General features: G+C 42.9%; 1 protein-coding gene and 1 long non-coding RNA gene across 7 annotated transcripts; both read left to right on the top strand.

Annotated features, from left to right (window-relative positions):
- The first annotated feature begins 30,876 nt into the window (after positions 1-30,876).
- LOC139041426 (uncharacterized) lies at positions 30,877-33,831 on the top strand. The gene is made up of 3 exons (XR_011496525.1): positions 30,877-31,012; positions 31,081-31,191; positions 31,649-33,831. It is a non-coding gene; the product is annotated as an uncharacterized lncRNA (long non-coding RNA).
- A 50,680-nt stretch (positions 33,832-84,511) lies between these two features.
- Positions 84,512-143,757, top strand: SNRK (SNF related kinase). Of its 6 annotated transcripts, XM_044755010.2 has the most exons (9): positions 84,546-84,652; positions 87,709-87,758; positions 98,280-98,338; positions 99,992-100,117; positions 100,213-100,686; positions 129,294-129,435; positions 134,587-134,799; positions 137,297-137,431; positions 141,523-143,757. In XM_044755010.2, exons 1-9 carry the CDS (start codon positions 84,563-84,565, stop codon positions 142,745-142,747), a joined length of 2,514 nt encoding a protein of 837 aa, XP_044610945.1. In that variant the 5' UTR covers positions 84,546-84,562; the 3' UTR covers positions 142,748-143,757. The 6 variants fall into 6 exon arrangements, with proteins under 6 accessions (XP_070349379.1, XP_044610950.1, XP_044610949.1 ...); XM_044755015.2 differs by lacking the exon at positions 87,709-87,758 and having other exon boundaries at positions 84,515-84,652; XM_044755014.2 differs by lacking the exon at positions 87,709-87,758 and having other exon boundaries at positions 84,515-84,652; positions 98,280-98,354.
- Positions 143,758-144,179: the final 422 nt, after the last annotated feature.

Genomic DNA, 144,179 nt, shown 5'->3' with positions numbered 1-144,179 from the left:
CTACACATGACATGGTGCTTGGTTTTTCATTGTCTTGACAAGAGCTGTGCCAGGGCTCCCTTGCTCACCCCTGGAAGAGTGAATTGCCACTTCCAAGGGGTCTAAAGGGGCCTTTTGTCTTCCAGAAGGTGTGTGTTGTTGGAGGACTGGGGGTGGGGATAGCTTATTCCCTCAAGATGCTTCTGTCTAAGTGGAGGCAACACCACTATTATGACACCCCTGGACTCTCCTCACCCCTCCAGCCCCTCATCCCTGGGGGAGGGGCTTGATCTGACTGTGAGTTTGGAATGAGAAGCTAGAGAGGAATAACCCAAACCCTCTCGGGGTTGCCCTCCCACAATGCAGATCCCACAGGGGTAGGGCTCTTGGTCCAGCTCTGCCACGACTGGGAGAATGAGATGCCTGATTCCGGGGTTCGGTACTTGGAAGGACATGCAGCCAGTACAAACCACTTTCTCTGACATTGGCTTTATCTGTGTAGGTGAGCTTCTGCTCTGCATCTGCCTTATTTCTTTTTTTTATTGTTATTTTTTTGAGGAAGATTAGCCCTGAGCTAACTGCTGCCAATCCTCCTCTTTTTGCTGAGGAAGACTGGCCCTGAGCTAACATCCATGCCCATCTTCCTCTACTTTATACGTGGGATGCCTACCACAGCATGGTATGCCAAGCGGTGCCATGTCCGCACCTGGGATCCGAACCGGCAAACCCGGGGCCGCCGAAGCGGAATGTGCGTACTTAACCGCTGCACCACCCGGCCAGCCCCTCTGCCTTATTTCTCGATTGGTTCAGGACTCTAGTGAGCAAGTGAGGAAGAAAGGGGATGCTATTCACTGGGACCCTTCAAACACCTGCACATTCTGGATCCTCTTTTGGAAACAAGCACCACTATTCCGTAAGAAAGGGAATAGAATCCACTTTTGTTTCAAGAGTGGGGAAGCTAAGCTGTCCGATGGCTGGGGGCTTATCCCTGGAGGGGAAAGGAAATGCGGAGCCGGGGAGCAGAAGGATTCTGACCGTGTGCTCCAACAGCAGATGGAGTCCTGTGGGGTTGGCAGAGTGTGGGACTAAGGATAGCGACCTTAGGACCCTAGGTTTGGGGTGACCTTGACTGTGCGGCACTGGAGGAATTAGGGTCATTGTCTGCCCCTGGGCAACTCAAGAGGGCTGTGCAAGAAGCGAGGTAGTCAGGGGTGCTCCTCAGCCACATCTGTGTGACAACAGCCATGCATCTTTCCCCATGACACAGTGTGATCACTCAAGGCAAGAGGAGCAACGGCTGTAGTGGAATATGAGGGGTCAGGGCTCTCCCCACTTAAGAATGGAAATCAGACCATTTCTGTATAAACGCAGGGTCTGTTCCTGGTTCATCCAGGGATCCGGGGGAGCCCAGGAGGGAGATGTGGTTCTTCCTGCTAATCGTGGACCTGCTCCTCGAAACTTTTCTCTGTCTACACGCTCTTCCTTGGTAACTTTATGGCTTTAAATACTAACATCTGGCTTTGGGAACTCGAATTTATATTTCTAGCCCCAGCCTCTCCCCAACCCCAGACTGGCCTTCTTGACGTCCCATTTGGCTATTTATCATCTCAAACTTATTTTAAAATCGGCTTCTGATTCGTCTCCCCATCTCTCCATTCTCTACATGTCTCAGGGCAACCTTGGAGTCACCCTTGACCTCTCCCTCCCATCTCACATTCTCATCAGGAAATCCCTTCAGTTCTATCTTCAAATACATCAAGACGCCATCTCACCTCCACCAACTCCAATATCCTCCTGGTCCAAATAACCATTGTCTCTCACCTGGATTATTGCAAAAGCCTCATAACAGGTCCCTGCTCCTAACTTTGTCTGCCTGTAGTTGATTCTCAACGTTAAATCAGGTTGCATAACTGCTCTGTTCAAATCCTCCAGTAGTGTGCCATCTCAGCCAGAGAACAGCCCAGTCCTTTCACTGGCCCTCCAGGCCCCGCATGATCAGGCTCCGTGACCTCCCTATCTCATTTCCTACACCCTATCTACACCAACACACTCTCTTCCAGCCACACTGACCTCCCTGTTATTCCTATGACATGCCAGGAACACTCCTGCCCCAGGGCTTTTGCACGTGCTGTTCCCTCTACTGGAACACTCTACCCCATCATCTCCAGATGGCTTAGTCCTTTGTCTTCTTTAGGTTGTTGCTTTCAGGCATTCCCTGATCACCACATTTAAAATTTCAGCCTGCCCATCACTCCCAAAGCCCTTCCCCCACTGTGACTTTTCCATTACATTTATCCCCAGCTGTCATAGTATTTTACTTATTCGTTTGTTTATTGTCTGTCTCGCCCGACTAGAATGTCAGCTGGGCAAGGACAGAGGTTTTTGTTCTCTCTCACTGCTCTTTCCCCAGCACCCGGAAGAGTCCCTGGCACATAATGTGTTTGATAAATATCTGTTGGATGAGTGAATGGATCTAAAAGGTGGTGACTGAGATAGTTTTAATTTAATTTGGAAAAATAAAAGAAGTGTGACCTACTATGTACAAAAATGTTATGGAGAAATTCACACCAAGTATACACAGAAAAGAATCAGGCAGCATTGGCACTAAAATGTTACAGTGGTTTCTCTGGTGGAGTGTGGGGGGCAGATGGTTCTCTCTCTCTGTTTCTATTCATTTGTTGTTTCTAATTAATCAACATTAAATATATTGTTTGTGTAATAAAGTCAAAGTAGAGGAATAGTCTTGGTTTTTTTAACTGGTGCTTGCTGTGAATTATAAGATGCCAGAGGCAAGGATTGTGAGTAGGCATATGAGCATTTCTAAGTTCCCCAAACAGGGACTTTCCACAGCCCAAGATACTCCACCTCTGGCAGGACTGCTAGTTCTGCTAGTTCTTACTAATCTGGTATTCTTTATGCACACCAACTGAATAGCCTCTGACTGTACCTGAGAAAGGGGCCCCAGAGTGTTTGGACGAGTGCATCAGTAAAGCTGCTGTCACTGGGAAAGGAAGACATGCAAACACTCAGACAACCAATGGCACCTTGCCTGGTATCCTGGCTCGAATGGCTCCATGGGAAAACAATCCTAAGTTTCAGGGAGCACTGTGGCTGACACAGCATTTTCACATACATCATGTTACTCAATCCTTGCAACAGCTTTCTAGGTTACATGTCATTCCCTCTCCGGGAAGGCCTAGAGAGGTTAATTACTTTGTCCAAGATCTCACAGCCAGCTTCTCCTACAAACAGCTGGAAGTAATAAGGAGTTAGGTGAGCGGCCTTTCCTGAAAGGAGTCGTGTTTGGGATGGGCCGATGGCAGCTAAACCCTTGGAATGCTTGGAGGAAACTGAGGCGGAGAACGGCAGTGGGGGTTGTCTAGGTGAAGAGATGCAATGACCCTATTATCTTAGCAGGATGGGGATGCCTCTTAGGGAGGGAACTACCTCTGTTTGAAAAAAAGACCTTAACAAATGCTTGAGAGGTGAGGCCTTGAAGTTAAAGCTACTCTGCCATTAAAAACACAATGCAAGAGCTATTCTTTAGTATCTAGGAGAGCCTGGGAGAGGATAAAGGAAGGAGAGGAAGGAACAGTGGAAAGGGCAGATGGAGAGCTGCGGGAAAAGACGGGAAATGCCAGCGCAGGGCGGCAGGGGCTGCCTGAGGGTCAGAGATGCTCTTCTGTCCGAGCCTGAAGTTACGTTGCTGTGACAGAAATCTGTTCTTGTCTCCCCTTCTAGCCCCTTCGCTCCTGAAATGGTTGGCCAATTCTGCTCAGCTCATAAGTATTTCACGTGAGAGTGTTCTTGACGAAAGCTGTGGTGTGTAACGATACAGAATAGGGACCACACCCATGAGAGCAGGAGCCAGGGCAGGGCAGGACCCAGGGAGACAGAAGGAGCCATGAGCACATGAGCCCCCTAAGGATGTGCAGAAATCTTGGGGAGAGCTTTAGGTTTCCAAAGGCCACAAATCTGATGGCTCAAAGCAACTTTACCTGGATTTCCACCAGGTGGGGGTGGGCCCGGGGGCTAATATCAGGGTTACATCCACAGGGAAAGTATACAGATTGGCATTTGACAGAAATTTATTTTTCCCTCTAGTTGAGTTCCTTTGCTTGAGTCAAAAAGCTAGAGTTACTAAGTGCAAAAGACAATAAACTTGTTCCTTGCCCTGTCTCCTGCCTTTCTTCAGAACAAGGCTTAATAGACCCTTTTTCTTTTCTTTTATAGACAATGCCACATGCTTAGTCATACAGAAGCTCTGATCTTTTTTCACACAGATTTTCAGATATCAGAGAGCTTGAAGAATGCAGCACAAATGTTTAAAGTAGCATTCAGGTTTATCCATCTGTCCCCTGTGAGTTTGGTTGGCACAGATCAGTTTCCCTCTTTGCCCCCTGTTTGTTCCCACAGACTGGTGGCTGCCAGCAATGGGCATGAGCTGGGATTTACCACTGTGAACTTTTTCTCTTCTTAGGGCTGCTCTCAGGCACGAAATCATAGCTCCAACCATATCAGAAGGAACACAAAGTCCAGCCTTTCAGATGGGGCATTCCCAGGAGGCAAGGTCAGAGGTATCCCCCTCTTCTTTCTCAGGTCACCCTCTCCTCGTCATCATCCCCTTCCAAAGACCCTAGGAGAAGGGCCTGTGCCCAGAACAGTCAGTGTCCCAACTCCAAGAGGTGCCCTGGGACCATAAAGGGGACACGGTGACATGGCTGTACACATTACCAAATGTGGTCACCGTCATTATCTGATGCTGCCCCACAACAGTGAACTAGCCAAGGAAGTTCCAGCCATCCCCATGTGGCAGTGAGGGCTGCAGGATCAGAGATGTTCGGAGCCTTGACCGAGATCCCCAAGTGAGGGACAGAGTCAGGAACTGAACCCAGATTTGTGGTTCGAGTAAGAGCTTTTCAAGTTCTGTTTTTCCTGTTGATGATCAGAATCTTTGCTGTGAGGATGCTCCATGTCCTGGTTGTTATTCTTTGCCCCTGACCTTGAGCTCTTCCTGTACCTCTTTGCCCTGCTTGGTGCCCAGGGGCTGACGTCTGTGGACAGCATCAGTCGGTGTCCGGCTGGCTGGCTTCCTGGTGGCCTGGAGCTGGGACTCTGACAGAGGTTGTGTTCCGTGGCCACAGCCCCTCCTCCAAGGCTCCAGCCCCCATCAGGCTCCGGTGCATCCTGCTCTCGCCCCTTCAGGTGCTCTCTACTTCCCACCATTGCCCCTCTCTCGGGGCCTCACCATCCCCAGGGTTGGTTCCCTAACCCTGCACCCCCACCACCCCGATATATCCCTTCCTTCAGTTATCCTTCGTGACACCACTTTAAGGGTACCTTCTGCTCCTGTTGTGCCCCTGGCTGCTACACCTAGGATGTCACACAGATGAAATGGAGCTGTCCTGGGGTCCTCTTGCCCTCTTTGGTGACCCCTGGGACACTGTTGAGGAATCTAAGAGTCCCAGAAGCACAGATTGCAACCCCTGACCTACATGCTACACAATGTCTGCCAGCTGTAAGGGGTCCCTGTTCAGGGCAGCCTGAAGGGGGTTGAGGCCTGGGTCCCTCCTTCTCTCTTATAAAGGTGCCAACAACCCTGCTTCACGGAGCTCTGGCACTCTCCACACTCCGTATTCAGTCTCCACACACCGGCAGCTGTCTGGGGGCCACTGTCATGGTCTGCCTTCAGCACCCTGAGAACATGGTGCTCTGCCACGCCTGCCTCCCTCCCAGGCATGGGAAACTTGCTCCCCCGAGTGGAAATCACTGATCCAGTCACTCGTACCTGACTTTAGCAGGAGTCACAAGGGCTCCAGGTGTGTTACACAGATGCACACTCACAAACACACACTCCCCCCCCACCCCCCCCCCCCCCAGAGGCAGAGGAGCCAGGGTGGCCCTGGAGGGCAGGAGCCTGAAGCATCTCAGGGCAGGGCTGCTCGGAGCTGAAGACACCGGAAAGCCCACCCACCACCCTGGCCAGTGCCTTGGCCGCCTGCCTTGCCTCCGTCGTGATCAGCACATCAGCGGGGCGGCCCCAGGGCAGGTGTCCAGAATCGGGGGAACGTCCCCCAAGGAGGAGAAGCTGCTGACCAGCCAATGCTTATCTCCCAGCTTCTTCAAAGCTGCATTTCTCAGAACAAATCCGCCAACTGGCCTGTGAGTTTGACCATCTGTCTCCAGTGATTTGATTCCCGTCCATCAGTGCCCCAAAGCCTTATTCAATAATAACAATTTCTAAAAAGCATGTGAATGTCCGTTCGCCCATTTGTTCATCCAGAGTTGAATCGTTTACTCTTATGAGCATGTGGTAGAGCCTGTGGGGCAGGGACTGAGGAACAAACGCTGTCCTCACCCACCAGAAGCTTATGGTTCGGTGGAGGGCACAGGGCCTCGAACGCGCCCAGTGCAGGGAGACGTGAGGGGCTGTGAGAGTTGTAGGTGTGTGTCTGCATGTGCCAGCAAGGCGCTTCCTGAGGTAGGGCTCTCCCCTCCCCTCCATGTGTCCCTCCTCCCTCTGTCCCTCTCTGATTCCCTCTGTCCCTGTCTCCCTGCTTGTCCCTTTTTCCCTTCCTTCTCTGTCTCCTAGTGACCGTCTGTCCCCATGCTCCCCTCTCCCCCCATACACACACTCACAGTTTTGTCTCTCCTCTGATTCTCTTCTCTCACCCCGCCCCCATCTCTCCCATGCATCGGCCAGTCCCTCCAAACCAACAGAAATTCTCCCCATTAGGAGGCAAGGAGGAAACAGCCATCCCAAAAAGACAAGGAACAGAACTAGAGCAGAGGACCAGAATCCTGTCAAACATTTCCCAGGGGAGAGGAGAAGGCCACAGATGATAATAAAAATGTTGCTTGCTGCCATGACAACAGCAGTCATTCAGCCACAATACCAGGGATTTGGAGAAAACAAAATCAATTGAACGTTTATTTCCCCAGCATGACCAGCATCCCTAAGGAGGCAGAAGCCAAGAAGGAGATGCCTTGGGGTCTTGCCTGTCACCTGCCAAAGAACTAGGATGCTCGGCGGGGACTGGCCCTTCTTTCTCCAATCTACCATCAGCAGTGACATCTCTTTCAGCTGTGCCCTGTGTCCAGCTCTTCATCTGAACCAGGGTAGCTATGGCCACTGGGAGTCTGCTGGGAGCCCTGGGGAGCAAACTCAGGCCCAGGCTCAGGGGAGCGGCCCCCACCATGAGGCACTGGCAGAGCATACAGGGCCTGGAAGGCCCAGTGTAAACAAATTACCCAGATTATGTTTGCAGATGGAAAGGTGGGAGGTCGAACCCCACATAGCAAAACAAGAAGCAGCTTCACTTTTAAGGATAAAACCTAAAATCAACAATGGTAAAACTAAGAATGATTAATGCGGCCCCTGTTCCCCCTGCAGCCAAAATCACACAGTTAAAGATTTACCAGGAACAGCTTAAGAAAAAGCCGTGAGGGGATCATTTACCATTTCTGTTCTAGGTAGTTTATGAACACGGGCACAAATGTTCTGTAACGGATTTCCTCAAGCTGCATTGTGAGCTACGCCAGCCAGAGAGTCACAGGGCGAGTGTTTCTGAGACGGTGGTGACTGCCATCTCCAGAGAAGCTGCCACCTGCTCTGAAGCCGTTGGCAGGTGCTGGCAGCACACAAGGCCCTGGACGTTTGATCTCCAATTTATTCTGTGTTGTTAGGACAACAAAGGAGGCTGAAGAGCAGAGTGACTCAGCATCTCCCCATACTGTATTCCTCCCCATCCCCAGCCGCTATGCAGCTTTCAAGGGTCTATGCACTTAAATAATAATATTGCCAAGTGCCCAAGGTCTCAAACTGCGTGAGATACTAACGTGAGTATAAAAACACTGCCTGGCGTGTATGGCTGTCACGAGGAGACTCCTTTAAGAGAGCGTGTCTGCACTGGGGCATCTGGGAGGCAGAAAGGCAGTAGTTAGAGATAGAAGGTGCAGTCGCTGCCCATTCTATTAAATGTGATGCGCGTGGCTTCCAGCCAGACGGGCATATATGAATCCTGCTCCTCTATTGGCTAAATGGAGCGGGGTTTGTGTGTGGATCAAAGATAAGTGACTTCTCCCTACTGGATATTTCCTTCTCACTCACTGGCATTGTTCAGCAGAGAAAGGTGGAACAAGGGCTGAATTTATTCACAGACAGGAGCTTCAAAGTTGAAACATCAAGGAAGCACCTCAAAACTTCAAAAACACCTTCTGACCTAAGTGCTCCAACATTTCATAGTTTCAAAAATCACAAGAAAAGGATGAATTATCCCAAAAGAGCAAATTTACTTTAATTTCCATTTAAATGCCTCAAAGCAAAAAGTCCAAGAGTTCCGACTCTTCTCCTACTGCTGTCAGGCAGACTGGGAGCCCCTCGTAATCTCCCCTCTTACTTTTCCGTCTTGTGGTGAAAGTCTACTTCCCAGGCTGGTGGGGGCTGACAGGAATCAACATAACAGTTGCCGGAGCATACCTATTGCTTCAGAAAAAAAGAAGTTGAACATTCATATCCAAACGTCTCACTGGTTTACCACCCCATCACATGGATCTACAAACAAAAACTGGCTTTAAAACAAATGCCATTGCAAAACAGTTTGGCAGGGTCTTAAAAAGTTACACATATACCTACCATATATTCCAGCTGTTCCATTCCTAGGTATTTATAAAAAAACAAAACATGTCCCTACAAAGACTTTCCATGAATGTTCATAGCAGCTTTATTTGTCATAGCTAAAAAGTGGAAGCAATCCAAATGTCCATCAATAATTAATAAGTATGGTATAAACAAAATAACTAAACAAATTGTGGTATATCCAATACAGTGGAATACTACTCAGCAATGTAAAAGGAGAAACTAGTGATATGAATAACAACATGGATGAATCAAAATAATTATGCCTAGTGAAAGAAGCCAGACAAAAGGGAATTTATATAAAACTTTAGAAAATGCTGACAAGTCTGTGGTGACTGAAAATAAATCAGCGGTTGCCTTTCTCCCAGGAAGGGTCCAGGGAGCCAGAAGGAGGGATCCCAAAAGGGTATGAAGAAACTTTTGGAGGTGATGGATATGCTCACTGTCTTGAATGTGGTGATGGTTTCATGTGCATATACAAATGTCAAGCCTTGTCCATTGTACACTTTAATAAGTGTAGTTTACTATATCAACTATGCTTCAATCAAGCTGTTTAAAAAATTAAAGAAAAAATATGCCATGATGCAGTAACAGGGACTAGATATACAACCCTGCCTTAAACACTAAAATACTAGGAAAAATATGTGAAACAACCGTTTTCAACACTGGACAACAGTCAAGGCAGGATCGTGGGCTCTGAGAGAAGGGAAACAAAGAGTGAGTCCTACCGTGGTATCAGCTCCCTGCCTAGAGAGAGCCCAAAGGAAGCCTGGTGGTCTCACAGAGTTGAGGAGACAGAGGTTAGAGTGTGGGAGGCCACAGCAGCTCAAATTTTCAGGGCTGAGTACCAGAGAGGAGGGAGTTCTACACACAGAGAAAACTCCAGAGATTGTCAGGTAAAAACTGCAAGTCTTTAATCTCTGATTACTGACTACTTGTGAAGAAATTCCTTGAGGCAGAGAAAAGAACCACCTAAAAGGAGCAGATAGAGCAATTCCTGGAGTGCTTACTAGAAATAGTTGATATTCTCACCAGTGGAAGTGGAGACCTTGCAATACGTGGGTAGCATCCCAAGAAGGCTCTTGCCTCAATAACGGGGCTAAATTAGTCCCAGATTCAAGGCTGCTCTGGACGGAGCATAACAAAGCTTGAAAGCAAACCCTGAAAAGATCACACTGTTCCCAGGTAACCATGTGGCAGAGCAAAGTCCATCACTCTTTCAAGGAATAAAACAAAATCCAATACAAATACTGTAAAAACTTCATTGTCTGACATCCAATAGAAAATTACCAGACACGCAAAACAGCAGGAGAATATGACTTGTAACCAGGAGAAAAAAATAGAAGTAGACCCAGAAAAGGGAGAGATGATGGAACTAGCAGGCAAGGATATTAAAATAACTATTATAAAGCTTATCAATAGATTGAAGAATGTTAAAGGAAAACATGAACTCAATTATGAGAGAAATAGCAGATATAAAATAAAATCAAAATGGAACTTCTGGAGGTGGAAAATCCAATATCTGAAAAACAAATAAATCATGAGCAACGATCATTATCTGGTTGATAGTGGGACTCACTCTCAGGTTGTCAAGTGATAAGTGAATCATCACTTCCTTGGGGAAGCCTCGCTGGATGCAGCAGAGTCAATATTCTGTTGTGCTTTCACAGAGCTTCAACCTCCTCTTCAGAGCACTTGCCATAGTTATGATATTGCCATTATTGGTATGACTACACAGTGCATGTCTGTCTACACTATAAGGTCCACGAGAGCAGGAGCACGTTTTTGCTTGCCTGTGTGCCATTGCCCAGACCAGTGCCAGGTATAAGGTACGGACTCAAATATGTTTTGAAAGAATGAATGAACTCCTGTAATAGGCTCTGCCCTGGATTTGTTAGGCAGCTCTTGTTTAAAGCATCATCTCTGACTTCCTTCATCAGCATAGTGACGCTATTTGACCATAGGCTACAGTTCTCACATAGCCTCATAAAACGTGCTGCCTACAGGCACTGTTGAGTCCCGAGTTAAACGTGAACACACAATTCACTGAGTGACCTGGAGCAGGTTGCATAATGTCTCTGATCTTTAGGTTTCTCAGCTATTAAATGAGGATGTTGAAACGGATGATCTCTAAGAACTCTCCCAGCTCTGATGTTCCAGGATGCTACTGTGGTCTAGGCTCCAAAAATGCTCCTCCTCCTCCCGGAACCCTCACCTCCTAGAATCCATGCCCTTGTATATACTCTCCCTGAACTGAATCAGGGCTTTCTGTGTGACCAATAGCATAAGATGGGGAGAACAGTGTGTGACTTATGAAACTGTCATAAAGGGCATTGTGGCTTCTGCTGTGGCCTTTTGGATTGCTTGCTCCAAGAGAATACTCAAGTAGCCCTGAGGAGAGGTCCTCATGAAGAGAAACTAAGGCCTCCTGCCAATAGCCATGTGAGTGCGCCATCTTGGAATCAGATCCTCCAGCTCCAGTCAGACCTTCAGTTGACTGCAGCCCCAGCCAACATCTGACCTTAACTTCATGAGAGACCTGAGCCCCATCCAGCCAGCCAGGCTGCTCCTGAATTCCTGACCCGCTGGAACTGTGAGAGATGATAATTGTTCACCGATGTTTTAAATCACTAAGTTTTGGAGTAACTTGTTATGCAGCAGTAGATAACTAGTATACTGGTGCTGAGAGCCGTCCCTCCTTCCCTCTTTAATTCCTTCTGGTGTGAAGAATACTCTAATCACTGCATAAGCTAAATCTCCCAAACGGAAATCTTTCCTAATTTGGGAACCAAGTTGGGGGCCTGGAATTTAGACCAAAGTCTCAAGGAATATAGAAACCCCTCTTTCCTTGGCCCCAAGACACCTGATGCCACCCCATTTGGGTGGCCTCTGGACACATTTCCTTCTCTTCTGAATGAGTTTTCCAAGTCCCATAATCCATTTTGAATGTACTAATAGCACCTGTGGGCACATAGCAGGTGTTAAATAAATATTATTTGCTGTCTTGGTCCAGTTCTTCCAGAAAGTAGAACCCAAGAAAGGATTAACATTCTAATAATTTAGTTAAAAGTTGAGAGGCAAGAGCAATGGAGATGAGGGGATAAAAGAAAGTGAGACAAGAGAAGTCATGCAATGGAACACACTGACGGCCTCTGCTCAAGGAGAGCAGAGAGGGAACAGCAGGTTCGCTGAGCATGGGGCTTCTCTGGAAAGGCTGCAAGGAGGAATCATGATCCAGTGCCCTTCACAGGAGAAAGGGAGGTGGAGGAATTTATCTGCCCTGCTCCCACCTTCTATCTCCTGGGTCCATATGCATCCCGTGGGGAATTAGCGCCTCTGGTTTATCCAACCCCTGATGGCTGCTCAGGAAGTCAGATCCCACAGCCCATGGTGAGGTTCAGTGGAGGGCATCCCAGAGCGAGTGGGGCACCAGCAGGGGAGAAAACAAAGTCATTGAGCAACCTGAGAAGACATACAAGATATGTGTCCCCTGCAGGTCCTTTCTTGGTCCCTTTTCTAATTCCTCAGGTACTAACTTGCAAGCACAGCTATGGGAAGTCCTGGATTCTCCTGTTGACTGCATCCATTCCTCAAATGTGTAGTGTGGGTGGAGATACAGTGAGGCTGCATGTTAATGTGAGCCGACCCTTGCAGGCTTTATGACAGATGGACACACTCAAATCCCGGCATGCAAAGTGCAAGACTTCCTCTTTCCTCAGTCGCCTAGGAGGGAGATCTTAGCTCTCAGCGGAGGGGTCTCTGAGACAGTAGCGTTCACCCACTGGCTTAGAAAATGCAATTTAATAGAGTAGAACTGGAGCTTTTGAGCCATCACCGGGCTGTTTTAGACAAAATTAAAAGGCCCTAAAGCCCTTGTTTTTTTGCTAAGAAGAGAAGTGTTTCCTCCCAAGAATTCTCCAAACTTCTTAGAAGCAAACCTGGGAAAGTGGCTGTGAGCAGGAGATGGAGGCCCCATCAGTCCCTCAGAATTCCGGCGTGATAAGAGGCACAGTCCAGCGCTCACTAACAGAGGAGGATGGCTGATTGGATGGATGGGTAAATGGGTAGATGGGTGGTGGAAGTGTGGGTGAAGGAGTGGGTGAGGTAGCTGCTCAGTTGTGTGGACATCTGAGAAACATTGCCCAGGCATCCGACATGCTTACATGCCCCTTTTCCAACAGGCGATCAAGGAAATCATTGCTGTGGGTTTTTACTGTCTTGAATCAGTCTCTCCAACGTGCATTTTTCCTGTCCCTGACACAGCCACCCGCTCCGATCCCCCATCCTTCTGGCTTGTTATCAGTTCCACACTGTCTCTTTGCATTAAAGTGACAAGAAGCAGCACAAAGCTGACGACAGGAGGCTAGAGCTGTAATTTGCACTGACATTCACTGGTGTTATCCACTTATTGCCTGGTAAGCCAAATAGGATATTTGTCTGATTTTGATCCCAGGAAGAGAAATGACAACCCTGCTCTACTCCTGCCACTCAAAACAAAGCACCAGGCTGGTCCTCAGTCCTGAGTCGGGCCTGGCAATGCCCACCGGCATGACGTGGGTCTTCAGTTTCATCTTTCTTCTGGCTGAAATTGCCTTTCAGGCCTGACATACAGCAAACGCTGGATGCGGGGGGGCTGGGGGGGGGTCGCGTAGACCATGGACACATGGCTAGGGATGGGCGCACACCATGCTATCCTCTCAGTCGGTGACCGTATTGCTCACAGGTTGCTCAGGGGCCTCAAAGGACTCTGGGAGAACTAAGTGCCCCTGGGAAGTCAGACCCCAGCTGAAAACACCTCAGCAGCTCTCCTTCTGCCTCCCCAATCCCTCTCTTGAAACTCTCCCGGCTGTAAGAGAAGCGAGGCTGAATGACAGGCTCCTGAGCAGCAGCATCAAGGAGTCAGCCTGTGGGCATGGCCTGCTGCTCAGTTTACAAGGCCCAGGACAAGATGAAAACATGGGACCCCTTGTTCAAAAAAGCAGGAAAAAGTGTCATTAAAGGTACTAAAATATAAGACGTTTACCTTTCTTCTGTGGTCTCTCTCTGCCTCGTCGTGGTGTTTTTCATTTGCTATACAATGCTGTTCTAAGTAAAAATAAATAAATAGAAATATTAGCGTGAATTTTACCATTCCTCTGTCTATTATGCAATGACAGTTTTAAATGCACATAAAAGAGTATTCAAATCAGATGCGGAATCACCAAAATGACACAATTTGTATTTCCTAACTCATACCTGCATATATATTTCTCTCCTATCAGAACAATGGAAAAGCCGCGTAATTTCTTATTTCACTTCTTGATATACACACATTCTACCGACGCTCTCTTACTTTCATCCTACTGGCGAGACAGGAAGGACTGAAAAGAAAAGAAACTATGGTTTCCCTATCTTTCCCTTTCGTTCTATGTCATCATTTTCCACGTAAATTGTTGGCTACTAGAGGGAAGTCACGTAAGAATATGAGAGGGCTCTTTGGCATTTCTTAGGACACCACTGTCTTCTTTCTGCATTTAAGGCAAGTTGTGGTTGAACAGAAAGTATGGCCTCTGGGCTGTCTGTGGTGTCCCCCCCACTGCTCCCCCACTTAGCCTGTCGTACAGGTAACACACTTCCCTTATACTGCCTTTGGGTCTCACTGAATTCTCGCGCAATGTGGGTCCCCTGGGATTCTGTGCTCATGGGACGTGGCAAACACTATATGAGATGGGGCAGCAAGGAATGGCGGACGTGCATATTGCTCACACATCTCTGCTCACATGCACGCTCTATTGTCTCATTGACATCACTTACAAAACTCAAGTTCAAAGATAAAATTAATGAGAATTTCAAGATGACAATGGCAAAGCCTTAGACTAAATGTGAGACCCCTCTGAGTGTGGGGGCCCTGTGCAACCACGAAGATCTCACCCCCATGAAGCTGGCCCTACATGTCAGGAGGATGGGCTCTAAGAGCTAACACTAGAGAGTGCCTACCGTGACCAGGCACTGGTTGAAACGCTTTATGTGTATTAACTCATTGAATCCTCTTTATAACCCCATATATCAGGTAAGTTATTATCCCATTTTTCAGGTACAAAACTTAAGGCACTAGGAGGTTAATGACTTGCCCAGAGTCACAGAACATGCCACTGGCACAGCCGAGAGGCAGACCCAAGCAGTCTGGCCCTAGAGTCCATGCCCTTGACCACTTGGCTAAGCTGCTTCTCAGGATAAATCCTGGAAAGACTTAAGGGGGAAGTCACACATTTCTCTTTCCCCTTGCATCTGTATTCAGGTCTGTACATCGGGGTCGGTGTCTTTCCCTTCAAGTGGGAATTCCTAACTCCTTTAAAACTTAAGTTTTGCTCAAGCCCAGGTCAAGGGGCTTAGGACGTTTTAAAGATAATGAGGTGGGCTGAAATTCACACTGGGAGGTCTTGGAGACGGCTGGGTCCAAATAAGTTGGTGGTGGGGGCAGCTTTGGGTCTGAGGAAGCGTCCTGCTCCCAGCTGCTGTTAGACTCCGGAGTGGGGGAGTTTTGCAAAGTTAAGTGCCTGGTTTGGTTTTTCCTGTCCTTTAGTAAATGGTGCGTGCACACAAACACACACAGACATGACCCAGCTCTGCCTCCAGGCCACATTCTTAGAAACTATGTCCCTTTACCACCCCCAAGTCTCATCTTTCTCAGTGTGACTCAAAAGCATTCCCCACCCGATGCCTGGAAAGGCGTTGCCCAGCAGGTTCACCAGGTCAAAGGAAAAGCCCTTTGCATCCGAACACCGGCCTACACACGTCAGCTAGGAGGAAGGACAGCCAGGAGGAGGGAAGTGACAACTCCCTACTGGTGCTGTGTAGGTAGGAGAGGGCAGGGAGGGCAGAGGGTCACGGAAGGGAAGGAAGGCCTTGGGGAACGCACAGAGGAGGGAAGCGCAAGATCAGATAAGCACTTTGCACAGGTCCCTGCAAGATGAGGGGACGGATGCGATGCCCAGTGGCTTTACATCAGCCCTAAATGGTTTGTCAGTCACTGAACAATCTAGTCCTGTCCAGTCATCTTTATGACCCAGAACGCTAGTGACTTTTTCTCTGAAGTAGTATGTGCCATCCAAATAAGGGTTATGTCAGATGGGAGCTGTGTCTCCCCTCTCTTAGCATGCAGGTTACAGACAGAGATTCCCAGTCCCACCTACCATAAAGACTTCTGTATCATGACACATTAATACACAGTTTTGAGGTTTTTTTCCTTAAACCTTCCTGCAGAGACAAACTTAAATGTCCCATCATTTAGGAATTAAAAACAAAAAGTATAACATAGCTGGATATTGACTACTACAGATCAGATGCCTGGGCTTGAAGAAAGGACATCAGTGCGGGGAGGCTGGGGCTTAAAGCCATGTTTCCATCATTCTGATAACAGCAGTCACAGCTTCTCGCCACGGTTGCTTTTCATTTTCCAGAACACAGAATGTCTTCCTCTGCTTTCTTTCCATCTTCCATGGTACAGTGCCTTTAGGGGAATCTTGCTGAACAGCAACAGCAGGGGGCAGAGCTCTCTTTCCTGTTTCCTTTCTGGGGTTGTAATGCTCTGTTTTTCTGGACATATTGTTTGGAGACCAACAGGCATGTATTTGATGCATGACACAAATGACATATGGTGGTGTTAATGTCACACCGTTGACAAAAGAAGACAAGGAGAAGGATCCGGCAGATGGGTCGGGGTTACATTTCATACTGTACACAGTTAATTCCTGACAGCCCAGAGCAAACAGCAGCACCTTTGTCCATGGAAAAGATGCTAAATTTTCTGTAATCTCAATCAAGAAGTCCCCAAGTGGCTATTTCAGGGACCTTCCCTACTTCTCAGGGAGTTTTCTTTTTCTTGGTTCTCTTTTTTCTCCTCAAAAATGCTGCTGGTCCCAGGGCTTAGGGACAGTAATTGTTGCTTCCTCTCAACATAAAGGTCAAGGTCCTTTGTTACATAGTTGGTTTTGTGGCCCAGATAAAGTCGGGCAGTGATCTCTGCTAAAGAGCAGTGGAAGATCACTCGCCCCCGGCTTGTCACATTTGGCTAGTCTGAGTGAGAAAAGGGGGCTAATGGTGTAAGAGCAAATGAAACCACACAATTATGGTCTCTTGCTCATCTTTTTAAAGACAGGCAAAAGACAGTCCGAAGTCAGACAATGGTGGGCCACGAAGGAAAGTTCAGGAAAAAAATCAGCCGTTTTCTTCTTTTGTTCATAGTTTTCTGTTAATGTCATTTTGAAGTGAAGTCTCCAGCAAAGATTCTGACACTATGACGATACAGTTTGTGTTTATAAAAGATGGAGAAGCTGCTTTCGCCCTGGCTGCTGATTTCTAGATTTCTTCTGGCTTTAACACAGGACAGCTGGGGTGTTGAATGCCAAGCAGGTGGAGGTTGACCCCTGGCTGGCTGGCCCCATTGCTGTGTTAATCTCCAACCAGGTAGGCAGCATCACTTGGCTGTATGGCCATCATGGATACTCCTTTCAGGTGGTTGTGGGTTGCCACGGAAACAAGGAAGTCTTAATGTTAAGAATAATTTTCTCCTTGATGGAAACAGTCTCTCTCCAAAGGAAAGTTAACTTGGAAACCATTCGAGTCCTCCCCAGTTGCTGTCCCCACCCCACCCCCGCCGTACTTTCTTTTGCTTGCCTAGAGGTCTTAATTTTGATGATCTATGAGGTGTCAGCCAGAAGGTCTTGTGCTCTGCTGCGAAGCACTATAAAAAGGCAGATGTATGACTGTGTCATCCACAAATACCCTAGAAAGTTAAGTGTTATACCAATGTTGATAATAAATGTTTTCCTCCGAAGTAGGTTACGGCAGTATCACCAGAGCCCTCTAAAATACAACACACCGATAAAATCTCAGGGAACTCAGGGACACCTAACCCTGCCATTGTCCTTATAAGACAGTCAGGAAAAGTTATTAAATGCCATTCCATCTTGTTTGCCTGAAAACCTTGAATGAAAAGAGGGACAGCCCCTTCAAACATCAGAACTTGATCTCTACAAATGGGAAGTCTTGGGACCAGAAAGCCCCAGGGAATTCAGAAATGACTCTTTAAAAATCTTTTTGAGGAAACATGGCCATTGACCTATCCCATTAACTCAGCCCCCAGCCCCAACACACTCCACTCCGCCACCTTGATCTAAATGGAGGAAGGCAGAGAAACACTCTGATCTAGGCCCTGCCTGACCTTCCATCATAGGCTGCTGCCTCAGTCATTTAGCAGCTACCGGTCTTGACTCCTGGCTCCTGCAGGGGTTTGTCTGAAGAAAGTCCCCAGGTGGGGAGCCTCTAAGAAGGGCCACATGCTTGTGCGCATAAGAATTTGAAGCTTACTTTGTAACGATCCACAGTTGTGCTGTCTTTGCGCAAGAAAATTCCAAGCTGAAATTCTATATTCTGGGCCCAGTGGATGTAAAGTCTTGACTGTTCCTCATTTTCTATTGCTTCTCACCCAGTAGTAAGATTGGTCATTTTTGTTACTGTTACTGTTTTCTATTAGAAGGTCCTTCTTGGAGCAGGATAAAGAGTCAGCATCACTGGGCAAATGAGCCATGGTCAAGAATTTGAAATGCTCTGGTTTCAAGCTGCGGTCTCCAGAAGCAGATCCTGAGAGAAGAGTCTAGCAAAAATGACTCATTAGGAAGTGTTCCTGGTGTTCAAAGTGTTCCGTAGGGTGTGGAAACAGGACGGAGAAGGGAAAGAGAACAAGCAAGGGGATGATGTCAAACCAAGCCCCTGGGAGGGTAATGTCGGCACAGTTCCTCAGGGGCACGGTGGTGGTGACGCCTAAGTGTCACTGTCAGGGATGAGGGAGTTGGAGAGTTTACAGCTCTGCACCCCTCAGTCATTAGTTAAGGGCTACAGGAGCGGGACATATGGGCATGCAGCCAAAGCTGTTCCAGTAGCCTGTGGGTCATCCTCTGACACGGAGACGCCAGGGCTGCTGGGCGTGGAAGCACCAGGAGATCTCACGTGCCCAGAAATGGCAAAATGATCCAAGGGGACTTTGATGTAGGACTGACAGCAGCTGCCCCACACCCATCCACAAGAAAATAAAGCAAAAGCAGGAACCCAAAGTTTCCCTCCAGGTTCATTCATTTATCTATCGCTCATTTAGCAAATATTTCTTGAGCACCTGCTGTGCTCCAGTCATTGTGCTACCTGCTGGAGGTTAACACCAAGACGGCAACGAACAAGAAGCCAGCACTGACCTTGTCGTTGACAGGCCAGCAGTGTGATGGGGTTGGGTGGGGAACTTCTATCCCAATGCCTGTCACCCAGCTCAGGTTTGAAGCAGTAACTGCTAGCTTCTGTCTAGGCCTGTTCCATGAAGGGCCAACCCTTCTACCTCAAAGAAGCTCTCTGTACAATTACATAACCCAGGGGTTATGGGGCTGTGCTGCTGAATGTTAATAGGGCACCTAGAGATCCCTGGATGAAAAGCACAACATGACAGCAAGGTATTATTAGTAATAAAGTGGTGTTTAGTAATACCAAAATAAACAAGCTGACGCAGAAGTTTTGCTCTGTATTCGGAGGAGTGTTCCGGGTCTCCAGGCCCTTTATCTAAGAATCAAATGCTCCCAACAGCTATGAAACACTCCTGTCCTGGTTTGTCTAAGGGCTGGAGCATTTTCCTGGCATCCGCGCTTTGGTGAGTGCCCTGCTGATTCCAAGGAGTGTGGCTGCGTGGGCGGTGTGTCAGCAGCGGCCCAGGCAGATGGATTACATAAGGTCACATCCATCTATTGCCCATGACCCAAGGGCCAGGAGGGAGGAAAAGGGATTGGAGTGAGTGGAGACTAAGAGCAAAATATTTCTCATTTGTCAGGTCAAACGGGTTAGGAAAAGTGCAAGCAGTCTTCCTGCCCCTCCTTTCCTAGGACCAAAGACTTGAAGGTAGGTAGATAAAATAAAATATAAATATAAAAATGTGGATAATATGTATGGCATCCAGTTAAATTCCAACTTCAGATAACCAATGAATACCTTTTTAAGTATCAGCACGGTCCAACTATCTCATGAGATTTACTAAAACATTATTCGTTGCTCATCTGAAATTCAGCATCTGGCGACCCTACCCCCAAGGGCTTCACCAGGAGGACTTAGCTCCTTCCATTCCCTGCCCAGGTGAGAAACGGAAGGCCAGACAACTACGGTAGACTCCATTTCAAGCCACGTGTGGGGTTCAGCTCTCTCCAATCCAGCCGTTTATCTGAACTCAACTAAAGTTGCTTTTTAAGATTCTTAGCCGCTCCTGGGATTAGAAATGTCGACCCCAAACTATTCTTCAAGTCACTTTAAACCCCCTAGTGCCAAGCAGAATGCCCAGCCTCCCTTGAGAGGACAGCAGGCAAATTGTGTTTATGGGCAGGAAAATGGTGGCAGAGAAATGACCAAGGTAAGGATCCCTTAGCAGGGGCTCCAATTCCAGAATTTCTCTCTCAAATGTAACTCCTTAGTTTTTCAGTCTGTGAGGGGTTTGCCTTAAGCTTATGAAGAAGTTAAACAACGCTTTACTTTTTCAAACTACAAGAACGAAAAGCTCTCTAAAATTAAATGCCGCAGGCTCACTTACAGTCACAGAGAAGTATAACCATCGCCAAACCCCAAATTTGTCAGCACCTTTTTCCTGGCATAGCACTTTCCCAGCAGTTACTTCATCTGCGCCTCAGCACAGTCTTGCGGGCGGGCAACACAAATGTTATCCAGCCCTTTGGCAGGTAGGGCAGGTCAGGACAACACAGGTCTAAGGGCCTGTCCTGGGCGACGGGGGTGGTGACAGAAACCTCATTTGTGGCTCTGGTTCTTCCCATCTGAACAAGCTTGTTAGGATGTAAACTGGAGCCAGATTCTGGATTTTAGAGTCAAGGTCTGGGAGAGGCCGTTGAAGGATTCCAGGCCGTGGCTTTCATAGTGTACCTGGTAGAGGCCACAAAATCATTCCATAAATCTTTATAGAACAGGAATGACGTGCCAGGCACATTCCAGTGCCGGGGACACAGCTGGGAAAGGTGGACAAGCTTCTGGCCTTCGTGGGGCTTATGTTCTGGAGGTGGCGTCAGATGGTGACAAGTACTCTGAAGATGGGGATGGAAGGAACAGGTGGGAGACGGGGCTGCTTATGGAGGGTGAACAGGAAGCTCTTTCTGGAGAGGAGTTGCCTGAACAGCGGGTCTCATGTCCCATCTGGGGCCCAGCTTTGCAGGCAGAGCGGCTGCAGGGCTCCAAGGTGAGAACGAGTTGGTGTTTGAGAGATGGTGGGGAGGCCAGTGTGTCAGGCAAGCTGGCGAGCAGGGAGACGAGGTCGGAGCACCAGGCCTGCTCAGGCCGTGGTTGGGAGCTTGGATATTATTTGACTTGTGATGGGGAAGCTGCTGGAAAGCAAATCTTAGCCCAGGTTCTCACCTTTTCCTGTAAAGATCAAGAAAGAAAGAGGATGTGGGCTCAGGCACAGACTGGGGCAAGTGGAGAGCACATGGAGACCTCACAGATGGCGGCTAGGTGTGCCCCTTTTGAGGAGCTTTGGTTTCTGGAAGCGGGCAGGTGAGGCCCTGGCTGCTCCCTCCTGATAAAGGTTGGTTCGTGGATCTTGGGGTTTTCCCAGGATGTAAAATTCTATTCCCTGAAGCTTCCTGTGCTTCTCCAGAGACCTAGAAGGGGCCCTGATAAGGTTTCAGACCCTGCAGTGGTAAGTTTTAGGCCCTGACATCCTTTTGATACAGGCTGGGGTGGCCCAGTCACCCCACATAGACTGCTAAGAAGAGACAGTCCAAGACTGACCCAGGGGTGAACAGAGCTGGGCCCTGGCACAGAGGCTGAGCATTTTATATACCCAACTCCTTGGACTTGGGAGAAGGTCAATCTGGCACCTTGTTCAGAGGCCAGATTAAAACATTAAGACTGGGGGCTGGCCCACTGGTGTAGTAGTTTAGTTTGCACGCTCCACTTTGGCAGCCTGGGATTTGCAGGTTCAGATCCTGGGCGCAGACCTACACACCACTCATCAAGCCATGCTGTGGTAGCATCCCACATATAAAGTAGAGGAAGATTGGCACAGATGTTAGCTCAGGGCCAATCTTCCTCACACACACAAAAAACAAACAAACCACATTTAGACCAGTGGTTCTCAAAGTGTGGTCCCCGGACCAGCAGCATCAGCATCAAGTAGGAACTTGTCAAAAATGCTAAATCAGAAACTCTGGGGGTAGAGCTCAGCTCTCTGTGTTTTAATAAGCACTCCAGACGATTCTGATACTCAATAAAGTCTCAGAACTATGGCTTAGGAGAAAGCTGGGAAGACAGTTAAACAAATAAGCCTGCGTTAGTTGAGACTTGGCTCTCAGTGTAAAGTCAAACCAGTGCAAAAGCAGAATCCTTCAGGGTACGGGGATGTGTGACATAGTCTCTGTCAAAAACCCAGCCAACCACAGAGCCTGATATCGGAGTTACAACTTCTCCATCCAACAAAACTCCATCATGAAACATGTAGTAAGGAACGAACTCTGGTTATTTCTCCCAACCAGGTTCCAAGGCCCTAATTTATTCTTGGTGCCCTTTGCGTGCTCCCGAGGCATTCATTCATTCATTCATTCCCACACTCTTAGCCACTGAAGATACAAAGATAATAAAATGCCATCACCACCCTCGAGTAGCTGGTATCAAGGAGAGGAGAATGACTTGTGAATGAAGAGTACAATGCAGGGAAATCGGTACTACAGGAGCGCTCCAGGTTGAGGTGGGGCTCCGCACACAGAGAAGAAAAGGAAGGAGGAGGTCTCCGCCAGGCCAAGAGGAAAGAAACACAGCAGCATGGCAGGGCGTAGTTCAGGCTAGTGGCTGAGTCAAATCGTGACACAGTCAGATGGGAAAGCTCCAGTTCGCATCCCTCCCTTCTGCCTGAGAACACAGTTGTCTGAAGAGTCCAAACACACCGCCATGGCCACCAGCATGTGCCTGAGGTGCAGAGGGGAGACTGGAGTGGAGAGGGCGCTGCTGGCAGCCGCAGCTCCCATGCTGCTGACCAGGGGCTGCGTTCCCAGCTCCTTCTTCTGAGTAAAGTTTTCACCAGCTGGTCGGCCAGCTCCCAAGCCCAGGACTGCCTCCCCAGTACAATCACCCTAACAGGCCCTCCCAAACATCACTTCCACCCTAGAATTTTGTTCATTTGAAAGTACTTCCAATTGAGCAAAGAAGGACCTGGAATAAATGCCCTGTCCATGTAGTCACAGCTTCGACTCTAGGCCTTAGCATACAGCCTCAGCAATGCCCCTCGTACCCACCCACAGTGGGCCCCCTTTAATCACTCATTCATTCAAAACTACTTATTATGCCAGGCCCTTACCCAAACGCTCCCCCTGAGTCATCCTGTTACTGATGGTTAACAATTATGTGGGAATTTTTAGCCTCACTACTAATAAAAAATGTGACAATGAACTACTATTTTTCACCTATCAAATTAGCAATACTTTATTTTAAAGAAAATACTCAGTGCCAGTGAAGAGGCTCTGAGATGGGCACCTGCAACACTGTCATTGTAACAGAAATTGGGACTTCCTTTCTGGGAAGCAATTTGACAGTATGTATCAAAAACTATTTAAATGTTAAAACTCATTAATCCAGGGCCGGCTCCGTGGCCAAGTGGTTAAGTTCGCGCATTCCGCTGCAGCGGCCCAGGGTTCGGATCCTGGGCGCCGACATGGCACCACTTGTCAGGCCACGTTGAGGCAGCGTCCCACATCCCACAACTAGAAGGACCTGCAACTAAGATATACACCTGTGTACAGGGGGGGTTTGGGGAGATAAAGCAGGAAAAAAAAAACTCATTAATCCAGCAAGTTTATCGAGAAGTTATCATGGATTTACACAAATATTTACACTAGCTACCATTTTTGAAGCACATACCATGTGCCATGTACTAGATACATAAATTCTCTCTCTTACCAACAAATATGTTCACCAAAATTGCTTTTAATGGCAAAAAATTAGAAACAAGCTGTATATACAATAATAGAGAAGGCTTAAACAAATTAGAATAAGTCCACAGAACATAATATTATGCTTTAAAAACTATATCTTTAAAGAATTTTAAATGCCATGAGAAATGTTCTTATGTATACATATGATTCTAACTTACAAAAATACATTGTAAATATACATGGTTTCAAAATAACAGAGAAATAAGTCAAAATATTACTTTGTAGAACGGGAACTTTGTTTTTAATGCTTTTTGCGTTTTCCTACTTTCTACAATTGGCCTGTATCCCTTTCATAATGAAAAGGTTATAAAAATTAAAACACACACACACGCACACGCACACGCACACATGACTGCCCCCTGGGTGGGAGGAACTCCTTCTCTCATTCTTCTTCAGACAGCTGTCTCCTGGTCCAGTCGTGGTGAGTCACTCACCACGTCTGAGTTTTTATTTTCTCTTTGCAAAATGGACGTGATAATCCTGGCCTCTTCACCTCACAAGATAGTTATATGTCGCAGCTACCTCCTGCTTATAAAACCCCAGGTGAATGCTAATTACTATGATTACTAACACACTAACGCTCTCTGGGAGAGGTGAGTCACAGTGACTGTGACATCACTAGTGAGACTCACGTAAGGAAGGAATGATCTTCTGGGACAGGATTTCACATAAAGTCTCCTCTTCCCAGAAACCTTCCTTCTGTGCAGGTTTCCAAGAGGGCCTGGAGGGTGGAGCAGTATATGCATCAGCCATTGCTAGGTACCAAATGACGTGAAACCTCAGTAGCACACCAGTGAGCATTTGTTTCTTGCTGTGCATTGCAGGTCAGCTGAGGTTTGGCTGATCTTGGCTGGAGTCAGCTGGGTTGGGCTCCAGGCTGCTGTTTGGGTCCAGATCTGTTCCATGTGCCTCTCATCCTCCCAGGACCAGCAAGCTAGCTGGGGCATGTTTTTCTCATGGCAATGACAGAGGCACGAGAGGGCATGCCTAATCACACAAGCACGTTTCAAACCACTGTATGTGTCACATCTGCTAATAGACCTCAGCCAAGCCCGAAGTCAAGGGGCAGAGAAGTGGTCCCCTCCCAAGATAGTGGGAAGAGCTGCAAAATCAAATGAAAAAGAGGTGGATGCAGAAAAGGTGAAGAATTGAGGCCAGTAATTCAACCTGGCACTGGGAAGTTTGGGAAGATAGCATGAGCCAAAAAGCTGTTCGCTATCTGTCCAGACTGAAGGAAATAAGAGGAAGGGGTGGGTGGAAGCACGGGCTGTGACCTGTTGGAGGCAGCTGGGAAATGCCTTCTCTACATTCCTTCGTTCATTCAGGCAACAAACATTTATTGGGAGTTGGGTTTGGAACTTGGTGAGGTCCCAAGCTGGGACGCAATATAGGTGAATGGAGGCAGGACTCCATTCCCTTTGGTTGTTTTCCTAATAAACTTTACCTCCAAACCTGCACCCGGTAGCCATATTTTACATGCACTGTAATTTGCAGCATTCCTGCCTCTTGTGTTGCCATGGTTTTCAAAGGTTGCGTTTATTTTTATCATCTCAAGACCATATCTCAAGCACTTCTCTCATGTGTAAACGTCTTTATGATGTGAGCTCTCCCTGGGAAGATCAAATGGATGTGTGCCCAGTCTGGACTGTAAGGATCCATCTGAGGGTGTGGTCTATTGCCTAGGATAGTGGGTCCATCTGCCAGGATAGCACCTGACGAATGTGAGGACCAGGAAGCTCCTACCGCTGTGCACATGTGGGGCTGACTGAGGAGATGCCTCCACAGAGACGGCAGAGATGGAGAGTTGCAGAGACAGAGGCAAATGTCAGGAGCTAGGAGGCAGCCAGCCATGCCCAGGACATGGACCATGGCTCTGGGTTAAGTGGGGAGCAACAAAGGCATGGGGAAGTGTTGGACATGAGGAAGCAAGCAGAATCAGATGACGGATGAGCAGGTAGGGCAGAGCCTTCCAGAGCCAAGGCCCCGACCGTGTTCCCTTTACACTTTCCTGTGCGAGAGTCTGAGTCTTAACAAGGATGAAGAGAGCCAGGCTGGACGACCGAAGCAGCCGATTGCAACCTGTGACCCTGAAATGTGGAGATTAGCAGAGACCAAGGGCCTCACACCAGCCTGAGAGTCTGGGTTAAGATGTTTCTTTTTAATTGGAACCAGTTGACTTGACACAAGTACAAATAGGCGTCTCTTTTCACTTCTGAAAAGAAACAAATAGGGGTAAGAAAAGAATACCTAGTGTGGAATCCTGACAAATAATGGTGGAACCAACACAGATGTCCCTGTTAGGATTCCATCTGCCTTGCAGGAGTTCACTGTACCTATCAAAAGTCAAGGGCTGAGCCTCAGGCTAATCGTGAGAAAAACCATCAGACCCATCCCCAAACACCTGACCAGCGCTCTTCAAAACCATCGAGCTCATCAGTGAGAGAAACTGCCACAGCCAAGAGGAGCCTGAGGAGACCCAAGGTCTGCATGTAACCTGGGACCCTAGATGGGATCCTGGAACAGAAAAATACATCACGTAAAAAGTAAGAAATCCAAATACACTATGGACTTCCATTAATAATAATGTATCAGTACTAGTTCATTAATTATAACAAGTGTACCATCATAATGTAAGATGCTTATAGTAGGGGAAACTGGATATGGAATGTATTGGAACCCTCAGCACTATCTTCTTAATTTTTCTGTAAATCTAAAACTCTTCTAAAAAATAAAGTCCATTTTTAAAAAATCAAGTCATGGGTTGAGAGCACAGACTTGGAAGCCAGGCTGCTGGGGGTCCAGTCCCCCTCCTCGTCACCTTGGGCAAGCCACTAACACTTCCCGCACCTCAGCTTCCTCGCTATAAAACGGGAATAATCCTTGCCCTGGGAACTAAATAAGTTAAAACTCGTCAAACTCTGGAAGAGTGCCTGGCACCGAATAAGTGCTACAAGTGCTTATTTGACACACAAGTAAGACTAAAGGTGCAGGTTCACCTCAAATGTTCTGTCAAACAAGAGCAAGGGTATATTAGCCGAGTTTTTATTTTTCTTACAAAAACAAGAGGAGCATGCTCAGGGCTCAGTTGGGGCTTCACTCAGATACCTCAAGACCTTGCCCCCTCCCTCCAGCTTAGCCTGAGTTCAGCTCTTCCTGCTCTTTCTCCTGATGGTTTCCCATCCTCTGCCAGGTTCGGATGGAATGATGCAGCCTGAAAACCTCCTGCCATATCAGCACAGGCAGATACACCGCCTCTTGCCTGTCCTATCTCTTCCTTCCTCCCCAAGAGCAGCCTACTAAATCTAGGATCTAGCAATACCCCCAGACACCTCCAGTTCCACCACCCTCCCCCAGGTCCATGGCCTCAGCCCCTAGACCATTCAGCTGGCTGCTCTGCCTGCACTGACGCCCTTCCAGCTCGGAGAGCCTTGGTAAGGAAGGGAACATGACACTCCAACAGGATGCTTGGGAAATGCGTATGTTCCTGAGTGCTCAGGAAGAGGTCTCCCTAAAGAACAATCCTGAACTTTGTCCAAGTGGTTGAAAGCTTGACACAAGTCATCTTCCTGTGAGCATCTGAAAAAATCCTGTGTCCAGGCAGAATCAGATACACACATCTGCTGCTTCCTTCAGTCAAGATCTTGAATTCCTGGGGCTGTTTCCTGCTCCTGCTCGCGGCCACACTCCCTCTCTGGGGCTGTGAAGTAAAACAAAAGCCAAACACAGCAGCGATGTAACAGCGAGGGAAGAGCTGAAGCTCAGGACGAGGCTGAATCTCCCAATACTACTCCTTGGTGGGTTTCCCCACTTTCTTCTAAAGAGACCTATTTCTTGTCAAACTGGTGAAGGAGTCGTTCATATAACCCTCATTTTGCAGATGAGGAAATCAAGTCCTACCAGGAGACAAATAGAAAAGAGATTTGGGGTGTGTTTCCTGACTGGAGAAGGGGTTGCAATCCTCATCCACATTCTCTCAGGGGTTAGAAAATTTTCTTTGCTTTCCATCATGCCAGTACTTGGCAATGACCTACATAGACCACATGTCTAATAATAACTTGAGCTTTATTAGCACCCAACATTCAAGGGCCTCTGCAGATTTGGCAAAGACTGACATTGACTAAATCATCTGCTTGTTGCAAAGAAAACTTCACTCCTCTGGGGCAGCCTTTGAAGAGAAGAAGCTGCCGGCTAGGAGTATCTGGCACAGCAGTCATTTGTCTGACTTTTTTTCTTTTTCATTTTTTTTGTATGGAAATCTCTAAAATCATGGCTCACTTGAACAGGGTTGATATTTAAGATATGTAACAACCAATATGGCTTGGATATCGACCAATCAGAACGGATGTTGGCCAGGATACCCACCCAGGATCCAACTCCCATTCCCACCCCTGGTTGGCCAGGCGTTGCCCCTGAAGTTTCAGGTTTAGGACAAGGTCCAGGGAATTCCAGTGAGGGGGTCTAGGTAGTCAGTGTGGTGGGACAATGGCTATACCAAGTGAGAGGGAAATAATTCAGTATTCAACCTGCTGACTGTCAGCCCTAACTGCACACGTATTCTCAGTTCCCTGCAAGCACAGATCCATACCACATGGCTGAACACAGACTTGCTCCTAAGCATACATGACGGTTAACTATGGCAAACCAAGGAGCAGAGGTGTTTGAATTCAAGAGCCTTGAGAATTTCATTTTACTGCATCCCACCTCCCCTCTGGTCCACTGAAGCTGGAGCTGGAACTGGAGGTGGGTCAGGTGAGTGGTTACCTGAAGTGAACAGATGTAGGAAGAACCAGAGAGTAGGGGCATGTCACAAATGACAGTGTGAGATCGTCAAAGTTAGGGAAGCCCGAGAGGGTTCCTGAGTCCAAAGGACAAGTGTGGAGTTAGACCTGAGAGATAAGACAAAACAGAGCAAATGCTGGGAAGATCCCAAGACAAGACAGTTAAGAGGATCGGAGCAGAGTGAAGGAAGAGAGTGCAAAACCATTGTCTCAAAAGCTCCACCACTCCTTGCCGGGGGAAGCTTAACCCTGGTTGAAAGTGTACTGAAGGGGTGGAGCTACTCAGTACTCACCAGCTCTTAGAACCTCTCTGTGAGAAGATTTCCCGTGTTTGCAGCTAGCTCACACAGTAAGGTCTTTCCAGAAAAGATGTCCCAGATGCCAAAGCTGACACATCAGAAAGATCATCATTTGAAGGGCTGCTTCCCACTGGGAAAAAGCATGATTTGGGTGAGTGGTCTTTTCCACCAGAGTCCAAATTCTCTAGGACTTTGGCCATCTCGGAACAGGGTGGCCTTATAAATTTTTGCCAATACAGTAATTCTAATATAGTCATTTTCAAAGTGGAGAGACTTCATTGAAAGAATTCTCCTGATGGATGCAAATTGCTTCCCAAACATGTGAGTCTTTTCTTCTCTTCTCCTGAGTAAATGCCACGCAATCCTCCAACTGTCATTTACAGAGAACTAATCGCTTCTTACTAGTAACTTATTAAGTGAATCACTAAGGATGACTGAATTTGGAATTTGTGTGTGACCAGAATATTTTTAGTCAGTGTTCTACCCCAGATTCTGTCATCCATGCAACAAGTGGCGCCTTGCAAAGCTCTGGCTGTGCGGGCACGCTGTAGATGGCCAGAATGCCCGTGCTTGGGAGGAAGCAAGTTTTGTTATCTCTTTCATCAGTTGCTGCTACTGTGTTACCCATGTGGTTGGTTTGAGATGATCTGATCTTCTCAACAATGTTTACATCAGTATTTGGTCCTGTAATTTTCTAATGACAGATTGAAAGATATGTGAACATCATGGTTCAAATAGGAATGATCATTACCCCAACCGCAGAAGCAAATGTTTACATAATGCCACCCCCTCCCCCCAAAAACAAGCTGCTTGTACATTGACTCTTCATTATTATAAACAAGTCTCATCTTTCTTCCATTGGAAAGTGTAAAAGAATAGACGGATAACGAGGTCCCCACCTAAGCGAGTTGTAAAAAAAGTTTGGGGGTTATTGTTTTTCTCAGGGAAGATTTTTTAAATGCAATTTTATTTTTTAAATGTTATAAATTTCTATGATTCAAAAGTCAAAATAATATTGAAAGTATAATTGAGAAGTTTCACTCTCTCTGCTACCCGAGTCTCCTTGGATCTTCCACTCCACCCCACAGAAGTCACCACTTTCTTAGTTCCCTGTATATCTGCCTAGCTTTTTTGGGGGGCGGGGGAGGAGGAAGATTGGCCCTGAGCTAACATCTGTGCCAATCTTCCTCTATTTTTTGCATGTGGGATGCCACCTCAGCACGGCTTGATGAGTGGTGTGAAATTCGGCACCCAGGGTCTGAACATGCGAACCCCGGGCTGCAAAAGTAGAGTGCGAACTTAACCACTATGCCACTGGTCCAGCTCCACCTAGCACTGTTTTTATGCAAATAGAGGTAGTCGTGTTTTCCTCTAAAAGGGAGAGATAAATATTCCACTAACGCACAAAGCTCCCCTGAGCCCACATTAGGAGGTAAAGTGAATAAGGTAGATAAGTTCAGAGGTGACCCTAGAAGACAGAAATAATCTCTGAAGTCTATCTTCCTATGACTGTCAGCAGCACCGACCTTTTTTTACATACCTGGCTCTTGGGAAAATAATGGAATAGAGTGTTTTCTCCTGACTCCCTGGCTCTGCTTTCATATTCTGCATCATCCCTTGTCAACAATACCATAAAAGTCCCCGACAAAGATCCATCTTTTGTTCTACACCCCACACCCACCTCCAATAAACATATCAGTCCCTGTGGGGACGGGTAAATGGATTCCAATGTACACAGTATTCAAGGACGACATGTCTGGCTCATTCAAATCAAGGTTTCCTCCAACTGGAAGCAGTCCTTCAAAATGAGTCTGATGGGGAAACTTGATACTGGAGGATGTCCCAAACATGCAATAGTCTACGGATTTATGGAGGGCTTATTATGTGCCAGGTGTTGTGGCAGGTGCCAGGTGGAAGGGCGAGTAGGACACAGGTCCCACCCTCCCGGACCTCAGAGGCTCAGGAGGAGAGTTACAGAGCATTGTAATAAGAGTCACGAGGAAGGGCCCTAACCAGGGTGGAGAGCTCAGGGAAGGTGTCTCAGGAGAGGCCTCATCAAAGCTGAGACAAGAGGGGTAAGGAGGACTCAGTCAGGCAGTGAGTGGGGATTTGAGGCAGCATTATGTGCAACGGCCTTGGGATGAGCAAGCCATGGCTCTTTCCTCCTCTCCTACGACTTCCTTTCCAAGTGGGACCTGGTGGAGATCATTCTGGTAAGCAGTGATTTGAATGCAGTGCAGGGGCACTAGGAGTTGGAGGCGCTCGGGAGCGAGTGGAAGTGTGGAGTCCCTCCCATCACAACACATGGACGTGTGCCTGCTCAAGGTCTGTGCAAGGTCGGGGGCGGGGGGCACCAGGGAAGAGTCGAGAAATTAAACGCCTTCTCTCCCTAGGACCCCCAAGCTTATTCCAGGCACACTGCGTACATTGCTTGGAAACCTCACAAAATATCATGGCAATGGGAGCTTCGAGGGAAAGGTCTCGAAATGTCAATGAGTCAGAAGGTGAGTCAATCTGGTTCCCAACAGAAAACAGATGGCACATTCAAAACAGGGTAACCCGGGGAGGGACTATTTACAAAGTGTGGGGGGTGAGGGCACAGTTGATGGTGCAGCCCTAGGCCCAAAGGAAGGAGAGAGAGGACAGACGGCGACCCCCAAGTCCTCACTGAGACTCGGGGCGGCAGGATACTGGACAAGTTTTCTTTTCGTGTTTACGCTTTTCTCTATTTTTCTAATATTCTCAAAATTAGCACATATGACTCTCGGAGTTGGAGAAAATATGATTTTTAAAGTAAAAAAGGCAAAACCACAAACCACATCAACAACAATAACAATAAGGAATGTGTCCCAAGGAGGCCCCACTGGGCAGTACAAATGCTTCCATTAATGAGGTCGGGAAAGGGAGGCCTCACAAAAAATCCTGTCCCACTCTGAATAGCCAGCTGACCCTTTCCCACAGGACACTGACCACAAGCAAAGCAAAGGCAACTGGCATTCTTGACGAACTTCTTGAGAAGAAGACTCACTGGGCCCTGAAGAAAGTGCTGCCCAAGCCCCTCTTGTTTCTCTGAAGTGAACCTTGTGGGGCAGGAGGGGCAGACACTCAGCACTCCAGGGACAGGGGTTCAAGTCCCAGCTCTGCCACTTCACCATGGGGAAACCTCAAGCTAGTCATGTACAGGCTCTGAGTCTTGGTATCCCAGTGACCATGAATACGTATGATAATCCTTCCTTCTTAAAGTCATTGTGAGGGTCCACGGCATTGTAAACCACCAGAAAACCTACAAATGCTACTTGTAAGTGAAGGGAGGGCGTGCATAAACCGTAATCACCACCCCGAAAGGCAGGAACAAGGATCTCAACCGGTCCCCTCTGCCATGGCACACAGCATCTAGGAGGCCTGCAGCACAGCTTGTCTTTGGACAGAAAGAGCTCAGTCTTGGGTGAGTTCGCAAGAAACACACGCAGGGCCAGATGCAGCTGTGACAGGTTTCCGCGTATCTCATCAGATAGCCTTCTTTCTCTCGTCTTCTCTGCCGTCTCCCCTCCTCAGCTCCCTTGGGTCCCTGTGCCTGGAACCTGGCTAGGAGTCTCTCGTGGGGGTCTCTCCCTACCTACAGGATGGAGGAAGGCCCCCAGGTTTAGGACTTTCAGAGACTTCAGAGGGCAGCACCCATGACACCCACCTTTGTCCGGCTACCTTGACTGCCTTTGGCAGTGTCGTTTCAGCGTGCGATTGTGCTAAAAGACTTCTGTCCCATGAGGAAGAAACGAGATGGATGAGGCAGGTGGAAAGCCTGTCTCACTGTATGAGAAAATCATGGTAGAAGAGGGCATGAAAAGAAGGCAAAATAAGGACATGGAAAATTCCTGATAAAGACTGCGCGAAGCCTGAAGACGCGATCACCTTCTTTCACAGTCATTCCCAATCCTTTGACACGTGCTGCTGTGGGGCCTGAGGCACTCGCAGCAGAGCCTGAAGGTTTTAGGGCTGAAACAAAATGCAGTGGCCAAGGAAAACTCTTCTCGGATTCTACCGCCTCTCCACGCACTCATCACCTCTCACACCTCACACCACAGCCCCGAGGAGACAGAGGAGCACCCGAGCCACACAGCCGAACTTCTTGTTGCTTGAAAGCATTGAGCCTGGCTTCCTCCCCAATTCAAACTGCATGATCTGACCTACAACTACGAGTGCTTGTCCTCGGTACTGACAAAGGATGGGTGGTAGGCACAGGGACTCCAGAAACAGAGAAACAGGTATGAAAGTGGAGCGCTTGTCCTTCCTGCAGGATGGGGCAGTGGCTAAAAGTTTGGATTCTGGAGTCAGACTGAGAAGGTCCAAATTCCACCTCCTCTGCTTCTTGTCGGGGTGACCTGCTTTCTCAACCACCTGAGCCCTCCGATCCGTCTCTGTCAGTGGGATAAGCAGACTTTGTGTGCTTCTTCAGGTGATGCAACGTAAAATACACAGCACCAACTCCCACACATTTTTGCCTTAAAAATAAAAATTGGCCCTGAAACTAATCAGGTCTCTAGCTCTCTTACCAAGTCACAGGAAATACAGGGGACTGAGGAACAAATTAAGCAACACTACGAAGAAGCAAGCAGCCGAGCCCCAAACGTGGAACATTCTGTAAGATAAACGACCTGGTGTCTTCAACAAGTCAACAGCATGGAAAAGGGAAAAAATGAAGAGTGGAACTGTTAAGGAATAAAAGAGACCTAAAAGAGAGAGATGCCTTAAAAACAGCCCTAAAGAGACATCTGTGAGAGAACGAACCTAATAGTAAGAAATAGCTGTTCATTTTGTGAGGTTGGATAAGGGCGTGGTGGTTATATTCCAAAAAATCCTTACCGATTACAGGTGCACACTGAAGTATTTATGGTGAAAGGACATGTGTCTGAGATTCATAGGGTCAGGGAGGAATATTAAAATAGTTGGAGCTGGACGATGAGCGCCTGTGTTTTCATTATATTCCTCGGTCTATATTGTGTATTTTTGAAATTTTTTATAATAAAAAGTTTTGATATGGTCACAAATATATGACTACAGATTGTGCTAGGGGCTGGATGGGACACTTTAGTAGGACCTCGGCATCTGCAGCTTACAGAGCTTGCATCCAGGGCTGGGCCGACAGTTCCTTGCAGCTTTGACCTGCTTCACTTCCAGAGTGAGCCACGCGTCTCTCTAACTTGTGGCAGGGGATGCCAGCTTGAGCCTGCTCAGGACACCCCCACCCTGCCGTGAGGAGCCTGCGAGCACAGGGGAGTTGATGCTCCCGGGGCAATCAGCCAGGTGCCTTGCTTAAAGGTGCATAAACAGAGACTATGTGAAGTGAAGGGGCCCCTTCATGGCAACTGGTCAGGGACAGAGCTGGAGCAGGGATTCTGTCTTCATGCCTTCTATGGTACCCAGCAGAGGGCTTTGCCCACTGTACGCCTTCAATAAGGATGATGTTTTGCATGCTTAAATAAATGTCTGAGTCAAAAGAATAGGGACCATAACTACACAACACAATTAACAATAGAGAGTTCTAAAAATAGGTCTATTTTGTTTCATATGACTGATTTTAAAATCCCAAAATATCATCTGAGAAAATGAGTAACTATAAAGGAAGATAGTCTTTCGTCCCACAGCAATACACTTCCACATGGTGATAAAACATCAGGCTGACTGTCTCTTAGCTCTGTCTTCAACATAATGAACCCAAGTATCCGCGCCCATAGAGGGATGTGTGAACAGGTGCGTGCACTCCATATTGTTGTAGATAAAAATAGTTCACAAGCTTGGAAAAACAATCTGCTTTAATTCTAGGAATTTGAAAAACACTTGCAGCCAAGAACAGAATCTCAATTTTGAAGATAATTGGCATTTCCCCCCAACCACAAATATTTTAAATATTAAAAGTGAGATAACACACAGAGGCAACTCCTCAGGCCCAAGTCCTTGTGGCCGTGGGAATCCACTTTCTCCCCTCTCTCTCTTTCTACTCTCTCTTGGGGATTTCAGGGGACTACGACTGAATCTATAGGATTGCCAAGGTTTAAAAAAATAAGCTACTTGGCTATCACGTAAAAATATGCAAAAGATATCCATACTCTGTTTTTTGTGTAAAGAGCAAGGGGGGAAATATTTTTTGTTAGAAAACCGACAAGAAAAAGGCTAGTTGAGTGATGAAGTTTCCCACTGTGTGGCTAACCTGTTTAGCCAGGGCCAGATGGTTCGGTGGGCCCATAGTGAGATCAAACGGATTCTCCATTGAGGTCAGCATTGAATCCAGCCTAGGTCACAAATAATAGAGTTGTTTGGCCAGAAGTATGTTCAGACACTGATGGAAATGAGAGGATGTTTAGAGACACAGACATATCTGAATTTGGGTCTAATTTGGCTCCTTTCTGGCATCCTTTGGTCCTGAGTTGCCATGGAAGGAAAGCTTTCTGTATAGGATAGATCTATAACTGTGGTTCTTTCCCAAAAGATTATAGAATATCCATGCCTTTCCAAAACTTTAAAGAAAGACATAGTGTCTAGTATAAAGTAGAAGGTGGAGAATCCTCTTGTACATGGTAGATAAGAGTGTAAACTATGATAACTTTTCTACAGATAAATTTGACCATATATATCAAAAAACTCTAAAAGTTTGCAGAGCATTTGCCCAGCATTCCACTTGTAGGAGTTTATTCTAAGGAAATAATCAAAGATGTGCCCTAAGATATTATTTATATTAACAATAATTTTTTCAAAAATAGAACAATGAACTAATCTTACTGCCCAACAATAGACGATTATTTTTTTTAAGTGCTGGTACCAAGGAATAGCTTCAGTCATTAAGAAAAATATTGCAGACGTATATTTATTGACATGGAAAGATGTCTGGGACATATTGCAAGTGGCAAAAAGCCGGTTATAAAATAGTCTGACCCTACTTTTGCTTTTCAAAAGCTTTATATACACACATGCATATACACAAAATTATACGTGTACATGTGCTTTGGAAAATTGTATTAAAATGTTAGTCACAGTTCTCTCTAGGTAATAGCGTAACAAGCAATTTTTCTTTCCTTCTTTTTAGTCATCTTTATTTTCTAAACTTTTTATAGTAAACGTTTTTATGTTTTTTGCTGAAACGTATTTAAAAACAGAAATTCACAGCTCTTCAGGGGCCGGCTCGGTGGTGCAGCAGTTAAGTGTGTACATCCCGCTTCTCGGTGGGCCGGGGTTTTCCGGTCGGATCCCAGGTGCGGACATGGCACCGCTTGGCACACCATGATGTGGTAGGTGTCCCACATATAAAAAAGTAGAGGAGGATGGGCACGGATGTTAGCTCAGGGCCAGTCTTCCTCAGCAAAAGGAGGAGGATTGGCAGCAGTTAGCTCAGGGCTAATCTTCCTCAAAAAAACAAAAGAGCTCATCAGAAGGATTCTATGCAGTGGCCAAAAGGCAGGACAGTGGAAGTGTGGTCTATGGAAGAAAAGGGAACAATAACTCGGATCAGACCCTGTCCTCCTTCTTGAGAGATGTGTTTCTAGGGAGGTCAGCCCCAAACTCGCATGGGGTGGGGAGGCCTCTGCGGTCCTCCCACAGCAATGCTGAGACAGCTGTGCTCTTTACAACTGTCAGGCTGCGCCCCGTCGGCTCCCTAAGAAGAAACCTTTCACCGGAGTGGGGCGTGGGGTGGAGCGGCCAGTTCCTAGGCAGGAACAAAACCCAGGCCACCCGTCTCTTTCTTAAAAGTTACTCTTCTTGGCTTATGCCTCATCCTCAACTATTTAAACATTAAATTTCCTAATCCCTCAAGAGAGTTCTTTGGAAATATGAAAGGAACCCATATAACCCTCAAGAGAGCACAGAGACAGCCAAAGTCGGTTTCTTTTGATCTTTCTCGGTTTTGGGTGTGCCTCCTAACAACAGATGTCTCAGCACTGGGGGGAGCCCAGCCTTAGGTGATGCTCCTTTTTTCCCTTGGCCCTCTGAGGTCTGCAGTAAGTACTCCCACCCTATTAGCACACACGTCCTCCACAAAAGCGGGTACAGCGTCAAACCTAGGATGAGTAAGTCTGCCCCAGAATGCTAACACCAGCTCAAAAGGCAGCCAAGCCAGCATCCTAACCTAGGGCTTTGAGCCTTCTGGCTAAAAGGAGGGCTGGAGTGATGCGCATAGCCTGCCTTGACAGGCTCCTGGGCTCCTGCAAGGCAGCTTTGGAGTTAGAAAGGCATACATGTTTAGAGGTGATGACGTCTAGCGCTGAGAGGCCCACAATCGACCAACATGGCCATCCGCAGGCCAGACTACTTACCAGCTCTTGATGCTACAGAAACTCTTGGAATCTTAGTACCTTTGTTTGTAAAGTGGACATAACACAAACGCAGGGAAAGTGTATGGATTAAATAAAACGATTACGCCAGTGGGCCTAGAAGAGTCTTATGCAGAAGGTCTGTGGCACCTGTGCTGAAAAACAACTGGGCCCTATCTTCTGACCTAACTTCCCAGGGGCAAAGATTGCTGATCATCCACTCCAACGTCAGCCCGCACCTCTTCCTTAGCTGCACAGCAGCTCCCTGGAATAAGGGTCCCATTTCCCAGCCTCTCTTGGAGCTATGTGTGGTGGTGAGGATATATTCTGGCCAGTGGGATCTAAATGAGAGTGTCACTTGAACTTCTGTTATGGGAAGGAGTGGCCTCTTCACTCTCCTTCCTCTTTCTCCTGGGCCAGAATACAGACTTGATGGCTGAAGCTTAAATAGTCAAATAATCTCATTGGCCCAAGAGGTGAGGATGGCAGAACAATAAGACAGAAGGAGCCTGGGTCCCTGACCACTTCACAGAGCCCCCACACTAGCCCCAGACTCCCTACCTCTAGATTCCTCTAGGGGAGGAAGAGAGAAACTTCTTGTTGTTTAAGCTGCTATTGTTTCGGATTTTCACCCACATCCAGACAGACCTAAGCCTAACTAAAACATCACTCATGCTGTATTTAAAGCTGGCTTTTTTTTTTTTTTCTGGTCTCATCCTTTTGTGAAAACAATGATTAGCAATTTACCACCCTATTGGTAGCTGTTCGCATTTGTGAAATCTCCTAATAAACATCTTCCTGACTCACAGCATCTTATATCACACTGTCCCCCACTGACAAGTCACCACCCACCCTGAAGGGTTTCCCAGTTGACTCAAGAAACAGGGCTGTTTCACGAGCACCCACCACAAGGAGACCCCAGAGTCAGGGCATCAAAGAAAGATTATGTTTATAAGAGAGGAAGTAAACGCATATCCGGGGAGTGGGAGGAGGTTATGATATTTTTGAAAGCTTTAAACTGCAACATTTCAGAGATATTTTTAAAGATCCAGAAAGATCTGTTTGTAAACTTTTAGGAATGATTTTTTTTTTCTTTAAATGGAAGATTTATTTTAGTCTCCCATTTCCTGTCTCTTTCTCTTTGTTTATTTTATGATAAGAAAACACGATATGATAAAAGAAGCTTGTTTTGAACTAATTTTCTTTTCTAAAAGTTTTGTCTCTGACAGCGTTTTGTCCAAAAAAAAAAAGGATTATTTTCTTGGCTATGATTTCTTGAGGTGGCTTGTTTCCTTGCTCGAATTGCATGGTTTGTTTTGGTTGCTGATGACACTCAGGGTTGGTTTGTCAGGTTTTTGTGTGTGTAGTAAAATATGCATAACATAAAATCTACTATTTTAACCATTTTTTAAGTGTACAGTTTACTGGCACTAAGTACATTCATATTGTCGAACAACCATCACCACCATCCATCTCCAGAATGTTTTCATCTTCCCAAACTAAAACTCTGTACCCATTAAACAACAACTCCCTTCTCTTGCCTTGCCCCAGCCCCTAGCAACACCCATTCTATTTTCTGTTTCTAAGAATTTGGTTACTCTAGGAACCTCATGTAAGTAGAATCATACAATTCTTGTCCTTCTGTGTCTGGCTTATTTTACTTAGCATAATATTTTCAAGGTTCATTCATGATATAGCATGTATCAGAATCTCATTCCTTTTTTAGGGTTGAGTAATAGTTCCTTGTATGTCTATACCACATTTTATTTATCCATTCATCAGTGATGGCCACTTGGGCTGCTGCCACCTTTTGGCTATTGTGCTGCTATGAACATGGGTATACAGGTATCTGTTCTAGGCTCTGTTTTCAATTCTTTTGGGTATATACCCAGAAGTAGAATTGCAGAATCACCTGGTAATTCTATGGTTAATTTTTTTGAAGAACCATCATACTCTTAAGGATCACTGCAGAGGTAGAGCACGAGGGTGTGGTTATTCCGGTAGTAGGTAAAACAGTGGTTCCAAAACTGGATTATGCATCAGAATTACCTGGAAAGTCTTTTAAATGCAAGTTCTCCAGCGCTCCACTTCCCAAGACTGTGAAATGAGGTTACCTAGGTGAGGAGCCCGGAATCTGGAATTTGACAAATTTCCCATGCCACTCATCCACGGAGTGGCCTTTGCAGCCATTAGGGTTGGGGAGGAGGATTCGAGCTGCCCAGGTAATGTCTACAACACACACTGAAAGAAAGGTAATCTTTGTGTAGACACTGAGTCCCGGTCTGCCTAGATCACCTTGTGTGGTGGAAGCTTCCTCTAAGAAAGTGAAGGAATAAGGAAAGCCATCTCTGTGGCCTTGCAAAGAACCAGAATAATAACTCTCATTGTTCAGAATTCACAGCTGCTTAATGATCTGGTTGTCCTTTTTATCTCTCAGACGGCAGAGAGCTTCCACTTTTTCATGTACACTTCCTGAGACAGGATCTGATTGGCCCTATTTTTCACTGTCCGATATGGAAGGCTCCTATTGGACAGCATCTTGGGTGAAGCCTTCTCATAGGTTGTTCTTCCATCTACCCAGCCTACGGGAGCATTTAACAGGGATTTCTGGTTCAATGGGTGTGGCCAGGATGGCAGGGTCACTTGGCACAAAGTGAGGCAACTCTGAAGGAAGGAACATCTCTTCTTCCTCTCTCCCAACAGCTGTGCTTACCCAAATGCTATAATGGCTGTGAATCCTCCAGGACAGGCACTATTAGCCAAGGAGTGCTGTGAGCGTAGCTTTCCTCCTCCGAACACCAGAATTTCTTTTTAATTAGATTTTTAAAAAATTTTGTTTTATAGTCTTGTATAAAGCCATTCATACTGAGCTTAGAAAGTTTGGAAACTATAGAGAAATGAAAGGAAAGAAGAAAAAAATCACCCTAATCTCTCTCCCTAGAGTCTGCCATTTCAGTGAATTTCCTTCTTGCCTTTTTTCTCTGTATAGTTTTTTACTTGCTCACTTGTTATTATATCATATTTTCCCATGTTATTATAAACTCATAAACACATTTTAGTGGACACATGGATCTGCTATGGCTTACTTAACTCTTTCCTTACTGTTTAGTATTTTTTGTTGTTTCTGATTTTTCTCTATTGAAAACAGTTCTACAATCAACATCTTTGGGTAGAAAGCCTCTTACAAATCGTTTCCTCAAAGCAGAGTCCAAGAAATGGAATTATTAAGTCAAGTTCACGTACATATTATGGCCTTTGATAGGTAGCCCATATAATTGATGAAAGGATTGGTACCAAATTGCACTCTCATTAGCAAAGTACAATAATGTTCACCATTACCTAGATTCTAGCCCAATAGTTTTCAGCTGTGGATGATTTGGCCCCCAGGGGACATTTAGGAATGTCTGGTGGCATCTTGGTTTTCACATGGAGTAGAGGCACAGGGATGCTGCTATGCATCCTGCAATGCTTGCTCGTTATAGCCATACACAACAAAGAACCATCTGACCCAGAATGTCAATGGTGCCAAGGCTGAGAACCATACTCAACTATCACTTGGGCCACGACCTATTCAGAGAGAAAAATACAGAATCCTATCAATCCAATTTCAGGGCCCAGTTGTCAGCTGCTTTTGCTTCTCTCAGTGCCACGTCATGTTGATGTTGAAAACTGGTCTAATACCATCTCAATGTGTCCTTGTCCAGGGCTGGCACCCTGCTCCAGAATCAGATCTCCTCTTGACCAGCCCAGGGCACCACTGAAGTACCCCTTACCCTGGGGCCCTGAGAATTCTTACCAGCCAGCTACCAGTGGCTCTCAGTCCAGACCACTGCCACCCATCAGAAATGTTCTCATAGGCTTTAAAAAGGGAGATCTAGATGCCCTGATTTTGAGAAGTTTTCCAGAGTGCTATGCGAATTTACCCACATATTCCCCCCTGCATCCAAAACCCACAGTAATCCCTGTACTATACATCAAAACCCTAGGACTTTGAGGACACAGCTTAAATTCACTGATCTAATCTGTGGTAGAGACAGCTACCTCTTCCCAATATCTGTTCTTCCTTTCCTTCATGGTAAAAGAATCTCCAATTTTTAGCTAGTCAATGGCTCCTCAGAACAAATACCTCATTTCTTAGACTCTCTTGCAGCTATCCAATGGCTTATAAGAGGAAGTGTTGAGTGTGACTTCTGGTAGTGCCATTTTAGAGATGCAACGTGCCCTTTGCCACTGATGGCAGAAATGTGGACATGCTGGCTTGATCTAGAGCAGCCATCTTAGACCAGGAGGTGGAATTCAAGTTTAGAGGATGGCAGAGCAACAAGATAGAAGGAGTCTGGGTCCTTAATGATCATGGAGTTACTGTACTGGCCCTGCACTACTTACTGCCAGGCTTTACTATGTGGGAGATAAATAACCCCATGTTTAATTTAAGCTGCTGTTATTTTGGTCTCTGTTACAGCTGAATCTAATCCTAACTGACTCATAATCCAGCTCCCTCATTTGAAAAACAAAAATGGAGGCCTGAATAGACTATATCAGGCTGGGTTCTGGTGCCTTTTCTGTCAGCTGTCTGGGAGTTTGCTGAATAAGATAAAAAAATGTGTGAATCATTTAAGGGAATTGGTGTATTCTGGGTTATCTTATGAGACTAACACAAAAAAAGACAAAAGACTTGAATTTGGAAGAAAGCAAAGGTCTCAGACTATATGAGGTGAGATTTGGGGCACAGTCAGGAAAGGAAAATAACACATCAGCCCTCATTTTTCGGGGTTAGGTCTTCTGAATCTGGAAGTTGTTAAAACTCTAATAACACCCTTGGTGATGTAATGATCCATTTTTAGCAGTTGGCATGTCTGAATGCAGAAACTGTTTATAGAACAACGTAATTAGTAGATACTTCATGGAAGTGATTGTTGCTGGTTCAATTATTCTTTAATAGATTGGACAGATCAAGTGACTGCTCTGGAAGGAGAATCAACCTTTCTTTTCTCTCAATCAGGATAAGTGAGCACTTATAATTTATTAAGATTATCCCTTTGGTTTCATTTCACTCACAAAGGAAATACATGCACCTTCCTAAAATATGCAGATTTACTTCACCTAGGGTCCAGCAGGTAAAGAAAAGATAATCGGCATCCCACTGAGCTAGAGGAAAGCTGTGCCCGCACGTCACCTAAGCAACCAGTTGCTCTGGACAATTCCGCCAAAACACCCATTGACTCTGTGAAAAATCCATCAGCCTGGTTATGTGACATCCTGCCGACTTCTGTTTGCCCCTCCCTGGTTGAGTAACTGAATTTCTCATCATTTACTGCCTGTATTGGGTTCCTAAAGACCCTGCTGCAGGTAAACCTTTGATTCCAAAGAGGAAGTCATCCTTCTTTAAAATTCCCCACTGGGTGACTTTACTCATGACCGTCTGAAAACTCTCTGCAGAAATGAGGTTCAATTGCCCAGTGGAACTTGGACAGCCAGACAAAACCCAGTCCTTTGGACAAGCAGAAACAGTTTGAAAGATAATCATTAATTGGCATTCTCCTTTTTCTTCTTTCCAGTGTCCAGAAAATGGTTTTCCTTGCCTCTGGAACTAAATGGAGTGAACACCTGATCCAGATTTACTTGGATCTTTCTTCTTTAAGCAACTAATTCTTGATGGAAAATATGCTTATACCACATAGACTCACACCGAAGAGAAGGAAAAGCCTCCATTTATCCTGTCTCTTTGATTTCATTTCAGCCTCCTGGAGGCCAAGTCAGGCCAAGCAAGCCTCATCCGGTTTCAGCCTTTACGACACAGAAAACAGTTTGGCCTGGCTGGCTGTAGTATGATCATCATGCAGCAGAACCCTGGCAGCACAGGTTTCTGCATTTCTGAAGGCTGTTTGTATCGCACAAGAGAAGCTCAGAGCTGCAACCTATAAAACATGTGAGTGACCAGCCCTGTGTACACCAGCCTTTCTATGCCAAGGTACTCGTCTGCCACTGGCCTACTTTCATTCTGCCTCCTTCTCTCATATCCCTTAGTCTAGCCAGTTCCAAGTTCACCTGAGCTGCCACACCCTCAGTCTATCTGTTGTTTTAATCCCTCTCTTCAATCAGTAGTGCGCTGGAGCTGGCCCTTCTGGCTCAAGAAAGCCAATTACGCACAGCTCTTCCCAATGTCATGTTCAATAACATGACATTGGTAGCCTGAAATCGGGCAAGGTTAGGGTAATCAGCAAATCTACAAATAGGGCTTTTTCCCCCCGAGAGAGCCAGTTGTCAAACATTTACCATCACACTACTGGATTTATCCCTTTTCAAAAATTAAATAAGAATTGATTTTATTTTCGTAAATGTTTACTCTATCCTCAGGCCTAGAATAATGAAAAGGAGTACCAACCCTGGGCAAAAGTGCTAGATGTGTCCAGTGCACCTCTGCATGGTTTTCTTCAAACAGTCTCCTCCAAATTGGTTCTCCTCCCCTTCTTCATGATCGATCCATCTCCAAGCCAGCCCTCCCTCAGCAAGGCTGGACCACCTGGAGCTTTCCTGACCGTTCTCCCCTATCAAAACTTACCTGACCATGAGTCAGCCCTGATGGCCTAATGGTTAAAGTTCGACACGCTCACCGCTTCGGCAGCCCCACAGCATCAGTTCCTATGCGTGGCGGTGGCTCACGTAGAAGAACTGGAAGGACTTACAACTAGGATATACAACTATGTACTGGGGCTTTGGGGAGGCAAAGAAAGAGAGGGAGACTGGCAACAGATGTTAGCTCAGGGTGAATCTTTACCAGCAAAAAAACAAAAAAACTTAACTGACCAATGTTCTATTTATCTACACCAAATTGATAAACACTTTCTAACCAGGAATTGCTTCATATTTTATTCATCTTAGATGAATATATATCTATGTATTCTTTTTTTGAGCAAGATTAGCCCTGAGCTAATATCTGCCGCCAATCCTCCTCTTTTTGCTGAGGAAGACTGGCCCTGAGCTAACATCGTGCCCATCTTCCTTTACTTTATATGTGGCACGCCTACCATAGCATGGCCTGACAAGCGGTGCCATGTCTGCACCCAGGATCCAAACTAGCGAACCCCGGGCCACCGAAGCATAATGTGTGAATTTAACCACTGTGCCACCAGGCTGGCCAGAGATGAATATATTTTTTAACATAGAGCTTTCAATGTCTTAGCTCCAAGAATTAGGAGAATTTCAGTCACGCTAGCAAGGCCAGCAAATATTTAGAGAGCATTGAAACAAATCACTGTCTCTTAAATAGACCTTACATACATATTTCAGTTAAGAGTTACAAAATGGTACAGTCACTTTGGAAAACAATTTGATATTTCAAACGTTAAACATAGAGCTACCTTATGACTTAGAAATTTCACTCCTATACAACTAGAAGGATCCACAACTAAGATATACAACTATGTACAGGGGGTTTTGAGGAGATAAAGCAGAAAAAATAAAAAAAGAAATTTCACTCCTATGTATATACCAAAGAGAATTAAAAATAGCTAGGGGCCAGCAAGGTGGTGTAGTTAGGTTAAGTTTGCATGTTCCACTTCCGTGCCCTGGGGTTCACTGGTTTGGATCCCGGGTGCAGACCTACACACTGCTCCTTAAGTCATGCTGTGGTGGCATCCCACATACAAAATAGAGGGAGACTGGCACAGATGTTAGCTCAGTGACAGTCTTCCTCAAGCAAAAAAGACAAAGATCGGCAACAGATGTTAGCTCGGGGCCAATCTTCCTCACCAAAAATAAATAATAAATAAATAAATAAATAAATATACGTCTACACAAAAATTTATATATGAATGTTCATAGTAGCATGACTCATAATAGCTAAAAAGTGGAAATAACCCAAATGTCCATGAACTGATAAACAGATAAATAAAATGTGGTCTGTCTGTATAATGGAATATTTTTCAGTCATAACAAGGAGTGAAGTTCTGACACATGCTACAGCACAGATGAAGCTTGAAAACATGCAAAGTGAAAAAGATCAGAGACAGAAAGTCAAATATTGAATGATTCCACCTATATGAAATGTTCAGGACAGGCAAATTCATAAAGACAGAAAGTAGATTAGTGGTTGCCAGGGGCTTGAGTGAGAGGGGTCACAGGGAATGACTGCTTCGTTATGAACGATTACAACCACATGACATTTTGGAAAAGGCAAAACTATAGAGAAAGTAAAAAGTTCAGTGGTTGCCAAGGGTTAGAAGAATAGGCGCACAGAGGATGTTTAGGACAGTGAAACTATTCTGCATAATGCTATAGTGATTGATCCATGTCATTATAGGTTTGTCAAAACCCATAGAATGTACACCAAAAGCGAACTCTAATATAAACCATGGACTTTGAGATAATGATGTGTAAGTGTAGGTTTATTGATTGTAACAAATGTACCACCCAAGTGGCGGATGTTGATAATGGGGGAGCCTCTGCGTGTGGGGGTAAAGCATATATGAGAAATCTCTGTACTTTCCACTCTGTTTTGCTGTGAATCTAAAACTGCTCTAAAAAATAAAGTCTATTTTTTAACAAATGGAATTATGCTTCCCTAGGAAGTTGTTTCTGTAGTTTAAGAAGTATTTAGGGATGAGATGCCGTAACGTCTGTAATTTAACAATATTTCAGAAGAAAAATGAAGCAAATATGGAAAAATGTTAACAATTGTTAAATCGAAAGGATGGGCATATGGAGGTTCAGGATACTATTCTCTGTTCCTTTCTATATGTTTGCAATTTTTTATGAGAATAATTTTAAAAGATCTTCCAACCACAGAAGCTATAAATTTGAGCAGTCTCAAGTAGAACTGTTCATCTTAGTCCCCTAAAATCTGGGCCTGTAGTACTCTAAAGGTTGGAAGCCTATTGGGCGATTATGATCCTAGCGCGAGCCTGTGAGAGCATGCATCTGGCCCTGTGCTCTGTGTTCACATGGGGCTTGGCTAAGGTTCTTAAGTCTGCAGCGGGCCGGGCGAGGAAGTGACTGACTAGTAGGCATTTCCGGCTTTCTCAGTTCAGCTGGAGGCAGTTGAGTACAGTACACATGTCATTATTTTACCTTTGTGCATTTTGTAACTCTGGGGACAGACTGAAAATAACTGTTTTTCGCTAACTCTCATAAGAACGATCCCCCATTTTGTTCGATTAAATGTTTTAGGTCCCACTAACTCTATTTGGTTGGCCATACTATTCTCTGAGCAGCAAATCCCAGATAATCAAAATAATACTTTAAAACATACAAATACATTTTTTTCTTGTACTGATGACTCCTCCTTTTTCTTCAAGGGGAATTGTTTTGCTTTGGGGAATTTTAGGGATCTTATAGATGCAAAGAAAGACGAAGAGATAACGTTTAGCTTCTAGCATCCGAACTAGGATTTTGAAGTGAGAAAATAGTCTTGGAATCCAAGCTTTGTCTTTGCAGGAAGGGTTTTGTAAGTCCCTCTATCCCGACCCTTTAGAGAGAAGTGCAGTGCTGGTGGGCCTGAAGACGATCGATTGATCCTAGCCTTAGGTCAAAGAGTCTCAATCAATGGGAAAAGGAAAGGGACTAGGGAAGGAGAAACTGGCAGTTGGGCGGGCACGCCTCTGAGCTAAGGTGGTGTGGCAGATGAGTGGAGAGAAACTCGGGACAGCATTTCTACCTCACATCTCACTTGGAACCCTGGGAGGAGATTCCCCTGTGAGCTCCCCATACCAACCTTCCATGTGCAGCCACATCAGAGAAAACTCAGGGCACAGCATGACGTAGTGGAGGGAGTTTGGCTCCTAGGTGATGTGGAAGGCACCCCACAGTCCCCATGTTACCCTCTCAGGGGACAACAAAGCTGAATTGAGAGCCAATGGACCTGCCAGGAGGCCTTGGTGAGAGACGAAATGGCCTCAGAGCAGTGGAACAGAGACTCAAAAGGGTCTGTGGTGCCAGCAGAAGCAATGGTGGGCCAAGTCAACCTAAGAGAGACCAGCCTGTGAGTTACAGCAGCAGCAGAGGACAGCAGCGACACCAAGAAAGCACCCAGACCCAATGGTCAGCACCATGCAGCAGTCCCAGCCAGTTGTTCCACAGCAGATACTGGCGTGGAACCAATGGAACTCACACCTATCCAACCACGCCACCCTCCCTCCAATAACCATGTAGAATACAGTCCTCTCCCCTATACTTAGATGTCACCTCAGAGGAGCAGAGGTGGGAGCTGAGAACTTTCCCCAAAAGACCTAGAAAGACTTTAAATGACTGCATTTAAGCAAGTTCATTGGACTTAAATAAACATGGTCGCTCCTACCTCTTACCCAACAGGATAGGGTGTCATGAAGAAAATTAGACTAGTTTTAAAAAAAATGATCAGCTACATTTCTTTGCTCATCTGAATACAACGTATTCAGAAGATCTAAATCATGCTATAAACTTTGTTCTACAGCACACCCTTCTCCCAAGATTCTCACACGGCAAGAGTCCATGGCCAAATCTGGGACTCCTCCCTCCCGGATGCCCCTTCTGGAACTGCACAATGTACCTGGAGTATTAAGGTTTCTGAACGGTCTGCAGTGAAAAGCCTGCTGAAGCTTTGTTTATCTCAGCACCATGTTTTGCCCCTAAGCCTTTCTTTGGATAACCTCTGTTAATGTCCCAAAGTACTCATCTTCTCATGAACCCACATGGGAACCTTGTTCAAGGGAAAGAAAGATTGCTGGGCTCACCGACGGGAAGCTACATTTTGGCTCCAATAGGTGGGGAGGTTACTTCTACTTACCTCCTTGAAGAAGAAAGGAAGCACCCCTCCAGCGGATGTTTTTAGTTCCTAGTGGCTCAGGCACGATGCAGACACTTCCCAGCACTTACCGCCCCTTTTTGACAGGCACCTTTGTATGATTAAGGTCGGGGATGTCCTGCACACAGGACTTGGCTCTAGTTGATTCACGGTTTTCATTTTGCTGCCAGAGACAAGTCGTTAAAATGCACATACATATTTTTGTTTTTTCTACACAAAACACTTACTGAAGAAGAAACAGCACTGGACTAAAGAATCTAGAAAAACCTGGGTTTGAAGTTCTTCCCATTCACTAGTGGACTACCAGCCCCAGTTCAAATCTCAACAAAACCATCAAAGGCCAATGGAAGCAGAGCCTCAGACCCTTTACCAAAACGCTCCCACGACAGGATGTGGGCCACTCCACCTCCTCAGGAATCCATGCAGATCACTCCAATGGCCTCCTTGCCATCTCAGCTTTCCCTATCCAGCCTCATTTTGTGCTTGCCCTTGGACCATAAGACTCAAGCAGCCCTGGATTGTACCTAGTGTGTCTGGCCTTTGGTGTGGGAACTCATAGGAGACCATGTCCCAATTTCCATCTTCTTCCCCTATGGCCAGCTATTGATTCAGAGCTTCTTCCTTCTCTCCTGCTGTGGCCTGATGACTTGAAGAGAACCACAAAGCTGAGACAGGACAGTCTGTGGCCTTATACAGCCCATGGAGCCTTAGTTTGATTTCATAACGAGATTAATAAAAGCTGTATGTTTTATCTGCCTTGCAGGGCTGTTGTGAGGGTCAAAAGCAGGAAAGTCTACCCAAGTCTGAGATTTGCTATAAAGCCCAATAAAAATGTTCCTGGTTATGATCTATTTTTATTTAATTTTTAATGTTACATCGTATTTTTAGTGACTCTCCAAACAGCCGTTATTTGTTTACTCATCTGAAAAAAGACTTAATGCAATATTTTTCTGCCCAGAAAAGTCTTAAATAAAGAAGGGGAGGGTCCGTGTCTTCAGATGCCTCCCATGAAATGCTCCTGTAAAGAAGACGACTGAGCCTACACCGAGGTGTGCCTCCTGGACCACGTTCTCGCTCTCGTCATTAGCTACGGATCCGGTTCGTGTTCATCTGGGAATTGCTGACATTGAATTTGCACTGGCTTCGATTTTCTGTTGGCCTTCCTTCCTTCCTTCTTCACTCCCTCCCTGGCTTCCTAAGCTTTTGTGATGTTCAAACCTTTGGCACACAGGGCTGCTGACGTACCTTTAGTACACCAAGCTGTTGTGCTCTACTTTTAGAAGTCAACACAATCAAATGTTTTAAAGAGCTTCTAGAAACTTCTCGGGAACAGATTCTGTCCGTATTTTGAACAGAAAATTTCCAGTTCTTCCTACTTATCCAGCTATTAGTGGAGTATCTGCTCCAGGTTCAATACAACTATCCAAGGCAAATGGAAGCCAAGCTTGAATCCTTCACCACTTTCTTCACAACGGCATGTGGGCTCAGATATTCTGAACCGATCATATTTCTGGCAGCATCATCCAAACTCTCAACCTAGAATCATCTTGGGAGAACTGAAGTAAGGGCAAAAACCCTGGAGAACTACTATTAAAGCACTGAAGGTGAAGAGAATACATTTTAATACCCCCAAGAAACCTCCCCCCAGATTAGTTCTGAGCCAAATGAATCATGGGTGTATTGGATTTCCAGATGAATCGGTTTCTCTGTGTGAGCACTGCAGTCCTCAGAGAGACATCAACCAACAGAAATGATTCCAGGAATGAGGGCCAAGGTTGCTCTTCACCCTGTTGGCAAATGAGGGGGCTCCCAAAGGTGAGATCAGAGCCTGAAACAGATCTGGAAAACTCTATAGTCCCTAATATTTTATCGTCTTCTTGTCCCTGAGGAATTATAAGATTAGATTCAATTTGGCAAAGCCTGTCATTTTAGCTTACCTCAGAATGTTCATTTGTAAAACATTGGCAATCACAAATCTTCACCTCCCTCCTTCCAAAGGGTGAGATTTTGAAATCCTTATCAATTCACATATGTGGGGAGTGCTCAGATATAACATTTTCTATGTTTATAACCATCCTTTGATAAAATCTCACTACAATCTCACGAGGGTGAGACAAGTCTTACCAGTCCCATTTTAGGGTTGAACAAACTGAGGTTCGGAGAGTTTGAGGGGCTCCCCCACGGTCCTACTGTTGGTAAATGACAGAGCTAAGTCTCAGCCCCACACGTGTCTAAGTCTCATTCACTTTCTTTTCATTCAGCAGCTTCTTAACCTAGAGTATTTTATCTGGCTTCAGGAGATTGCCTAGAAAAATTCATATATACACGCATTTTTCTAGAAAGAGGGTCCACAGCTGTCATGTTTTTTAATGTCATGTTTTGCCATGATTTTTAAAGAGATGCAAGACTCAAAATTGTTAAGAACACTGTGCCTGCTTTGTCTGGCATAGAGCAGGCGTTCAACATTTGTGTGCTGAATTGCATTGAGGATAAGCAGAGCATGGGGAGGTGGGTCTCAGAGGAATAACACTGTTTATGCAGAAGAGCGCCTCATGGGGAATGACCCTGGGCTGCAACAGCTGAGGTCCTGGCCACAATGACTCAGAGAACACATGCAGAGTTTGGGGAGCAGGCTAGGAAAATTTTATGATGGATATATAGCCCGGAACCCAGGACCAACCCAACTCCCCTGGAGAGGAATATGCCTAAAGGAGTCTGTAGAGAGAACCCTGTAGAAAGAAAGAAATTTCTTGCCCCTTTCCTGGACTTGGAGTGTGGTTGTCAGTTTAGAGGTTCCTGAGTCTTCTCTTGATGAATAGACCCTCTAGGACTTTCCTAGAAACAAAGAAATGAGAACTTTCTGAGGAGATACTCTTCATCAGCTGGCCCAAGGCTCATTACAGAGTGCGACAAAGGGGAGGGTTGAGCTTCCCAACATTCTGAAGAGAAAAGATAAATGAATATGAGGCTTTGGCAAAGTTGTTGAAACAAATGTGGAGATGAAGGAGCATCATTGTCAAGCCAGTTGTCATCTTGGCAACTGGACCAGCTTTCAGTATACTTATTTGGGTATCTTAAAGAACTACACATGTATCATGGTTTGGCGTCCATTCAGAGACAGGAAATAAAATCAGGACATTTTTATCCTAACAACAGTATATTATACCCCCTCTTTGCTAACAGGACACATGCTGTTAGAACGTGTAAAATCTGATTAACTTGGGCAGTAAGAAATAAGCATAACAACCCCAAGTCAGACTTCCAGGTTGGGATGTTTTCAGTCTCTGTGTTTAACAGGATGTATTTGGAGGAGAGATTTCCGTGGCCACTGAAACACAGAGAAACTTGGTGCCCAAAGAAGAATGAGGGGAAGCAAGAGCCTGTGTGTGTGTCCCACAGTAAACAACGAGGCCGGAAGCATCCATCTGGATTGCAGTCAAAAAAAACAATTGTCTGCTGAAATGCTGGAGTCCCAGTGCTCTGGAAATGGAGCAACTCCTTAGCAAAACTTTGCTGGATAACAGATATGAAAGGATAGGTGTGCGGGAGTGAGTTGCATAGGAAAAAGTTGGGAACAAGAATCCTTCACAGCCAAAGAGGGTATGTTTGTGTGTGAGAGAGAGACAGAGAGAGAGAGGGGAAAGAAGAGAAGAGAAGCCCAGATTCTGTTGTTGGAAATGCTCTAAGTTTAAAATTCAGCCCACAGTCCATCTCAGCTCCTTTCACTAGAGTCCTGGCGCTAGACTCGGGTTGTGGCAGCTCTTTGAGGGACCCTGAGCATAATAGCATGGAAAGAAATACATGATGTGTTTCAAGATGGTTGAATGCTTCTTAATCAAGTTATAGTGAGGAGGAGAGGTTGAAGCTGCGGTACTGGCATTATTTTAACTCACCTCGTGGAAAATTATTAAAGCATATTTCATATAATTAGGTCAAGAATGGATTTGGCATCATTTAAGGCAAATGCCCCACACACAAAGCCGATTCAGCTGGCGTGATTTCTAGTCTTGAGAACAGCAAGTCTGGCAACAATTAACCAGGAAAAGGAAAGTAGAGAGACCACTGTTTACAGGCCACCCTCTGCACAAACCAGGGCAGGCAATTGTGGAACTCCAGCAATTAGTAATGTAAGGGGCCCACTGGAACACAGCAAAATGTTGTGGGTAATAGCTTGTGCCTGGAGCATCTCAGGAAGGTTTATGAATGCTAACTTAATTGTGCAACAGGCCAGAAAAGTAAGTAGTCCTTGTTTTACAAAGACTAGGCATGTTAAGATCTGGGCCTCCTTGAGGTTCTCCAAATGTCCTGGGGTGAGTGAGTCTAGATCCTGATGTTGAGAGATACAAAAAAAAAAAAAAAAGGAAAGGAAAGGAAAGAAAGGAAGTAAATCTACATTATTATCAACACAGCTGATGAGCAGAAATGAGATTTGGAGCAGAACCATGATGCTTAGCACAGACGCTGCCATTCAGGATCAAAAGAAGTTGTCCTGAGCTGTATGCAAGAAAGGATGGCAATGAAGCCCCCAGACCAGCCTCATCACATCCTTAGATCACAGCCTCCAGTGACCCTGGCTCCTAGTGTGTGGAAGTCTGGGATTCAAGTGTGCTAACATCTTGGCTTGCTGGTGGATGCTATGAAGCCAGAGCCAAAAGGCCCGCGTGCCATCACTGTGATTGTTTTGCTTCCCTGTAGGCTCCTCCGAGTATAAGTGTTAAGAATGAGACAGCAGGCTTGTCTCCAGGCACATTCCAAGGGGAGTCTTGGGAGGCAAAGTACCAAAATCTATTAAATATGGCAGAGCAGATAAGGGGATGGATGGAAAAGTGAAGCCTCATAGACAAAGGTAACATAATGTAAGAGAGATCCAAATAACAGTGGCTCAGACAAGATGGAAGCTACTTCTCTTCCTGTAACAACCTGGGCATAAGTGTTCACGAAAGGTGTGATGGTTTATGATGAGCCACCCAGTCTCCTCCAATCGTAGTCTCCACCATCCGTAGGGTGTTGCCCTCATCTCAGTGGTCCAAGATGACTCATCACCACCATGTGCACATTCTAGCAGCAAAGGAGAAGAGGAGGGCCCTCCCCTACCCAATAAGAAAACAGTCTGGATGTTCCACTCGCATCCCATTGGTTATGAAATAGTCATGTGACCACACCTAACTGCAAGGGAGACTGGGAAATGTAATCTTTTTTTTCCCCTAAGTAGCCATGCACCCAGCTAAGAATTGCATTTCTGTGGAAGCAGGAGAGAGGCAGTCTGAAGGAGCAGGGTGTGATGACAGCCAAGTCTTTGGCTCCCTGCTGGAAGTCTCCCAGCCCACAGGCCTTCATCAGTTGCTCCTCCTCTTCTTCCCTGACCCCCAACACTTCCTTTCCTGTGCCCCACCCAGCACCTTCAGACCTCTTTGTCATATCCTTTTTCACCCAGATTCCACAGCCCACTCAGCATTCTCTTCTTGTTCTCTTCTTTTCATAATCTCTTCTTCCTTCAAATCAGAGAAACCTAAAAGTAAGAAAAGAAAAAGTTGCATCTTGCGTGAACATCTGGCAAGCACTTTTTCCTGGATGTAACTCCTTGTGTTATGTTGACCACTTTAAGCAATTACCTCCCTAAATACAGAGCGGGGGGACAGGCCTTCCATAAACAGGAAGTGCCTCTGACATTTTTAGTACTATATGTGCTCAGAAACACTAAATAAATAATTTCGAATACACAAGTCAAGTTTCCCTTGGTTCTAGATGATGGTGACATGAATATACACACACGTGAGAGACTGAATATGCAAATGGACAATGGCCAGACCATATATGACAACAGGACTCTGACTTACATAAGAAGTCCAGAAAGCCAAACCACAACCTCTGCAGCAACCAGCCCAGGAAGCCAAAGCCAAACCATAACCTCTGCAGCAATTGGCCCAGAACAGAGTCAGGACTTGGTCAATAACTGTCTGCTTTTCTATTATTTCGCTACCATCACCCCCACCCCCACCACGCCACCACTGCCCCTGCAACCTGCTTCCAATTCAGGACTGACCAGAGAAAGCGAAATATCAAACATGCTCCCCCAACCAGTCACATACGATGCCCTGCTTCTAGTTACTCCAGCTCCCCCATGCCCACAACATCTAATCAGAGCACACTGAAAGCCTTCTATTTTTTCCACTAGAAAGGTTTGCCACTCCTCTGCCTGCCTTTGAGTCTACCAAAGGCAAGCGAGGGTGCTGACTCCCTTTCTATGGCAAGCTCTGAATAAGTAGCCTTTATTTATTCTTAATTGGCTGGCCTTCATTTATTTTCACACTTGCAAAAAACTTACTTAGCTGAACATTTAAGATCAGTGCTCTTTATACCATTTACTGTATATGTTACCCATTAAAAATTTTAAAACCTTTGCTTTGCTCAATCTTCTGAATAAAGAAAAAATTAGCAATATTAGGACAAGTCAAGGAAAAGCAAGAACATGATAAAATAAATTAAGCACTGCCAGTTGTACATCCAGAGCTTCTGGGGCCCTGTCACCCTTCCTAGCGTCTGCGTGAGAGTCAGGGAGACAGACCAAGGCATTGCTGATTCTAAGTATTAAAACCTTACTAACAAACCCATACACGTACCATGTTTTTTCCTCTGTGCCTCCACCCTAATGACACACCTCTCTGTACAGGTCCCTTTCATCTTAACATACAACTTCCCCAGCCTCTCTGAGATCTGGTAAAGGTGGTGGGATCATCTTCCGTCCTGGTCCCCAGGAGCTCTCAGAGCACCACAAGGAACGTTTTTCAGTTCTCTCCCGTGGAATGGAGGAGCACATCGTGCAAATTAAACCCAGACAATTAGAAAAGAAAGAACTCCCTCACCTACAAACTGGTGTTTATTTTTTAATATTTTGAAGAATTTAGTTCAGTGTAGCTCTAGGAACAAAACGGAACTTTCCCTTACTGTTTTGGCTGAGTTTTTTACATAAGTTTTAAGGCATTAAATATTCAAAGAAATCCAATATAAAAAGTTACAGTGAGGTTTAGGAGTAAGGTTGAGGCATCACTAAAAGTCACAGAATCAACAATGCTGTTTGTTACAATAACACAGGGCTGTTCTTCCAGATTCCAAAGTTGAATTTCAAATGTAAAGGATGAAGCCTTCAGTTTGTACTCCAGCAAGAGTAAGGTCTACCAGAATAAATGATGTGTCGAGGACGTGACATCAAGCAAAAGATCCCGGGGGCTCCAAGAACCTAAACTCGTGGTTATCCCCAGGACCATAAAAAGATAGCTACTAACAGACGGTGGGTATGAGATTCAGCTCATTGATGTTAATCAGTTGCAAAGTAGAAGACAGGACATTAAATATGAATGCCAGGAACAAACTAATTATATACAAGTCCTGTTTGTAGCATGGGCTTCTCACCTTCCAGGCAGAACATTACCTGTTAGGTGTCACCAAGCCCTTCTGTGCTTTCTTAATCCCTGGCAGCTCTGGGAGTGAGTTCTAATATTTCCCCCATTTAAAACTGTCTGAAGATGTCCTTATCCTCACACCAAATGTGGTATCAATGTCACCCCAATCATCACCTCTTGACTGATGATATCTTGGCATGCTCCCACACCACACCTGCCTAGGATGCTCTTAGACTCTTAACACATTGAGGCCTTTACTCCCTCCTTTTCATCAGCCACAAATGCCGCTCATCTCTCTCCCCTTCTTTCCCATTTCTCCTGCCCTCCACTGATCAGGCCTTTGTGTGGTATAACTGGACTCTCATCTTGGCCCCTGCTGATGGCTCTGTGCCCCAACATCTCTCCTTTCCTGCTGATAAGCAGCCCCCCATGGCCTTCCAAATTCAACCACGTCCCTCAGCCTGACATTGCAAGCCCTTCTCCTTCCAGCCCAGCCCTCAATTTTGCTTGCCTGATAATTCTTCAGTCACCCTCTTGTCCAGCCTTACACTTTCTGGCCAATACTGCTTTTTTCCAAACGAGTTTTTATTATGAGATATAATATAAAAATCCCACTTAGGATGTAAAAAGCAACAAGAGAACATCACTCCTACCCTAGCAATGTAGAAAGACAGATAATCTACAAAATCATAAATTTTCTTGAGCCCATCAGAGAATTAAGGTCACAAGGAGACGAGGTGGTCTAAATTCAAGAGATGACAAACCCCTTCAAGAAGATATGGGACACATGAACTGTTTCACCTTTGGCAGAGCATGGACAGAGGAGGTTGCTGTGGACTGCTATAAAATATAACATAAAAATATAAAAGTGCATGGAACAGACCTATAGAGCTTAATGAATTATTGGAGAATAAACACCTGTATAATCGCCACCTAGATCAACAGAGAGGTTACAATGCCCTCACCCCTCCTAAGAGGAACGACTCTGCTAGTCTTTATAGGAAAGATTCCTTTGTTTTTCTGTATCCTTTTACCACTAAATTGAAGTCCCTAATCGCTATTGTTCAGTTTGTGTACTTTAAAACTTTGTGAAATGGAATTCTACAGTAGTGGGTCTTCGGCAGCTGTCTTCCTTCACTCAACACTGTGTCTGTGAAATGCTACCATGTTGCACTCTGCTATAATTTAGGCTCCTACATCTTTGCTCCTGACTCCTCCCACCTAGAATGCCTGTCTTCCACTATCCCAACCAGTTGCCACATCCACCTGTCAAATTATCATCCATCCTTAGAATTCAATACAAATGCTCCTTCCTCCTCCAAGAAGCCCTCCATGTAGCCCTAAATAGAAGCTGTCACACCTGCAGCTAACTCCTCCAACGCTTTGAACGTCTCTTCTAGCTCATTGCTCCTACACTGCTCTGTATGATGGTTACTTGTGCTGTGCTTCCAACATGCAGAGTGTGTCCTCAAAACCAAATAGCTGGACTATTCTATTTATGTGAGACCCCTTATGGGGGGGTACTGTATTTACCCCATGGTAAATGTTCAACAAATTCAGTGAATGGGTGGATCTACCTACTAAATTCTGCCTGTATAAAACAAAAGTATCGTGGACTCCGTTGGGCCAGAACCTGGCAGTGCCTGGAAATTTCTCTTCTTATTGTTTGATTGTCTCATATGGTCTGTAGATACAAGAGTGTCAGCTAGAAGCAAGACTGCAGCTTGCTCTGGGAATTGCTTTGGGGACTAAATTCCCCATTCAAACTATTTCCATTGTATCTGTCTCTTTCTCAGAGAAGTGACGTGTAGACAGTTGTCTGGCTCTTTGAGTTTCCTTATTATCTGGATTTTGGGTAAACAGGAATTTCCTTTCTGGCTCTCCAGGATTAAACAAGTTGGTATATTATTTCAGTTTGAATGAAAACAGAGCAATGTCTCTGACATTGCATTTTGAGAAATGGAAACTGGAGAGACAATCTTGGTGCGTTTTTGATGACGCATGGCAGAGAAAGGAGTGATTGAGGAACCTTAGAAAACCTGCCACTCTGTTCTGAAAAGAACATGGATATGGAGGGGGAACATGAGAGGCATAGAAGCTGAACAGGAGCCCAAAGCACCAGGTCTCACGACAACAGCCATGCGGACCGAGTCTCTTGCATGAGGCTGGAGCAGCATCCTCCAGGGGCCCTGTTGCCTGGTAGGAAGGTGCTCTTGGGATTTGTCCTTTATCTGTATCATGTTCACACTCCATGGAGTCTGGAAGCTGAAAACACCTGTGAGCTAGAAGGAGGAGGAACAACTTCTCTCCTTCAAAAAACAAGCAAAACAAAAGAACAGTTATTCTTACCAAACTATTAACGGTGGTTTCTGTTGGCAGATGGCCTTATAGTGGGCAATGGAAGGGCATGTCTTTCTGTATTGTACCTTTCCAAATTGTTTGAAATCTTTCATAATAATAAAAATGTTTAGTAAAGGAAACACAGGAACATAGTACAGGTATGATAGCGGTTTCCAGGAAGCATGAAGACATTCGCTTCCAGGCTGTCCCACCTCTCTGTTCAGGGTCGTGTACCCATTGTGGCCAGGAACCCAATGCCTCTACCCCACCAAGAGCTCCTCCCTTTTCTGCCTGTTTCCCCCTATCCCTCCCCTCTCTGAAGTGCTCTGCAAGAAACTCCAGACCTTGGCTTGCCAGGTTTGGGAGACAGCTCTCTTATTCTACCAAAACCTACCCACGCGATATTCCCTTCCATCAGCTGAGGGGCCTGCCTATGCTGGCTGTCATGTTTGATAGATTACTTCAATGCCTAGGCTAATGCCTAAATTTCCCGTACTATGAAACAGTTTTTAAGAGTTTCGTACCTGTTTCACCATTTTATCCGATGATCCCACTTCTGGGATGTAGTCCAAAGAAATCACCCAAAGAAGTTGGAGTAGATACTGCTGATGCCCCACTCAGACCCCCTTTCCAATGCCAGAGCACCATCCTCACCCCTGCTGGGATGTTGGTGGCAAACAGTTGACTGCCAGCCCCTTCCCCAGAGCTGACTTGCTGGGGAGGTTATGTGTCCTCCTCCACCACCCAGGGCAGCCCTCAGCCCAGGACTGCCTGAAGCTCCTTTGCCTCAAGAGGGGATCAACCCTGTGATGCACTTCATGCTCCACAGCCCTGTGGAATCAGGCCGAAGCTGACTCTGGCTGGGACCCCGTCTTTGCTCAGCTCCTTCCTGTGTCCCATCCTGCCTCTCTCACTCCTGTATCCTCAGACCTGCCCTCAAGAAATCATGTGCCCGCAAATCCCATCTCAGGCTCTGCTTCTGGGGAAGCTGATCTAAGACACAGGGAAAGGTTATACACATGAAAAAGTTTTCATACAGTCATAGGGATAATCACAGAAACACTAAGCAGATGCTGATAAAGAGACCACCTTGAGGGGTGGAACTGGAATAGGAGACTTGCTTTTCACCATAAGTTTTTTTGTTATTTTTAATTCATTAGCATGTGTTTGCATTACTATGAATAAAGTATGTTAAATTTTAAAACAAAAAATAAACATCCAAATGAAGTGATGGTCCTGCATTTAATGGTCATCCGGATTTTATTTTGGAAAGTCAGCCCAGAAAATTTGAAAGTTTTGTTGGGCCTGGAAAGAAATCTATACTCCAGGTGAATTTATCTATCTGTTGACAGATAAAAGGTTCATATCATTTTCTGCTGGAATTTGGCTGTTTACTGAAAGTAACCAAATCCCAAATCAGAAGAGTGAAAAAAAAAAAAAAATGGAGCCCCAACTATTTGTTACTAAACTACAGGACATTAAGGTTATTGTAAAGCCATCCAATGTCAATGGCACCCAATGTGCTTTTAAGTTAAATTAAATGACAAGAAAGGAGAATTTGAAGAACAGGATAGTCAGCTGAGCAGAAGTTCTGAAAGGCACTGGTCATATGGGGACTGATCCAAAAGGAAGGCAACTTCTGCCTCTGAATAGGATGAACACTGTTTGAGAGGAAGGCAAGGTCCTCACTGTGCATCAGGCAGGGGACAAGGAGGGAGGGCACCCAACCTCTGCTGTGTGGCTGAGTTGGCCGCACTGTGGTGTGAGATAGAAATGCCGGCTGGCAGAGGCCTGGAGAAAGGGATGTGGCCCACAGGAGCCAGTTCATAACGCATTCATGCAAAAGCTATCTTGTGCCTCCTCTGTGCCAGGCACAGTGGAGAGCAATGGCAAGAAATAAAGTGTATCTGTAAAGGACCTTTGATTACATGCAGCAGAAATAGATTTTGTCTAACAGTAGCAAAACTGAGTTTATTGAAAGGATAATGAGCCACAGAATTAGAAGAAGTTTATAGAACCAGCTTGGAAACAGGCAGGAAAGAAGGCAGGTTGGAGTAGAGGCTAAGAAGATAGATCTACAGGAATGGTTTAACAGCAGAAGAATGTGGCCAGTGCTAACAGGATGAAAGACCTTCAGCCATTTCTTCCACCTGGTGTGTTCCAGAAGAAAGCATTGCAGTGGCCAAGCATAGGCCACACATCATCCTTGCCTGTTGGGGAGGATCACAGTAGGCATCAGCCTCTCACATCTGTGGGAGGTGGGCCTCCACTGTAGTTACTGTCCTAACAAGACCACATTCTATAGTCAATAGAAGAAACTGAGGTGCTCCTAAGAGGGTGAATGGAAAGACTTCCTGGGGGAGGTGACATGTAAGCTGACATGAAGGATCAGAAGGAGTTAGCCCAGCCGAGGGGAGTGCGCAGTTGACGAATACTCTGGGCAGAGGGCACTGCCAATGGCCAGATGCTGTAGAGCCTGGAACAATTTTGGAAGTGGTAAGAACCATATTTCCCCATTTTACGTGGTTCCTTATTCTTAAAGGGGTGATTCATTTGATGGTGCAACCTCAGGTAATGATGACTTGGGATAGGGGAAGTCAGCATCTCCTTGGGCTGGATGCAGAGCATGAGCTGGATGTGGCAGGGTAAAGGCCTGCAGAGGCCAGCAGGGCCTCTGTGTTGAAGGGCTCTGGGCAGGGAAAGATTGCTCCCTGTGGTGAGTAGGAAAAACTGTAGAGCTAGAAGTAGGGTGAGAGTTGGAAGGCTGTTGCCGTAATCTAGTAGAAGCAAGACAAGAGCTAAGGGGGCCGGAAAATGAGGGTAGTGAATGGATAGGCAACAGCTTTGCTATAAAGTGAAAGTGATCCCAAGGATAGTCTCTGCATGTACACAAAGTTGTAAAGTCTCTGGCTTTCCCATTGACATTTTAGCCACAACTGGAACATCCAGGATTAAGTCAGGTCACACGTACAGAGTGGCTCTTAAAGATGGAAGGACTGGGTCTAACACCTGCCTCTCCACCCCATCTCACCACTCACTTGCTGTGTGGCCCTGCAGATATCGCTTCGTTTTTCCAGGTCTCATTGAGGATCATCTCCTCGGGTACCTATACTGGACATCTGTGGATTGACTACTCAGTGTCTGTTCCCCTTAGTAAGACCTCTGATTTTTGTTTGGGAATCTGTCCTGTCTCCATTCATCAGGAGTAGAGCTCATCCCTCATGGCAACAATGCTTGGGTCAAAGACAGGCACATACTCTAAGCCATCCAATCAGAGTGAATCTTGGGAATTTTTGTGCAAGTCACTGGAAGGGTTTTTTTCCTCTTTTCCACTGAGCAAAACCCATCTAGCCTTCAATATGGAGAGAGGAACAACATGGAGCTCAAGAAGGGAGCCATCAGTGGATGGCAGAGCTAAAAGACTAGGAGAAAACAAGTCCTAATGATATGCTTTTAGTCCCTGGATCAAGAAACCTGATACCAGAAAGAGATCCCTGTTTTTTTCCATTACATGTAAATTCCTATACCGGTTGCCAGTATCACTCAACAGAACAATAGAAACAGATAAGCTCTGCAGATGCTGAGCTCTCAGGTCACTACCTTGACCCCAGGGCTGGAGTTTGGTTGGTGATGTCTTTCAGATGGATGGGGTCCTCTGCAGCAATTGCCACTCTGGGCAGTGTGTTCAATAATCAAAGCTGTTGTCAGCCACGCCCTTGCTGGCCCACTGAAGCTGGCAGTGAGGAAACAGGGGTGGGCCCAGCTTGCTGCGGTGGGAGCGGCATGGGAGGGCACACAGGCAGGCGGTGCTAGGCTTAGCACTGGAAAGCCTGCAGGTGTGCAGTGCCATCTCTGTGCCAGCATGCCACTCACTGCGACTGCCTTTCAAAGAAGTGTTTCTCCACAGGAGGTGTGTTGGAGGTTTGTGATGATGACTGGAAGGAAATGGGAGGCACCAGGATAGGAGTTTCATCATGGTGGCATCTGGTTACGAAGGCAGCAAGACCTCCTTGTTTGGGGTAGCAATAAGAGATGTAGACTTGATGTATGGCTGGGGTGCTTGTACCTGCCCCTTCCCAAGGGAGCGCATGTCCCCCCACAGGATCACCATCACTATGACGGTCAGAGCGCTAACAACAGAAGCACTTGTATTCAGATGGCAATGGAGAGATCCACAGGGCTTTGGCTCACATTCTCTACGTGCTTCTCAGTAGCGAACAGTGCGCAGGCGTGGGAGCTGCTGGGCTGGGGTTGAATGCTGTGTATTGTATTATTGTAGCTGTGTAAGCATGGGCAAGTGGCTTAGCCTCCATGCCTCAGTCGCCTCAGTTGTCAAGTACAAATAACAATAGCACTGGCTTCAGGAGTTGTTGTGAGGATTAAATGAATTAATACCTGTAGGGATTTAGGACAGAGCCTGGCCTGTAGTGAGCACGATGGGTCTCTGGGAGATTATTAACAAGCTTGTTTCTAGCTGCCTTGCAAGGCTAGGCCTTGAACCAGGTCTTCTGACTCCTAGATCTGCTTCTGAGTCAGCCAGGAACAGGAGGGTGATGTTCACACACTCCAGCGTGGTTCATGCGGGCACATCCACACCCTGAGACCATAGAAGCCTCGAGCGGAATCTCTGTCAGGTGTTCTGTCTGAGTCAATGGCACATTGGGCACATTGTCATTAATTACATTCAGAGCAAGGATGTGTCGACATTCCCATACCCCATGTGTGCAGCTGCAAACGGCTAGGAAAACTGAACAGAGCTCCCTGTGTATTTATCGGAGTTCATAGGATAGTCCTGCCTTCCTAGTCTCCCAACTTCTGGCTACTTTGGCGTTAAATTCACAGTAGGCAACTGGGAATTCACTTGAACATCTGACCCTACTTTCATGGTGGCAAAACTTGAATCTTCTCTATCTGCTTGGTGTGAGTGAGGAAGGTCTCGAGCCTGTGACTCCTAGATTAGGGGACCTTGTGTCTTGTGGACACCCCTAGGTTTACATAACAAGACTCAGGACCTGCTGGAGATGGAATGAGATCCATTTCCACTGGCTGCCCAGATTCGTTACTTTGTGATCCTCTGGGGACTCCTGTCTCTCAAGCTGGGGTGGGAGGACATTAGGACTGAGGTGAAACATTAGTCACCCTGAATAATTCTACACTCAGCTTTGGATAAGAACAAGTGCCAGGCAAAAGAGACAGTTTCTCTGGTGTGACAGCAGCCTCTTGACTGGAGTATTACAATAGTCTTCTAACTGAGCTCTTGCCTTCTGTTATGGTCCCTGCTGATCCATCGTTTTGTGGCCACAGGGAGGGCTCTGTAAAATATGACAATGTCATTCATTTATTTAAAATCCTGTGATTCCTGTAGCCTAGAGCAGCACTGTCCTGTGATGATGTAAATATTCTATATCTGTACTGTCCAACATGGTAACCTCTAACCACATGTGGCTACTGAGCACTTGAAATGTGGGTACTGTGTCTGGGGAGTTGAATTTTCAGTTGTATTTTATTTCAATCAACTGAAATTGAAATGGCCGTTTACGGCTAGTGGCTACCATATTAGACAGTGCATGTCTAGAGAATGAAAGCCAAAGTCACAGTCATGTCCCAGTTCTATCTGAGCAACCTTAATTTTTTCCCGGAATTCATTCAAACTTGGAATTCCAGCCACAGCAAATGACTTACAACTCCCTAAACCTTGTGCCACTTCACACCTCCATGCATTGACATCTGCTGTTCTCTCTGCCTGGAATGTTCTCATCCCCTGCCCAAACATGTCTGCAAGCTGCCTGCCAGCCAAACAAAGCTCCTTCAAGACACAGCTCCAGTGTTACCTCTACTATCAAGCTTTATCAACCACCCCCGGCCCTCCCCACGCAGAATTAACCACCCCTCCCTTTATGCATCCAGCACAGACATGCTGTGAGGCCCTTCCAACACTCATACTGCTCATGTTTCCCATCTGCTCCCTTCTGCAAGTAAAGGCAGACGCCTGGAGAGAAGGTTCTGTGTCATATTCACCTTTGAGTCTCTAAGACCTGGCACAGGGTGTGGCTTATATCCAGTAGTCATTAGATGATGATTGATGAAATAAAATTATTGTAGTGGACATATGTCATAGTTTGGGCTTTCTTGCATCCAAATTTCTGTCCTATTCTACCCCAGTCACTCTTTGGGACTTCTTTTTGTGTGTGGCCTTGGGAGTTAGGGGAGATCAAAAGGGCAGATCTTCCTCTCACTGCCCAGGCCAATCCTTCCAGACTGATGAGAGCATGAGGGATGCAGTAACGCCAGGGCAGATGGAAGTCACACTCATCGCAGCAGCAGCATATGAGCCATGCGATTTCTGTTGCCCAGCCTTCAAGAGCTCGAAGATTTGTTCTCCAGCATCCTGTTAAACATGTGAGCCTTGATGGTCTTCCAAAAATTCCCTGAGAGAGTTGGCTATCTCTTGGTAATCAGCTACCAAGTGATCTTTAACAGCAATCATACAGATAAGCTTCCAGGTTTACAGAGCCCCGCAGGAGGAAGGGGGTGTGTCCTTCTGTGATGAGACTCAACAGGTAACAGGCTGAGCTGTCACAATGCCCAAAGCTGAGGCTGACGCCAGAGCAGAAGACCCCAAGGCAGCTGAAGAGGACCTACCTGGCACTGGAGCGAGGTGTAACTGACAATGCCAGGAGCTTGGCCCACGCCAGGAGAGCAGAGCACCATCCACTCCAAACGGAGTGGCTGGGACAGCTGGGTGACTACATGCTGGGCCATCCCATAGGCTGAGAGAGAGGAGGTAGGTTGCCTGGAGACTTCAATTGATGCCAATGGTTGTTTTATAGGGATTAAGAAACTGAGACCCATGGTATGGCTTTGGGTGTTATTGGCAAGTATTATTGGTTGTGTTTCTCTTCTCTTAAGTAAACATCCCTTCAAATACACCATGAACCGAGAACATCATTCATCCTTTCAACAAAGTTTAGGGAGTGCCTCTTTCTTTGCATGAGGGACCTTCCCAGAACTCGTTCCCATCTCAGGGCCTTTGCCCAAGCTGTGTCCCAGCCTGAGTTTCTCTTTTTGCCCTGTCTAAACAGCTCCTACTCAACATTCACACTTAGTTTAAATGTCACTTACCCATGGAAACCCTCCTTGACACCAAGATTAGGTCTCCTGGATCCTAGTACCTCATCTTAGAGCACATATCAGAACTATAATTGCGTAGTTATTGGCAGAGTCATTTGAAGAAAGACTCTCTTCCTTGTTAAGTGGCAGGCTCCATGAGGACAGGGACAATGCCTGTTCTTTTCACAGATGCATTCTCAGCACTGCACAGCACAGTGTCTGACACTCAAGAAATATTTGTTGAATGAATGAACAAAATGCAGGGGAAGGAAGGAGGGTTGTAGCACTCCCTCCTGGCCTGCTAGGCGACTACAGTATGGTATTTGTTCCCACTTATGCGCTTTGCCCTTAGAAGAGGAAATAACAAGGGGCCTCTCCAAGCCATGGGCCCTGGGTTCCTGCACCCCTGCCAAGCAGGGTACCACTGCTGTCTTAACTGTCCTCCACAACCTCATGCCTGAGCCTCTTCTCATCTCCCTACTGCTGTGTCTGAATGTTTATGTCCCCTCAAAATTCATATGCTGAACCCCTAATTCCAGATCTGATGGTGTTTAGAGGTGGGGCCTTTGGGAGGTGCTTAAGTCATGAAGGTGGAGCGCCTTAAAAAAGAGGCTAGCCCCTTCCGCCATGTGAGGATACAACAAGAAGTCTGCAACACGGAAGAGGGCCCTCACCTGATCGTGCTGGCACCCTGATCTCAGACTCCAGCCTCCAGAGCAGGGAGCAATACATTTCTGCTGTTTATAAACTACCTGGTCTCTGGTATGTTGTAGCAGCTGGAACGGACTAAGACACCCACCACACCACACTTCAGACACACTTCAGATAGGGTTGTAGCTATCTGATGCTTTATTTTGCAGATCAAAAAATATTAAATAATATAAATGCTATATTTTCTTACTAGTATTTTGCACAGCACACCAGGGGAAGAATGGAAACATAAAAACTGAGTGCTAAGTCTCCCCAGTGTCATATCCTGGATGGGATTCTGGGCCAGAAAAAGGACATTAGTGCAAAAACTGGGGAAACATGGATAGACTTTGAGTTTAGCTAGTAGTATTGTACCAATTTTAACTTCTTAGTTTTGATGAATGTTCCGTAGTTATGTAAGATGTTAACATTGTGGAAGCTGGGTGAAGGGTATAGGGGAGCTCTGTGTTATCCTCACAACTTTTATGTAAATCTGAAATTATTCCCAAGTAAAAAGTTTATTTAAGAAAAGTGTTCATTGGGCTGGCCCAGTGGCATAGTGGTTAAGTTCGCATACTCTGCTTCGGCGGCCCGGGTTCATGGGTTTGGATGCCAAGCGCAGCCCTACACCACTCATCAAGCTGTGCTGTGGAGGCATCCCACGTACAAAATACAAAAAAGAGGAAGATTGGTACAGATGTTAGCTCAGGGCCACTCTTCCTCAAGCAAAAAGAGGAAGATTGGCAACAGCTGTTAGCTCAGGGCCAAATGCCCTCACCAAAAAAAAAAAAAAAAGAAAAGAGTTCATCAAGTTTCTTCTTTAAAGTGCTAAAAAACATAAATTTCTGGGTGGAAACAGGATGGGTAACTTTTATTGTCTTTATTATACTTTCTCTCTTTTCTACAATGGCATGTATTGTTTTTCCAATTAGAAAACAAAGTATTTTTTATTAAAAATAATTAAATAACTTGGTTTTGAAAAACTTCGAGTGTGTATGATAAGTTCTGTTTTTGATGGAAAAGACAGTGGAGCCATTAAGATCAAATTGTAGAAGGTATACCAATAATAACCCATCATCTTACTACAGCAACAGAACTGGGTTCTCAATTTTGCATGTAAACACTCACACGCAAAGATAACTCTACTAAACTGCAATCAGCGCTGGGCTGTCAAGTTTTCATGCAGGTGCCTGCCTGTATTTCCTTCAGATGCAATTCAAACAGATTGTACAGTAATCTCCAAATGACAAGTGCTCAAAATGTGCAACTGCCAATGTAGGTTGTGTAGAGGTTCTGAAGGTGTGGTGCTGTGGCCTCTCAGCCCCTTAAAGACCTCCCACAATTGTCATGGTCAGAGGGTGTGTGTTTGTGGGTGGGGAGCGTATGGTCAGAAAGGAGTGGGAAGGTCACCCCTCCCCTGCCACTGTGTCCCAGAGCACACCCTTGTGACACCACTCTGAACTGTAGATCTGCCTGCTGGCAAGTGGGAGAAGCTTCTTGGGAGCCCTTTGGAGCTGGAAATGCACAATGGGTGCTACTGGGAGCCTGCTGCTTTGAAATCATTCTAGATATGAGATTGGTGGCTCCATCTCCTCCTGCAAACTGACACAGAGAATTAAGTTAACTATTCAGAGTCAAATAACCTCTTTGAGAGGAAGTGACCCAGAAATGTTGGGGTTTTGCAATGCTCTGTCCTTGCTTTACTCCACCCTACACTCTTATCTTGACCTTAATCATCAGCTTGTCTTGGAGACCTCTCAAAATCATATGAGCTGGTCCGAATCCTGTTAAATTAAAGCTTTCCTCAAGCAAGTTGGAAGAAGCGCCATTTCACACAAAGAAAAGTGACACTGACTTTGTCTCTCTGAAGATACTTCCCGTCCCATAAATGCAGAAAGCGGCCCTTTTCCACTGCAGAATGTGAGCAGTTCTGGAGCCTCCTGTAATTCAGGATGGCACCACCATCCCGGGGAGGGAGAACAACCTCCTCCCTGTTTGGGGCAGTGGGGGCCTGGCTTTCTGAGCAGCCTTGACCTGGGATCCAGGCCCAGCCCTGGACTATCTGTTGCTCCTCAGACACCTGTGCCTGGGATCACGGCCTTGCTCCTCCCAGATCCCACTCCACGTTTATCCTCTCCTCCCCTTGTGACTGGGAAGCTGAGCTCCTCCCTAAAGCCACCAGCAGTTGCTACTGGACCAACTGCTGCATCCTCATCCTGGCATTAAGGGGCCCTCAGGCTCTCTTGCTGCCCCTTTGGTCAGAGCGGTCCCCTCTTGCTTCCTCACTTCTGCCTCCATACATCTGCCCCTCCTCTTCTGAGGTCCTGCCTGCACCCACTGAATTTCCACACGTTTCAAAGCCTGCCCAAGGCAAGCTTCACAGTGGCGCCCGTGTTAGAGACACAGAATGCCAGGCCCCACCCCAGACCTGTGGCAGTAGAAAGGCGCTTTCACAGACCCCTGAGTGATTCTTGTGTGCCTTACACTGGGAGAAGAAACTTTCAAAATGAAATGGTCTCCAAAGGTGGGCCTTGGCCCATCAACAAGGGCAGAATCACCTTGCTAAAAATGCAGATTTCTGGGTCATATCCCAAACATACAGGAATTAGAACATCTGGGGGTAAGACCCAGGAATCTGAATGTTTGATACCCTAAAGTGATGCTTTTGTATTCTCTATATAAATGATAAATTGTATAAATAAAAATCACAAATTACTGTAATAAATTTTACTGTTATTTCAAGAATAAATTTTATTATATGAATTATACATTGCTACAGACATTAGATATTATATATAAATATGTTATCCATTATTATATGTGATGATTTTTACTTTATACATGAAAAACATTGTAAAAAATCAGAACATTACCCAGAAGGCTGATGTCTCTCCATACCCTTTAACTCTTCTGTTCCCAGAACATCTTCATTGTATTTACATACACACACACAGACAATTTACATACACATGTATTCCTAGAGAAATCATATATGATACTTTTTTGGAATTTTTCCATAAATGGTACTTTTTGTGTCATTCTGCAATTTTCTTTTTTTGGCACCTGAGCTATCATCTGTTGCCAATCTTCTTTTTCTTCCCTTCTCCTTCTCCCCAAAGCCCCCCAAGTATGTAGTTGTATATTCTCATTGTAGGTCCTTCTGGTTGTGCTATGTGGGATGCTGCCTCAGCATGGCCTGATGAGCGGTGCCATGTCCACACCCAGGATCTGAACTGGTGAAACCCCAGGCCGCCGAAGTGGAGCGCGTGAACTTAACCACTCAGCCATGGAGCCAGCCCCTGCAATTTTCTTTTTCTCACTCAACAATATGTTTTGAGGAACTTTCTATATTAGAAAGTAGAAGGCCACTTCACTTTTAGCTCTATGGTATTCCATTGCATACATTTTTTTAAGCCGTTAGTGGACAGGTTATCTCCAGTTTTCCTGTAATGCTACAGTGAACATGCTCGAACATACCTCCTGCGCCAGGATGTGTGGGTTCCTTTAGGGTAGAAGGAGCAAAAGGCTGGAAAGTGGAATTTTTGGTGATGAAGGGATGAGCATTTAAAATATTAACAGCTATTGCCAAAATAGCTACAGTCCTGCGATCCATTGTACCTTCAAGTTTAATCTCTTTGCTTTGGGGTTGATTTCACATGAAGTCTGGAATTAGACATTATGTTTTGGCATCAGAACTCCTGCTCCAAATGTGCTAGAACTCACTTCCTAGTCCCAGTGCAGCTGACATGTACTGACCCTCCTAAGCCCTTGTCATGAGTTCACTCATTTAACCCTCACATCAATGACCCTTTGAGGAAGGCATTATTATTACTCTCAGAATGCCACTGCCAGGCTGAGGGCTTGATGGCGCTTGGATGGCAGTCAAAGTAGTCCATCCAAGATTCAAAGTCAGTGTCTGCCGCACTCCCTTGTCTGCTGTTCAGAGCTCTGGGTAAGCAAGAGGCAGACGGGACCTAAAGTCACACAATCAATCTGAGGCTTCTTGAAAGGTTTCTCAAACCCACAAGTTCATAATTGACTTATCTCAGGAATTCATCAGGAAATTACCCACATAAAAAAGCCCGTAGGATTTGCAGTGCAGACAATCCTACAATATGGTAAAAATACAAACCGGGAGCTTCATCTAGGAGCTTGTGACAGGCTGAACAGGAATTGCTACGGCAGAGACAGAAATTTTGGGGAAATCATCATAAGCACTATTGAAAACAAAAGAAACATAGGCAAACTTTTTTTTTTGTCTTGTCTCGTGGGTATGTGCCCAGGCCTCAGCATTTCAAACTGCACCCTGTGACGTTTCTCTGACATGGAACAAAAAGACACTGACCTCATGCACCTTCTCTGAGTGAAGCTTTCTTGTGGTTCTCTAAGGCTTTCACAATACATACTGAATTTAAAAACAGCCCCAGTCTTCAGCCCATCGGGAGTGCAACTGCACTCAGCCTTTTTTTTTTTCTTTGACACTTTTTACAGAGAGAAAATGTGTGACTTTTCTTGATGAGCAAACAGCCAAAGGTGTTTAGGAAAGGTCTATCATTTTTTTTCTGGTGGCAAGACACCCCAAACTAAATTCATTAGCAGCTCTTCTGTTTGGAATTTTAAAATATTCTCTGACCTATATAAATTCCTTGTTACGTCCTCTACTAATACAAGAAAATTAACTGACATACACAATGGCTACAGAGCAGAGAAGCAGCATAGTGTAACCAAAAAGAGCTTGGAGACTGTCATTTCACTGTCGAAGTCATCAAAATTCATGCTCTACTTCTCCTAAGAAATGCTCTTCATGTCTATAATTTTGTGAATAGTAGATACCACTTTTTAGACATGAGTCAAATCTTATCTTTAGTTCTACATGTTTATGTCATTTACTTATGTTTTTATATTTTCCTACCCTCTCGAAAATATTAGAAGAACACCAGGACAGGAGTTTGACTATGTTTTATAAGCAACTAACTGGAATGAGTCATATGAGCAAATGCTGAGCTGGTGACCACCAACTCAAATAAATCAGTTCACTTCTCTGCTTCTCAGTTTTCTTTCCCCAAATATACATGACAGAGTATTCCCACTGGTTCATTCATTTGACAAATATTTATTGAGCTCTTACTCCGTGCCTTGCACCAATGCAAGGTGCTGGAGCTACAGTGGTGAACAAAATATATGAGGTTCCTGGCTTCATGGAATTAAATACCAGTGGATATGAAAGTATTGCAGAGGCAAAAACTCTGTATCTGCCAAAAGCAATATATGTATCTACTTATGGAGACCTACTTTTTTTCCTCTGTCTCTAAAACCAATGCCCTTGCATGACTATACTGTGTATTGGTATGATACCTTGGCAGCAAAGGAACTGTAACCTCCTTAAGGGCAAGACATGGCTTAGAAATTTCATGTTCCCTATACCTAGGATGATGGGGTAGCTGGCACTGAGCCCAGAACATGGCCTTAGGCCCAAGAGTCCCTATTCTTTCTCCTTTGTAAACCACCTTCCAGTTGGGGCAGGTTATCATAGATGTTGAATATACAATGACAATGATAATGAAACTAATATTTTCTTACCAGAACTAACAATGGGTGAATCTGTTGAAAGATACTTTATTTAATATTAATGATTGGGACTACTCAGGCTTGAATTTATAGACGTTTGAGGACAGTATATACCATGTTCATTACACCTCAATTGGTTTAGTCTAATGATTTTTTCCCCTAGTTTATGACCATGATCAGCCCCTGAAATCTGAATTAGGCCCTTTTGGTTGATTTCACTTGGTGTAGAGTTAGATACAGCACACTGATTGTAAACAAAACCATCGTATTTTCACTCTAAGGTTGGATTTGGGTATTTACTGGCCCTTCTCTTGGCTCTGAATTCACATAAATACTCTATTACCTTGAATAACTGAGAGTTTACTATTTAGAAAGTATGGGGATTGCCATCCTCCTTTTGCAGATTGAGATCTACTAATTAATATCAGGCCCAGGCAAAGGGCCCCTGTTGGGAGGAGCCCTGAGTACTGATTGGGGATCAGAGTTTAGTCATCTTCCGGGTGAGTCAAGTCCCCATGCGGCGTAAGGGAGTGTGTGTCAGAAGGGAGGGCTCCACTCTTGCCAGGAGGCTTTGTTTCTTTCACCACTATCCACACCCTTCACTTTCCTCTATTCAAAGGGGCAGAGCAGAGGACTAGAAGAAGACAAGTAAAACCTCAGGCTAGTCATTCCAGAGGTGGTGGCTTGAGAGAAAGAGAGAAGAAAAAGAGAGAGAGGGAGGTAGGTCAGGTGGCTGCCATAACTCATCCCACTTCTCCTGTCCAATCTTTCAATCGCTTTTGGAAGACTAGGTAGTTCCTCCCCTTTCAACATTATTCTTTTAAGTTAAACCTTGAGGATAAAAGGTATTTCTTTAACACCTTAACAAGGAGGATGGTCTAAATTTAGAGTTTCAATTACTGGACTTTTGGATCTTGAAAGCCATTCATTCAACGACTTGTATATTCATTAAACAAGTGTTTATTGAGTAGCTACCACATGCAAGGCACTGGGGATACAACGCTGAAAGACTTTCAGTCTCTACCTTGGAGGAGCTTGTAAGCTAGAGTGAAAGTAAGAGAGAATTGTAACAGCATGTTGGAAGAGCCATGCAAGATGACCTGTGATCTGTTATGGGAACAGAAAGGAGGCCACCCAATCCAGATTGGGGGGAGAGCAATATATGTATCTGCTTATGGAGACGTACTTTTTTTCCTCTGTCTCTAAAACCAATGCCCTTGCATGACTATACTGTGTATTGGCACTTATCGTACGATACCTTGGCAACAAAGGAACTGTAACCTCCTTAAGGGCAAGACATGGCTTAGAGATTTCATGTTCCCAACGCCTAGGATGATGGGGTGGCTGGGTCAGACACTTTGACACTGAAGCTAAGGCCTGAGCGACACGGGATCAAGCAATGAGGTTGGGAGACAGATGTCCAGGTTGGCGTTCTATCACTGTGGTTTGTAATTTTGAGGAGTATCAAAAATAGAAAGGTCTTTCCTGAAGGTAAGCTGGGTGAACTGCCTGAGTATGACCTCTGGCCAGAGGCTGGTTCCGAGTGGTCAGCAAGGCTCAGAGAAAACCAAGGTTATTCTTAGTTAGCAGTCGAGTACTATGCACACCACAGTGCTTGCCCAGGACTTTGGGGCCAAAATGCAAGAAACATTGAAGATAATTCCTGGTTTCCTTTTCTTGACTCAGCAAATTAAAAGCTGGAAGAGAAATAAAGGAAGAGTTAATAGTTGTGGAAATGCGGGCACTAAGGATTTCATGTATTGTTGTTGTTATTAGAAATAACACCATGTTGTCTGTGTTATATAATTACTTATAATCTCTCCTGCTTAAAACCGATTTGAGCAATGTCTTCTAGAAAGATACAAAAGTGCCATGGCAGAGAACACTATGAGTTTGTTGTGAGAACTGGGGTCGAGGGAGCATTGGAAATGGCACATTTGGCACTGGTAGAGGAAGGATCTTCCCATAGAGGAAGACTTCTGGAATCAGAAATGAGATTCAGAAGTAGCACTGGGTTAGGAACCAGGAGGTATAAGCTCTCAGGAATGGGTCTGATTCCGAAGAACTGCAGCCCTGGCCCGGAAACTTCAACCCTTGAGGTTTCAGACTCCACAGGTAGAAAACACAGTGGATTGGGTTCTGTTCATATATTCCCAAAATATTTATTGAGCACCTACTATGTGTTAATACCATCCTAGGGATAGCAAATGTAGAGAACAATAGGAATTGATTCTTGGTTCCTGACAGAGTATGTGTGTGTGGGATGGCTCACAGTCTGGTGGAAGAGGACGGACAAGTTATTAGAAGTCAGTGGAAAGAGCAGAGTGTTCTTGGGAATATGCAAGAACAGAGAGGGACCACCCTGAGGAGCCTCACAGGTGGACAGGAACACGGAAGGTGTGCTGGCAGGACCAGTTTCTCTAAATACTATGCTTTAGTACAGATGCATGACATTGCTTTAAATCCTAGTTTTGCGATTGTAGCATTTGTTTTAGCTTCTATGAAAATAACACTATGAAGGAAGGAAATAGAATTCAGGGACTTTGACAGGATTTTTTTTTAAATTCCTTTCTCATTTTTGTTGCCATTGGCATCTAGAATGTAGGAAAATCAAACTAAAATAATAATCTTTTTTTAAGACTTTTTATATAAAATGCTCAACTATACATAAAAGTGGAGGGAAAAATACAATGAACCCCTTTAAGGATCATTATTTTGTTTCTGCTCTACCCTTCCCCCACCACACACACACAATATTTGTTGGCTTTTGCTGGAATATTTTAAAGCACATTCTAGGTGTCATTTCATTTCATCCATAAATATTTCAGTAGGTGTCGCTATCAGGAAGAACTTTTTTTTCCTTTTTTTGGTGAGGAAGATTGTCCCTGAGCTAACATCTGTGCCAATCTTCCTCTATTTTGTACGTGGGATGCCCCCACAACATGGCTTGATGAGCGGTGTGCAGGTCCGCATGGGGCGTCCAAATCCACAAACCCCAGGCTGCCAAAGCAGAGCATGTGAACTTAACCACTACACTACACCACTGGGCTGGCCCCAGGAAGAACTCTTTTTTTTTTTTTTAATAAAGATTGGCACCTGAGCTAACAACTGTTGCCAATCTTCCTTTTTTTTTTTTTTTAAATTGCTTTTTCTCCCCAAATCCCCCCAGTACATAGTTGTATATTTTAGTTGTGGGTCCTTCTAGTTGTGGCATGCGGGATGCCACCTCAACATGGCCTGATGAGCGGTGCCATGTCCGCACCCAGGATCTGAACCGGCGAAACCTTGGGTTGCCAAAGCAGAGTGTGCAAACTTAACCACTTGGCCACGGGGCCGGCCCCCAGGACTCTTTTTAAAAGACACAACCACAATGCCATTATTACGTGTTGTAACAGCCAGAACACACCATATCTTCCTAATTAGCTCTAATAATAGTTTTATAGTTGTATCATTCAAATGAGGATCCAAACAAGATCTGCACATGGTATTTGACTAAAAGAACTCTTAGGTCTCTTTTACTCTGTAAGAGTTCTTCCTCCTCCCCCATTTTTATACCATTCAATTGAGGAGGGGGAGAAATGAGTCATCTGTCCTGTAGAATATACTACATTCTGGATTTTGTTGATTGTTTCCTCCTGGTGTCATTTAACTTGTTCTCCTATTTCCTAAATTGGATTAGATTCTTGTTAAAATTTTTTTTTTTTTTTTTGCTAGAAAACTTCACGAGCAATGCTGTGTCCTTTCTGGTGTATTACATCATGAGGCACACGATGTCTGATCGTTCCACTTTTAGAGATGTGAAAATCGATCACTGGGTTCAGGTGTTATCAGCATGGTCCATTCAAAGATTCCCTGTCAACCTTTCACTTAGTAGTTATTGATGGTCGTTGCCTAGATTCTTCATTTCATCAAGTGTACCAAAGCAATGGTTCTCTAATTCGATCATTCCCTTTGCCTTTATTAGCTGGAATTCTTTTATACAGAACTCCTTATCACTTCTTTAGTTGTTCTGAAACACAGTTCATACCAGAAAGTCAGGATAAGTGCTTGGATTTTCTCTTTATCCATTTCAATTCAATTTAATCCATTGAAGTCATTGTTTTTTGTTGCTTAAATTGTCCCCTCCTTGGCCAGCGGAAGTTCCTTCAAGTGAGCTTCTACGTTGTTTTGACCTGACTCCAGTAGGGTTTGATACTTTCCTTGCTTGCTTTTGACAAAGTGTCCACAGCTTCTTTCTGATGTTTTAACTAGACTTGGAAAAACCCTCCCCTCAACCCCCTGCCTTTTTACCTGTCCATGACAAGTAATGGCTTATACTAGTTGTATCAGTTAGGAATGCTTTCAGCTATTAGTAAGCATAATGAACAGAGTTTTTAATTTTTTCACAGATCAAAAAGTCTGAAGCAGGCAGCTGTTAGTATTTGTCCAGCAGCTCATGAGGTCCAGAGCTAGTATGGCTGTGATTCTCTTGGCCTCTCCTTCATGGCTGCAAGATGGCAGCTCCTATTCCAGGCATCATGCCCAGTCAGGGCAGGAAGAAAGGGGAAGGCCAGAGCCAGCTGCAGCCGTCCCTTCATAGAAGAAAAGCAAAAGCTTTCCCCAAAACCCTCCACCCCCAGCTGAATTCTACCCAGATCTTATTGGCCAGATTGGATCACATGGTCACCCCTACTTGCAAGGGAGGTTGGGAAAGTGATCCATTAGTTTTGCTGGTCTCTATAGCCCAGGCAGGTGAGGGAGCGTGAGTTGGGAGTGAATATAGGGCTGCTATTTCTGGGAGAGTGGTCTTGAGTCCTGAATTAACTCCCTATTCTGCCTTTATTTTTTATTTTCATGTATCTAACACTCCTTGGTTTTGAAGCTGGGTGGGACAGTTAAAAAGAACTACGAGCTGGAAATGAGTAAAGCTTTTTTTGCAAGACTGCCCTAAGGAAATAAGTGTCAGCTGTTTTAACATCCATGCCCTGATGGCTCAGCTTGGCTCTGCTCAGTTATCAGATGCCAACTCCAGATGAGGCCTGCGCTGCCAAGTGTCTTGTCTCCTCCTGTCTGGAAGGGAACAGATCAGTCTCACCTTCATCAAGACCGATACCTCATTTGAGCTGTGTGATTCCATATGAGGTCAGAATACCTCGTGGCCACAGCTTCACCAGAGGCCACCCAACCTTCACACTGTTATGGCAAAGAGCAGTGCTAACATTTAGCCAGCACTCTGTACTGATGTTAAAACACTGAGCTGATTCTGCACTGACTTCTACACAGCTGCTACCTGAAGCCCGAGTCCTGTTGCCTTGGAACCTCTGAGGAACCCACTCACGCTGCCCAAAACCACCTTATGATCCAGCAACTGAAGGCTCAGGCCCTGCCTAGCAGGGGCCCTAAGATGCTACTCCACACAGCACTAGGGCCATCGATTCTTCCATACATTTAGTGCTCATGCAACTCGGATTTTAAAATATTTTAATATCTCCCATGGGAAGCACACGTAACAATTCTTGTTGGTCATTTCTCTTGACTGTCTATGGCTGAAGGGCAGGCGGGAAGTTACTGGTAACTCAAGGAATGGAGGTAGATAATTGCATCACTGATAGTAGCGGTTTCCTCAAGGCTAATTAATAAGTCACTTGTTAGAAAATCTGAGCTGCCCTGATACTGTTATTTTTCTTTAATATTCATGCTGCAAGTGAAAGGAGCCAGATACAAAAAAGCACTCTGTATGATTCCATTTTTTATGTGAAGTTGAAGAAGAGGCAACACTAAGTATGTTATAAGAAGTCAGGAGTGGTTCTCCCTGGGGCACAAGAAGGTTTCTGGGGCACTGGTCTTGTTCTTTTCTGTGATCTGGGTATTGAGCCTGCTGGTCACTAACCTAACATCCATCCTCCTCTATTCTCCTTTCTATCCGAACACTGATTTCCTTGTTGGGATGGGGTGGCATGTGACAAGCTGGAAACCACATTTCCCAGCCTCTTTTGGAACTAGGGCTGGTCATATGACATATTTTTGGCTAATGAGATGTGAAACATGATGGGACTTCTAGGAAATCTCCTTCAGGTGGACAGGCTCTGTAGGCCACACCCTGAACTCCCCCATTAGTGAACTGAAGGGAGTGCCACCAGCCTTGGTCATTGCAAATGTCCATTCATACGCTCTTATATAAAATTCCCCCACATGTCGCCTGTTCTGTGGTTTGGTTCCCTCATTCAACAAACACTTACTGAGCACTTCACTACAAGTTAGACATGTGCTGATCAGCTGTGTTACAGATTCAGACGTTCCAGGGCCGGGCCTGCAATTGGAGGTGTCGGCCTAGGGTGAAGAACAGGAGAGGGAAGAACTAGACCCTGGCTAACAAGGAGGAAGGGGAGAGCCATTGCTCAGCTCTAGCAGATGGTTTGACAGGTGGGAAATTCAAATCTGAAGCTGCAAGATCTTCCCATTTTTCAAAAGAAGCCAGAAATCTTGATTTTTTTTTAAAAAATTAACTCTTCCATGAGGCAGGACTACCAGCTATGACAGAGTAAAACTGGACAAAGCTGGTGTATTAGTTTTCTATTGCTATGTAACAAAATGCCATAAACTTAGCAGCTTAATCAAAATACATTTGTTAACTCACAGTTCTGCAAGTCAGAAGTCCAGGCAGACTCAACCGGGTTCTCTGCTTAGTGTCTAACGAAGTTCAGATCAAAGTGTTAGCCAGACCAGGCTCTTATTGAGAGGCTATGAAAAGAACCCACTTCCAAGTTCACTGAGGCCAAACGAAGACATCACAATATGCCACCCGAACATAAACATAAAAATCACATCCAGCAAACATATAAAAATGACCAAGTGGGATTTATCTTGGAAATGAAAGGTTGATTCAGCATCTGAAAATTAATTAATGCAATGTATCATATTAAAACAATAAAAGACAAAACCTACACAGTCATGTGAAAACATGCAGTAAAAGCATTTGACAAAATCCAACACTCACCATGATAACACTCTCAACAAACTACGAATATAAGGGACTTTCCTCAAACAGACAAAAAAAGTATCTATGAAAAACCTACAGCAAACATCATACTTAATAGTGAAAGACTAAGGGTGTTTTCTGTAAGTTTGAGAACAAAGCAAGGATGTCCACTCTTACCACCTCTATTTAATATTGTACTGGAAGTTCAAGCCAGTCAAGAAGAAAAGAAAAGAAAATTAAAGTCATCCAGACTGGAAAAAAGAAATAAAACTGTCTTTATTTGGAGATGATATGATCCTCTATCTGGAAAATACTAGTGAATCTAAAAAAACTATTAGAACTAATAAATGAGAATGTCACAGGATGTAAAAATCAATGTTTCTACATATTGATAATGAACAATCTAAAGATGAATGAAGAAAATAATGCCATTTACAATAGCACTAAAAAGAATTTAATACTTAGAAATAAATGTAACAAAAGATTTGTAAGACCTAAAAACTATAAAACATTGCTGACAGAAAATTTAAAAGATCTAAATTAACAGGGAGCTATACCATGTTCATGACATGAAAGACTCATTATTGTTAAGATGGCAATTCTCCCAACATTGATCTATATGTATAACACAATTCCAATCAAAATGCAAAAAAAGATTTGGGGGGTTAGAAATTGACAAGCTGATCCTGAAGTTTACCTGGAAATGCAACACACCTAGAATAGCAAAACAATTCTGAAAAAGAACAACATAGTGGGAGGACTTATTCTATCCACTTTCAAAACTTACTATAAAATAACAGTAATCAAGACTGTGTCACAATGGTGTAAGGACAGACACATAGATCAATGGAAATGAACAGAAAGTCCAGAAAATCCTTACATTCATGGTAAAGTGATTTTCAACAAAGGTGTGAAGGCAGTTCAATTGGGAAAAGATACTCTTTTCAACAAATGGTTCTGGGACATTGGCTATCCATATGCAAAAAGTAAATTAATAAAAAAAAAAAGACCTTTACCTTACAGTATGCATAAAAATTAACTCAAAATGGATTATAGACTTAAATGTTAAATTGAAAACTCTAAAACTTGAAAAAAATCACAGGAAAAAATCTTTGTGACTTTAGCTTACTCAAAAATTTCTTAGAATATGACACCAAAAAAAATTCATAACAGAAAAATTTGATAAATTGTAATTCATCAACATTCCAAACATTGGCACTTCCAAAGAGATCATTAAAAATATGAAAAGACAGGGGCCAGCCCGGTGGCATAGTGGTTAAGTTCATGCATTCTGCTTTAGTGTCCTGGGGTTCACTGGTTTGGATCCTGGGTGCAGACCTACAGACCACTCATCAAGCCATGCTGGTGACATCCCACATAAAGTAGAGGAAGACTGCCACAGATGTTAGCTCAGGGCCAATCTTCCTCACACACACAAATATGAAAAGACAAAACACAGCATGGGTGGGGGCCAGCCCGGTGGCATAGCAGTTAAGTTCACATGCTCTACTTCAGTGGCCCGGGGTTCGCCACTTTGGGTCCCAGGCATGGACCTACGCATGACTCATCAAGCGATGCTGTGGCAGGCATCCCATAAATAAAGTAGAGGAAGATGGGCATGGATGTTAGCTCGGGGCCAATCTTCCTCAGCAAAAAGAGGAGGACTGGTGGTGGATGTTAGCTCAAGGCCAAATTTTCTTAAAACAAAACATAGCATGGGAAAAAATATTTGCAAATCATATATTAATTAAGGCTTGTATCTGAAATATATCAAAGATTCTTATAACTTGATAAGACAAGCAACCCAATTAAAAATGGACAGAAGGGGCCAGCTCCATGGCCGAGTGGTTAAGTTCGTGTGCTCTGCTGCAGAGGCCCAGGGTTCGGATCCTGGGCGTGGACATGGCACCGCTCGTCAGGCCATGTTGAGGCGGCATCCCACATCCTGCAACTAGAAGGACATGCAACTAAGATATACAACTGTGTACAGGGGGGGTTTGGGGAGATAAAGCAGAAAAAAAAAAGATTGACAACAGTTGTTAGCCCAGGTGCCAATCCTTAAAAAAAAAATAAATAAATAAATAAAAATGGACGGAAGATTTGAATAGACCTTTTGCCAAAGAAGACATACGAATGGCTAAAAAGCATACGAAAAGATGATCAACATCATTGGTCATTAGGGAAATGCAAATTAAAATCACAATGAGACACCACTACACATTTATTAGAATAGCGATAATCTAAAAGTCTAATACTACTAAGTGTTGGCAAGGTTGTAGAGAAACTGGAACCCTCACACACTGCTGGGGGGAATGTAAAATGGTACAGTCACTTCAGAAAACAATTTATCAGTTCCTTAAAATGTGAAACACAGAGCAGTAACCTGAAACAATTCCACCCAGCCATATACCTAAGAAAAATGAAAACATGTCCCCATTAAGAGTTTATGTAAATATTCACAGCAGCATTATCCATAGTAGCAAAAATGAGGAAATAGATGTTTATCACCTGGTAAATGGATACGGAAAATCTAGTGTGTCTACATAATGGAATACTATTCAGCAATAAAAAGGAAGTAACAAATGACACATCTACAACGTGGACAAACATTATGTTTAGTGAAAGAAGCCAGACACAAAAACTACACATTATATGATTCCATCTCTATGACATTTCTAGAAAGGGTAGCTCTATAGAGATGGGAAACAAATCATTGGTTGCCGAGAGATGGAAACTGGAGTGTGATTGACTGTAAATGCATGTGAGGAAGGTTTTTGGTGGTGATGGAAATATTGGGGTGGATTGGGATGATGGTTGCACAACTTTATAAATTTACTAAAGATCACTGAATCACCATGTATTATGGGTGGACTTTATGGTATGCAAATTATACCTCAAAACTGTCAAACAAAAAAATTAAATCTCCCAATTTTAAAATGTTCTCAACTAATTCAGCTTCTTAAAGAACCTATGTGAAAAAACTTACCCCAAGTTTGCAGCGCAAGCCCTTGGGATGCCTACTTGCAACCTCAGTGCTAAGTGGCATGAATAGAAATTTGAATAAAATCAAATCCTTGTCCTCCAGGAGTTTAAGATCCAAAGGGAGAAAATGGAACAGTAAACAGTTACAAAACCCTATGATAAATATTATAAGTGGGATATACAGGGATTTATGGGGCCAGAGAACTCCTGGCTCTGAAGGGGAGTACGGGCAGGGGCACCACAGAGGAAGTTGGATAATGGAGTTGGGTTTTGAAGGGTAAGTAGAAATTCGGGAGATTGCAAGTGTAGGAAGTGGAGAAAAGCAGGAGGGGTGGGTGACCTTTCCAGGCAGAGGGAACAGAATGGGCAAAGGTGTGGAGGTGTGAAAAAGCAATTCCCTTTCTGAGAACTGGGAAGGTTGGAGAGATGGTGCACAAGGAGAAGACAAAGAACAGGAAAGGAAGGCAGGGGCCAGATCATGAGGGGCTGTGCAGGCCATGTTAAAGTCTTTGGACAAAGGATTAAGCAGAATTTATTTGTTGTAGGAACATGGGCATCCTTCTTTTGGCCTAAATTAAACTTTGTATATCTTGGCAACATCAAACTGCACTCATTTAAAAAATATTCATATACTGCTTACTGTGTGCCAGGCACTGTTTTAATACTTTATACAAACTCTTTTAATCCCATCAACAGTGGTTCTCAAACTCTATCCTGTATCAGTCACCTGAAAGTCTTCTTAAAACAGAGAAGCCACAGTTTCTGCTTTAGTAGGTCTGGAGTGGAGCCTGAGAATTTGCATTTCGATTCCGTTCCCAGGAGAAGCTGATGCTGCTGGTCCAGGGAGCACACCCTGAGAACCACTGCTTTACACCAGCCTTATAAGAAAGTTGTCATTATCATCACCATTATCCCCATTTTACAAAGGAGGAAACAAACAGATAGAATGTTAAGCAACCTGCCCAAAGCCTATAGCTCTTGGCAATGGAGCTGGGATTCAATGCCAGGCAAGGTCTGCCATGCCTCCTAGTTCACAGGTTGCAAACAAGCAGAGTTAAGGGCTGGCATTTTCAATCCTTGTTGGCAACAATCAGAAGTTTATTACACACACACACATACACACTGGCCTTAACTGACACCTGAGATAAGAGAGTTAGAGATGCTAACTGATGCCAAGGGGGTGGTGAGGGAAAGTCTTTGAGGAGCTCTTTAGGCCATTCCAATGAAGTATTATTTTGGTCCTAATGGGATGAAGCCAGGATTAGAAATGCACAAGCATCAATGTACATAATGACTAATTAAATATGTAAGAGGAAATCATTAAATAAAATGTCACAACTCAAAACTGAACTGTACATGAACACTCAATATCTGTTGTTTTAAAAATATTTTTAAATTTTTTATAAATTACAAAAACTAACAATATCTAGAGAAGATTAACCTTGTTACACAAGCTGCTTTGGGGTCGGGGTGGGGGGGTCCCAAGATGAAAATGGCAATTCTTTCATGAATCTGCTTGCTTTTCACATCTTGATCCAATTTGTAGCATCTCCCTGGTTGCCTTCCAATAAACAACTTCTTCCTTAAATCAGTGGCATTATGTTATTTTTGAGATCTGAATCACAGAGACTGTAATACAAGCCTGCATGCTCCATCTTGTCATTTTGTAGAGTGCTGTATATCTAATTAAAGCTTCTTACAGGTCCATAAAAAGACCTAACATTAAAAAAGCAGTTTGTGTTGGAGAAAGCCCCAGGGCAGACTGAAGAAGGGGGTTTCTTCATCAACAATAAACATATTTGCTTAAATTCAAAGTTAAGTAATAATATATTAATTTGTACTTGAAAATTTTTAAATCTTACCTAAGCATAATCAGATCATGTTACCACATTTATGGTGCGGAACCGAAAATGGGTCATGTTCTTGCCAGCAGCACTCCAGCTTCCCAAGAAACACTGGGGATGAATAAATGATTTACCACATGGCCAGTTCTGCACCCCTCTCTCTGGAAGGGAGTTGGAGCCGACTTTATTTAAATCAATTTATTACTCTGTTCCTTTTCATTTATTGTTTTGCCATTCTTATGCCCTTGTTTTCCTTATAGAATTTATTCAAAACTTGAGTTGCACAGCAGCAATATAAATGCTCTATTTTCCCAGGGCTTATTTATTATGGCCATTGTTTTGTGGTTACTGTTATTTCTCAGGGGCTACAGACCTGGCAGAGGAGGCCTTCAACCACTGGAATTCTCTTGGGAGACCATTAAGGTGGTATTTTTTCCCTTTACTTGGCTACAGGGTTCCCTGAATAGTGATATCTCCCTGAGGGGAAAAGTGCAGGGCCTTCCAGCTTTCCAGCAACAAAGGAACGAATTCCACCAAGCAAGTTAGGAGCCATTGCTTCACACACTGCTCGAGTGAGAATGTCTGTGTCAAACTGAGATTATTCTTTTATGGTCCTTCTAAATCAGAGCGGTCCCAGAGGTGGGGCCTTGACTCAGCCCTGAGGGGCAGAGGCCCAGCCTGAGGCCTTCCCCAGATAATGATCCATCACTCCTTGCTAGGGCATTAGGGTAACTGGGAGTCTCCCTTTAATAGAAAACTTTATTACCCTGAGGGTTTCACCTCCCAACAATCCACTCTTGTCATCTTCAGACATGCAAAGTTGATGCTGTAGAGAGCTGGAAAGAAAAGGCTCTGATATTTGCAGGTCAACAAAGACATTTGCTAAAGCCATCTAGATTTCTCTTATCCTTCTAAGCAATTTAATCAAGCTTGGAGCATCTAAGCAGTTTTTTTTTTTTTTTTTTGCTGGTGTTCTTCTTTGCCAGGAGTTCCTTCCTGGGGGAGAAGTGGAAGCAGGGAGAAACAGAAAGGGAAAAGCAGGTTGGAGAAACCTGGCACCCGGCTCGTCGCTCCCTTTCAGGAACCCCAAAGAGCTGATCTCCATTGTGCGCCAAGCTCTCACGGGTGGGAGGCGGGAGTCCCTCCTCGCGCCCCCGCTCAGGCCAGCGCTAAGCTCCCTTCTGGAGCTGAACCATTCGTGCCACGGTTAATGCCTGGCGTATTTTGAATCCCTGACTTCAAAAGCTTTAATTCTTTCCACGACCTTTTTCCTGTTCCACGCTGTTTCCAGAGGAGGCAGCCTGGCTGGGCCAATGTCTCCGCTGACCTTTACAGACAGCACTGCCTTCAGACTCTGGGCTTTTCTCCTTTTATTTAAATAGCAACAAAATCAACAAAATTCCTTCAAATTGGGTTCCCAGAAAGGAGAAACTATAGAGAAAAACACATATGTATGTACATATATATGCATGTATATTTAATTTTTCCCCTCTCCTTGGCGGGAGATGGGGTGAACCTTTAAAAGGGTGAAGTGCGTGCCGCTCTCAGCCCCCCGCCCCCAGGACGCAGTCTTGTGCGGATGCAGTCCTTTCCCTCCGATTTCCCCCGACGGCTCGCGCTACTTCTCTCGGCCATTGTCCCTTGTCCCTGGTGCTTCCTCCTTCTCCGTTCCCCATCCTCCTCGGGCGCCTGGCCCGCTTCCTACCGCCAGCCGTAGCGGAGACTCGCGGGGGTCAGGACGCCGCCACGACGCCCTCCAGCTGCCCGCGCGCCAGGTCCCGCAGGTACGCCCCGCCCCGCCCCCCCGCGGCCCCGCCCCGGCGCTTACATCACAATGACGCGCGGCCCGCGCAGGCGCAGCGCGGCCCCCACCCCTCCCGCGGCCGGCCGCTCGCTCGGTATTATGATTAGCGCTGGGTGCGGGGATTCGGCGGCCGGGAGGGAGTCGTCGGCGCCGCGGCCGTTGCGGACGGACGCCCGCCTGCCGGCTGAGGTAGGGGCGAGCGCAGAGCGCGGCCCGGCGCGGCGGCGTGGGCGGGGGTGTGGGGCCGGCCTCCGCCGTCGCCGGGCTGGGAGCCCGGGCCGGGGCGCCCGCCGCCCGCGGAAAGTAAGTTGCGCGCTCAGCGCTCCCCGCGCCGGCCGCAGCGCGGGCCCGGGAGGACGCGGGCCCCGTGCGGCGGCGGCGCGGCCTGGCGGCGGGGCCCGGGCGGGACCCGTCATTGCGGCGGCCGGCGCTGGCACCCGGAGGCCCTGCCCTTGCGGCCGCGGCGGGATTGCGGCACCTCGGGAGGCGTCCGCATCCCCGCGCCCCGCCCCGGAGCGGGCCGAGTGCGGCGCCCGCGGGCCCCGCGCCCCGGCCGGGCTCCCCGCGCCCAGGTTCTCTCGCGGGGCGTGTATTCTTCTCCGAATGTTTCCTTTTTCTGACGAATCTAGCAATCTGGCCGCGGCAAGGGGGTTCCTCGGTAAAACTGCAGCCTTACAATGGAATGGAGATATTGTTGTCTGTATAGGAAGGGCAGTGGGGTAAGGAAGGAGGAGCGGTGCCGTTCCCGAGGGAGAGCTAGAATTTTTCAGATTGGGAAACCTCCGTTCTTTTCCATAGTCATCGCCTGTTGATTTCTCTCTGGACCTTTTTTACAAAAACCTTCCTGACTTTTACTTGGACCTGGGATCCAAGGAAAGTGACAGCCTTTTATCCTGGGAGGGTTCCTGGAGCTATGTTGTTCCTGACACTTGGATCAGATGCAATCCCATGGCTTCATAGGGAGTTCGGTTCAAGTCTAGCATTTGGGGAGAATTTAGCAGTGGGGTTCTTAGATTTGTATACATCTGAGGATATAGGATCTTTCTGTCGAGCTACTTTTCCCCCTTCCATTTAATTGAGCGCATTCTCAAAGTCTTAGAAACAGGTGATAAAGCTGTCTTAATGCCTTTAACATTTTATGGTGAAAGGTGAAGCATGGCTTGCCAAGTGATGAAACTGCAGATGTTGGGCATCCTGTTGAATTTCCACCGAATTCCTGTCAAACATCAGACACCTCAGTTTGGGTTCCTTCAGTTTGTATGGGGTTGGGATGCTAGTCCCAAACCAGTCTAATTTATCAGAATGTGTATCAGTGTACTTGAAAGCCTGGGGTTGTCAAAGCTTATGTAATCAATTAGTTAATTTATAATCTTGTTACATTGCTTTCCAGATTTATAAAATCATCCCCTTAAGGAAATCTGTCTTCAGCGTCTGCTTAAATATTTCTCTTGGAATTGAATTCCTGAAGAGGAATGTACTGTACAAGTGGTGATTAAAGCATACTAATTAGATAAATTTCTTAGGAAAAAAAAACCAAACAAAACAAATACATATTGATTCTTTTATCCAGCTGTCTAATTTTCCCTGTTAGGAAAACAGATGTCATTCCCATTTTACAGAACTAGAAATGAGAGAAATTACATGACATTCCCAAGGTCACGTGTTGAAGCAGTGTAGTAACTGAAAATCAAGTGCAGGTTGCTTACTTTTCCTAATACTTCATCTAAAAGGCTTTCCAGGCAGGGAACTTGAGTGCCACCTTTCTCTTTTCTAAGTTTGCACAATGAGTTTTTATTGTTTTATTTTGTGCACAAAAATTACTTTCTTTCTATTAATTTTTTACTATTCTGAGTAAATTTTTTCTTACTGCAGTAAAATCCATTCGTTTAAAACATGAGAACTCAGAAGTTATATTGATGTTTATTTTTCTAGAACAGAAATATAGATTGGGCCTTTATGGTTCTAATTTAATCCCATAATCCTAAACTGAAGACTTTTCAATGTCCTTATTAAAATTGAAGGGTTTTCCTAGTATTTTTACTGGTGGCATGAAATACTATTTGTCTAAACTTTGCTATGGGTGTTTCGCTCATATAGAAAGTGAAACTAAATAGAAAAAAAGCTATGTTTTTTTGGAGATGTTGAGCAGTCGTGGTTCTAAGCCTCGGTATAAATAAGGCTTGATTTCTTCCTCGTAGCCGCTTGTCTGAGCCTACAAGCTCATTACACTGCCCAGGAAGAAAAGAGTGCAAGTGAACAGGATTTTAGGAATTAAACATAGATGAGGAACTCTAAAGACTTGATATGACTGCATGCCAGCTGTTTGCTTAACAACCAAAAAGTAGAGTTTTGGCCAAGATGCTTTTATAAGAAAATTATTATTCAGAATTTAGGTACTTCCCAGTGTGCGTGTAGTGCAGGTAAATTCTTAGAGCAACTTGGGTGGAAAAGTTAAGTGAATTCCAGCAGTTTTGAAGGTAAACTTAACCTGTGTTCATTTATGGAGCCTTTGTTTCTCTGTTTTGGGGGCCCTGGGTTAGAGGGTAGCAATAGAAAAATGAATAAGAACCAGTTTTTGCTTTTAGTTGTTTACAGGCTATTGGGGACACTGAGGTAAACAGTAACAATAGGATCCGATGAATGCTGTGGTGAGGCATAGGCGAAAACCCCGCAAAGGCACAGAGATGGGGCAAGGAACAATCTGATGTGGGAATGCTTCATGGAGGAGGTGACAGTTGAACTGGTCTTGAAGAACAGGTAGAGTTCCCAGGCAGAGAAAAGGGGAAAGGGCTCCGATGGTTCAGGGAGGATGAGAAGACAAGGTCAGGTGGTGGAGGGAGAACTTCGATCCAAGTGGGTGAAAGGGAGTTGCAGAGGTAGAGACCGTGCAGCTGTTCTTTTTTAAAAAAGAACATGAAAAGGAAGCGGGGGGAGCTGGGGCAGTAGCTGTGGGCATGGAGGGGAAGTGTTTTGGTGTTTTGCTTTAGTTTGCGAAGTGCTGGTGTAGAATCTCTCAGACTCTGGCCTCCTGAGTGAGCACTGGAAGTTGTCTGTCCTGGGTGATCTGAGCTACGTTATTCACACTGTGGATCGTTTCCTCATCTGTTTTTCTGTACAGCTGCTTTGGGTTGAGGCCTTATATCCCATGGGAAACCATTTCTTGCCAGTGGTAAGGGAGGAAGCTGTCTAATGAGGATTCCTACTTCACTTTCCCTGAACATTTATTTCTTTGCTGTCACTTCCAGAGCCTCCTGAGATTCTGCTTTGGTCCCTCCAGCACTTGGCCTCTGCTCAGGTAGGCTCTTCCATGACAGATGAGGCCTTGTTCCTCCTTACTTGTGTTGTACGTGCCCCCAACAAACTGCTGTCACGTCGCTACTCAGCAGTTGCTTCAAAGTCAGAGGGCTTCATCTGCCCATGCACTGTGATGTTTTCAGTCCCAGAGTGTCTCCAGGCTCAAAGTAAGATCAGGTCTGTCGTTTATCCAAACACATACTCCCTCAACTACATATTGGCCCAGAAGTGTCATGTGGCTTATGAAATTAGTGCTCCTGAAGTGTGGGTTACAGGACATGTAACTGATCACATCCTAGCCTTACTCGGCCTCAGTTTCTTAGTTGTCGACATGAGATTATCTTTCTCAAACCCAAAAGATGGTCAGCTCTTTGAAGGCAGAGACCACTTCTTTGATTTCTGCATCCCCAGACCAGACAGAGTTGTGCCTTGTGTATAGTCAGCGTACCCAAGAAGTAACTTGATGAAGGAACTTGAAAAATCTAAACTTTAGTTTGTTGATTTTATTACCCTGTTAATAGAAACCGTACCCATTTTAGTACAGCTGGGTTGGATTTAAATTGTTTTCGGTTGTAGAATTTCAGAACTAGAAGCAAATCTTCCTCTCTGTACCAGCATGCAGTAGCTGTTCAGGAAGTGTTGGTTCCTGTCCTGTGTCCCTGGTGTCGGTGAAGGGCACCACCTACTCCATTCTCTGCCAGAGTCATTCCAGGTTTCCTTCTTTGCTTTTCCCCCTGGGCATTGAGTTCTTGGATTCTACTTCCTAAACCTGTCTCCTCCGTGACGTCCTCATCGTCACTGCCCAGATGCTAGCTGCCCTTGTTTTCAAGTCAAAGTAGTCATTTACCTGGAGACGTTTTCAGTAGTCTCTGTACCTGTCTCCCAGCTCGAGGCTTGCCTTTCCGGTCTGATCTTCACTTTGCTGCCAGAGCGCTTCGTTTAACTGTCACTTCTGATTGCCGTTCCCCAGCTCAGGAGTCTTCTTTGGCTTGTTAGTGCCAGCTTTCATTTGTTCATTTAATAAAATGTATCTCTGTATTTTGGGTAGATGCTGTGTTCGGCAGGCCCTGGGATACAGAGCTGAATAAAATGGACACGGGCCTTAAATGGACTGAACTTACCATTAGTCGTGTGGAGGGCACAGATTATTAGTCATGCTAATAATCATGTAACCACAAGTGTGATAAGGGCCATAATGGAAAAGGACGTGGTGCTGTAAGAGGGCACAGAGAAACGGTGTGCAGGGGCGTGGGGAGGGGAAGGCCATGGTCAGGAAGGCGACCTTTAAGCTCGGCCCTGAAGCACATAAGGGCTGGCCACACCTGAGGAACATCAGCTGACTTGCATGGAATACAAGGCCCTTTGGGTGTCTGGCCCTTGCCTACCTGTCTGACCTTGTCTCCTACGCTCTGCATGTGTTACTGTCCCCGTCACACTAAGCTCTCTCAGCTCTCTTTTCTGGAAAGCCTCTTTCCCGCCATCTCCATCTTCAATTCTTAGTCAGACACACAAAAAAATGACTTTCTCTGAGATGTCTCCTATGAACTCCCAAGGCAGGTTTAGGGAAGAGCACACCTCTACTGGCATGTCTGTCCCTGTCAAAGATTGTAAACAACTTGAGGCAGGGATCTTCCTAGTAGATACACTAGAGGCGTTTAGGGGCACTTTGGTGGGCCACTTAGGCCCAAATAGCAAAATAAGACGGGGAACTAAGTATACAGCCCCTCTCAAATATTGGACTCTCCTGGGAGGAGGCCAGCTCTGAAGAGTTGGGAAAAAAATCACTGGGTGATTTTGATCCCACTCACACCGTGCTAATATATATTATCCTGTTTAGCTTTCATAGTAACTGTCTAAGGTGGTGATTATCTTTGTTTTATAGATAAAGACATGTCTGTCTGTAGAAGTTGAGTAACTTGTTGGGCTCCAGATGCTGTGGTACTCTTTCCACTGTGCTATGATACTGCTCCTCATATTTGCTGAATAAATGAATTTTAATGATTTTTAAAGTGCACCCTCTGTGGTGAAGATAATAAGAAAGGTTGACTATGTGGTACTCTGAGATGCTGAATCTTAGTGTGCTATCCCAGCTCCTCTCTGGGTGTTCCCTCCCCTCTATGTACACACACACCTCTTAGGCCAATATATTGTCTTTATTCTATATTGCATAGCTAGGGGACAAGGTTTGAATAATATATATAATTGAGTTTAATTCTCAGCCATGTTGGTTCTTCTGTATTAGATTATATTTTAGATAATGTAAGTTTTACTCCTACAGTATAAGTTACCTAGATAAAGTTGATTTTAGATTTAGGACATTATACTAACAAATATTTGTGGGCAAATTTTGAAGCTAGAGTGTACGAGTGTACTGTATTCATGGATCTCTTTTTAAAGTAGTCAGAATATTCCACAGCCCTTTTTTTTTTCTTTTTTCTTTTGGTAAGGAAGATTGGCTCTGAGCTAACATCTGTTGCCAATCTTCCTCTTTTTGTTTTCTCTCTCTTTTATCTCCTGAAAGCCCTGGTACGTAGTTGTGTATCCTGGTTGTATGTCCTTCTAGTTCTTCTGCATGGGTTGCTGCCTCAGCATGGCTTGATGGGCGGAGTGTTGGTCTGTGCTCAGGATCCAAACCAGTGAACCCCGGCCCTCCAAAGCGGAGTGTACAAACCTAACCACTTAGCCATGGGACCAGCCCCTCCTCACCCTTTTTATTTAGCACTGGACAAAAGCAGAGCTGTTGAATTTTAAAGTAAAGTTTAGCTTTCTATTTTATCTCATTTTCTATAGGTTAAACAGCTCTCTCCTTATTGGCATAAAGTATTTTCAGTACTACTGGAGAAATTTGGAATGAGAATATTCAGTCTATAGTTTCAGGGCTTGATTTTATCCTTTCTGCTCTTATTTTATTGAGTGTTTACTAATCCTGTTGTGAAGGAAAATGCTTTTTCAGAAACAAATGGAGAGAATGTAATTTGCAAAGTACATTAAAATTGCAGTTTAAGAGGGGCCGGCCCGGTGGCGCAGCGGTTAAGTTCACACGTTGCACTTTGGTGGCCCTGGGTTTGCTGGTTTGGATCCCAGGTGTGGACCTATGCACTGCTTATCAAGCCATGCTGTGGTAGGCATTCCACATATAAAGTAGAGGAAGATAGGCATGGATGCTGGCTCAGGGCCAGTCTTCCTCAGCAAAAAGAGGAGGATTGGTGGCAGATGTTAGCTCAGGGCTAATCTTCCTAAAAAAAAACAACAAAACTGCAGTCTAGGAAAGGTTAAAGTTTTTAAGCAGAAAATAGAACTTCCCTAAATTTTACTTGAATTACTCACTTGGTGTTGGCTGTTCTGTGCCTCTGGAGAGGAATCTTGCCATCACAAAATTGTATGCAAACTCTGAAGTTATTTTCAAGGTGCCGTTCTATTTTCAGATGACCAGGAATTACCTCAGTCCGTCTTTTGAATGGTTATTTGCCTTTAACTTTCTTTCTCAACTTAAAAAGCAGTTTCTAAAAATTTCAAATAGTTTTTAATGGGATTACTTGTTAATCATGTTTATTAGGTGAGTCTTTGGAGGCACTAGGGAATTTCCTCCTTTTAATTGATTGCTGGGGCAGGTAACTCACGTGGCACGTCAGAATTGGAGGAACAACAGAAATGTCAGAATAGATTTATTTCAGTGCTGTCGTTTCCCTGGGAATTAGAAAGGCCTAGGTCAAAGGGAGGCATTATATAATTGCAGGAAAAAATAAAGGGCCCAGGATTCAGTGGGACCTGGAGTCCAACCTAGGCAGCTCTTACCTGGGTGTAGGACTGGGGCAAGGAGAGTCCTTAACCTCTTTGACCCTGCTGTCTCATCTGTAATAGGGTATGATACTTCCATTATATTGCGGGTTGTGAGGAATGAATGATATAAAAATGTAGAGAGCCCAGTACGTATGTAGAGTCCCAGTAATTAAATTGTTTACTCTTTTTGAGACCTGCATCAAGGCAGAACTGGAATTCTAAAATGGGCAGTTGTGGCAGTAAAAGACATTTTTAAAATATGCACTGAGACAATGAAGGAAAAGTCAACTGTGGTTTTGCGTATAGGACTCACTTCTATATAAACCTACGTAGGCTAGTAATGACTTTTTCAAAAGTAGCATGCGTGATAATGCGAAAGATCTAGTAAGTCAAAACAAAAATCGGTGTTTTATGGAACTTTAACGTGAACAGTGAACTTTTTAAATTGGTTTAAATTCTCTAATGCCCTTATTCTTCTGTTGCTTTTCTGTTAATACCTTGAGAGTTTTCCTCTGCTGTTGAGGCCTCACATCAGCTCTGTAATGAGAAGCTGCTTCTGCGCTTTTTTAACTCTTTAATGACACTTTAATTAACCTTAAATATAATTCAAAGATAATGTGGTGAGTTATTTAGTATGTCAGGTTTTCCCTTAGTTTTGAGAAGGTGAGAGTTCATCACGGATTCCCAGATGGTGAGCCATTAGGTATTTTTCAGGATCAGCCTTCTTAACCCTGCTAAACTTATCTCACTTCTACCCTAAATTATAACTTCACCCAAGCTAGTGTTCTCCTTTCTGAAGCCAGCCAGCCAGCCATGTGCACTCTCTGCCGCATGGTCCCCCCACTTTTGGGAGTGGTGGTCCACTCCCCGCCACCATTGAAGTTGGTAAGCCCTGGTCTGTGGGCTGCCCCTGTCCTTGGGGATCCTGCCTCTAATATTCTCTACTCTTCCTTGGACATACCTCGCCTAGGCTGACTCGTACAATTACTTATCTTTTTATATGTAGATATCTGTAAGATTCTAAAGGACAGGAACTGTGTTGTGTCCTTCACAATTAGTGCTTAAATATTTGCTAATGAAAATAGATTTGGTTCCTGTTCTTTCCTCAGCCTGAAGGAATCGCATCCCTCATGGGAAGCAAAATATTTCGTTGAATATGTCTTATTTCTTAAGGTTACATAAATAGGCTTCAGACAATATATTTTCAGGGAAATTGGTGTATTTCATAATCTCAATGGAAAAGTAAGTTGAATGAATAATTATGTTCAGAAAGTTAAAATTTTAATAACCTCTGCCTTCCTAGATTATAAAAGCAGCATACGTTTATTGCCAGAAACTTGAAGAGAAAAGCATAAAGAAAAAAAATTCTATAATCTTACCAATTTAACATTTTGATATTTTTGATATATATATATATGCAGACAAATTATATGCTTTTTTAAAACATTGGTATCATATGCCATCAAATTTAGTATGTGAATTTTTTAATTAACCTTTTCTTGTGAGAATTTCTCCATGAGATTAAATAGCCTCAAAATATAGCAGCATAGTGTTGATGTTAGGTTTACTGTGATTTATTTAACAATTTCCTTATTGTAGACCCTTAGGGTTTTTCTGATTTTTTTGCATATATAGATATCATAGAACATTGTTGAATATAAATATTTGTCCACATCTTTATTTCTGAAAGACATAAATCTAGTAGTAAGATTACTGAATCAAGGATATTAATTATTTTAACGCTCTTGATACATACATTGCCAAGTTGCTTTTCAGAAAGGTAATTTGCAGTCCCAGCAGTGTAAGAGAATCCCCAAATGATTATGTTTTTCAAATCAAAGTCAGTGAAATGTTAGGTGCCACTATTTTTGTTTATGGATTAGTTGATTTTTTTCTATTCCAACATTCTTTTTTGACCAGTTTTCTTTTTTTTTTAAAGATTTTATTTTTCCTTTTTCTCCCCAAAGTGCCCCGGTACACAGTTGTATATTTTTAGTTGTGGGTCCTTCCACTTGTGGCATGTGGGACACCACCTCAGCATGGCCTGATGAGCAGTGCCGTGTCCGCGCCCAGGATCCAAACTGTCAAAACCCTGAGCCGCTGAAGCGGAGCGCGTGAACTTAACCACTTGGCCACGGGGCTGGCCCCTGACCATTTTTTAATGACTATTTTCATCACAGTAGCAGCAGGGGGAAAAAAGATGATAGGGAGTTAACATGAGTTTTGACAGTGTTAATAAAAGCTTTGGAAGAGAGATTTAGATTATTAAGTTTTTAAATTCTCCATAAGTTCCAACTTAGATTCTGTTTTCTTGGCAAAGGAGTAATTGTGGGTTGGCTTTATTTATTTTGGAGTATTTCCTACACACTAGCTTTTGCTTAGGTCATCATTTATTATTCGAGCACTTTATACCAGGGCTGTCACCATACTAATTTTTTAAGTCTCACATACCCTTAGGTAGAAATGGTGACATGCTTAACATTTTTCATCACTTTAATGAGGCAGTTCTGTTGAGGAATTTGAACTTATATCTGTGCTGGTGTAGGTTTTGTGGCTTGGATGTTAACCCCTTTCTCTCTACAAATACTGAGTACTACTCTACATCAGTTAATAAATCGCCAGACTCCTGAGTACGTTCAAATTCCTTGATATATCCTGGGCTATAGCTTGTTTTACTTAGAAGAAATAAAGATTACTCAAACCAACACTTCAAGGAATTGATCTGCATTGGCAGCCCAGTCACTGCCTTGAGAGGCTGGAGCAGGGTCTTCAGCCTGGCATTCCTGGTCACCTCAATGGCCCTGAGTCTGTTAAAATTGCCTACTTGGAAGAAAACTTTCAGCACATGCTGTAATAGGTGGTTACCTTCCCTTGGAAAGTGCTTTCTTAGATATTTGGAGGTACAATTTTGCCTTTTAGGACATTTCTCACAATAAATAGTTGCCTTTAACCTTTTAATTTATAGTTCCCATCTTAATTCCGTCCAGTGACTGCAGACTGATGCTACATGATATACTGCATGATAACCACATAGTACATTCAACTAATCCAGTGAAAAATGCTGGTTTCTTCCATAACTTAGGACCTGTTGACCTATTTGTGGTTTCTTCATCTTCGATTTATAGCTTATATTGACAACAACTGGGAGGAGAAGTGCTTGTCCAGAAATGTGCAATCTTGTTGACTTTGGATAAAAAGAGCAGCGGTGGCGGCTGCATGGTAGGGTTGGGTTTATTTTACTTGACCTGGGTATCCTGGAGGATTCAGTCTCCTGTGTTCCTTGCAGCCTATACCATTTTTGTTGTAGGTGTATTTGAAATTTTAGCAGTAAGATCAGGGTGGTAATATTCATTGAGAGATCGTTAGTTCCTCCACTTAACTTTTCTATAAACATACAGTTTAGTCTGATATTTCCCTTGAGTAAGAATTAAAGTTTTTATTTTTTGGTATTCGTAAAGGGTTCCAGATAATTTCCATGTGTAAGAAGCTTAAATACAATTTTAGTGTGACTTTGCAAGAAATTCTTGTTTTAGTTGTCTGTATTAGAGGGAGAACATTGGCACAGATTTTTTTTAAAAGCATGTAATTTGTTTGGGAGGTTTTTGTATATTTGAATATTGGTGGTCTGATTTTGGGGGGTAATTTATAATATCCCAAACAAAATGTAGAGAGGCTATGGAAGTACCCTGATTTTTGCCTGTGGCCCTTTTTGTTCAACTCCTCTAGTTTCTCATGCCCTGCTTTGGTTCATAGTGGTTGTCTGCACAGAGCCACCTTGGGGCAAAGTGCTGTTTTGTCCTCACCTCTCCTGGGAGAGGTGTGAGTAGGAGACATTTGTTTGATATACAGACCACGCTGCAGTGGTGATGATGTCAATGAAAAGCTAAATGTGAATTTTGACAAGAACAACAGGGTGAATTCCAAATTAACTGTAGGTTTAACAGAGGCTGGTTCTACAACTGTTTTCAGCAGCTTGCAAAACGTGTGTAGGGCCACCCACACTTCCTTCCTCTTCTCCAGCCACACCCGCACACTTCAGTTGCTTCTGCTCTCTTTAGCTGGGAGAACATGGGTGTATTCTTGCAACACATACCAGTGCTTGTTTTTCAAACATGAATTTCCATATTATAAACACTCTTGACTAGTTGGTCTGTTTCATTTAGGTCCGGCCTTGTTATATGCATATGTGAGCATATGCTAAGTAAGACTGCTCTAGAATGGCCTAATTAGTAGTTTTGCTGTTTTAAAAGATGTCATCTTAGCCATATAGACATTAAAAATACTGATTTAGAAGAACTTAGTGCATGGAAAAATGTTCATCATATGAAGTAGAGGAAAAGTAATTGTCAAACTCCATATACACTGTTTTAGCTTTGTAAAGAAGCATAGATACAAATGATATATATTCACACCTGAAGAGAGGTCAGCCTAGATGAGATTACAGTTGGTTTTTTTTCCTCCGTTGTGCTTTTCTGCATTTTCTAAATTTTCTAAAGTGAACTTGTATTGTGGAGAGAAATACTTAAAAAATGGTTACAGTCACCCCCCCATCCCCGTGTGTGTATGTCTGTGTGTATTATCTCATTTTATTAAAAAATTTGTATCTGGGCATATATTATACATACAAAAAAATTTGGAAGGCTGTGTACCAAAATGTTAACAGAGGGTTGAATAATGGATGATTTTTTTAAAGTCCCCTCTCTTTTTGCCAATCTATATGTTCTAAATGTATTTTTTTTCTTGTACTGCACAGATATTTATTTCATAATTAAAACAAAAATACTGAAAGGAAAGTGATAGGTCAAGTGGAAAAAGTAGGCTGCAAGATACATAGTTATGTATAGAATGATCACACGTTTGTAAAACAAAGAAGCAGCTGTATATAAATATTTGTAGAAAGACCACCAAAATATTAATAGTGCTGATCTTAGGGTAGGAATATGGATGCCTCTTTATTCTTTCTCCTTCCTGTTCTGTATTTTCCATATTTTCTATAAGACTGCATGACTTTGATGGGAAAAAATGTAAGGGAATATTTAGTCCTTTTTGAAAGGATAGATTTGATAGAGAATCATCTTTGAATCATTTTAACAGCAAATACTTAGATTTTGGGGGATGTTTTATTGAGAAATCGTCAGACTTTGATGCCCACCTGGACACATTATTTCCTTTATCAATCTTAAGGACCCATTTTCAATTTAATACGTTGTAGGAAACTGAACAGCAGAATTTTTAATGAAAGCAAAGAGATAATAGCTCCATAAATTCATTCTCTTGAAGTAGCCTAGAAGACTAAAAGAATTTCTACTTGAGTGGGTGAGGATGCCATCATTATCACAATGATGGTAGTGGTGGTATCTGGTATTTACTGACTGCTTAGTCTATGCTGGGCTTTATTCTAAACACTTGACCCATATTAACTCATTTAATCCTCACCACTACCTATGAGGTTGCACTCTTACTACTCACATTTTCTAATGAGGAAACTGACCATACAGAGAGATCAGGTTTTGCTCAGGTCTCCTGGCTAGTGATTGGTGAGCTGGGATTCACACCCAGCCATTGGCCTTCAGAGCCAGTGCTCAGGCACACTGGGCTACCACACTGCCTGGCCCCAGGGACTGTGGATGAAGCACAGGCTGTTGGAAAGAGAGAAGCAGGCAAGGGTAATGGGAGGAGCTACCGTATGCCCCCTGGAGCTGAAGGACCAGGTAGGCATCCCAGGGTTCACCTGTGCCTATGACTTTGCTGGCCCCGTTGTGCCGCAGAGTTATCTCCTCTCTCTTCATCCCCTCGTTCCCAGCAGTAGACTTGTTTTTCACGTCCACCTCTCTTTCTTACCTCTTTCAGCTTTCCTGTCTGCTTTACCCTACCTCATTGCACTCCTTTTCCCCCGAGCTCACGTGAGCCTGAGCTCAGTATTACCTGGACACTCACCTTTAGTGTATTGTGTAAATTGCCTTGGCTGAGTATGAATGTTTGGGCCTTTCAGTTCTTTGTGTGACATTTCAGTGTTGGGGAAAGGCCTGTGAGGCCTTCAGTCAGTACTCCCTTGCTGTGCCGCAAACTGAGATATCAGTGATCTGCTCACATTCTCTCTGCTCATAGTGATAGTTCTTGTTTACTATCAAATAGAAAACCTCCCATGTGAAAGTGTTCTGTGTGTTCCCCGATGCTGGCATTGTAATTGACTTCTGCTGGCCTGCTCGAAGACAGTGTTTGAAAGGTTGCCCTCCTTGGCTATTGGAGAGAGTGTTTCGTGAGCCTGGAGGGGCTCCTGCAGGCAGGTTGGGCTTTGAAGCCAGGCTGAGCCGATTAGAGCCGTGGACTGCTGCCTATTGGGCAAGTTGAGCCTCATTTGCCCACCTTGCAGGCTCTTAGTGAGGATTTAGTGAAATGGGGATTTGGTGCCTGTTATCCAGGAGGCATTTAGAAAATAGAGGATTTACTGTTGTTCATTATTATTGTTTCCTCCTCTAGAATTCCAGTGGAATAATCATTTCTAACCTGTCTACCTGGAACAGTTTTTCTCTCTCCTTTGTGAAATTCCTGTTTACTAGACATTCCTTGAGTGAGTTATAATTCATGGAGGGGAGAAAGATAATGGAAGACTGGGTTACTAAAGACAAATTTGCCATTTTTGTATGTTTGCCTGGATCCAGTCTTCGGGTATATATTTGATTTTAAGCGAAGTTAAAACAAATAGAACTAAACTGAAATCTTTCTCTGTATTTTCTTTTAGGAGAAAGAAGCAACCAAGAAAACACAGTAATAAGGATTATTCAGTATGCAGTTTGCAGGGTATGTCTTGGAGCCGGTACGGAGTCACCTTTACTTTATATAAGCCACCTCTTAACATTTGGCGTTGATGTTCAGAATGATTCTTGGGCACTGCAAGATCCTGAAAGATCAAAAAACGACTTAATTATTTCCTGTGCTAACTCAAAATGCACTTAATAGTAGAATTAGACAGTGGACTAGTATTTAAAAAGATGTTCAATAACAAGGATGTTTTTCCTCCCAACCTCCAGTTAATCATAATGTCCTGTTTTTAGGTATACAATTATAGTTTCATAGACAATAAAAAGGCATATGTGTACCTAAAAAAAGTATTAAAAAAAAGTAAGTTTGTTGATAGTGAGAGTGACTAATCATTTCACTACAAGGTAGTCTGTCGTTATGAGGAGACCCTGTAAGATCCTTTCCCATGAACTTGCAAGTGGGTTACAAATTATTCCACTCCGCCCCTTTGCTCGCACAGTTCTGGGAAGAGAAGCATTGAGGTATTAATAGTGATTATCTCTGGGTGTCTGAGACCCTAAGAAAAGATCTGTTTTTCCTTATCTGTATATTAATTTATTGCTTTGTAAGAAAATAAAATTAAAAATAAAATCTAATTAAATTAAAATTTAAACAAACTCAGATTTATTTATTAAATCTGATTTGTATGCCACATTCCAGGAAAATGTCTAAACTGAAGTGATACATGAAAAAGCAATATTATATAACTTGGGGGCAGCCTGAAGAAGTTTGTTTTGACAGCTAAAGTTGCATTTGCAAGTTTGTACTGTAGAAACATGGACTTGGGTAGAATTTTAAGTATAATTACTGCCCTTATGATTAATTGAAGTTACAGATTTGAAGATAGTTTTCTGCCCCCTGGAGTTAGATTAGAGTTTTCTATTTTTGAAAATTAATATGCCTGAATTAAACTTTTTTTGGGGGAACTACTGTCCAAATTAAGCAAGATCTTTCCATTTGGATTTTCCTGTTAATCTTATTAAAATTACTAGCTCAGATAACAAGAATAATATACCATATAGAAGAAATTTTGCTTTTTCTCCAGAACCTTTACATCATACTGGTTTCTTATTTTACAAATCTTAATCGACACAGGATTAATGATTTAGTTTTGGTTCTGAAATTAATTTACAGAGACATTGTAGCATAGGGGGTAAAAGCACAGATTTTGGTCAGACAGCTTGGGAGAGTTAGAGAAGGCTTCACGGAAGGGATTTTTTGTATTTATAGGAAATGGTGCTAGTCTTGGAGTAACAAGAAGAGTTGTTGGCTTTCTGTCTAAGTGTTTATTCTTTGTGTTTTCCCTTGTCAATTCTTGCCTTGTTTTTTACGATGCTAATTGAAATTACTTTTGAAAAATGTTTTTTTAAAACATGTCTTATCAGACTTGCCAATTTTCTTATATCTGACATTGCCAAAAAATTGTTTCAACAAACTGATTTTTTTCAGTTTGCAAAATTTAATATGGTATTTAAATTCTCAACCTTTATAATGTAAGCCCTGAATATATTAATAGGTTATTATAAATTGCCCTGACTCATTTTATATCTCAATTTATTTACTTCAAGCTTCTCTTAAACCAAAATTTTTTTAAAAATGAAACTATAAAAGGAAAAGTTACAGAAACTTAATTTTGTTCCTCTTATTTTGTAGATGTCCATGGTGACATTGAAAATGAATTCCTTATTTTCACCAGATATTCTTATATGAGAAGATCCATTTCACACAGTCTAAATATTTTTTCTTCTGTCGGACCAGCATGGCAGGATTCAAGCGAGGGTATGATGGAAAGATTGCTGGATTATATGATCTGGATAAAACCTTGGGTCGAGGTCATTTTGCAGTGGTTAAACTTGCCAGGCATGTCTTTACAGGTGAAAAAGTGGCAGTAAAAGTTATTGACAAGACAAAATTGGACACTCTAGCCACTGGTCATCTTTTCCAAGAAGTGAGATGCATGAAACTAGTGCAGCATCCCAACATCGTACGCCTCTATGAAGTTATTGACACCCAGACCAAACTATATCTTATTCTAGAACTTGGAGATGGAGGAGATATGTTTGATTACATAATGAAACATGAGGAGGGACTTAATGAAGACTTGGCCAAGAAGTACTTTGCTCAGATAGTTCATGCTATATCTTATTGCCATAAACTCCATGTGGTTCACAGAGACTTAAAACCAGAGAATGTGGTCTTCTTTGAAAAACAAGGTCTTGTAAAGTTGACAGACTTTGGTTTCAGCAACAAATTTCAACCAGGGAAGAAGCTCACTACAAGCTGTGGATCTCTTGCATATTCTGCTCCAGAAATTCTGCTTGGTGATGAGTATGATGCACCCGCAGTAGGTAGGTAACCTTCTTCCAGTATTTGCCCACTCGATTTCTACCAGCTAGAGTGTAGTTGGTCAAATCACTTGTTTATCTAAAAATAATTTTCAAGAGAATTTCTATTAAATGTGTCTTAATTAACAGATGGGGTTTCATGAATGCCATATATCCCTAAAGCTGGCAGTTACTTAATTTTACCCTTTAGATGGCAAATGTCTAAAGTATATTTGTCAGCACAAGGGAAAATGAGAGGTTATCATTTAAGGTAACCTCTCATCTGCTTGTTGTAGTTTTTTTTTAAGGTCTGAGTACTTTTCCTCTTTTCTTAGATTCTTCTAGTCACTACTAGTCGTCTCCTTCCTCTGAATACCCTTTCACAGTCATTAAGACACCTATTGGAAAGGTACTATGAATATTAGAGTGCAGTGTGAAGAATTTGGGCTTTTGGAATCATTTATTAATTGTGACCTTGAACAGTGTGCTTGACCTCTCTCTACTTCATTTCTTCATCCATAAAATAGAATTAGATCAGATTGTATTCCATATTATCTTGTTTACTTTTCACAGCGACTTGTGTGGTGGTTATTGTCCATCTCATTGTACGGAATAGGAAATTGGTATACAGAGTGCTTGGTATATGGTGGTTTCCAGAATAGTGGTATCCCTTGGCATTCCCAGCTACCCTCTCCCTTTACTCCAACACATTTTTGTGCTCTCACTCTCTTGTCATGAGTTATCTACTTGTGGTGGAAATGTTTACTGGTTTTCAGCTTGTCTCAACTTTGTCCCCTTGGGGTCATACCTGAAGGTCATGTAGGAATTTATTTTTACTTTTTAAGGATTTATTAATCTGAAGATGTCATCAGCTATTTAAATTTTTGGTTTAATCTTGTAAAAATATGCCCTGATATTATATGCACATATGTCAAACTTCATAGATACGAGTCTTTCATTTGCATTCTGATCATTTGAAATGCAGGTTACAGAAGATTAAATACATACATTGAAGAGTACATTGAAGCGTACTGGCTTATCTGAATACTCTGTACAGCAAGACACTGCTTTTCATGTTAGACTGTGTGTTCTGGAAAAGGAAGGGTTAATGAATGGTTTCTGCCCACTATAGATAACCAGGCTTTACTGAAGTCTTTCATTAGAGCATTTGAGCTAGAAGTTTTTGATTAGTGTTGCAGCTCTAATCAGAAAATGAAGCCAAGAATTTACAGAAGAGGAAACATAAATGTTTGAACTTGAAAAAGATGTTCAGCTTCACTAATAATCAGGGAAAGGTAAATCATAACCACAATAAGATACCGTTTCCTACTTTTCATGTTGGGAAAAACTAAAGTCAGACAACACCAATGTAGGTAAGACTATAGATCATCAGGAACTCTTGTACTATGTAGAAGACAATTTGTCAGTACCTAGTAAAGTTAAAAATATACACATCCTGTCGTGTATATATATATATATATATATATACACACAGTGGAATACTACTCAGCCGTAAAAAAAAAGACAAAGTCATCCCGTTTGTAACAACACGGTTGGACCTTGAGGGGATTATGTTAAGCGAAATAAGCCAGACAGAGAAAGACAAACACTGTATGATTTCACTTATATGTGGAAGATAAACAAAAACATGGACAAAGAGGACAGATTAGTTGTTATGGGAGGGGAAGAGGGTTGGGGGTGGACATAAGGGGTAAAGGGGCACATATATATGGTGACTGACAAATAATAACATACAACTTAAATTTCACAATGTTATAAACTATTATGACCTCAATAAAAAAAATAAATATATGCACATCCTGAGACTCAGCAATTCTATTCTTATGTACACACTCTAGAGAAGCTCTCACTCATGTACACAAGAGATTTCCCAATAATGTTTTTAACAGTGTTATTGAGTATTCATCTGCAGAATAAATTGTTCAATATTCATGTGACGAAACTCTGTATGTTGGTGAAAAATAAACTATGTCTGTTAGCATGGCTGGAGTTTACAAACATTATGTTTAAGAAAAACAAATTGGTAAAGAGTACATATAGTATTATATAAAAGTTTAAAACATGCAGAGCAATGTTATAAAGTGTTTAAGGGTGCATGCACATGTAGTAAAGTATGAAGAATGCATGACATCAAGATAGATACTTCTGAGGGGCAGGCATACCTAGAGGGTTTCAACTGTACTGGTGATGTTTATTTCCTGAGTTGGCTGGTCGGTACACAGGTGTTCATTGTAATGTTCTTTATTTTGGTTTTTCCCCCCTTAAATACTGCATAATAAAACATCTAAAAGGTTTTTAAAAAGCAAGAGAAAATTGTCTGGAAGGATGCTCACCAGTCTGACAAATGGTTACCTTTTGTTGGTAAAGTAGTATTGGGTGGAGTTCATAGGTGTCTTTATTTGTATTTATTTCAATTCATTGGTCTAATTGTGTGATTGAAATAAATATAGAATTGCTTTAAAAAAACAAATGAACAGTTATCTTTCTGTTAATGTAGTATTAGTTTATTGTGCCGAAATCAGTGATTTTTCACAAATCTTTAGCAAAATTAATTGGAACAAAGATTAAAATCAGTCATTTTATTAAATTACCAGATCTTGCTAAATAAAACAACTTTGGTTCAATTTTATAAGTAAGTGTTTTAAGAGTACACTCGTCCTCAACGTTGAGACTTAGTGCAGGAATTATCTATTTCGTTATGCTTTTCGAAGAACCTGATTTTTTTTTAATTTATCAACTGCACTTTTGTTTCCTACATCATTACTTTTTCTTTCATTTTTATTAACTCTTTCCAGGATCATTGAGTTTCTTTTTTTTAAGTGTCTTGAATTGAAATCTTTTTTCTTTATTGTCCTGATTTCTATCTAAGAAATAACTTAAAGCTGTCTGTTGCCTTCTCCCACAGTCTCTGGTAGCATCCTAGGGGTTTTACCCTGCAGTCATTGTTATTCATTGCTAAAGTTTATCTTTACTGTTTTGTTTCTTGTTTAACCCAAAAGTTTTTTGGTTTTTGAAAGAAATTCAAAGTGGATAGATTTATTTTTCCTTTTATGTATTTGATTTTGAATCTGTAATTTTAGTACGTTGCAGTTAATAAATATGCCCAATTGGTTTCTGCTTTGGGGAATATTTTTAGATCTTCTGTGTGGCTTAATACATAGTAATTTTTGGTGACTATTGCCTAAAATACAAATAAAATATTTGTATTTTTAGTACATACCAAGTTTTTATACATAATTAAGGTTGTTAAAATTTGTTCCTTTGTATTATGTTTTTATTCTGGTCTGTTACTTTCTGAGAGAATTATGCTAGTCTCCTAATCTGTGAATTTTGTATTTTAATAATGTATTTTTTTATACATGTTGTTTTCAAGCTATGTTAGGTATATAAAAGTTTATAATTTTATATGATGAGCTATATCTTTTATCAGTATGAAACTGTACTTATTTGATGCTTATTGCTGTGTATTCTGTCATTCTGTTTCAGGTTTATCTTTTTTAAACACTATGTAGCTGTGTTTTGTGTCTAATCTGTGAGTCAGTCTTTTAATAGGTGAATTTAATCCATTCATATTTATTATTACTGGAATGTTTTTGTTCTCTTATTTTGTGGTTCTCATTTGCCTCATTATTTATTACCTTATCCTGTATTTTGTTGGGTTATTCAAGTTTTCTTTGCTCTTCCTCCCCCAGTGGTTTGCAAGACGTGCAGTCTGTTTTTCTTGTAAAAGTGTCTACCCTTAATGTCCAGAGTTAATCAGCATCCATATCATTCCCTCTATCCTACAAACAAGAACTACAGTTTGCTTTTACTTCCTTTGTAGTAGTAGATTTTTTATTTGCTTTTATTTATTTATAATAAATACTTGGACTTAATTTTACAAATTTCTTGATTTACCACTGATTCTTGAATTCCCTGTCTTTCGCTTGGGTTATTTTTGTTTGTTTGTTTGTTTGTAATCCTTTAGAGAGTATTTGTGAAAAATTCTCAAAGTCCTTGTCTAAAAGTATGCTCTTATTTGAATGGTAATTTGCCTGGGTATAGAAATACATATTCAAAATCTCTCCCAGCTTTGAAGATATTTTCCTGTCTTCTTTTTGCTTCTAAAATTGCCAGTGCAAAGTCTGATGTGAGACTAATTTTATTTTCATTGTAGGACTGCATTTCATTCATTCTGTGAAGCATGGTTTAACACTTCTGGAAGTTCTCCATAAAGTGGGTTTTCTGGGGTATTAGTTCTGTTTGATGCCCTTGCTTCCTCTCTCATGGTGCTCATTTTTCCTAGGTGCTTGGGATTGTTAGTTGTGTGCTTGTCTCTGTCTTTGAGAGTCCCTAATAGCCTGTCTGTGAATGTGGTGACTGAGTATTATCATCTGCCTCCAGTGGACGTGGGACAGGAGCAAGATGTGGCCAAATGGGATGTCCTGGTATCTGGTGTTAGCATTTGACAGACTGTCAGCAGACCTTTGCCCCTAATGCCCACAGTCACTCGTCCTTCCTGGAACGAATGTCTGCTTGTTCGTGCTTGGTGATTTACAGGGTGAGAGTAATTAATTAATCCCTCTAATGGTTGTCTTGGTACAATCCTTCCTGTTTTCAGTCTGTGTCTTCTGGAAAGGAGCGCCACAGAAGCTCCTGCCAGCTGGGTTTTGGGGCTCTGATTGCCTCTTTCAGTGTAACCCCACCTGCCATCTCCCTTTTCTGTCATACATAGGGATTTGGGGAGAGAAGGGTGGCTAGATCATGCTTGGGGAGCTCTTTGCTTCGTCTGCTTCCATGGGCTTTCAAGAATGCGTATTAAGTTGACTTCACTGAGTTAGAAAGGAAAGAGAAAAAATTATCTGTGTGAAAAATCCTGGAATCTCTTTGCAGTCTTTGGAATTCCTGCAGTAGAGATTGCAGTGCAGCATGTACATGGTGGAAAACTCGTTATTGCTGCTTGGTGAATCAGTTAAGACGGTGGAAAGACAGGCAGGGGGATGAGCCGTGCCTGCTGAGGTAAGGCACACTTCATGCCTTTGCTCTGGAGAGAGCAGGCTCTTCTGAAACTAATGGGTTTCATCACCCTGTGGGGTGGCCTGCTTGTAGTGAGGCTCCAAGTGAATTTCTGGGTAAGTGAGGGGTTATTCTCAAAGCAGCGTTGGGAAAGAGCTTACTCTGCTTTAAAAAACAAAACTAAAGTGTGCTTTAAAGATTTCTCCATTAGAGAAACTCTAAAATGGGAAAACCGTTTCTTAGATCACACACAACTTTTCAGTTGTTGTAAAACCTTGACATTATGACTTTTTTCTACTTCATTAAAAATTTTAATCTTATTTTTAAGTTAAAATGAATTAATTTTGTATTGAGAACTTTGCCATCTCCTTTGAGATTCAGAGGCTTCCTAGGATGTTACAGCTCTGGAACTGAAAACCCCTGTATTAGATGCTTCCTAGTTTATAAACTGTTTCAAAGATGAAAAGTCGGTCTCTGCATTAATTTATCATTTGGTAAATTAATATGCAGTCAATATCATTGAAAGCTAAATTACTTAAAACATGGCTCTGTATTAATGCAGTGCAGAGGTTTAGATTTAGAGTCAGTGAGTATAGCTTTTGGGGATATAAACAAAAAATCTGTGTAACAATCTTTACAATTTGCAGTTGAGCATTTAATGGAGATTATCCACAGTTATAGGAAGTGTCCTTGTGCATATGAGTATGTAAAAAACTCGAGTTCTTTTCTTCATAAATCTGTATTTTGCCCTACATTAAAATAATACTCTTTGCTGGCTCTCAGTAAACTAGGAATAGAGGGGAACATCCTCAACTTAGTAAAGAGCATCTACAAAAACCCTACAGCTAATGTACTTAATGATGAAAGACTGAATGCTTTCCCCCTAAGTTCAGAAACAAGGCAAAGAGGGACCAGCTGCGTGGTGTAATGGTTAAGTTCAGCATGCTCCACTTCGGTGACCCGGGTTCACGGGTTCAGATCCAGGGTGCAAACCTATACCACTTTACAGCCTTGCTGTGGTGGTGACCCATGTCCAAAATAGAGAAAGATTGACACAGATGTTAGGCTCAGGGCAAATCTTCCTCAGCAAAAAAAAAAAAAAGAAAGAAAGAAAAAGAAAGAAAGAAGGCAAGGAAGTACTTACCCCTCTTATTCAACATAATGCTGGAAGGCATACAGATTGGAAAGGGAGAAATAAAACTCTCTCAGCCTGCCAATAACATGATTGCCTACATTGAAAATCTCAAAGTATCTACAGAAAAGTTCCTAGAACCAATAAATAAATTCAGCAAGATCACAGGATATAAGATCAACATATGAAAATCAATTGTATTTCTATACATGAACAACACATATAGAGACCAAAATTAAAAACACAGTACTATGACCATCATGCCAAAGAAAATGTATGCATCTAACAAAACACAGTGTAACAAAAATAATTTATACTGAAAATTGCAAAATGCTAATGAAAGAAATCAAAGAAGACCTAAATAAATGGAGAGAGAAATCATGTTCATGAATTGGAAGACAACATAGTACAGATGTCGGTTCTCCTCACGTTAATCTATAGTTTTAATGCAATCCTATCAAAAGCCCTGCAAAGTTTTTCTAGTCATAGACATTATTCTAAAATTTTATGGAAAGGCCAAGGACCTAGAAGAGCAAAAACAATTAGGAAAAAGAAGAATAATGAGAGGAATCACTACTACAGCCACTCTGGAAAATAGTTTGTCAGTTTCTTCTAAAACTAGATATGTACTTATGATGCAACCCTGCAATTGCAATCCTGGATGTTCATCCCAGAGAAGTGAATCCTATGTTCACATAAAAAGCTGTACATGGTTGTTCATAGCAGCTTTATTTGTAATGGCCAAAATCTGGAAACACCCCAGATGTCCTTCAACAGGTGAATGGTTAAACTGTGGTACATCCTTGCCAAGGAATACCGTGCAGCAATAAAAAGGGACAATCTGTTGATACAACAGCTTGGATGGCTCTCAGGGGAGTTATGCTTAGTGAAAAAAGCTGATCTCAAAAGCTTTTGTACTGTATAATTGTGTTTATATGATTCTTGAAGAAACAAAGTTATAAATGTGGAGAACAGATTGGTGGTTGCTGGGGGTTAGAGATGGTCGTGAGTGGTGTGGCTATAAAGGGATAGCACGAAGGAGCCTTGTGGTGATGGAACACTTCTGTATCTAATGGCAGTTACATGAATCTACACATGTGATAAAATTGCACAGAAACTGCATACACACAAATGAGTGCATGTAAAATGATGAAATCTGAATAAGCTGTGTGCACTGTCCCAATGTTAGTTTCCTGGTTTTTACATTGTACTGTAGTTAAGCAAAATGTTGCCACTGGGGGAACCTGGATGAAGAGTACATGAGATCTCCCTGGTGTGTTTTTTTTTTTTTTTGGCAACTCCTGTGAATCTATAATTATTGCAAAATAAAAATTTAAAAAGTAATATGTATATTATTCATTGCCTAGAAGGCAGATATCCCAATGTAGACATTACTGAGATGCTGTGTAGGGTTGTTTTTACTTCATTTTTAACAGTAATGCCTGATTATGGTCTGGGGATGATGGTCACTATGATAGAAACACACTGCACTTTTGCACTATTAAATGCATGCTAACGTATGTCAGTCTTATATTTTTTTAAAAATAAAAACAATTTTAAGACCAGATAATCAGCTGAAAATTATCCTATATCCACTGAGGTGAGAGCATTTAGCCCTCTCCATGTTGAAAGTGTGTACTTGTATTTATTTTAGAGCTGTGGTTCTTAATTTTTTCTGGTTCACTAATGCCTTAAGATCTGATCAAGGCTATGGGCACATCTTAATATTGTGTTCTTAAGTATCTTTAATTATTCGTTTCTTTGACCTAACTGATTGAATGTGAAGACCATCTCAAAATCCAGTATGAATTTAAAAATGACAGGCTGGTCTGTCTGAAAAGAATTACCTTGTCTTGTGAAAAAGTAGATTAGTAAAACATAAATTGAGACATTCTTGACTACTAATTTATATACTGTTATAGTGCATATACTATGCCACTTTTTGGAAATCTTAGCCTGTTCAAGCGTGAGTTGTGGTTAAACTAGAAGCCACAGTTACTGCACTTAGCGCAGTCACTCCTTGCTCCGCCCTAATCCTGTGATGAAACATCTCAGCATACTCCCTTTTATAAGAGAGGCTTTTAGAGAATTTAGGAACTGGATGGCCATGAAAAGGACTGTGATTGTAGCATCATGTTATAATATGTTCAAATATTTAAATGTTTCCTCCTTGAAATTTTTTTTTTTTCTGTGAGGAAGATTGTCCCTGAGCTAACGTCTGATGCCAGTCATCCTCTGTTTTGTATGTAGGATTCCACCACAGCATGGCTTGATGAGTGGTGCATAGGTCCCCGCCCAGGATTCAAACCGCAAACCCTGGGCCACTGAAGTGAAGTGCATGAACTTAACCACTACCACTGGGCCAACCTGAAAATTTTTAAAAGAATTACTCCTTCCTGTACAGACAGTACAACCTGAGCCATAAAACCTTTGTGGCAGAACTTTGAAATAGTCCAAAAGGACATAAATCAGAAATTTTCTCCTTGGTTTATATAAATCTGCTATTATAGTGTATGTCATGAATTGATAACTCCTTGCTTTTATTTCTGGTTGATTCCAGAAAAGCTGTTAATGTACTGTTTTTACAGTCCTTTCCAAGCTGCACAAAATCTGAGTGTGTGGTTTCATTTGCCTTCTGAAAGTTAGATTGATTAGAGACAGATCCCGTAGTAATGTTTCACTGTTTTCTGACTTGGACCTTCTCTTCCCGCAGTCAGAATCTGGTCAAATTTTGTATTAGTTTCTCTTACGCCGTTTGCCATGGGACATATGGCCCTGATGGGCTCTAGATGAGAAGACCGAGACCTAGGCTTTTGTTATAGAGTTTTAGGCCCAAGTGCAGAGTTTGGGATTATACATTTTTAAAGGATCATCTGTGCCTCTTATACCCATACGGAAGGAAGTTTGGTCTGCTTTAAAGTAGTACCTTGTCTGTTTCATTTAAAAAGGTAAACATAAAACCTGCCTGAATGGTATGTGACCAGAATGAACTGTGTTACAGCCTGGGGCCCAGGCAGCATCACACATGCTGCATTCAGTTGAGAAGTGAAAAACATATCCTTAGAAATGTGGCACACAGCTTCCACATCCCAGCTGCCAAGTGCAAGGTCACATACTCTGAAAGACATCTTTTTGAAAGTGTGACATCATCACTTGTCATATAAAACCAAAAGAGAAAATGAAAATCCTCTTGTAAACTTTCTGAAGTTTCACATGCCTGTGAGCAATGACAGTTATTTCAGAAGTCACAATTAAAAATTGATCTGGGCAGGGCCCAGCCCAGTGGCTTAGTGGTTAGGTTCACATGCTCTGCTTCGGTGGCCCAGGGTTCATAGGTTTGGATCCCCAGACCTACACATCCCGCTCATCAAGCTGTGCTGTGGTGGCATCCCTCATATAAAGTAGCGGAAGATTGGCACAGATGTTAGCGCAGGGACATCTTCCTCAGCAAAAAAATGATAATAAAGAAGATAAATAAATAATTGATCTGGCATGAACCTTCTGTAAATAAAAGCACTTTATTCAGTATTTGTTCTGTATTCACAGCTTACTGGCTTTCTAATGTGAATGTTATATAATTAAGCATTTGGGAAGCAGGTAGCAGAAATTCTGTGCCTTGTGTTAAATCATCTGGGTTTTATAAATAAGCTATTGTTGAATTGAATATTTGTAATAAAGATTCTTGAGCATGAAATGTTATGAGTGGTATAATCTATAGGTACCATATTGATGGGTTTTTCAGGCTAACTCAATCATTGATTTTTCAGTGAGAGGCCTGAAAAATATGATAGGAATGGCTTTTGTGTTTTTGGTGTTTTCCCTCCTGCATTTTTAGCTCTGGTGCTTATTGTTCTGTTCACTGTGTTAGAAGGTTCAGATCAAATGAAATATATGTCGACACTGTTTTGCAAAGTATAATTTACCCTACTGTACTAATGGTATGGTAAGATTTAAACTGGGGTTCTCAACTCACCCATCAGTTTTACCTAGGGGAGATTAAAAACAAACGGGCAACCTTGCCTGGGCCCCACTCCTGGAGTTGATAGCCTTGGGTGAGGCCCATGTCCAGAAGGTTTGTGGGATTCTCATGTGCATCCAGCCTTGCCTATCACTAATTTAAGTCCTTAGAATCAAAAGTTTTTAGTACTAGTGGAAAAACAGATTCTCAACATTTTAATTCTAATATTCTCTAACAAACAGGTGTTAGAAAAAACATTTGACCTCTTTAGTTTCAAAAAGTGAACAAGAATGTGTAGTTTTTTTTTGATGTTGATAATTGAGCTTAAATTTCTCCCCCTGCCCCCACCCCCATTTTTAATCACACTCTGCTCTTTTAGGAATAAGTAAGTGAGAAGTAAATTTCAGGTCCTTTGGAAATTTTTTCTGGTGCTGTTCCAGTGTCTGGAACGTCAAACTAGATACCTCTCTCAGGGACCCTTGTCCTTGCCTCTCCTCTGAGCCTGGAGACTGTCCTGCCTGCTCCCTTTCCACGGCCATCCCCTGGAGTTTCCGATTAGGGCATCTGCTGGCCTCGTGCAGGTCAGAAGGTTGCCCCTCTGCCTCATTCATCATTTTCTTCCCCCGGAGGATTGATAGCACCTTTGCAGTTTTCTAAGGGCTCTTACTACCATTAACTAGACAGGGTCTTGTGTTAAGTGGGCCTTAGTGCACCTCTTACTCCCTTCCTCTGAAATCCCGTGTGGAAGGACAGAGGTGTGCAGGGCTGATACTGTAGGTCGTATGTGAATAAAAATTGGAGTCTTTGTTCATCTGCTTTTCAGACTAGGGCCCAAGCTCTGGGTCTTTGGGTATTTCGTCAGAACAGCTAGGAATTGGGCTGCCTGGCATGAGTATGTGTATCTTAGAAAGAAGACGGGAGAGGAGGGATTTTAGAGGCAGCTTTCCTTTCCTTTGTTTCCTGCCGCCACACACGCCACACTTCTCAGGTGTGGACAGGTGCAGGTGCGGGGAGGCCCTGGGGCTGGGGGCGAGGGTAAATCAGGAATTGCAGTTGGGAACAGCTGTAAGGAGAGGGAAGTTTCTGGGGTCCGCAGAACAAGGTGGCAGTTTCAAGTAACCACCACTCATAAGGTAAACAATGCTTATCAGCTCCTTTTAAAATTTGAGTCTCTCCTCATGTCACTCCTCTGCTCAAAACACTTTAAAGACTTCCCATTTCATTCACAATCAAAACCAGAGACCTTCACAGTGGCCAACATGCCCTCAAGATTGGTTTCCCCATTTCTTCTCTGACTTTTCCCTCCCACTGTTTTCCCAGTTGCTCCCTCAGCTTCAGCCACACTGCCTCCTTGCTGTTGGTCACATTCCACATCCAGCCCTGCCTCAGGGTCCTTCAGTCTCCCATCCCTGTGCCTAGACCACTCCTGCCCACATGCCGCCCTCTTGGCGAGGCCTCACCTGCTCCTCCACAGGCAGAGGGCTCACGCCTGCCTCTTCTTCGCCCCTAACCCATGTCTCTGCTGTTACTGCCATTTGTGAAATAGGGATGGTATTAGTTCCTACCTTCAGGATTGTTGAAGGGACTAGATGAGTGAATACAGGTCAAGTACTTAGCATAATGCCAGACACAGCATGGCCTTTTAGTGATCGAGAGGTAACTGTCTCAGCACGGCCTCTTTTGGAGAGAGCACAGAATGGCTTGTGTTTCTGTGGTGCTGCACTGCAGTCCCAGAGGGCATTTAACCATCACCGCCTGCTCTCTTCTCCTTTGGAAAGTTGTTCTCGGGGGCGGGGTTCTGAAATGTCGGCTGCCTGGGAGAACTGGGGGGAAGGGCAAGCCCAGGACCTTTGCCTATGTGTTTTTCTCACACGTGTTTTTCATTGTATTTAACTTTCAGAATGTTTGGTTATTTGTATTTAGGGAATAGGTTAACTTCTAAAGTAGAGATTTGTGTATGTGTTTTTAATGTTAGATAAAAAAAATAAGGTCAGTCCTGGTATTTATTTGATAGCTGGTTAGTTTCTTGGAACTTCAGAAGAGCTTTTCAAACCACCCAAAACGGTAACTATTTCAATACAGAAATACGTGTAGAAACTGAAACCACTTATATTCACTTCAGGTTGTAGCATAGGAAACATTTAGGGAGTTGAAAACATCAAATCTGCTTGGGTATTTTTCTTGAGGTTTTTCTTTTTAGTGGGGAGAAACAAACCTGTTGAAGAAAGACTGGTTTGCAAAACGGAAAATCACTAGTTAGAACAGACTTTTTAACAAAATATTTGGAATCCTGTTGTTCAGAATACACATTGCTGCACAGAGTCAGAACTCCAAATGGCCGAGTGAGTTATTGCGGTGTTTTTCAGAACTGTTGAAGAAGGTGTGTGTCTGCTGACATGCAGGTGCTGTGCTTGATCACTCTCTTGTGCACACTCTTGAGGTGGCCTTGTGGGACTAGTTCCTGACAGGTCTCAGTTTCTGGGGACACCCTGTCTCTTCATGTCGGGAAGTTGCATGTTTGGTCCTGACTCCCCAAATGGCTGCTTGGGAAATGCTTTCACAGTTACATTCTAATGCAGAGTGTGGTGTACTTCCTTCATGGGCTGTGGCTTCTGGCAGTCAGATCCTCACATTACTGTTGACTTTGGTAGAGAAAGATGGAGAGCAGACATAGAACAGGGCACCACAGAGCTAAGGCGGGTTAAGTAGCAGGGACTGTCCTGTGGAACTGATGCTTCATTATAGTTATGATTCCAAATAAGTACCCTTCGCTGTTTTTTCATTTTTTTATTCCCATCATTCTATATAACCCATTTCTGTATAGCCTAGTTTGTCTTTGGAAAACATTGACTTATCTCACCTAATTTTTATTGATTTATTAGCTTTATAGTGATGTGTTTAAAATTACATCCAGTAAAGTATAAAACAGTGCCTAATTTAATATTTTAAAAATTTAGTTCAGAATTATTTTAAAGCCTGGAACCTAAGGAAAAAATTGTAGGACCTCAGCATTTGTGGCACTGTCTCGTGAGTAGGAAAACAAGACTCTATGGAGTTAGACCCTCCTCCTAGATACATCTAAATTCTAGTGTCTGGGATACAGCCAGGCACAGAGTAGGCACACTAGTTTGTTGGATAAAAATAATGGAGGGGTTGTAGATGGCTAAAAAAAAAGAGGATAAAGAGCTGCAGAGGACACATGCCCTCAGTGCCTTTTCCCATTGGAATTGGATGGGATGATGCCAAGGCTTGCTCACTTCAGATGGCTTGTCTCTCTTGCTCAATGGTAAGGTCCTTGAGAGAGGGAATTGTGTGTTTATTTATATGTTATCTGTGTCCCATCCCCATTGCCTAGTAAACAATGACAACCTCTTAATGTTTTTTTAAATGAGTAAATATTACAGAAATGAACTAACGAAATGAAAATTTACATTCTTCTAAACTTCTTTACAAAGTTTAATTGTGGCTGCCTTCCATGGCTCCTCTTAATTTCTTTGCTCACATCATAACCCCTTTTCCTTGTCTTCTATATGTGTATTTAATGAATCCTAGACTCATCATGAGTCTGATGAAATCTGTGGTTCCTCTCTTCAGAGAGATGCAGAGGTGCAGTTTTTCAGAGGTGTTGTATGAAATACTATGAAGCCCATTTTTGGATCTGATCTTGCAAGTTTATCGGGCTGAGTAAAGAGTGGGCCCACAACTTCTTGACAGAAATGATGCACACAAGCAGTTTTGAAATAAACTTTGGAGCATAAAATATAAGTGTGGAATAGTGTCCTTATTTTTGTGCCTTTGGCTACTTGACTCTAACTTGTTGTTTTATTTATTAGATCTCTCATTTTCCTTATTGTGTTTTAAAATTCCTAGCTGTGATTTGGAATGGAAAATTGGAGCTAAGATTATAGACAGGGCTGCTCCCAAAAGGATCGTCAAGTTGTTGGGGGTACAGTGTTCTTTTTAGTTTTTAAAGTCAAAGTAGACTTAATTGGTGGGTATTTGGTGTGTCTGATACAATTTTTTTAAAACCCCATTTTGTGTCCTTAACTGTATGTATTAACTCTTTGCTGACATTTGGAAGTCCTTGTTAAAGTTTAAAAGAGACTTACCATAGATTGGGAGCTCCAGTAGATGGCAGGGAAGCCCCTCAGATGGTGTGACCTCCATGTTCCAAGATGGGATTCTCAGTTTTGTACTGAGTGGTAACTAGTTTCTAGAGGACTGAAACTGGCTTAACCAATTCTTGAGAGACTAATGTGTATGAATACCATTGATTGATAAAGCAGTCATGTGGTGCATGATGACGTTTCTGTCAACAACAGTCTGCATATATGACAGTGGTCCCATGAGATTAGTACCACATAGCCTAGGTGTGTAGTAGATCACAACATCTAGGTTTGTGTAAGCGCACTCTATGATGTTCACATGACAACAAAATTGCCTAATGACACGTTTCTCAGAATGTATCCCCGTTGTTAAGTGACACATGACTGTACAAGACATTCAATATCAGCCCACTATAAGCTTATATTCATGTATCAGAGTAGCTATATTTTCATAACTTTACCTATTTTTCAAGTTTTCTAAAAAGCTAGATTTACCATCTAGCTTCAGTATCAAAATGAATTCATTAATCAGCAGAGGCAAGACTAGGTAGAGAATTTGTATTCTCTGGCTTTCTAACTCTTGACTCTTCCAGCAGCTGTCAGGGGAATAAGGAGAACTGCTTTTCATATGGTGAGGAGGCTTTCTAAGGCTTTATTCTTATGTTACTTTATGTAAGATAGATGAACTTCAGAATCCTTAGCTACCAGTGTCTGTTAGCAATCAGAGAGCTAATTACTGATCACTTTCTTTAGATCAGTTTTTGAGTTGTTCCAAACACAGCAGAACGCCAGGAAGCAAGCAAAGAAAGGCTCCTAGGATGCTAGAATGGACTGGCCTAAGCCCATGTACAAAAGCTCATGTATTTTATTGATAGTTGTCATTCAAGGTCTCACTCAGATCCTTATTTAATTTTACGTAAAATTCTAGCAAGTTCAATAAATTCTTATTTCTAACCTTTAGCTGATTGATAGAGCATAGAGACTTTATAGAGTCTGGCACACTGATAGCAGCAAGAGATGAGAAAGAATCATGAAATCATAGTTGAAAACTCTTAAAAACATGATATTCCTGAACAACTAGTGAATCAAAGAAGAAATTAAAGGGAAAATAAATAAGCTTCTCTAGACAAAAATGGAAACACAACATACCAGAACTTATGAGGGTGCAACAAAAGCAGTTTTAAGAGGGAAGTTCAGAGCAGTAAATGCCTATGTTTAGAAACAGGAAAGATCCCAAGTAACCTAACTCTACACCTTAAGGGACTAGAAAAAGAAGAACAAACTGAGCCAAAAGGCAGCAGAATGGAGGAAATAGTAAAGATTAGAGCAGAAATAAATGAAATAGAGAACAGAAAAACAATAGAAAAGATTAACTAAACTAAGAGTTGTTATTTGAAAAGGTAAACAAAATTGACAAACCCTTACCTAGATTAACCAAGGAAAAAAGAGGACCTAAATCAACAAAATTATAAATGAAAAAGGAGACATTACAAGAAATACAAAGGATCATGAGAGGCTATTATGAACAACTATATGCCAACAAACTGAACAATGTAGAAGAAATGGAAAAGTTCTTAAAAATGTACAACCAAGACTGAATCAGGAAGAAATAGAAAATCTGAATAGACCAATTACTAGTAAGGAGATTGAATCATTAATCAAAAATCTCACAATGAAGAAAAGCCCAGGACCCGATGGCTTCACTGGTGAATTTTACCAAACATTTAAAGAAGAATTAACATCAGTCCTTCTCAAACTCTTCCAAAAAATCAGAGGAGGGAACGCTCCCAAACTCATTTTACGAAGCCAATGTTATCCTGATACCAAAGCCTGAAAAGAATGCTACTAGAAAAGAAAACTACAGGCCAATATTCCTGATGAATATAAATGCAAAAATTCTCAATAAAATACTAGCAAACCTAATTTAGCAGCACATTAAGAAGATCATTCACCATGATCAAGTAGAATTGATCCCTGGGGTGCAAGGATGGTTCAACATATGCAAATCAGTCACTTTGGTACATCATATTAATAGAATTGGAAAGCAAGAAGTAAAATTGTATTTACAGATGACATGATTTTATATATAAAAAGATCTTAAAGACTGAAGAATTGTTAGAACTAATCAGCAAATTCAGTAAAATCATGGGATACAATATTAACATAGAAAAATTAGTAGTGTTTTTATACACTAACTGAATTTTCTGAAAAGGAGATAAATCGATCTCATTTACGATAATAAGGAGGTGAAAGATCTCTACTGTGAAAACTACAAGACATTGATGAAAGAAACTGAAGACAGAAATAAATGGAAAGATATCTCGTGTTCATAGATTAGAAGAATTAATATTATTATAATATCAGTGCTACCAAAAGCCACCTATAGATTCAATTCAATCCCTACCAAGATTCCAATGGCATTTTTTACGGCAATAGAAAGAACACTCCTTAAATTTATATGGAACCACAGAAGACCCCCAAATAGCCAAAGAAATCCTGAGAAAGAAGAACAAAGCAGGAGGCATCACACTTCCTAATTTCATGATTATAAGGCTATAGTCATTAAAGCAGTATGATACTAACATAAAAACAGAGTGGTAGACCAGTTGAGAGCCCAGAAATAAATCCAAGCATATATGGTCAACTAATATTTGGCAAGGAAGTGAGAGTACTTAATGGAGAAAAGATAGTCGCTTCTGTAAATGGTTCTGGGAAAATTGGATATTCACTTGTAAAAGAATGAAACTTGACCCCTATCTTACACTACTCACAAAAATTAACTTGAAATAGATTAAAGACTTAAATGTAAGACCTGAAACCATAAAACTCCTAGAAGAAAACCTGTGAAAAGCTCCATGATATGAGTCTTGGTAAGGATTTTTTGGAAATCACACCATGGAAAGCACAAGCAGCAAAATCAAAATAAACAGGTGGGACTACATCAAACTAAAAAGTTTCTGCACGGCAAAAGAAACCATTAACAAAGTGAAAAGACAACCTATGAAATGGGAAAAAATATTTGCAAACCGTGTTTCTGATACGGGGTTAATATCCAAAATCTATCAAGAACTCATACAAGTTAATAGCAAAAAAAGCAAATAATCTGGTTTAAACATGGGCAAAGGACCTGAACATTTTTCCGAAGAAGACATATGAATGGCCAAAGAGGTACTTGAAAAGATGCCCAACATCACTAGTCATTAGGGAAATTCAAATTAAAACCACAGTGAGATAGCACCTCATGCTTGTTAGAAGGGCCATCATCAAAAAGACAGGAGATAACAAATCCTGGCATGGAGGTGGAGAAAAGGGAACCCTTGTGCACTGTTGGTGAGATTGTAAATTTGTACAGCCACTATGGAAAACAGTATGGAGGATCCTCAAAAAATTAAAAATAGAACTACTGTGTGATCCAGCAATTCCACTTCTGGGAATATATCCAAAGGAAACAAAAACACTAAGTCAGAAAGATATCTGCACCCCCGTGTTCATAGCAGCATTATGTCCAGTGGCTGAGACATGGAAACAACCCACGTGTCCATCGATGGATAAAGAAGTTGTGAGAGAGATATATACACATATACACATGCTCGCACACATAGTGAAATGTTATTCAGCCACAAAAAAATGAGGAAATACTGCCATTTGCAACAACATGGATATGCCTGAAAGGCATGCTAAGTGAAATAAGTTGGATGGAAAAAGACAAATCCTGTATAATCTCACTTCTATGTGGAACCAAAAAAACAAAGTCATAGAAAAAGCGATCAGATTTGTGGTTCCCAGAGGCAAAGAGAGGAGGAATTGGGAGAAGGTGGTCAAAAGGTACAAACTTCCATTTATAGGATAAATGAGTATTAGAGATAGAATGTATGACATGATGACTGTAGTTGACACTGCTGTATGATATACAGGGAAATTAAGAGAGTAGATCCTAAGAGTTCTCATCACAAGGAGAAATGAGTTTTTCTTTTCTTTTTACTGTATCTCTATGAGATGATGTTGACTAAACCTATTGTGGTAATTATTTCACAATATATGTGAATCAGACCATCATGCTGTACACCTTAAATTTAATGCAGTGATGTATGTCAATTATTTCTCAATAAAACTGGAAAAACAAACAGACAGGCTACAGCCCTCTGTCTGCTGCCTGGAGTCCTGGTGTTTAGCAGTGCTTTTGGACACTTTTGGAGGTAGGATGAGGTACATACTTGCCATGGAAGCAGCTCTAAAAGGGGAATCCTAGATGGAAGATAAGATGGAGCCATATTTTAAATGCCAGATGGTTGTTACTTTTTCTGTAAATGAATGAACAGGAAAGAATTGTGGCAAGGCCCAGGACACAAAGGACAGCAGTGCCATCCCTCCTGGAAATTCTTCCTTCGTTGCTGACCTCTAGGGTCTCGTTACGATTGCATCTCAGCACCTAGCACAGTGCCTGGCAAGTAGTGGTGCCGCACATTTGTTGATATATGTATCAGTGTCTGCTTTGTGGTCCTTTAGTGTAAGGGCCAGTTCTCCCAAGGGCATGTCTATATCTTAGCATGGTTCTTTTCTATTTTATTTTCATTTTATTATTATTGTTTTTGAGGAAGATTGGCCCTGAGCTAACATCTGTTGCCAGTCTTCCTCTATATTGTATGTGGGATGCTGCCAGGGCATGGCTTGACAAGAGGTGCTAGGTCCGTGCCTGGGATCCAAATCTGTGAACCTTGGGCTGCTGAAGTGGAGTGCATGAACTTAACCACTACACCACCGAGCTGGCCCCTTAGCGTGGTTCTTTAACTGGTGATTTTACGTGATGTAGAAAAGCAGGCTCTAATAATTTTTAATTCTGCCATTATCAGAAGGCATCAGGGGAAGAATTATTTAATAAATTATACTAGAATACTTAAGTATTTGAGGAAGAAAGAATGATAGATTCCCTACCTATGTCATATGTCAAAATAAATTCCAGGTGAATTAAGGATTTGTAGATGAAGAATTAAGCCCCCTCCAAAAAGTGAATATTCATAAGATCTTGGCCATTTAAACAGGAATCGTAAGGAAAAGGTGATAGATTTGATTACAGTTAAATAGGTATGGTATACATATATTTAAGACAAAATTATAATGGAAACAAACTGAGGAAATAATTTGTAATATAGATGATGATTGCTATTTTTGTTATAGAAAGAGCTCTTACAAATCAATGAGAAAACTCTCCTAAAGATAAATGAAAAGAGAGATCATTAGAAAGCCATTAAATGGCCAGTGAAGAAGGAAAACTTTAACCTTAAAAGCAATTAGAGTATTTAGGACTTAGTATGAAGCTACAGTAATCAAGATTGTATGGTATTAGCAAAAGGATATATGTATAGATCAATAGAAAAGAATAGAGAGTTCATAAATAAACCCACACATAGGTAAAGTCAGTTGATTTTTAGCAAAAGTGCTAAAGCCATTCAGTGAGAAAGGGTAGTTTTTTTAACAGTGTTGCTGGCACAATTAGATATCCATATGCAACATGAATCTTGACCCATACCTTACACCACTTATAAAAACTCAGTGTGCTTCATAGACCTAAATGTAAAACTGTACTTCTAGAAGAAAACATAGGCAATCTTTGCAGCTTTGGCTTAGGCAAAGCTGTTATAGATACAACACCAAAAGCACAATCCATAAAAGAAAAATTTGATGATTTTTATCAGATTAACTCCTCTTTGAAAGATACTGTTAAGCCACAAACTGGGAGAAAACGATTGCAAATCACATATCTGTTAAAGAATATATAAAGAACTCTCAAAACTCAGTAATAAATTGAAAGGCAACCCCAGTTTTGTATGTTTATCGTAATTCCTAAAAAGATACATTGATTTTTTTTTAGTGTAAGAAAATAAGATGTATACATTTTTAAGCCACATGTCTAGTTTAGGTGTTGTGTATAGAGAATTAACCAAAACAAACATTTCAAGAACTAATATTTTGAATCTTTTATAGCAGATGTATACTATTTTAAAGTTTATTTCTCTGTATCTTCAAGTGAGAAAGTTAAAAAGTCTCTGGACAAGCTTAAGCATTTTAGGGAGTCTGGGTAATGCTGTGTTCTGATAAAAGACGTACCTCATTTGACTTTGTATTCCCCATGCCCAGAAAGCTGTGTTTGTTGTATTAAACATCATGTGCCTTTTGAAAGAGAACCTGTGAGAGTTGGCTCATGCGGGTGATTTTTATTAACTGATCTTTTAATTGCTTGTAAATTTGTCTTATGTTAGCGCACCGTTTAAAATCAACTTGAGGACATAAAAATACTTCACTAGCTATTAAACTAAAGTGTTGTTCGTGCAGACTTCAAATTTATAAAATGCTGACCAGTTCTTTAGTCTACATTCTTTGTGTTGTTTGACTAGACAAAGAGAATCGGGCAGTTTTAGATTTGGTATTAAATGTAAACATTTCTACTTTCTGGATCAAAGTTAGACTTGTGAGATTGCTTTGCATTTGTCATAATCTTGACAGAAATTTGAAATGTGAAATCACTTCTTAAAACTAAACGTGTACCCACAGTAAGGGAGTGCTCCAGCAGATCCCCTCTTTGAAGAGAATCCATGTTGTAATTTGTAGTAGAGGAATGTACTCTTATACATGTTGTCATGCTGATGGCAAATTTCCACATTTTAAACATATTTCTAACATATGAACATTTTAAACTTTGTGACTAGTATTATAATAAAATTGGACAAGAGCTAGAGATTTTCCATAAGCTTGTAAAAGGAAGTATTTAAGTTTCACAAGGTATTTTTTAAAAGGTCTAATTTTGGAAAAGTAGGAATTTGTAACTGATTCTTGCTTCATTGAGGTATTTAGAAATACCTTGAGGGATTGTTCTGGCTAGATGGAAATTTCGAGACAGCCAGAGCATCCAGGCTGACTGGGAATGTAGCCGAGGTGGGTGACTCTGTGGTGCCTCTGGCTTCAGTGTCACCTCCCCCTTGAGAACCCTCAGGTTTGTCCTGAAGCAGAGCAGTAGAACTAGAGGGTGAAACAGTCAGCAGCACTACCCTGACCCCTTGCCTGGCTTCATGAGACCAAGATCCTCTCCCTAGACATCGAGTATTGAGATACCACCAGGAAAACTGAGGCTTATCTAGAGATTCTGTGGACCCATAACTCTGCCCTTTTTTTCTTTCATCACATTTTATAAGACTGTTAGGGGTTTTTGTGAAACATCAGTGAGTTTAATATTTGAGTTTTCTTAATCGTTGAAGGAAATTATTTGTGCTAAAAATTAAAAGTAAAATAATTCCTACTATAGCTATTTATGCTATGGAGAGATTGGTCTGTGAATCCGTTAAGGGCACCTTGCAAGAACCAAGTGTCCCCAGACCGCTGGTTGAGAATCACTGTCTCAGTGAGTAAGAATATGTCTCGGCTTTTTTTTTTTTTAATTATCTTTTACATTCCTATAAAGAGGTTTCTGCTTATTCAGTTAATGTATGTACACATCATAATATTCTGTTAAGCACAGCTAATTTTTAATTACTTTTTTTTTTACAAGTAATGTTCTTGTAAGATAATTCAAATAATACAAAAGTATATTGAATAAAAAGCCTAAAATCCCTTTAACTTTTCCCTCTCACTGCCACTCCTATACCTAGAGGTGACCATTTTTATCAATCCTTGCAAGCTCTGCAGTGATGCCTGGAGCACCATTTGCCTAGTCACCCTTTCAGAAATTACCAGATAAGTGGAGGTGTCCACATTTTATAGAAGAGGGAACTAGGATGCATAGAAGCCATGTAGCTTGGCCAAGAATACACAGCTAACTAAATGGCCAGGGTAGGATTTGAACCCAGGTCTCTGACGCTTTAGCCCAAGCGTGCTCTCTTCTTTAGGCCATACTGAAAGAAACCACACAGCTATCATTTCTAGCCTGGCTTATCTTTCCCTCTTCATCTGGAAAGGTCACTTCCTGACCCGTACCAAAATCAGATTTGTAGAGTGATTTATGTAAGAAGGCCATGTTGGAAGGGTGTCTGCTGCTTGTCTGATGCGGATTTGTGTGAACGTGTGCAGTCCCACAGTGTATGATTGATAACCTTTTGAGTTCTTGAACTCTTTCCTGTTTTCTTTTGACTTGAAAAAACAAGTTTGCACAAGATCTGAACCAGCTGACTGAAACAAACTGCACCTTCTCTTCACCGATTCCCCTGTTCTCTCCTCCAGGCCCTTCTCAGTCTCCTTTCCCTCTTAGCTTCTATTTGAAGGACATGAATAACCACCGACTGCCCCTATACCCTAACCTCTGCTTCAGCTGCCTTTTGAGGGGTCCTCCCCAAACAGTATTTGCAGAAGTCCTGCTTTCTCTTTAGTGTCAGGTTCACTCCAGTCAGCAAACTTGTGTCGAGCAGGCACTACCTGGGTGCAGGGGACACAATGTGCGCTCGAGGAGCTCTGAGTAATGGAGGGAAACAGGAGAGCATCTGTAATTACAGCTTACTGTACTGACGCTGAAATTACCGGGTGGTCCAGGTCACCAGGTTGGAGGGCAGTGTGGGGAGACCTCAGGAAAGATAAGGGTTGGGGGTGGGAGCCTTTGGGGATTCTAAGCACATGATGGAATTGTCAGGCTCTCCCTGACCTGCAATCAGAGGACCACAGAGTGTAGAATCTGGGATGTCTTCTCAGTTTTGATTGGGTAGGTGGAGGTGCTGTTGGCCAGGCTGGAACACAAATGGGGACGAATAAGTTTGGGTAAAAGATGATAAGCTTAGTTTGGGCAGCACTGATTTTTTAATTCCCCAGCGGGCATTTAGATGGAGTCAGATCTGGGAAAGAAGGTAATTGAAATAGGTATGAGATGATGGCATTCATTCTCACTTCTTTTTTTTTTTTTTTAAGAGGAGAAATGATTTCTTGTTAATTGATAAAACTTAGTTGCTTCTAACTAGAGTGTTGATAAAACTAGGAATAATAGAGATATCCTAAAGCATTAGACTTGTCCAAATTCTTCATGCCTCTTCTGTCTTACTCTTAGACTGTTAGTTCAGATGACCTGACAGTTTTCTGCTTTCAGAATAGGTCTCTAGTCACGTCCGTTAGAACCAACCACTGATCCTGTTTGGTGTAAGAAAGAGTCTTTAGTAACCAGAGCTCTAGGTGATTTTGAATGCAGTTAAGTAGTTCTTACTGGGTAGATAAGAATGCAGATCAGTAGACCATAGCTTTAGGTTTCTGAATATCATGCAAGAAACAAAAGTCCTAGATTCTGTTGTAAAACTCCTGGGACCTACACACTTCTGCAACAGTACTTGCTATTCTAAGAAATCACGGCCTTTTACCTTACTGTTGGGTCATATGTCGTTTGCTGGGGACCACAGTTGGAACTGAAAAGTGATTGCATAAATCCTGCCGGTTTAAGTGGTGTTGTAGAAGGCACTGATCCCTACTTCATCTGTAGTGGTTTTAGAACATTCTATTTCTATTGCTTCTTTCATGACTCATGGCTACACTGATCAAAGAAAGCCAGAGGAAAAAAGTAGAGGTTTCTACCTAAAACCTTTCTTCTGGTCTTCCCATTTTTATTACTTTCTAATCCCTGTTCTTTCTTTTGCTTTTTTTTTTTTTTAGGAAGATTAGCCCTGAGTTAACATCTGCTGCCAGTCCTCCTCTTTTTGCTGAGGAAGACTGGCCCTGAGCTAACATCCGTGCCCATCTTCCTCTACTTTATATGTGGGACGCCTATCACAGCATGGCTTGCCAAGCAATGCCATGTCCATACCCGGGATCCGAACTGGCGAACCCTGGGCCTCTAAACTGGAATGTGTGCACTTAACCGCTGCACCACTGGGCCAGCCCCTCTTTTTCTGTCTTGATAATTCACTTCAGAAATGATTTTTTAGAAAATCTCTCAGTAGTTATGACATTCCCCACCCCTCCTTTGGCCATTGCTTTTCCTCAAATTAATTATTAGCATGTTCTTTTGTGTTTTGTTGTCATTTTGATCTTTTGGTAGCCTGCCTAAAATGAACTTTGTAATGTAAATTCCACTTCCAATGCTAGAAATGGCATGATTCAATTGTATTATGATAAATTGACCTACTGATGTTGGCAGATGAGCTTCGGTCCTCATTTTCGTGATCTTATTTCCAGCCAGCTTGAGAGGGACCAGTAACTCCCACCCTTTATACAAACAAAGACTTCATTATCTTTCCACCCCTTCCCACGATTCCATGAGTTGGAAGATTTTTTTTCTTAAGGAAGATTTGTCCTGTGATAACATCCATTGCCAATCCTCCTCTTTTTTTACTTGAGGAAGATTAGCCCTGAGCTAACATCTCTGCCAGTCTTCCTCTACTTTGTATGTGAGATGCTGCCACAACATGACTGGTGAGTGATTCAGGTCTGCATTTGGGATCCAAACCTGCAGACACGGGCTTCCAAAGCGGAGCATGTGGAACTAATTGCTCGGTCATGGGCTCAGCTCCTGGAAGATTTTTTTAACCAAAGGAATTGTATTTGTTAAGTGATATTTTCTTTTTCCATTTTTATTAACGAAGGCCCTGTAGCTGGGTCTGAAATCAAAATATATGCTTCAGATAGTAGTATCAACATTAAGTTTGATTTTTCAGATGGTTGATGTTTTTTAACCTCTGTACCTTTAATATGAATCCAATTTCATTAACATTTTTTAAAAATGAAAATAATCTCAACTCCCTGTTCCATGCTCTTTCTCTCACCTTCTCCTCCCATCGCCTCCATTACATACTTGGTGGGTCCATTGTAGTCCTAGGATTTCACGCTGAGGCTGTGATCTACATCTTGGGAGTTTCTAGTTTTATTAGCAAGGTTTTTCTTTTGTTTTTTTTTTTAAAGGAAGATTAGCCCTGAGCTAACATCTGCCGCCAATCCTCCTCTTTTTGCTGAGGAAGACTAGCCCTGAGCTAACATCTCTGCCTATCTTCCCCTACTTTATATGTGGGACGCCTACCACAGCATGGCTTGATGAGCAGTGTGTAGGTCTGTGCTCTGGATCCCAACCAGTGGACCCTGGGCTGCTGAAGCGCAGCGCGCGAACTTAACCGCTGTGCCACGGGGCCAGCCACAGCAAGTTTTTTTTTAATGAAAGATAATTAAAAATATTCACTAAAATGAATTTTTCAGTACCACCTCCCTTTCTCATTTGTAGGGGAATGTAATAGGTTATTCTTTTTGTTGCCATTTTTAGTCCTCTAATACCAGATGTCTAGTTCTGGAGACCCAAGCTCCTGAATCATCACCGTTTTTTACCCTAATTACCAAAAGGCCTTCTCTGTTCCTCTCTCCTCATCTCTCTTAATTTTTCTTTTCTGTGTTGGCCTTGTGTCTTCTTCAACTTACCTACTTTCTGTTTCTGTTACCTGTTGTCTGTTTCTCACAGTGAATTGGGAGCCTGTAAGGGCAAGGGTGTCTCACATTCATCTCTCTGTTCACTGTGCCTACAGCAGTGCCTGGCACAGACGAGCAAGAGCCGGGCAGCCCCCTTAGGAATGCTTTCTGTGTGCTGGGCTCTGTCTTGAATACTTAGCATGGATTCTGTTTTAATCCTTTTAATGCCCATGGCAGCTTCAAGAGGAAGTACATTACTGTTCCTCTTTGCTTTTTAAAGATGGGGAGCATATTTTTAAATAACTTGGTTAAAGTCATACCACTTTGTGTTTGTTTACTGACTGTTTTTACCTCTTTTCTTTGGCCCTTAGGATGAAAAGATAAAATGATTCAAGGACAAAGAGTAGAGTAAGAAAAATAAAAAATCCGGAAAATAAGTAAATGGAATAAATGGCCCCTTGAATAATCATGTGGTCTCAGTGGATGGTCATTTGCCCTTTCTAAAACCTTGCCTCTTAGTTACACTGCTGTTCTTCTCTAGTTTAAATGCCTCAGATTATGTTATTTATCTTTGCAAACTACTTGGTGTAGAATTGTATTTCTAAGATTGTCCAATTTTAATCATTTCTATGTTCAGAAATTATTTGAGCCCTAACTGGAAAGAGTGTGTGTGTGTGTGTGTGTGTGTGTATTTATGTTGTTTTTCTTTTTTTACTCTAATCATGCATCACTTCCTAACAAGCAGGGTGTGTTAGTTTGCTTGGGCAAATGATCCTGAAGAGAACATTTCCAAATAATTGGACTTCCTTGTTGCTGTCGAGGTTAATATTTAACAGAAAAGGAAAGTTTTCTTTAACCAAATAAGACTTTAGGATGATTATTAGTTTATATTTATATTATTTATTATATTTTTAAAACATCAGTTTTGTATAATTGCACCATCAGATACCATCTCCAGTTTTGCATAGAGAAAAGGTAAAAAACGAAATGAGTTTATCCACCAAGTATGAGATGGTAGAAGAAATAATGTAACCAAACTCATTTTATGAAAATTGATTTTGTAGGATTTATATGGAAAGATATGAATTTATTGTATCTCAACTACATATATATTAATGGTTGGGTTTGCTTATAGCAGTAGCATTAGATGTCAATATTTTAACAACAGAATTAAGTTTTTATTTTAACTACCCTGATTTTTATGTTTATGCATTTTTATCGTAAGCCATTTAAAATCCCCCCTTCTTTTGGGAGGAGATAACCAAGTGTATATTATACACAAAATCTTGGTGAATTTCCCTTCTTCCGTAATGAACATCAGTGAAAAGGTGGGTTACTTTATGATTAATTTCTAGGTTTTGTAAAACGAGGGACACATGCATTAAAGCGAGAATAATTGTAATTGCCCCTTGTTCCAGGGGTGGCTTGAGAGTTGGGGCAAGTGACCAAAAATAGAGGTTCAACTTGTACAAAGAGGGTTTAAGTTAAACATCAACTATATAAATTTCCTTTAAAAATTATGATCAAGTGCTGTTAGAATTAGGGTTATAAATTCTTCTCACTGGGTATTTAAAGAACATGTGCAGCTAGCCACCATTACTCAGATTGTTTGAATCTGAATGGGGGTGGCCCTCTGGATCCCAAGATCTAAGTAAAGAAATGTGGGTCAATGAATGGAGTCCTCAGCCAGCTTGCTGTCCTGGGGCAGTAGGTCAGATAATTAATTTATGCATCCAACAAGGAATGCCAGGCACAGCTCTTAGGGACATTGTAGAGCCAAGGGTTTGGACTGAATGATCCTTAGGTCCATTTCATTCTCATTTATATAAATGTTTTAATTTTAGTAGATTTTTCCATCTGCTTCATTAATTTCCATGGAACATCCTTAGTAAAATTATTATACATATCAAAAAATCACAGTGTGTGTAACTTTTGAGTATACCGCCTCTTTGTTTAGTTTGGACCAAGGAAAGGATATTTCATTAACAAGTTGTAATTCTCTTGAAGAATATCATAGAACCTACATCATTTTGGATGTTGAAGCTTAAATGAAAACAGCAAGTGAGTGTTAACAGATGTGGTGGCAAAGGCCGCATGGCCTGCCCCTTCATTCTCTTCTAAGCCTTTTGTAGTCTAGAAAAGCTTCTTGAATTGATCTCTTGTTTTTTGAATGTTTATGTACTAATCATGTCTGTAGTTTCTGAAATGAATGAATGGTTTGTGATGTCCTTCCTAAATGGATTCATCGGTTCATCATCATCTAGTGCTAGCGTTGGGAGAATCCTCAATGTCAACTAGTCTAGCCTTAAAATCAGTACAGGAATGCCATATGCAGAATATTAGACGGATGATTGCCCACCCTTTATTGGAATATTTACAGTGATGGGAAACTTACTATCTTTTCCAGTGTTTTAATGGCTTTATTAGGTAGTTCTTACTGTTTTTAAGTCAAAGTATGCCTCCTGGTTACTTATACCTTTGGTCTTATTCTATCCTTTGAAGTGATATATTATCAGTCTTTTTCCTCATTGACAGTCCAGGAATATTTCTCTCATCTCTAAGCTTTAATTTTCTTATCTATAAAATGATCATGAGTTACATGATCTGGTTATCTCACCAGGATTGAGGTAAAGAACAACTGAGATAATTATGACCTTAGGCAAAATCCTTTTCATGTCTCAGATCATTAATATCTTAGTTTTATCTCTGCTGTATAATGTAATGAGAAGACCAATGTGTGTCCATTGGTTTGGGAACCTTGATACATACTTTCCAGTTGATATTCTTACTGTTAACAGCTGAATTACTTTATTTCTTCATTGAACATTTATTGATCATTCACTGCCTGGCACTTGCTTGGGTCTTAAGTGAAGATAAAAACAGTGAACAAGGCAGGTACCTTCTTTGCCTTATTGGGGCTTAAGTTTTCTTCCCTAAATCTTTTTACTTTGAGATATAAATGCTTTTGATTTTTTACAATAAAATAATATTGTTAGTCTACTTTTACTCCTCTTAGTGTTTTTGGTTTTCTAACTAGCCCATTATTTAACAGAATGTCTTTGATTTGCAGATATATGGAGTCTGGGAGTGATCCTTTTCATGTTGGTGTGTGGACAGCCACCCTTTCAAGAGGCCAATGACAGTGAAACATTGACAATGATCATGGATTGCAAATATACAGTACCATCGCATGTGTCTAAAGAGTGTAAAGAGTAAGTAAAAAAAAAAGAAAAAGAATTGTGTGGGTTCATTTTAATATTTGAACTTAATGTTTCTGCTCTTAAGTGTGTGGGTGTGCAGTTAACCCCAGAATATGATTTGAAATTTAATATTCAAATACAGAATGTATTAGCCTATTTCTTAAATATGGCAGTTTTCAGGAAGCCCATTATATGCCTCTTCAGCCACCAGGAGCGGTGGTTACGTTCACTTGAAAGGAAGACATTACCATGAGAACTACTTTTCTCTTTTTTGCATCAGCAAAAAGGAAGATCACCTGGAATTATTCTAAGTTCCAGAGAAGAGTTAGGACATTTTTATTCCTAAAATAGACCATCAACATACCATTTTAGGATTTACACAGTATGTCTCATAATTTTATTCGCATAGTTGAATAAGAGCTCTGTTTTGGTTTATGTGACTCTGGGAAGCCAGCAACCAAAAGTAAACTCAAATTGTTTAGAATTTAAAGCACTGTATAGTACATAGTAGTGAGTAGTGAGTATGTATGTATAATGAGACATACTGTAATGGAATAAAAGAACTGTTGGAAGTTCAGTATTTCATTGACGTTATGGGTGATAGTTTTAAATAAGCTCAACTGAGATTATAGCTACTGCTTAAAGAATTTTGCTTTAACAACAGTTTTGAGTTTCTCCTGTCAGCTGGTAAGGTGGAAATTTGATAGCTTGAGGAATTTTTTCTCCAGTTGGATCCCATCTTAAGCCATGTGGTAGATGGTTAAGAACTTAGGTATTCAAACTCTCTGGAATCAAATATTGGTTTTTCTGTTTACTAATGATGTGAGAATGGTGGAACCAACCTTACAGGGTAATTGTGAAAACTAAGTGCATTCATGTATATCACGCTCTTCGCTCAGTCCTTAGCACATAGGAACCACGTGATGTGAGTATTGACGATGATCTTTATGCCCTTACTGTTATTACTCTCTACCCCAGGCAGCAGGGCGGCTGTCTGTGGGTATACATCGTGTGCATGTTGGATGTTTGTAATTCAAGGAGTATCTCCACAACCCCTGCTGAAAAACTACAACAGATTAACTTATTTTTGTATTGACATGTATCATTCAAAAGGATGTATAAAATGTGCATGTAATAAAACTAACACCTTTGTACTAATTTTCCAGCTTAAGAAATAGAACAGTTCTAATATCTTAGAAGGCTTCTCTGTGTCTCCCTCCTAAGGGATGATCTTTCATAATTATAGGACCATTCTGTGTTTTACTTTTTCCTGTGTCAATTTTGCTAAGTTGTGTTTTTTAAGGAACTTACCCATTTTATCTAAATTTTCAAATTTATTAGCCTCAAATATTTATAATGTCCTCTAATTCTGTTTTTAAAGTTTATAGAACAGTCGGGAAGTTGCTCTTTTTCATTTCAATATTGACAGTTTTTACCTTCTCTTATTTTTATCTTGATGAGTCTTGCTTGAGGTTTGTTCATTTTAATCGTCTTTTTCAAACTACCTTTTGTCTTTATTAATTTACTATTGTATTTTTTGCTTTATATTATTAATATTCTTTTCTCTTGTCTGTATTATTTCCTTCTACCTACTTAATGGACTAACTTCTTTTGTTATTTTTCTTCTTTATGTTGGATACCCAGCTCATAAATTTCCTTCCTAGTGTAATAATTAAGGCTATAAATTGCCTCCTAGTACCATTTCAGCTGCATCCCACTGGTTTTGATTTGTACTCCCTTTGTTGTTATTTAGTTCTGAGTATTTTCTAGTTTTCAGTGGTTTACTTGACCCATGAGTTTTTAGAGGGTATTTTAAATTTCCAAATGTATAGTTTTTCCAGTTAGTTTTTTGTTTTTCATTTCTAACTTAATTGCATTGTGATCCAAGAATATAGCCTATATTTGTACTAGTTTGTTAAGGCTTCCTTATGGCCTACATGGAGTCAGTTTTTGTAAATAATCCTTTTGTTCTGGAAAAGAATATACATTGTTTAATTGTTGGGGTCAGAGTTCTATATAAATCCTTAAGATCAAGCTTGTTAATTATGTTGTTCAAAATTACTTACAAGCTGTCTGAGTTTTTGACAGCTTGATCCATCACTGAGATATTCTTCCACTGTGATGGTGGATTTCTTGTTTTATTCTTGGAGGTCTGTCAGTTTTTGCTTTGCATGTTTGAGGCAATATTATTAGGTACAAAAAAGTTGAAAACTATTGTATCTTTCTGGTGAATTGAACCTTTGTATCACTGTTTATCTCTAATAATGGTTTTTACCTTAAAGTCAATCTGTGTTACATAGTTTTAGTTAATAACCACACCAGTCTTCCTTTGCTTAGCACTCATGTGCTATATAGTTTTCCATTCTTTTATTTTAAACCTTTCATCATCTTGGTTTTCAGTGCATCTTTTTTAATAGCTGGAAGCTGGGTTTTTTCACTCCCATCTGAGCATTTTTGTCTTATTTGAAGAGTTTATTTCATTTATATTTGTTGTGTGAACTGATAGTTGTAGATGTATTTTTGCCATCCTTTCACGTGCTTTATATTTGTTCTACTTTTTCATTTTTTTAAAAATCCAGTCCTTTGGGATTGGAGGAGGTTTTTCTTTTTCCCCTTATTTGACTTTTCCTCTTAACTAGCTTGGAGATTACAGTCAGTTATTTTAGTGATTTCTACATCTATTTTAAAACACACATGCATGTTTGTGTGTTTAATTTAATAAAATCTATAGTTAATCCTTATCTTTATTCTCTTCCCAGACAACACAAAATCCTTAAAACACTTTACCATTTAATATTTTAGTAATCTTTTTTTAAACTCAATAAATCAGACAATATTATCATTCTTTATAGTAAAAATTATTTAAAATTACCCAGATGTTTGATAAGAACTTTGTTTATCCTTCTAGTTGGGATCACATTCTTCTGCAAAAATTACATCCTTTAGAATTTCTTTTGATGAGCACCTGTTGGTGTTCAACTTTCTCAGTTTTTATTTGAAAATGTCTGTATGTCACATGTGCTCTTGAAAGATAGTTTCATTGAGTATAGATTTCTAGGTTGACAGTTATTTTCCCTCAGGTCATTGCAGATCTTATTCCACTATCTTCTGACATCTCTTGTTCTTGAGAAGTCTGCTGTCCATCTTTGTTCTTACATAGGTGATCTGTCTTTTCTCTCAGGCTGCTTTAAGAGCTTCTATTTATTCTGCTTAGTATATGTTAGGCTTCCTGGTTCAGAATTTGTATTCTTCAATGAGTTTGGAAAATTCTCAGCCATTGTCTTTTTTTTTTTTTGAGGTAAGACTGGCCCTGAGCTAACATCTGTGCCTGTCTTCCTCTACTTTATATGTGGGATACCTGCTACAGTGCAGCTTGACAAGCAGTGTGTAGGTCTGCACCTGAGATCTGAACTGGCGAACCCAGGGTCACCAAAGCAGAGTGAGCAAACTTAACTGCTGCACCACTGGGCTGTCCCCTCAGCCATTATCTCTTCAAATACAGTTTCTTCCCCATTTTCTCATTCCCTTCTGGAACTCTAATTAGATGTATGCTAGGTTTTTTCACTCTGTCCTCCTTGTTTTTTAACCTCTTTCATATTTTCTATCTCTTAGTCCACCAAGAGAGACTCTTTAAAGAGATTCATTAGGGGCTGGCCCAGTGGCACAGTGGTTAAGTTCACGTGTTCTGCTTCGGCCGCCCAGGGTTCACAGGTTTGGATCCCAGGTGCAGATCTACACACCGCTTGCAAAGCCATGCTGTGGCAGGCATCCCACATATGAAATAGAGGAAGATGGGCACAGACATTAGCTCAGGGCCAGTCTTCCTCAGCAAAAAGAGGAGGATTGGCAGCAGGTGTTAGCTCAGGGCTAATCTTCCTCAAAAATAAATAAATAAAAATAAATAGATTCATTAAATCTCTTTATGTTTAATTTTTAAAATTTTTCCATTGATTTTTTTTTTTTTTTTTACTTACAAGTATTATTTTTCACTATTAGAAGCCCCATTTATGGTCTTTTGTTCCGCAGATGTTATTTTCAAACTGCTTCGTCATGTCTTAAACATATTTAAGAGTTAGATTTTGTGTCTCAAAATTTCAATATTTGAAGTCTTTACATTCTGATTTTGCTGTCGTGTTTTTCAGTTCTTGCTAATGGTACCTTGTTTGCTTTGTTTTTCTTGACTGTGAGGTCATATTCCTTGTACTATTATGTGGGGAGTTCTTTTAACTTACATTCCTACAGAAAGGGACTGCATTTACTTCTCTACCAGTTCCCCAGGAGTACACCAGCCTGAAACCACTTTAAATTAACTTCCTCACTGTGTGGCACACAGATATCATTAATTTGGACCATAAACTTGTGTGAGGACCAGCTTGTAGTCAGAAGTTCTTTGAAGAAATTCCCTGCCCTGCCTCTGCAGCCAGTGTTGAGGGGGGCAAGTTTCCTTCTTGACATGTTAGTGGTAGATTTGTTTCTTGTTGCTCATTCGCCCTCCCACTGGAGCTGGGGTCCCAGCTGTTCGCAAGGGCTCTAGTTATGCTCCCTACCTTCAGTAGGCCCTACTCATTCTGTTCTGTTCATGCACTCAGTGTAGCCTTCAGGACTGAAGCAGAAACTTCCAGCTTTGTCCTTGGCCTCCTCAGTCCTGCTTTTACTCCGTTTTTACCTGCTGAGTATTCTTTCCTTCTTTCTTCCTTTCTTTCTTTATTATTTTGCCAATACAATGCATTTAGACAAAAGATATGTCTAAAAAGATAGGGCATTTTGGTTGTTTTCATCAGGGGGGCCATTCATTCTTCCTGAAACAGAAGCAGCTCATGTATTCTCTTCTGTATGTCAGTGCTGATCATTGTGTCTGCTTCTGGTGTGCTACTAAGCCACAGTTAGTTCAGGGACAGATGTTGATAAGTAGACTTAATTCCAGATGATAGTAGGCTGTATTTGTGTGTTTCTCTTATCAGTATATCTGGTGGTTTTAATTTTTGTTTTATGAATCTGATGGCACTAAATTTTCTTTATTCCATCTGCCCCATCACTGCTACTAGTGGACCCAATGAAATTGATGGTATAAATGTAGGAAACAATTTTGATTAATAAAATAATCCACCATTACTAATCCCTGCCAGCAGTTTACTTTAACAATTGACTTACCTTCTTTTCCAGCTTGATCACACGGATGCTACAGAGAGATCCCAAGAGAAGGGCCTCTTTAGAAGAGATTGAAAACCATCCTTGGCTTCAGGGAGTGGACCCTTCACCAGCCACAAAGTATAACATCCCCCTTGTGTCGTACAAAAACCTCTCGGAAGAGGAGCACAACAGCATCATTCAGCGCATGGTGCTTGGAGACATAGCGGATCGAGACGCCATCGTAGAGTATGTCAGCCTCATCAGTACAGGGGCCATGGGTTTAGGATTCTTGGAATGGGCTTTCTTCTTAATTTGTCAGGGCCTGTGGATGCTTTGTAATGGACAGAGTTCCCGATTGGCAGGGGTTCTGTCATTTGTCTGTAGAGTTCTTGGCCCAGTGCCTGGCTCCTAGGTTTTGTTGGTTTTTTGTTTTCATTTTTGTACTAGTGAACAAGTAAACCATTGCTGTGTGGTGTCAGTCAGTCCTGTGGCCTTTCTCCCTCCTTACAGGGGTGCGTTGGAATAGCCTGTTTTGTATCCCAGTACATGCCTTGTCCATAGCTGTGTCCTCTTCATTCCTCTGTCTCCCTCTGGTTCCCACAGGGAGCAGGGAGAATGGGGCAGTACCACAAGTCCTCTGAATCAAGGGTTGGCATGTGGCCAGTCACATTTTTGTAAGTCAAGTTTTAGTGGACCGCAGCCATGCCCACGTGTTCACATATTGTCCATGGCTGCATTAGGCTATAGTATCAGAGGAGTTGTGAGAGAGACCACATGGCCCACAAAGCCTCAAATATCTACTCTCTGGTCCTTTAGAGCCCTTCCTGCAGCAACCTGGAACCCACAAGATACACAAGTTGTTAATCAAGTCCTTTTAAACCAAAGCCAGCTTTTAATAACCTAAGAAGTTTGGAATCGCAGATAAAACAAAGATGAAATTGCTTTAACAATGATTCATTTCTGTAAGAGGTCCTGTCTGTAAAAATATGAAGCATTTCCACAAATGAAAAGTCTGAAGTTATTTAACCTGTTGAGTGAAACAGCTGGGCGTGATGGAGGGAGGATGTACTCTGGTGGGCAGAAAAGGGCTTCCCAGCTGGGGCCACTCTGCACGCTGAGTGGTCTGACCCAGTTGCCCGACCTTGGGGAAGGGGTGGCTGCAGGCTGGACTTAGAGACTTCTGCAGCAGGTCAGGCTGTCACATGTGACACCCTGAGGGTTGGACCAGAAGGGCAGTGTCCTAAGAAAGGACATATATCTTGAGGGTGTTTTTAGTACACTGGGAAAAAAGATTTACAAAAATAAATCCAGGTTTATAATTTTAGGTTAAGTACAAATTGCTACAGGTTTCTAAGAGCATTATGAGTTTTCACAGATTGACCCACAGCTGCTTAAATGACCTAAACGAAGAGAGAAGAGCAGGACACTTGCTCTGCCTACCAAGACACTCACTTTAGCAATGCGTAGAAAATGATTTTTCGTTTTTGAGTGGAGAAAAGGCTATTTGTATCTCCCTGAATTGGCTTAATGTTCTTAGCTTAAATAAATAAATACAAGCAGCTGTGTCATTTAGAACTATTTTAATTCATGTCAGCTCAGTTATAAATACAAAAGGAGGGGCGGTTTAAGTGGTGCCGGTGGTTCCCTGTGCCCATCCGTCTGCGAGCACGTGCCCCGAGTGCAGCAGGGCTGGGAGGCCTGAGTTTGCTGTCCTCCCAGCTCATCTCAGGTCTTGCCTGCTGCTCACATGATGAGCAGCTCCTCGTTCTGAGGGTGCTTCCTGAGTTCAGAGACATGTTTGGTGGTCCCCTGAACACAAGCCAGTGGCTTTCTCCAGTACTCAGCTGGAGACACCACTCCAGGAAGTCTTTCTGACCCCTGCACTTCACCTCGGGTCTTACTTTGGAATCTCTGGCCTCAGCCCACCCTTCCCCTGTTAGCTGTGGCCCCACCGTACATTTTGTGAAAAGTGATGCCTCTATTGCTTCTTTCCAGCATGTTCCTTGTGTATTTTCACTAACCATAGAAAGTTCCTGAAAAGCATAATTACGTATGCCTTGTGGATCGTCTGCAGCACTCTCGTGCCATGTCCTGGGACAGGCCAGCTGCAGGGGAGCAGGCAGGGCTGTGCCCTGTGGGTGTCATGCCCCTAGCCCCTCTCCAGCACTGTGCCCAGCCAGGCTAAGTACTCAGCATTACTTTTGAAATGGATGAATGAATATGTAGATTTTATTCAAAGAAAGGCCAGTGACGTATTCTCAGTTACATTAGTAATTCATTAATGTCTAAAATCCCAGTAAAAATTGTAAAAATAAAAACTTTTTCTAATTTTTCTGATCGATACCAGTGTTTCAATGCACATTCATGGAACTCACTGCATACTTCTAATGGAAGCAAGTAAGCCAGCTTAATGAAAACAAACACTTTGACACAGATTAAATTTTGGATAATGTGTGCACTCTCGGAAGCTTCATTATCTTGTGCATCTAAAACTGACATTCAGCTCAGCCACTGTTAGCATTTTGGATTTTTCTTACTAATTGAACATTTTTATGCAGTTTTTTTAAATTTCAAGAGTGATCTAAATAACTACTTTTTTTCCCTTGTTTTTGTATGTTTCATAATTTTAAAGATTCCAGGTCATTGGATTTCATTTGCTTGTAGTTAAGAAAAAAATCAGTTCTGCTTGTAAAAAACAAACCTGCTAATGTGGCTTATATCCACTCTCCCTTCTTTTCCTCAGAGCCCTGGAAACCAACAGGTATAACCACATCACAGCCACGTACTTCTTGCTTGCTGAAAGGATCCTGAGGGAAAAGCAAGAGAAGGAAATACAAACCAGATCTGCAAGCCCTAGCAATATCAAGGCCCAGTTTAGGTGAGAAAAAAATCTTCACTGATTTTAGTAAGTTAACATTTTGAAATAGTGAATTTTTTTAATGCTTTCTTACTCTGTGGGGCGAGAGTATGAACAGTGATGACAGCCTCATTAGAGGCCACGCAGGGGCTCTCCGTGTGTGTGGGGTCTTGGTTCCTTTGTTACCAAAGATGCCTTCCTTGCCTGGGCTCAGCAGGGAGGGGCTGCAGCTGCTGGCCGAAAACACGTTTGGAGAAGCAGCCTCAAGCCGGAGTGTCTGTCAACTGTTTTCATTAAACTCTTCCAGATCTGACAGTATAAATGTGTTACTTTCTTTAATTTTTCATTCCAGGAACAAGGCTGAATTTTCCCTCAGTTATTTGAAATAATTTTTAAAAACATATAGGACATTTCTGTGCCACAATCTTATCTCAGGATTTCAGAGACTTGACAGATCGGCTAGTTGATTTATTAGCTGCTTGACCTTGGGAGGTCACTTAACCTCTCTTATGACTCAGCTTCCTGATCATTGAAATGGGAGTAGTAATACTCTTTACCTCCTGGAGTTGTGGTCAGGGATAACTGAATTCCTATGTGTAAATTTCTTTGACCTGGGCTCCTGAGTTTGCTGTCATTGTGAATATCGCACCACCATTTGGTCTTTGGTAAATAGTGAGTGTGCTTGCCCCTCCTCTTTTTTCCCCTCCCCTCCCCACCCCTTCCTGCACGTTCCCTCTCCCTCCCCACCCTCTAACTTCTCCACTTTTCTTTGTCTTCTGCTGTATTACCTTTCCATTTAAAATCAAAGCATGGGAAGGGTTACTTTTTTCTGTCGTCATTATGAAATTTATTTAGAATTTATCTTTGTTCAGATAAAGTAATCCATGGAATTGTAGTGATTCAAAAACAGAAGGATGCTCCTGATTCTGAATAATTCTCTGCTTGTACATCCAACTATATATGAATATATGTGTGTAAATATGTAATAATAATAATATTATTATTTAAAAGTGTAAGAAAACCATCCAATTTTAAATCACTAGCAGTCAGCCTGCCATGTGTAGTTTGTTGCTTTGGGTGGAGCGACAGAGAAGAGAGAAGAAAACATTCCCCGGTGACCACAGACTAAAGATGTAGAAATCTAGTTTAACTGGAAAATGAATTCAGTCACTTCATTTATACCCTGGATGTCCTCTTCTCTAATGAAAACCAGGCAGTGTGTCTGGTGTCTACTTGGAAGAGGACTGGGCCCTGGGCAGCGAGGGGACTCCTAAGCATGAGACAGACCGGGAGAGTGACACTGAGGTTCAGGTCAGCCTGGGCCTGACCCCAGCCCCTGCACGGGACAGAGCAGCTCCGGGCAGAGTCCCTGTGCGCCACCTCAGCCTTTTGGAGAAGCGAATAGTTGGATTCGAACTGCTTTCTGTTCAGTGAAACAGATTAGAACTCAATCCACAGTTGATCAAATATGTAACTGAGTTAAATTGGTTTTACTTTGTTATGATTATTACAGAGCCAACAGTGGCTATAAGGAAGTAACACAGCCTTCCGTACAGTTTTCTTTTAACCCTCCCTGGGATTCTGGAGTGGAGATGCTGTGAGGGCCCCTCCTCCTCTTGGGGCCCAGGGTCCACGGGCAGGTTGTGGGTGTCTGCTTAGTTGCCTTCTCTGTATTTTCACTCTGCCTTTGTTGTCAAAACCATGGACCTAACTTGTTTTTGACCTAACCTAACCATGGTCCTAACTTGGTGGGTAGGCCTTGGGGCCAGATGACCTGGGATGTAGAAACCTCGACTGAGTCAGAAGACCGGTGTTTAAGCCGGCATATAGGGAGTTGGGGGTGGGGAGGTAGAGGCAGGCCATCAAGCCAGGCAGAGCCAGCTGGAGAGAGTGGCTGCATTCTTTGGGCCCTGCTGGTGTGGGGTGGAAACATGGTGTGGTCTGTTAGAACAGGCCTTGTGAAGTCCTCAAGGGAGCTGACCTCAGCACAGGAGGGACTCCGTGCCTGCTGCTCTCAGAAACTGGGAAGTGGGGAGAACCACTGAGGCCTGACTGCAAAGGTCCCATCTGTTCAGCAGGCAGTCATTCAGAGGTTGCAGAGTGAAGCCACGCCCTGTGGAACCCAACCTAGATGTCACTGTCTTTAAGCCTGTGTGACCTTGGGCAGGTCACTTACCCTCTCTGTGTTTTCATTTCTTCATCTGTAAAGGGGGGATGATAATAGCACCTACCTGGTAGAAGTGTGGTGGGATTACATGAATTAATCTCTGCCAGGCTGTCACAGCAGTGTTGGCTCTAGTGAGCACTCATCAGTGTGAACTGTGCTGTCAGTGTGACTCCTGTACAGTTCTTGTTAGCTTGCTTGCTTCTCTTCAGATAAGCCGTGATTTTCTCCCAGTGTTGTGGCTATAACGTTTACTTATTTAGTTGAGCACAGCACTGGGCTCAGATATGGTCTCAGTAAACGTGAGCTGTTTAACAATTCGATTGACTTGCATAAATAATAAGAGCCATTAGTTCAGAAGTGGCTGAGCGAGGGGCCACTACAGCTGCAGCGTTTACCTGGCTTGTTTGTAGGGGTGGGTTCTGAGAGTGGTTTCAGTTTTCTTTGCAGTTGGGCTGGGAGCGGGGAGAGAGGAGCCTCCGTCACATCTGGGCCCCTCACCCTCCAATGGCTCGGCTGCCGCCTGCTGGGTCAGACCCGCTGTCAGCACCCTGCCTCCCACCATGGGGCTTCCCCAACGATTGCGGGGTGAGGTTTTGAGTGGCTGCTCTTTCAAGAACAGGCTGAAAGGAAGCTTGTGTGCAGGGCTCCAGGGCCGCAACGCTCACCAGGAGTCTGCCTGCTTGTGTTGGTGGAGGAGGGATGGCTTGTCCAGAGACACTGCTTGCCCTCAGACACACTGAACACTCAGCTTTCATAAACTACCAAGCAGTGACCCGCAGACGGACCCACCCCCTCCCTGAGGGAGAGGATAGAGCTCTGAGTTGAGGAAAGGATGTTTGTTATAAATTCCTGTGAGGTTTGTTTGTGTATGTGAGAGGAAGATTGGCCCTGAGCTCACATCTGTGCCAGTCTTCCTCTATTTTATGTGGGATGCCGCCACAGCGTGGCTTGATGAGCAGTGCTAGGTCCATGCACGGGATCCAAACCCACAAACCCTGGGCCGCAGAAGCAGACTGCGTGAACTAAACCACTACGCCACTGGGCTGGCCCCCCTCTGAATTTTTTAAAGCTCTAGTTTTAGTTGGGTTTTATTTCTAGGATAACATAATTGGTGTTAAATGAAAATGTCATAGTGTGGAAGTGGCTGTTTTAAATGTCTCTGGCATCTGCTATTCCCCTGGGCAGAGAAGACAGCTGAGAATTCCTAGGTGTTTATTCAAAATAGGCTAGAGACCTCATTTTCAAGTCTTTTTCTTTGGCTGCCAAGCAATGTTCTTGTTACTTGGGTGACTCCAGATTCGGGAATAAAATCAAAGTTTAAGTATTAGTGGATTTTGCTATCCAGTACTCTTGTGTAGGCATTAAAAAATATACTTATTTATATTTGGCTTAGTTAGTGCATTTTTTAATTGGTGAAGAAGAGGTTTATGTATGCCAGTATACAGTGACTTTTCTCTCCAGTATTCTCATATTTATTAACCCATTAAACTATTTCCATTTATTTTTGTAAACACCAAACTTCTCCATCCTGTAATATCCGGAGGACTGGAAGTTTCAGGTGAATTTTATTAGCAATAATATACCTTCAGAGGTTGTGCTTTAAGGCCCAAAGGAACAAAACGTGTGGTACTCACATCTTGCCCTGGTGGCGACACCCAGTTGTGGTATACAGCTTCCTTGTGGCAAAGGTGGGGGAGTGCTCCCCCATGCTGACAGCTGTGACCAAGTTTCTGTTTGGCCAGTGAGCCACAGACTGAACCATGTTTCAAAGCCACATTTGCCCTTCTGGTGTCCTTGCTGATGTTTACAGGATGTTGAATGGTTTTGCAAGGCTGCTGTTTCTTTTTTTTTAACTGTGGATTTTGTCCCAGTAAGTATATATAGTGTACTTTAGCAAAGTCTGCATGTTATTACATGGCTTTTCTTTTTCCAATCTGTTACATAGGCAGTCATGGCCAACCAAAATTGATGTACCCCAGGACCTTGAGGATGACCTCACGGCCACTCCTTTGTCCCATGCAACTGTCCCTCAGTCTCCTGCTCGGGCTGCCGACAGTGTCCTCAATGGCCACAGGAGCAAAGGCCTGTGTGACTCAGCGAAGAAAGAGGACCTCCCTGAGTTGGCTGGACCAGCACTGTCCACGGTGCCCCCTGCAAGCTTGAAACCCACGGCGAGTGGGCGGAAGTGTCTTTTCCGGGTGGAAGAAGATGAAGAGGAAGATGAGGAGGACAAGAAACCCATGTCCCTGTCAACGCAAGTGGTTTTGCGCCGGAAGCCGTCTGTGACCAACCGCCTGACGTCGAGGAAGAGTGCTCCTGTCCTCAACCAGATCTTTGAGGAAGGGGAATCTGACGACGAGTTCGACATGGATGAGAACCTGCCTCCCAAGCTGAGCAGGTTAAAGATGAACATTGCTTCCCCGGGGACGGTTCACAAACGCTACCACCGGAGGAAAAGTCAGGGCCGCGGCTCCAGCTGCAGCAGCTCGGAGACCAGCGATGATGACTCTGAGAGCCGCCGGCGGCTTGATAAAGATAGCGGGTTCACCTACTCCTGGCACCGCCGGGATAGCAGCGAGGGGCCCCCCGGCAGCGAGGGCGACGGCGGCGGCCAGAGCAAGCCGAGCAATGGCAGTGGCGGCGCGGACAAGGCCAGCCCCAGCGAGAGCAGCGCGGGCGGCGGCAGCCCCGCGGGGGGCTCGGGCGGCAACCCCGGCGGCACGTCGGGCAGCACGCGCCGCTGCGCCGGCCCCGGGCCCGGGAGCGCCGTGCAGCTGGCCTCGCGCAGCGCCGGCGAGCTCGTGGAGAGCCTCAAGCTCATGGGCCTCTGCCTCGGCTCGCAGCTGCACGGCGGCGCCAAGTACATTGTGGGCGCGCAGAACGGCCTGTCGTTCTCCAGCGTGAAAGTGCAGGAGAAATCCACATGGAAGATGTGCATCACCTCCACGGGGAACGCGGGGCCGGGCCCTGCGGCCGGCAGCCTCAAGTTCTTCTCCGACCACGTGGCGGACACCACCGCCGAGCTAGAACGGATAAGGAGCAAGAACCTGAAAAATAACGTGCTCCAGCTACCTCTGTGCGAAAAGACCATCTCTGTGAACATCCAGCGGAACCCTAAGGAGGGGCTGCTCTGCGCCTCCAGCCAGGCCAGCTGCTGCCACGTCATCTGACGCCACCTCCCTGCGCTGTCCCTTCTCGGTTTCCTATTTTAAAGCGGGCAATTATTTATTACTTTCTCATTTGTTCACCTGACGATGTGACAATGCATGGTCTTTGTGCATGCTGCTAGACACTACTTTTCTTTTCCAGCCGAAAAGTCGATTGTGTAATTTTTACATTTATAATTTTAACGTGGATGATCAGGATTAAATTAAAATGTATATTTGGAACCTAATATAAATGCAGCACTTAGAAATTTGATGTTCTGCACTTAACCTAGAGAGAGAAAAAATGCTTTCGTTTCCTTGTAAGAAGCTAAATTCCCGCCCTGACCTTCGGTGACGGAATGCCCTCGCCTGGGCTGCCGGCCGCCCGGGGCCGAGCCCGGAGCCAGAGTGGCTGGCGGCCTGCGCTGAGCGCCCTGACGCGGAGAGGTCAGCGGACCACACCCGTTTGTCTTAAGCTATAGTGTGAAAAGGAGTTTGGCCTCTTAAAATTTAACTGAAAAAGATTTTCTTGTTTTGTAATAGGTGAGATAAAGTACTTAGATTTATGAGGCAGCTTCCCCTGTAGTGGTAAATTACAAGCAGACAATCCTGTTTTGTAATGTGATGAAGTGAACTGATGATGTCTTAACTCTTCTCATAGAGTGTCTGTCTAACAGAACAAAAAGATGCCGGGTGTGGATTCCTTCCTGTGGGCCACACCCCGGGGTTTCCTTTAAAACCATGTAGATAGAAGAAACTGTAGGGCCTAATATGGAAACAGGTGCACACGGAGGTTGGCAAAATCAAAATCCCATAAATTAAAAAAAATAGAATTGATTTTTAGGAGTTTGGTAATTACGTTGTCTTTTTTGTTATTTCCATTCTTTTACATTCTTCAACTCAGCTATGAAAATTGGCTGATCAAAAATTACACCTAAAGGGGTAAAATTTACACATACAGCAAACAAAAATGCACAAAGCCTGCTTTGTTGTTGGTTTTTTTTTTTGCTGGACATGATTTTTCCCTTTGCCTTCCTGCCAAAAAAATAGAGAACTCTTGCTTTAAACTATTCCTGTACAAAGACTACTTTTGACCAGATAATCATCTTTCGTGGCATCTTATCTTGTAGGACATAGTATATTGCAAATTGCTAATTTTGGAAGGGGCTGGATGCTACTTTCTCATGCTGTGCCTGGGGGGGTCTTAAAAGCAATGCTTAGTGACGTTGGTGATAGGATGTGGCTCAGCCCTGGGGCCGTCCCATGCTCAGCAGCCTCCCGTCATGTGATGGTCACCTAGTCTGTAGAGTGGGCAGAGAACCAAAGGATGGCATTCCATTGGTCACGGTTCTCCAAGTACACACTGTCTCTGCCACATTAGGATTCATATATTTTACTCGGAACTCTGAATTTCACAGTATACTTACTAAACTAAGTAAAGATGAAACTTAAAATA

The sequence above is a fragment of the Equus asinus genome, chromosome 21 (genome assembly GCF_041296235.1).
Source record: "Equus asinus isolate D_3611 breed Donkey chromosome 21, EquAss-T2T_v2, whole genome shotgun sequence".
Lineage (NCBI taxonomy): Eukaryota > Metazoa > Chordata > Mammalia > Perissodactyla > Equidae > Equus > Equus asinus.
The sequence above is the reverse complement of the archived record's forward strand: the minus strand, read 5'-3'. Positions and strand labels throughout refer to the sequence as shown.

Excerpts from the sequence above, each read along its gene's own strand:
- SNRK (XM_044755010.2), top strand. The coding sequence starts at position 84,563 with ATGATTAGCGCTGGGTGCGGGGATTCGGCGGCCGGGAGGGAGTCGTCG. Across the intron at positions 98,339-99,991 it reads TTCAGTATGCAGTTTGCAGG|ATGTCCATGGTGACATTGAA; the intron begins GTATGTCTTGGA and ends CTTATTTTGTAG. Across the intron at positions 137,432-141,522 it reads AATATCAAGGCCCAGTTTAG|GCAGTCATGGCCAACCAAAA; the intron begins GTGAGAAAAAAA and ends TCTGTTACATAG.